Raw genomic sequence first — 134,875 nt, forward strand, 5'->3', positions numbered from 1 at the left:
ATTGTTATTATTTCAAGTTGAACAAAAATCTGGATCCATTATCACTGCTAAAAAAATAATGTCTCACTAGCAACAAACACATCTCATATTTTTTATTCAGTAAGCCAACAAAACCTGGAATCTACATCAGCTTAAATTTATCATCTAGTTAAACATTTTACATGCCATATTGAATTCAGAATAAATTCAAAAACCATTGTCAGCACATTCACATACCCCATGTCCTCACATTGTCAGTGGACAAACATCTACCTAGTATGTCCTTGTTGTCTACAAAGCTTAATAAGATTCTATTGTGAGGTTTCATAGAATTTGCAATGAAAAACTATATTGTTATTTGTAGAAGTATAATTGAGGCCAATAAGTTCAAAGGGGAATAACTTCTAGAAAAAGACTTGAATCACAATTTCCTGTTGATATGCACATCTATAAAGTTATATGAAGTTCTCTTACAAGAGGGTTTTCAGAGGAGTTGTGATGACAAGTTGTTGAAGACCAGGAATGACAGACAGACAAATGCATGGGTCAAAAACATTATCCCCCTCTGCAAGTTCATTGTGTGGGGTCATGAAATAATTGTCATTGTAAGAGGTAATAATACTGAACTTTCTCATGCATCAATACAACCATTTAATCAAGCACAGACATGATGTACATGTATCCAGTGTGAGATGATTTAACCCATTATAATTTATTTGCAAGACAACTGTTATTACTGCTTTCTTTTTGTTGATGGCAGATCTTTATTTGTAACTAAGGTATTTTATTAAGATTTTTGTGTTTTGGAATGCTGTCCAATTGACTCATACCAATTATTTCCTTGAATTCATATGCTTAAATCTCAAATCTTAGGTAAAAAGTTAAATAAGTTTTATCTGTACATTACTGAAGTTATGAGTAGTATAAAGCAAAAGGCTTTTTGGGAAGTTTTAAAAATGTAAACAATGTGAAGGACATTCCTATTTCCATACTACTTGGCTAAAACTGATAAAATGTATTCTTCATTTCTATTTTAATTGCTAACAACAATATGTTCATGATAGATTTAAGAAGACATACAAAATTTTCAAAACAGCAATTAATAAAATTCATTGTAATTAATACATGTATTAAATGCACACAAATTTGGATGTGCAATTAGAATCACTCCAATTCACTCATTGAAACATGAATCATTTTTTTATGAGTTCTTAAGTCTTGTTTGTAAGTTCTTTTAAAGTGAAAGTCTATTCCATTTGTGTGTATAATCTATGCAGGTTTGTAATGCTTCTCATGTTTCTATGATCAGGTTAACATAATTGTGATCTGAAAATATAATAAACAAAAAAATATCTTTTTAATTTCCGGTTTTTATTAAGATAAGGGATATACATGGTATGCCATTGTTTGTCAATCCAGCCGTTTCAATGTCAACACTTTATTCAATATCTCAAAGAAGTAGGGGCATAAAAGACCCTTATTTGACTCAAATTAATATTGCTGCAAATTTAAAAGTCATCTTAATCCTAAACATTTAGAAATTTGTACAAACTAGACTAAGGAGCTAAAATAATAAAATAAGTATAACTTTAACCATATGCTCTGCAGGGAACAGCTGTATAAGACCCCAGATGTCCAATCCTGAACAGTTGGGCAAGTATTGACACAAAATGCAAGCTTGATATAGCTCTGAATTTGGATTGTGAATAAATAGTTGACACAAAACAGGTTTCTGACACAGAATGAATGTGGTCTTAAATTGAATTGGAAATTTACCTATTATTGGCCAACATCCAAAATCAAAATACATTGTTAGATTCAGCATATGAAATAACCCCAAGAATTCAGTTTTTGAAGAAATCTAATAAAGTTTCATTTTGAACCTTTTAGTCTTCAATGTATATCCATATATTCATTTTTTTTTAAATTTTGGACCTCGATTTAGACGAGTTTGAAAACTGGGTCCATAATCGAAAATCTTAAAAGATGTATTTGAGCCCCTTTCTGGACCCTTTTTCAAAAACCGTTTGGACCAAAACCCCTATAATTAATCTCAACCTTTCTTTTAAGGTCATAAAGCTTATTTTATAAATTTTTATTCACTTGTACTAAAGTTATTGTGCAAAAACAAATAAAAACGATTATTTAAGCCCCTTTTTGGCCCCTAATTCCTAAACCATAGGGACCAAAATCAATCTCAAGCTTCCTGTCTATGGTATGCATATGAACTACATGTTGACTATAGGATGGCAATATTAGTCTACTCATAACTGTAAAAGGTGGCAAATTATGGCTACCACTACAGTAATTGTTTTCCTGAAAACAAATAAGTTACAGCCTTTTTATAAAATGTGTAAACCAAACTGTAAGTTTATAAGACTTTGCAGTGTCTGTGCATTTTAATTTATGCTAAACAGATGGTACATGATTTTGTTTTTCTATCATATGCATTTTGTATAAAAATCTACAAATAAGTCTGTGTTACTATCTCATCTAGATGGAGAGTAACTTTTACAAGATAAAAATGTGTCCATTTTGGTATATTATCTGGTAGTTTAAACACCAACTTAACACCAACACCAATATGTAGAAAATCATATTGATTTCAACACTATAAGAGGTGAAAAGCAAAATGTGAAAGCATTCTTTAATATCAATATCATGAATATACATGTATTATATTTTATTTTCTAATTTTTTTTCATAAATGCCAATTAAATGAATTGTGTTCCTTTATTTATTTGAAATAAAAAAACAAACTTCTATAGGAAAATATACAAGTTATTTTTCCAATTATTAGTAATGAAACTATTATCCTAAAAATCATTGCTATTTTGTAAAATGATAAAAAAAAAATGCTTTCATAAGCTTAACTAGCTTACATTTGTTACATTTGTTCGTCTGCAGTTGGATTCGAACCAACATACAACAAGTGTATTTCCCTTATTTACAGACTTATATATAATGAACTTTGTTATTATAGAGCATACATTTTATCTTTAAGCAAAAAAAAAGAGACTAGAAGCAACATAGGGCCAAATGAGTAAATTGAAGCAAAAATAAAAAAAATAAAGCAATTAGTGAGTTACAAAGTAACAAATGGTGGCTTGTGCTTGATCAGTTGTTTGTATAGTTGTATACCAATCTCAAGTATAAATGAATACTATAATATGCTAGAAATACTGAAACCCTCTCAATTTCATACTTGGTTTCCTGCAAAAGAATAAAGCAAAATTAAATATTTTTATGGTGTATTTATCTTCATCATGTATATGTCGTGTACAAGTTGCGATTGTAAAATATTGTACATGTCATAAGTTGTATAATGCAAAAATACAAGTTATAACATGTACAAAAGTACCTCGTACATGTTATAACCTGTACAAAATATTGCTTAAAAATGGTTTTAACTTGTACAAAATCAAAAATTAGGATATGTTTCTATTATCGCAACAGATGATATTGACCTTAATAACATTTTCATAACTTTTTTATTATTCCTTCATGTTAGTGTGTTTTTTCTTTTTTTGATACAGTTAATGGCCAGGGGTCGGTATTCCGAAGCATTCCTAAGACCTGTCATAAGATATATCTTAGGACATATCTTATGATATATCTTAGAACATGTCTTTAATCCTTTTATGTCTATCTGTGGTCATATCTTTATTTGATGAATTATAATTGTGAGTGTCCACTTTAAAGGCAATAGTAAAATACTTTCATTCTAGTTGACACTAAAAGATATAAGAGGATAGCCAGGTTAGATGTGTCTACAAATAAAATTGGGAATGGAATTTGGGGTTGTGTCTAAAAGATAACAACCCGCCCATGGAGCAGACAACATCCAAATGCCACAAAAACATGTTTTCAAAGTAGAGGATATATATTTAAAACATCAAAATGAAATTCGCCTCATGCAATGATCTTATAGTTTAAAAAAAAATGAGTTATAAATTTACATAAGTGACATGCTGAAGGCCAAAAATGTTGAAGAGTAGATCCAAAGACATTGATAATGAAGCGTGGTCCAATGAAAACTATTTCAGCTCTCTCTTACTTTTACAGAGTAAGCATATAAGACATTGTTTAAGTTTTTGCATGCTTTACAACGAAAGGGAGGAATATTACCAACAATTATTAGGCATTGTTCTTAATTTTTTTGGAAGAATTTAGTTACTAGAACTAGTATTTAATGTAATTGTCATTTAGGAAATGCAAGATTATAGTAAATAGTGTCACACTTATTTAAGCCATGATGGACAGCATAAAACATACAATTACATGAAAACACATTTTGCCAATATAAGTCATGAAACATATATTCCTGAAACTTTGAGATCATTGTCCTCTACGGAGAAAGACACGTTCTGGCCTTTTAATTGTTGTTCTTTATGCATTGATGAATTTAAATGTATATTTAACTTCATTAAGATTTATTTTAAATTGTGTACAAGTTAAAACCATTTTTAAGCAATATTTTGTACAGGTTATAACATGTACATTGTATGAGGTACTTTTGTACATGTTATAACTTGTATTTTTGCATTATACAAGTTATAACATGTACAACATTTTTGTACATGGTATAACCTGTAAAAAATCGCAACTTGTACACGACATATATACAAATCAGGTCTAATCTTAATAAATTGGCATAATTAAAAAAAAAATCCAATTGTTACATTCAACATATGCATAATTGTTTTAGTCTGTCCATCCACTTCTTCCTCTTCTTCTATTAACAATTTACAACTGTACGCATGGTCATTTGAAGAACTGCAATTTAGATGAATGGTAACTTAAAAGTAAAGCCAGTATTTTTAAAAGTGTTTAATTACTCCTATAGAAAATGTATGGCATATGTATAGCTAGATATTGACTCAATTTCTACATACACTGTACTTGTATGATCCTGTGTTTGCATGTAAATAGAGTAATTACACAGCAGATGTATATGAATAGCACAAAATTTACAAACTATTTAAAACTTCAGTACTTTGTAGCATAATGAATTTTGTGAAGAAAACTTTGACATTATGTAATGCACTACATAAGAGAAGTTAATCAGTCTTAAACATTTGTGTTAAACTTTAATTGAAAATAAAATTGTCAAATATTTTATAATTTGATTGATATAATTAATTTCATGTTATACTCAGTAGTCTGTCTTTTTACTCCAGATGCCCCTTTAAGTCATCTTTTGGCATAAAATTGTCATAACTGCTAAAATGAAAGGAAATTATAGAAGCAGTATTTAGAGATAATTTCCTAATGTATGTAGAGTAAGAATTTGGTTAGCTTGCTTGTTTTGTTTGTATATTGTACAATTGTTATTGGGATAACATTCAATTAAATTGAAATATAATATACAAGTTTAAATAACTATTCCTATCTATATTGTTTGCAGATGTCAATCTTAATCACAATGCTTGAGCTACATAGCAGGCAAGTCTACCAAAGTCTTATTTTACAAGCATTAGGAAATTAGCTCTAATGAGAATTATAACCACATTTCTGTTTAAGTCATAAACATTCAACAAGAGTTTATATCTATAATACTAAAATTACGAGGTCCAATTTGTCATCCGTCATCACGTAAATACGACGAATCAAAGAATTCAACTTTATATATAACTAATATAGTACAAAGGTGTAGATTAAAAATTACATCACTCTAGGCCCTTTTGTTTTCCACGTAATTAATATTGCCAATAATTAAGAAGTTCCAGGTCGATTCCGATATCGATACCAATAGTATATTCACCTGTTACCTATTATCTTATCTGTACGTTCCGCATCTGACAGGCGCACCACCAAACGGTGTATTCAGGATTAATATATGGTATATACACGGGTCATAATCACAGGGTTGACACTACTAAATTGTCAAATTGTTACCTATTGTAGTATTTTAATCAGTAAGACTTTCTAAGATAACAATACGAATACTAAAAGCGTATAGATACAGTTTTCAATTTGTTAGCGGGCATGACGTAAAACAGCGAATCAAAGAATTCAACTTTATTTATAACTACATGTACTATAGAACAATGCTGTTGATTAAAAAATGCTCCATTCCAGGACCTTTTGTTTTCCAAATAATTAATATTACCAATAATTTCCAGTTCGACGGGTTCAAACAGAAAGATTTGAAAGCAGAGAAAACTGTGTATCTTATAATCGGCATAACTTTATCAGATGACAATACTAATACTAAAATAAGGCTTGCGCATAGTTATGTACTTTAGTTCAGTCACGGACCCGCGATATCACGGGTGTGTTCTAGTAATATATATCATTTTTCATGTTGAGTATAAAGTATACATTTGTACTTATTCAAATATTATTTGTTTGATTGTCTAGAACTTAAAGTGTCAATAATTTCAGTGCGTTCATTATATTGACAGCTTACAGTCAAGCAATCCATCATGGTATCACTTGGCCTTTGTAAAAAATTCAGGGAATATTTTTTTGTGTCTGATAATGTCACATAGACTTAAACTACATCTCATTGTTGAAGGCCATAATGTGACCTATAGTTGTAAATGTCTGTTTAATTTTTGTCTTTTGTGGATATTTGTCTCATTGGCAATCATACCACATATTCTTTTTTATACATAACTATGATTTCTATCTTTAAAATGAACAGATTCAAATAAATAGGCAAAACTTTCACCAGCTGTTTGTATGACCCTATGTCCCTATCTATTCTTTCTTTGTGTGCATTTGTTTGCAAAACTGTAAGGAAACACATTTGTACCTAACAGAAAAAGACAATCTAATTAAAATTAAATCCTTTAATTGCTCCTGTTCTGATATGTCACGCATCAAGGCTTGATGCGCAACATATCAGAACAGGAGCAATTAAAGGATTTAATTTTAATTAGATTGCAGAAAAAGATTGACTTTAAATAAAACTATGGTGAATCTAAGAAAGATATCAGTATTGATTAGTTATGCATCATGACCTTCTATCATTTAAAATTTTTTACTATCATATTTAAATTGTAGCTTTCTAAACACTTCACCTTCTAGTCCTTGCTAGAAAACAGAATGATATGCAAGTACTTTTACTTAAATTACTCTGTTTTGTCGGTTGTACTTGAATCCCCTGTTGAAATGGACAAACTGTTCAACATGGAACTGGTGAGACTTTAAGTACAAATTTGATAATCAGTGGCAGATTCAGAAATTTTTATAAGTGGGGGCCCACTAGCTGATGTTAAAATAAATCTATGGGTATTGAATGTACAATAATTATAAAAAAACATCTTCATCCTGACAGAAAAAAAATAAAAATATACTTGCATGACATCATAGTTATAAGGACTTAATTGTGGATGTGTGAATGTGGAGAAGTTATATCAAAGAATAAAATTCTAAACTTTTAAAGTAAGTTACAACCTACATACATTTTTTTTTGTACATGTGACATATATCTTGATTTACAAATGTATCAATAGAAATGTACTATGTAGAGGCTAGTTCAAATAATTATGACGTCTTGAAAGGCTATTATAATTTTTTTCTTTGACGCCTTATGTCGAAGTAAGGCGTCAAAGAAAAAAATATAATAGCCTTTGTAGACCTCATAATTATTTGGACTGTGTAGAGGCCAGCTGATGAAGTCCACTTATGGATGTGGGGTATTTTTGTTTAAGACCTATTATAAATGGCTAGCAGGTTGGTTTTTACAGGTGAACAATTGTTGTTGTTATAAGTATTGTGGTTTTGTATACAATACCCCAACCCCCCACATTATTTGATGACCCTTTGATAACTCAGATGCTAAGTTGGTAAAATAAGCCCTGCCAATAATTATTCTGCTTATCAAATGGCTGATACTGATTTACATTTTTCTGCATAATACATTTTTGTCTTTGCTCCATCTTCTTCAGGGTGGGCTCATGTCAGAAAGCATGGGGTTACATCAAACTTCACTATGACAAAACAAAACAAGCACCATGTTGTTTTTCGCCGACAAAAAAACAACGTGGCAGGGTAAATATTTAAAATGATGTTTCCGGGAATCTGTACTATTACAGGCATTACAGAACATATTAGTAATTGCAATTATAGGTAGAAATTAATATAAAATTAATGTAAAATAGTAAAAAAATGGTAATTACGGTGACAAAATAGTCCCTTCACAACCGGCTGTGTTTACGAAAGAAATTTAATCTCTAACGAAAATGCAACTTTTAGTATTACGTTAATAAACATAGCAAAATTTTCCGTTTGATATACTTATCTTCGCAAAAATGAGAATTTTTATGTTTTTTTCCCATAAAAGTATCTTAATTAAATAAACAGTAATGTAGATTTTGATTAGAGATTGGGAACAAAAAAGTACGCAAAAAAAGGTATGGCAGATGTCATATTGAGTGTAGTGTTACAAAGTATTGAACGGAACGGATATGTGAGCTCTGCGCCGGAGATTGATAAAAACATTCAAAAAGTATGAGTAAATTCTTATTTTTAGCTGCTAAAATTACTGTATAAACTTACTAAATTTGAAGTTCTGTCAAATGAATGTATATTTTTTTATATGTTATATTAGAAATATAATTACGAAACGACTTAATATCAAGAATAAATCACCAAATAAGAATAACTTCAATAGTTTACTTATTGCCTAAAATTATGTTCGGCAATAGGATGAATAATCATCATCCGATTTCAGGAAAAAAGCTTAATGCCTGAAAATTTCAGGCAATAACTTAACGCGTTATCTTATTGTATAGGATTTAAGCTTAATGCCTAATTTCACTTATTGCCGATAACATATATACAATCTAAGACTATCAGTTTACACAAGTATTACACATTCGCATCTGTGTTGGGGAGTGATAAATATACTTCGTGAAAACCACTCTGATTCAAACGAAAAAAATCTCTGCAACTGAAATTATCACATTGCTTTATTTCTTGATTGGCAATAAAATTGTAACGTTTTGAGGACGTATTTTTTAACAAACAACCGCCATTCCAATGGTGAAAAAATGTGCTACTCTTTTACATTTACATTTTGTAAGGCTAACATTTAACATAAACTTCGTAAGAAGAAAACAGTTACTTTACTTACCTATCCACGAATCTTACTTTCCGCTATATATATACATCTCGCCAAACGTTAAGCAACAGGTGATCGTTTAACAGAATTGTGTTTCACGGAATTCATAAATAATCGAAATATCTGTATAATGAACTGAATTTGTGTTTTTATAAGATAACATATAGAATGTTAATTGAAAAGTGAAAGCTCGGATTGTTTCATAATTGATTTTTTGACTATTTCATTTTAGGCAAATGGTTGTAAAATGGTAAAATAAAAAACAAGATAAAGTTTTAACTTATACTAAAGTTTTTGAAAAATGTGCTCTGCATTTACACATATTAAAATTCTTTTCAAAACTCGAGAGTGACAATTTGTGAAAACTAGTACATTTAAGAACAATTTAGTTCAGTTGCTAGGTTATCCTCCACGCGTCGTGAAAAGTTCATCCAGACTTATGCTTTGAACTAATATTCTAACAGGAATTCTTTGCCATGCTTCAATCAAGGCTGCTCCTTATTTTTCCAAATTCTGAAAAACATGAACCATGTTGATGATTGTTCGACGAATATAACCCCATACATGCTCATTGGGATTCATATCCGATGACATGGTCGGCCAAGGAGAAGTTTCGATTGCCTACTAGTGTAAATAATCTGACACAATACCTGTTCTGTGTGGCCTAACATTATCGTCCATGAATATTGGTCCAGTTGCAAATTGTGATTGTCAAAATGTGGCACACCGATGTGCGGAATGATTTTATTGCGATATTTTTGACTCGTCATGGTCCCATCCAGAATATAAAGGTCAATTTTGCAGTCAAAAAAAAATATCCCCAAACTGTCAAACCCCCACCACCAAACGCTGTAGTTCAAAGGATGTGTTGTTTCCTCTATGCTGTATTAGGAGGACGTCATATGTGCATGCGCCCATCAATATGATGTAGGAGGAATCTTCATTTTTGAGACCGCTGTCTCAACGTCCAATTGTTATGACCAAGTGACCATTGATGTTGAGCTTGACGATGCCTACGAGTCAGCACTGGTCTATTTATTGGTCTTCGGTCATTAAATTTGCACAATTTAGTCCGCGGTTAACGAAATTTGCCTGTAGCTGTAGAAAACCTGTTTTTAAGGTACCCAGAAATAAAATGTATACTCAAGATGTTTTCACCATATCAAGAATGCTAAGGTATAATTACATTTTTCTTTTACAGAAATGCCACTTGTAATAAAGGAAATGTCTGTTCATGACAGAGATATGTTTTTGAAAGCAGCCAGTACCGGTACCGCCGTACGGTATTACGTAAGAGTTATGATTGTCGGTGAAAGTGGGGTCGGAAAAACTTGTTTATTAAGACGATTGATGAAAAAAGATATAAACGGTGTAAACAGTACGAATGGAATTAATATTGAAGTAAGAAAATGCAAAATAGATTTAAAGAAAAAGGAATGGATTTCCGATTCAGGTAATTTCCATTTTTTACAAGTTCAACATTCAGATATAATATATGCCATGTGATTGAAAAAAGAGGTATGGTATGAATATCAAATCCGAACAAGAAAAGAATATAACCATTAAAAGTTTAGCTTTGGTAATTTACATCAAGTAACAATCATACCCTTAACAATACACACTGCTCAGAGTCTATAAAGACCATATTTTGTGCTCGACCTAATACTACAGCTTTTACTTGATAAGACTCGACATTAACTGTACTTAACTGACGTTGGTCTCGACTTTACTTAATTAGTCTGATTTAGTGTTTGATAATCTTGGTGTAGTCTGAAATGGTCATGTCCCGACCAGTCTTGACCTTCAAATTTAGTCTTGACTTGTCTAAATCTCCCCATCTAACTCAATTATAATTATATTGATCTTACAAAATTTCATGTTACTTGGTAGTTTGGTTCATGCTGTCAAGTAAGTTTAATTGATAGGTAAAAAGGTCAGTGACATATAGTTTTTGTGACTTTATTTGAAAGCACTATCTTTCTTGAAATTTATTTGAAGAAATCACTGGTAGATATTTTTTCATACTGGAATTTTTTTCATTCTTTAATTAGTTCTATAACTTTTTCTAATCAACTTAGATTTCATAAAATCATACAGCTATCTTAGTCATATAGATTGCTTATTAATTGAATTCCAGATTGATATGTAGTTTGGTGTATTGTTGTCAACTTTAAGGATTTGATCAATCTAGGTTAAAAAATAGAATTTTAGACTAAATTTAAATAGTCATCGTTAGAATTTTTATAAATTTTTCAACTCGACTTGGATTTTCATCAAACTAGACAGCTATCTCAGTCATATATTGATCTTAGGGAATGTTGGTTTGTTTGGTACTTTGGTCAATTGCTGTAAAATAAAAGGAATTTAATTGATAGTTAATTTTTGATAAGTTATTGTATTAGTTCGGACTGAATTTTGATAGTCACCTTTTAATTTGTTTATTTCTTTTTCTAATCAACTTGTATTTTCTTCAATTTTACAGCTATCTCAGTTGTATATTGATATTACTGAATTACACGCTGTTATGTTGTTTGGCACATTTCTGACAAATTTCTGCATTTAATTATTTAAGGTAAACAGAAAGCTAGGATTTTGAGTTCGTACTAAATTCAGATGGTCATCTTCAAATTTTAAACAAGAAATGCCATCGTATCGAAATTTGTTTTCAATCTCTCCAGCCATTGTAGCATCATAAAAGTGATTATATTCAAATATCGATTTCTTAAAATGGTTGCTTTATACATAAGATAAAGAATAAATTTAGTAAGATACATTGCGAGAGCACGTGAAATCTTGACTTTAGATACTTTAGATACTTTATTCTCTAAAAACTAGGTACAAGTTTACAGAGAAACATACAATATAAATACAGACAAAGTGTGTTCCGTTATCATCGTTAATGGCATAATACACTGCATATTTTTTTTTTTTTTTTTTTTTAAGATTTTGGCAATTAAGCCGTATATATAAAATTAAACTTCATTAAAAGGTCGTTCAATGTTTTACAGGAATAAGTTGTTTAAAAGTTTAAATTAGTGCCCGTAGATCGAAACTACAAGTAAGAACTAGTTGTGTTGGTAGCTCAACTGTACATAAATTCTGAGAGTTAGTCTTTTGCGTAAACTTTTGTTTGATTTATTCTTAAGATTTATGGCGACTGTTTCTCAATTATGTTTACTTTATGTATTTTGACGCGTACCTCATAATTGAAATCCATGGGATACGCGAAAACACGAAGTTCTTATCTACCGCTTGTTGCCGAGCTTGACACAACGTGATAGAGCTTCCATGTCACAATCAAGTTGAGAAAGCTAATGCGCATAAACAATTAGTTGTTTGGTCTTGAAGTACTGTCGAGTCTTATCAAGTAAAAAATAGGCTCTACCTTACTGGTTGAGCAGAAAACATGGTCTTTTCAGACTGAGCAGTTTGAAGTGGAAGTAATTTCATTATTATAAACTTTAATATATTTTGAAGAGAAGACAAGTATGGACACAGACGCAAATTGTCAGTGGGGTTAAAGGTCGTTACAAATGCATTGAAAGCTAGACTTGAAATGTGTATTAACAAATTGAGTTGATGTGTACATGTCTTCATTCAAATGCATTGACTGATAAAAAAGGGGGCTTTAACTTCCATCCCTCTCTATGAATTAGTTGCTTGAGTGTTTGAATATGGAGTTTGTTAATAAATAGCTGCACATTATTCGCATGATATGTCTTGATTCCTTTTAAGCTTGCTTAAAGGTTGAACCATTTTGTTTTGTACAATTATTAGTCTATTTGTTTTCTCATTTCATTTGTTTTATATTTGTCATTTTAAGGTCTTTTATAGCCGACTGTGCTGTATGAGCTTTTGTCATTGTTGAAGGCTATTTGGGGACCTGTAGTTGTTAATCTTGTTTTAAATTTTGAAATGTAGCTGAAGCCAACAGACATAGACAATTCACCAAAGTTTTATAAAATGATGTGGAAGTATTTATGTGAATAAATGAGATGGGAAATGAGGAAAGTGTCAAAGTGACAACAACCCTACCATAGAGTAGACAACAGCTACAGGCCTCCAATGGGTTTTCAATGTAGCCAGAAACTCCTGCACTTATAGGTGTCCAAAAACTATAAAATCCCTTCTTTTTTTAAGCATATATAAAGATTCATAACACAGAAATGTATTATCTGAAATTTATTACAATCAAAAGGGACCTTAGGTCAATAGTGTAAACAATTCACCAAAGTTTATTAAAGGTGATGGATGCATTTTTGTGTTATTGTCCGAAATTGGAAAATTCTCTCTTTTTTAAGGATAAAAACTCTCTTCATAACATGGAAATGAAAATTCTGAAATTTATAAAATCGATGCGGAGCTAATGTCAATAGATATAAACATTTCAACAAAGTTTCTTGAAAGTAGGGGGAAGTGTTTTCTAGTTGTCTGAAGTGTGGATGATGGACTGATAGACAACAGTATACTATAATATGTTGTGTGTGAGACATTGGTATAATAAAATTGTTTTTAATGAATAATGATTAGAAACTGTATAATGCAGTTATTGAGGAAACGACAGTCAAGAAATTGCTGAGATCAATGCGTTTGAACCCTAAGAATTACATTTTTGTTGAAATGAAACAAAGTTAAATTTTTGACCCTTTGGAACTTAATGTAGACCATTTGAAAACGGGACAATCCTGTGCAATTGAATATTTCTGGCTATTGGCAATACTGTGCAATTGAAAATTTCTTGCTATTGCGCAATATTGTGCAATTAGATATTTCTTGCTATTGTGCAATACTGTGCAATTGAACATTTCTTGTTATTGAACAATACTGTGCAATTGAAGATTTCTTTCTATTGCAGAATACTACGCAATTGAAAATTTCTTGCTTTTGCACAATACTTAGTATAATAATTTTTGACCCCGATTTGGACCAACTTGAAAACTGGGCCCATAATCAAAAATCTAAGTATATGTTAAGACTCACCATATAAAAAAAAACCAAGAATTATTTTTTTTTTATTAAAATCAAGCTTATTTTAATTTTTGACCCTTTGGACCTTAATGTAGACCAATTAGAAAACAGGACATAAAATTAAGAATTTGGACACGGTTAGATTTGGCATATCAAAGAAGCACAATAATTCATTTTTTTGATGAAATCAAACAAAGTTTAATTTTGGCCCCTTATTCCTTGGGACCAAAACTCCCAAAATCAATCCAAACCTTCCTTTTGTGGTCATAAACCTTTATAGATTTCTATTAACTTATACTAAAGTTATTGTTCAAAAATCAAGAAAAATGCTTATTTGGGACCTGTTTTTGGCCCCTAAATCCTACACTGTTGGAACTAAAATTCCCAAAATCTATCCCAACCCTCCTTATGTGGCCATAGACCTTATGTTAAAATATCATAGATTTCTGTTTACTAATACTTAAGTTATAGAGCAAAAACCAAGAACAATGCTAATTTGGCCCCTTATTCCTAAACTGTTGAGACAAAAATACCCAAAATCAATCCCAGCCTTCCTTTCATGGTCATAAACCTTGTGTCTAAATTTCATATATTTCTATTTTACTTTTACTGAAGTTAGAGTGCGAAAACCGAATGTCTTTGGATGAAGACGATGATGCCAACGTGATACCAATGTACAACCAAAAAGTTTTCAATTTTTGCGGTCGTATAAAAATTATCTCAAATCAAATTTTTAATGGAGTTTGCAACAATGATTATTCAACTACTCATTTTAATACATCATAAAGTATTAAAGTATAAATGTCATACAGTCATGGTGATGATGCCCCCGCTAGCAGATAACGTTATAAAGGTACATAAATCAAGAACTGTATAAGTGAAGCTGCTAAAAATTGAACTTAAACTGAGTTTAGAGGTAATAAGCATTATATACACATTTCATTAAATTTAGTTGAGACAAACTTGAGAAATTTTTCCATTTGTGAAAGGGCATAACCCTAGAATGATAATCAAAGTGCTTGTAATCACTGAATGGCTATTAAAGACTACTTAAATTTATCAGTTGGTAGTTAAGTCAATTTTGCATTGTATATTGTATATATAGCATTATTTTAAGTCGATTAAACTACTATTCTGGACAGAGAAAGATAACTCCAATTTTCAAAGAAGATTTCATAAAGCAATGGTTTTAGGTAATTCAACAACCATTCTGGACAAAGAAAGATAACTCCAATTTATTGTATTGAATCTACAAAAAATGTTTGTTTTTGGCCCTCAATTCCTAGACTGTTTGCCCCATAACCCACAAAATAGACCCCAACCTTCTACTCATGGTATTAACTATTATGGTACAATTTCAGAACAATTGAAATACTTGTACACAACTTTTGTACTGACACAAGATTAATGCTTGTTTTGGGCACCTTTGGAACCCTTTTTCATAAACCTTAGGGACTATATTTTCCCCCGTATATAACCCCCCAAAGCAATCCTAAGTTTCCTTTTATGATTATAAATATTATGAAGTCATTATCTGGAAACCATCCGTCTTGGGAAGACGACGACAGGATACCTACATGTATTTTAACTGCAAACATTTTTGTGGTTGTATAAAAATTTCAAGCATGTACAATGACATATAGTTTTAGAAATTGATAAGCCTAGATAGGCCTTATAATTTTTCACCACATAGTTGAAGGACCATTTACATTCAGGACCGAGTCATCAGTAGGCAGTACAGTCTACAGATGTATTAAAACAACCTAGCATCATATTGCTAGTAGTGGGAGTAGCATTCTCGGGTAAATTTGTTCTTTTTTTATAATATGTTTGGTTCAAATCAAAATAGAATGCTTTTATCTCCCTAATACTTACATTGTAAATAGAGGTGATACTACTTTGACAAATCCTTGTACATGAGATTTTTCTGTCAAATCTTTATTTCACAAAGAATGAATTGCATAACAATGAACTGAGATCAAAGCAAAGTTCTTTAATAATACACTTAGACAAAGAGCTAAATCCAGTGATATACTTTGTACTACAGGTCCTTCATTAGCATCCATTGACCAAAACCATATCTCAAAAACATTCCATACTACATGGTTGGATTCGGAAGTCCTGAAAAAGACATGATTTTTTTAATCATATTTTATTAAGTATATATACACAGGTTAAAACTTTCTTGTGGTATAATCATTCCGTATTTAGCAACTTTCAATTTGCTTCATGCACATATTGATATATGTTGAGTTTACCTCTGTTGGAAATAAGAACACACAAACCTCCACCTAGTTTTAGTCAATGGACAAAACATTCAAAACTATAAAATATTATTTAAGACTTGTCAGTGTCTATTTACCATTGCCACTGAATCAGTGATATATTTACACATAATTATATACATGCAAGACTAAAATTATAAAGTACATATATAAAACTAAAACTGACATTCAGTCTTTACGACATCTTCATTCCCAAAGTCATTTTCAAATCTGACTTCATGGTAAAATAAGATTCCATATCTACAACCAATTAAAAGGAAATATCCCTCTGATAGACTAGCATTTAAATCAGAGTTTTCTAAAATGGAAGCTAGGTCACCGTGGAACCTAGAACTAAAAAAATCGAACAATATATCTTAAATATTTCAAATGCATGTACATGAAATAATATAAATCTCTAAAATTCACCATATTGTTCCCTTTTTGATCTTCTGTTCGATACTGTATATCCAGTGGCGGATCCTGAAATTTTCTTAAGTGGGGGCCCACTGACTGACCTAAGAGGGGGCTCGCTCCAGTCACGATTCAGTGATTCCCTATATAAGCAACCAAATTTTTTCTCAAAACGCGGGGGACCCGCCCCCCCCTAAATCCGCCTCTGATATCAACCTCTAGATGTCTTTTAATTACATTCAGTTTAGTGTGGGTTGATCTTTGATTGTTGTACATGTTACAACCAGATTCCCGGCAGGGCGCAGCTTTGTAAGACCGCAGAGGTTGAACCCTGAACAGTTTTGGAAAGTATGGGCACTACATTCAAGCTAAGATTTTGAAATAAGGGGGGAAAATGTAACCTTTTCAATTTATAAAACAGGCTCAACATCATTTCTATACATGTATAAACATATTACAAAATGTGGACACAACTTCATTAAATATTCTACTTCAATTAGTGGAGGAGATCAAATTAAAAAGTTGCAATGGTTAAATACTCCAATTGCAATCTTTCCAGCTAAAATCTCATGTGTGATAGGCCGTTTTTGGGTCTATATGTTGTCCTTGATATCGAGGTTATTTTGACACAGCAAAATATGAAGAAAATGTAAACTATGATCTGGAAATTGAGTTCGTTTTCGCAAAATAAGCCCACTTAAACTGAACTTTAAATGCAAAAGACCTCTAAATGGCTAACAGATAGTGCTATATAAAAGAATAGTCCATTATTATACATGATATTAAAGAATACATGAATTTTACACTGATTCTGTCAGTTGAATGGACTAGAATGAGATAAGTTATATACATGATAGACATAAAGGTTTTTTCCAACAGTTGTGGTGTAAATTAAATTAGTTGTATTTTATGGTTGATATATTTTATGTATTAACTGTGCATTTGTATTCAGATATCGCAGATCAAATTTATTCGTTCATTGTGTAATCATACGTTTTTTGATTGAGTTAAGTCTGCCAATTGATATTTTATCGTATGTTTTTCAATGTTGTGATGTTATGCTACTGTTTCAGAAAAAGGGAGAAGGTTTGGATCCATTAAAACGTTTAATCCCGCTGCAAATGTTTGCACCTGTCCTAAGTCAGGAATCTGATGTACAGTAGTTGTCGTTTGTTTATGTAATATATACGTGTTACTCGTTTCTCGTTTTGTTTATATAGATTAGACCGTTGGTTTTCCCGTTTGAATGGTTTTACACTAGTAATTTTGGGGCCCTTTATGGCTTGTTGTTCGGTGTGAGCCAAGGCTCCGTGTTGAAGGCCGTACTTTAACCTATAATGGTTTACTTTTTAAATTGTTATTTGGATGGAGAGTTGTCTCATTGGCACTCACACCACATCTTCCTATATCTTTGTATGAAGATCATTGGCTCTTCAACCAATGATATTTTACAATATCGATTATTTGTTTATTTTTCTATTGTTGGTATTTTTCAGCATACTAAAAATGTTTTAACACAACACGAGCGCAAGCTTGATAGGGTGTCCTCACACAGGGTTTCCGCTGACGGTCGCCATTTTTTCCAATTTGCGAAAAAATAATAATTGTGGCGATAAAATTCGTCATTTGCAAAAGAATTTGGCTAAAGAAATATATAGAAAGATTTATTTTCCTCCATCTTGTTTATTTACTTTTTTCGAGTTTCTCGGACTTTAACTTATCAGACAATACTCGGAATTTACCTTGACCTCATTAAGATTTGGATAGAAAATCAATTATCAGCTGATTGCAATTTACAGCTATCGACAACAAAGGACTTATCAATAAAGGTGTTGATTGAATTGTTTGACAAAATGATATGGTTGAATGGCTTCCACTAAATGTCACATACAGAAGTTATTTACCACTTTTCGACTCACGTGTTTGAAGAACTCTGTTGACGTCTCCTCTCCTTGTAAAGATAGTTTAGAAAAGAAAGCTGTTGTTGTCACAATAAATGTTAAACGGAAAGAAAAATCTCCGATTTAAAACTTGAATTATCCTTTGACTTTGATATAGGTAATTGATCAGGGAGACTACTTTAAAATCGTTTGAGTGACACGCGTATTTCAAGCATAGTTTTCACGTCTCAACTTTTTCATTTACGATGGTCAAGAAAAGAAAACTGTCGTTATGAAGAAATCGATCCAACATTTTGAGAACAACCCCTCGAATGAGAGTAGCCCTTCAATGTTATGACTACACATGAAATGAGGGATCAATTTCATGTGATAAAAGCTTTTCTTTTGTTGTAAAAAACACTTCTTAGTAAATAAGGGCACATCAGTATTTTTCTTTTGAAGAAACTTTCCCTACGAACTATACTGGTATTATCTTATCAAAACATGGCCATTAATTTGGTTAAATTCCAGGACTTATATTCTTTATTATTAAAAGTATATAGTGGCCCCCTCATTTATAAAAAATGTTTGAAATACAATGAATATTTCCTTTTGTGTTAATGTTTAGTTTTTATTCAATAAATGTAGACACTGAAATAAGTTCGAGAGAATAATCATAGACACAATGGTGCAAAATCTCCTTATTTAAGGGGAGGGGGTTTGATTCTGGCGTCACAATTTCAAATGACATAGGATAACATATGGTCTGTCCATATACATGTATGAGGGTAGTAATGGGGGTACATGTATCATATTGAAGTATTCTTGCCAAATGAAGATTAAACAGTAATTCTTAGACATGACAATAAAAGAAAGGGGATGGGACCTTTATCGGGACTCCGGGATCTGGTGTTTTTAAGCTCGGGATTTCGGGATTGACCCTTTCGGGATCCAGGAATCCTTTTTTTTCGGATTTCGGGATGTCGGGATTTACTTTATTAGAATTCGGGACCTCTTGATTTCGTTTCTTTAAGTCCGGGATTTCGGGATCAGGACCCTCCTATCCCCCTCTCATAAAATGTACACTTTTTTCCAGACGATTAAAAAATCATCTGAATTTGACAAATCACACTATTTGTATTCCAAAAATAACCGTAATGATAATTATTCGAAACATGCAGTTAAATTTTAACCAATTTAAAGCTAACAATAGCCTGAGAATGACTGTTTGATGCCCTACAGTAAAGGGCATTAACTCCCTCATGTATGTACATGTTATCAGCTTTTCTACATACATTGTATGAGCTAGTGAGCTGCTATGAAATTAATGGTGAGTGAGTGCAGTTAATGAGCTAATGTTAATCAATTTGTGTCCTCAGTGGGGGAAATTTCAAGGGATCTACATTAATTTGTATACGAAGAAAACCTGATCATCTGTTCATCATTCTGTTACTGGCTTTTTCACCTCCATAACTTGGCCTATGACATTTTTTAAAGACGAAAGCCTGCTAATTATTAACTTCTCCTCACACACATGTATAGATTATCAGATTACATGTATCTACACATGAATATCATAAAATATTTGCCAGTGAACTGTAATGAAAATGTTTAGCCAGTGAGCCCAGCTAATGAGCTGAAATTAATCAAACTGTGTGCTCAGCCAGAGTTGGTGATATTTTAAGGTATTTTTGCAAAGAAAACCTGCAAATCTCAGTGGCGGATCCAGAACTTTCCATAAAGGGGGGACTCTGACAGACCAGAGGGTTGCCCACTCCCGTCATGCTTCAAATGATTTCATATATAATCAACTAAATTTTCCCATCCCCTGGGTCTGTCTACTCATCTGTTTATCGTTCTGCAAAATAGTACTAATACTGGCTTTTCCCCCTTCCTTGTTGGCCCTAGGCAGTTGCTTATCTGTTTATCTTTCTATCACTAGGATTTTTTTATTAGAGATTTCATGCAAACAAACCTGACATAAAAACCCATGTTCTATTGACCCTTTTGGGAACCGGGATGTCTATTTAAAATTTCGGGAGGGAAGATTTGATATTTTTAAAAGTTGTGACTTCGGGATTTCACGTTTCTTTTTAGGAATTTGGGATCAGGACCACTCCATTCCCATTCTTTAATAATGACTTATTTAGACTTACCTTCTAAAACTGTATAGAAATCACAACTCCGAACAGGATCGGCGCACTGACGCATTGATCCTGCATATATACTACAGTTCACTCTTACAGAACCCAAGGTTTATCATGCAAATATGTAACGTGAATGTGATTGATTATCAAATAATACAGAATTACTGCATAGAATAGATTTTGACTCGAATAAGATCGGATTGACATTTCTGTCATTGGGGATAATATTGAGATAAATGGGATTAAACTGACCGTCAAATGTCTAGAGAAGCACATCTCGAGAACATTATAATAAGACATACTAACCAAAATTACTCTACATTAATAACCCCTATGTAAGTGAGATTTCACAATGATAACGATAAATAATTTTGATGATGGCGATGTTCTGCTTAAATTGTCGCTTAAAATATTCATACCCCTATTACTTTACGTAATAAAATTTGTATAGAATTAAGTTTGATTAAAGTTCATCATTTAAAAAATGTGAAATGCAGAAGCATGGCAATATTTTACTGATAAAGTGTGTAACGTGACGGTACCCAAATTGCACCTATTTTGACAGTTTTTTCACCTATGTTTTTTTTATGATCAAGAAAAAAATGTCCATACTGTGTTTATTTTGTAGCCCTATCCTTCTTCATTGTATAGGTACACCAATTTAATTTTTAATCCTTATTGAGTCATTAGAAAAAGGGTTTGAATCAACCTCCAAACTATCCATGATTCTGTAATGAGGAGTACCCAAATTGCATCCATGCTTAAATTCACGTCGTCGAAAGTCTAATAACTGAGCTTTGTTTATTTTTTTCAAATATTTTGAACAATTAGATATTTGTCCATGCTTACTCTTCATATTTTACCAAATGGATACTTCTAATAAGATTGTATTTGCTAATTTTAAAAAGAAGACGTTTAAATGACGTCGCATGATGACGTTTTCGTACATTTTGCTTTTTTCAGTCAACAGTCCATCTGTTGATAAATACTATGAAAGTTTTGTGTATATCTTTATATGTTTACCTATGTTGAAAGACGTGCATAGTATCAAATCTAAATACAAATTGTTTAGCCTCTAGGAAATCTTGTAAGATTTTTTTTTGCTATTTTTTCTAAATAGGTGCACTTTTGGTACTCGGTGCAATTTGGGTACCCTTATGTTATATATTTCTGTAAACGAAATTGCCTGTACACTTCATAAGGATTACATTTGTGATTCGGTTCATTAAAACCTTTGAACCCAGGGTCGAAGTTCAAGATGTTAACATATTAACGGAAAATCTTAACGTTGTGTTGACCATTGAGGCCATCTATTTTCATTGCGGTGTTTCGCATATTTAAATCGGAATTATAGAAAAAATGGAATGGTGTGGGCAGAATCAAAACAGAAAATAATGAACACTTGATTATTTTCAGCAATACATAAATTGGATTGAGGGGATATGTATTCAAATTATTTGTAAAACTCTCCTTATTCATGTGAAGCGTGTGCTTACATCGAGGCTTGCTTTGCTTTACATCGACGCCAGAGTACTTCAACCAATCAGGGAATGTTTATTTGGGGCATTCGACCTATTGAACTCAGATTTTGGCACATTTAAATCGAAATTATAGAAAAATGGAATATTGTTAGTACATATAAAATAGAAAAAGATAAATTCTTATAGCTAAAGAAAATTTGGATGGGGGTTCTGTGTATTCACATTATTTGTACAACTCTCCTTACTGATGCCATATTTTGGAATGTCCGTGACCTAAATGGTTCCCCTCCCCTTTTTTCTTTTTTTTACAAAATACTCAATAACTCAAATATGAAATTTTGAATCATCACCAAAAAGTATACAGATATTAAGATTAATATAACTAAGAAGTGTTTAAAGTTTTAAGCCATAATCAAGAATTGTTTTTGAGATACGGTGCGACATGTGAAAAAAACACACCCCTGTCTAAGTTACAATGTGCCGTAACTTAAAAAGTTTTAATCTTATTTTCACGAAAAAGTATACAGATCATTTGACCATCATAAGAAACAACTATATTAAGTTTCATGAAATTTTAATAAGTCGTTCTCAAGTTACGGTGCAACGTGTTTACGCCGGACAGACAGACGGACGGACAGACGGACGGACGGACGGACGGACAGACGGACGGACGGACAGACGGACGGACGGACACCGGACATTTGTATACCATAATACGTCCCGTCTTTGACGGACGTATAAAAAGCAGTACTAAGCGTGCATGTTACGCTAGAAACATATTCAAAGAATAAAGTTTTTTAACTTCTAAATGCCATATCCAATATTTATCAAAACCTAAAGGGGAGTTACATGTATCTTACTTCCTATATTTTTTCATGGATGTCAATACACCTAATCGCTATTTATTCCATACCGGATAAGTTCTAAAATTACACAACTTTGTCATCCAGTTGAAGCTATCTGGGGGCCGTTGGAACAATTCACCTTGCACAATACTTTTCAATGAGACCTGTTTAAACTTACCGTAAATACTTTAAACAAAATAATTTTTTACTTCAATTTTAATTTCGAAAAAAGTGGATCATACTCTATTAAAGTTTCTTGATGATCGCTTTTTAGAGTTTTTCCTCCCTCAGCTCTCTACAAAAAAACCTCTGTTTTGGCCGCATGACCCAAACAGGAAGTTGTACATATGACTGTTTTCCCAGATTGGACTAAATAGCGATAAGGTGTATTTTCCGGGATTGTGGAAAACTTGCATATTCATCACTATCTGATTTTGTGGTTTTAACAATCCAGACAGACAAATAGCAATAAGGTGTTTAGGAAAACATGACCTAAAACCTCCTTCATATAAGACAAAAAACAATGGAACTCATACTGAATGGTCAAATGTGTTCAATATGAAAATTGCAGTTGAGATGGTAAAATCACAAATCAGCCGTTAATGTAAATGGACTAAAAGTATGACTTTTGCGCAAATTTAAAGGGAAATGACGAGGAAGGGGCAGATTAGCGTTCAAGGGGAGCAAATGCTGTTTTAATTAGTAAGCGGGTTTTAAATATAGAGGGAAAGTGGAGTCATCTTTTTAGACTTAAGTTAAATATAACTTATGTAGACTTACCTTCTAATTCTATAAAAAAAATTAAAAAAAAACTCACAACTCAGAACTATTTCTAATTCACTTGGACTACTGATATGCAAACCTAATAACAAAAAGAAATATATCATAAAATAGTGATTGAAAGATTCATAACACTTTGAAAGGATAATTCAGACACGTGTTACACGGAGAGCATGTTTGTTTACAAATAATAATGTCACGTGATCGCGCACTGACCTCGCATGTTGCATCGCCCTTTAAATACAATTCACTAATACATAACCATTTTCATGCAAACATGCAACGTGAATGAGTTTGTTTATCAAATAATACAAAAATAATGCATGAACCGTTGAAGAAGAAATTATTTCATCAAATAGATTGGATTTTCACTTTCGACACGAATAGGTCGAGTTGACATGTCTGTCATCGGAGATAGTATTGAAATAAATGGAATAAAACGGACCGTCAAAAAGGTCTAGAGAAGCACATCAGTAGAACCTTAACATTAATAAGTAATACTTACCAAAATTTCTCTAATTGATAAACTATATAACTGAAATTTCACAAAAATACCGGTAAATAATTTTGTTGATGGTGATGATGTTTGTTAATATGGCGCCAAAAATATATTCTTACTCCTATTGCTTGACGTAAAAAAAATGTATAGAATTGAATTCGACTACAGTTCAGCATAGAAAAAACGTGAATATGCAAAAACCTGGTAATATGTTAATGATAAAGTGTGTATAAATTTTCGTAAACGAAGTTATCCGTATACGTCACCAAGAATTACATTTGAGCGCAAAGATCTGTATGTGTGATTCGGTTTATGTAACATCGTAGAACTCAGGGTGTTTATATTAACGGAATTTTTTGCGTTGCTATTAAATCCTAGAGGCCACGTGATTGAGGCCATCTATTTTTATCGGCGGGTTCCACATATTTAAATCGGAATTATAGAAAAAATGGAATGTTGTGAGCAGAATCAAAACAGAAATAATGAACACTTGATTATTTTCAGCAATACATAAATTGGATTGAGGGGATATGTATTCAAATTAATTGTAAAACTCTCCTTATTCCTGTGAAGCGTGTGCTTTACATCGAGGCTTATTATGCTAATCATCGACGCGACAGTACTTCAACCAGTCAGACAATGTTTATTTGGGGCATTCGATCTATTTTAACTCAGATTTTGGAATATTTTAATCGAAATTATAGAAAAATGGAATGTTGTTAGTACATATAAAATAGAAAATGATGAATACTTTTAGCTAAAGATAATTTGGATGGGGGTTCTGTGTATTCACATTATTTGAACAACTCTCCTTACTGATGCCATATTTTGGAATTTCCATGACCTAAATGGTTCGCGAAAATTAATATTTTTATATATAGTATAGTAACAATGAACACATTTATCAAAAAAAAATATTCCAAATTAGATTCGTTACATGCAATTATATGAATTTGACAACCCAATAAATTTAACTTTGAAGGGGCTTTTGCTCTCAAATCAATATTCACTGATTTGATTCAACTTCCTATTAGTATACTGTCCAGTCAACGTATTTTATCGAATTAAGTTAACAGAATAACACGGCAGTATTTGCGATTGATCATTGGAAAGAGGAGAACAAACCTCATGGAAATTTCGATTACGTCGTTGTCTTCACTGGTGACGATTTTCTTAAATTTGGGTCAGAGATTAAAGCTAGAATTTCAAGAAAAACGTAGAGTCTTGTTTTGACAGCTGGACGCTCATACATATATACGTTTATAGCAAAATAAATTGAAATATTTCAAAGGGGGTTATATCTATAGTTTATATATTAGCACTAATATGATTTTTATATTGCCAAATATGGATCGAGATTGACATTTGTACTTTTAGGGTGCACATTTACAATATTCATTCACCTGTAAAAAAACAACAGTGATATTGACATATTATAATGTTTAATTCTTTTTCTTAAGATACGATATAAGTGACATCTAGGGATGTTCTTTTATACAATAAAACCGTAAGCGTAGCATATGCAATTATTCAGGGACAAATAAATTGCGTAGTATATGCTATAAATTGTACTAAATGTGAAAAAAGTCATATGTGTAGGACGAACGGGTGATACACTTATATCAACGGATGCTATTGAACTTTTCAAAAATACAAAAACAGAAGATCCAGTAGCCAACCATTTCATTCAGCACAATAATTCGATGACAAATTGAAAAGGTACCGCTATAGAAAGAGTATTTGGGACAGAAACTTACAGAAAAACTAAAGAAGCCTTTTGGATAAAAAAAAAACATCTTAAGAACCTGAAGGACTCAACACAATGTACGAACGATAATAAAATATTTATATTAAAAAAGCGAAAAACGCGGCAAATGAACGTCATAGAAGATTTTATAACGTAATGTATCCAAGCGATGTAATTTTTGTTTCAATGTTGTAATTTATTCCAATGAAGAAGGCCGTAATGGCCGAAACGTATGGAAATTTATGTTATAGCTTTTATTTTATTTATATATATATATATTTTAACACTCTTATAATTTTCCCTTGTTTTTTGTTGGTTTTTTTTATCGATTTCAGAAAAAAAAATCTCACATTTTCCCTGTTTCGCATGCTCATAAAAATACATTTAATATTTAAGACACTACTCTACGTACTTTGTCTTAATATCAACATAATACATAATCAAACAGGCACCTACAATCGGTTCATTCAACCTATGCCAACATTTTTGAAATTTAGTTATAAAATTGTGTGAAAAAATGTTGGCATAGGTTGAATAATTTGTTACAGATTAAGTGTTATAAAAACAGAAATTAATTAGGGGCTAATCAATCTACAACCAGTTGAAACCTAGCGTTAAAGAATACTCAATAAACATTGTTTTTTACAAGTCAAGTTTAGTGAAAATGTAGGTAATTGAGTGTGATGAGGATCTCTATTTCACAAAGGAATTAGTTTGGGTATTTCATAAAGACTGATTCATTTAAAATATCTAAGTTAAATGTTCACTATTAATTCCAACACATACAGATAATAAAGCGAGTTTCATTAATATGATTGTCTCAATAGTCACACTATAAGATATGATGCTGCATCTGTACAATCAACTGGTGTCATGTTCAACTTTATCCTTGAGTCTCTAGCACCAGTTTCACAAAACTATCTCGGGAGTAAGACATGTCTTAGGATGGTTAAACGGCATATTCTAGTCTTTAGTGGTTTTTTTTACAAAGTGGTCCTTAATTTGGGCATATTTTAATGTTGGTCACAAATTAATGACTCCACGAGAGTTTGTATATAAAAATTACTCATTATATATAGTAATTTTACAAATTATCTTATTATTATCTAATTATCAATTTTGTTGAAGTATGCTTCATATTAGATACAACAAAATAATGAACAAAAATTAAAAAATTTGCACAAATGAAATAGCCTTTTTCTCTTTTTTTCTCAAGTATTGTTATATTTAAATGTTAAATTTTAGAAATTTTGTCTATTTTTTTACAATTTTTATAATAATATTTAGTTTAACTCAATTTTTCTAGTATCAAGGGTTTTATTTTACAAATTTGTCTTTTAGAATTTTTTTGATATTTCCATTTTTACTACAATTTTTCAAATTACTTTATTTTTGTTTTGAATTTTTAACTAATTATGAAGAGTATTATTTAATGCTAAAATATACTGACTGTATTTTACCTTTTTTTTAATTAATAATTGTTATAACAACACCTATTGTATTTTGTTTGTAGGCATAGGTTGAATATATTTTTATCAAATGTTGGCATAGGTTGAAGACACCCTACAATCGTACACCGACAATGTTTTTTTTATTTTTTTATTTTTATTTATATTTATTTTTTCAAGAAGTTATCATACTTTAGTGACAGTTTGACATTTGTTAGTGGATACATCAAATACCGGTACCTTATCCCGGCCTCGTTAACCGTTAGTAGCATATAATCATTTTGATTAGTACCTGTTGGTTTATTTAACTGTAATATATATATTTATAAATTATAGTATATCCAACTAATACCTTATCAATATAGAATGATCTATAAATATGAATAGATAAAAAAAAAGGAATAAATAAATAAAAATCACAGAAATTTGGAATTTTTGAAAAAGTAAAAATAAAAAAAAATAAAATATATAATTTACTTACAGCATTCCCCATACAGCTTGCAGGATTTATTTATTCAAATATTTGCGTAAAGGCAATAACTTAGAGGAACATACATGTTGTTATAAACATAGACAAAACATCAAGCATATATATGTTACAGTAAATAGGTGAAATTAGGAATTACACGTAATTACTAAACATTTCAGTAAATACCTGTAATTACTAGCCAATTTAGTTATTACATGTATTTACTAGTTGCTTCAGTGATTACTGGTAATTACTGATTTTTTGGTCATTTTTACAGCTATTTACTAACTTGATGTTTTTGTTTTAAAATTAAAAACATAACTCAAGATACCAAATAAGAAAGTAAAGTGGTAGGGATTTTAGGGAAGCTTACTTGAGGATGTAGGAATATAAGGCACATCAAAAGTGCATACTCTTTAGTGTTTGTGAATTGAAACTGCATGGAAAATGGTTGTTTTATAGGTCTTGAAACTCCGTAAATATATGCATGCAAGACAATGATATCAATCCAAAATTGATTTTCATAATTTTGTTAAACTAAAATCTCAATCATGTACTGTGGTTTAAAACTTTAAAATAACTTTCTCCAAATATCTTGGATTTCTATCAAACTTGGACAGAAGCTAAATGTTTATGATCATAAGATAATATCCGAAAGTAAAATTTGTAAAAAAAATTTTTTTCTTCCTATATTACTTATAAATATGATAAATGGACTATATAAACAAGAAGATGTGGTATGATTGCCAATGAGACAACTATCCACAAAAGACAAAAATAACACAAACATTAAAACAACTATAGGTCACCGTACGGCCTTCAACAATGAGCAAAGCCCATAGCGCATAGTCAGCTATAAAAGGCCCCGATAAGACAATGTAAAACAATTCAAACGAGAAAACTAACGGCCTTATTAATGTAAAAAAATTAACAAAAGACAAATATGTATCATTTAAACAAACGACAACAACTGAATTACAGGCTCCTGACTTGGGACAGGCACATACATACATAATGTGGCGGGGTTAAACTAGTTTTTTCCAGTTAACATTACTGCAGTTAAAGTTTTTAAAACATTAGCTTTTGTAAACCATCCTGGATTTTTACCCACTTTTGACAGAAGCTTCTTATAGTACTAGTCAAAAGATAGTATCTAGAGGAAAATTTTAATATTTTTTCCTCATTTTTGTTGAGCCTGCGATTAACAGCAAAAGTAGGCGAGACTATTTGTCCTGCAAAACCCTTACAATTTTAATAGCTTAATACATCGATAACCCATCTTCAGTAGGGGGTTGAATTGAAGGTAACATGAATACATATTCAATGAGGTCCAAATATTCACTCGCAAGTGCACAACTCATCAACCTTGTTTCTCAGCTTATTTAACAAAATAGAAATAGATTGGCTACTAACAGTGAATTACAATTTCACTGTATCATTTTTATTAATGATTTAACAAACAAAAAATTACATACCAACATATAACAGTATCAAATCATAACATAGGTGGTGATGTGTTGTAGATCTGTTTGTTTCATGTCATAGAATAAATATATTTATAAATCATTGTTTTGCCCATATATGAATGATATGTGTGGATCGGATCAGTCAATTTCATTGTTATTCCTAATGGACCTTTTGTTTCCCTTTTCAATGTTGATATTTTTATTTTAATAAATATAAACTTGATTGCTACATGCTTAACATGAGCAACATGACGTATTCCATATGCGGAGCGGGGTCTTATTACCCTAGCAAAGCACCATCGTTTATAAAGGGGTTCGTGTTGCTCAGTCGTTGGTTTTCTATCTTTTGTTCTGCATCGATATAACAAATCTCTGTAATATATATTTTATATTGTATTGGTGACACTACTTTAGCAGAAATTCTCATTCTTCTGTAACATTTCAGTTAGTCCATTTTTGTTGGCGGGTTTCGTTTTATATTTAGTAGGCTGAATAATGTTTAATTAATTGTTGTTTCTCTTATATATTCATGTTTGTTTTTGGCTTTTGTTGTCATTTTGTTTGAATTGACATCATTATTGTGTTTGCTCTTGTTGTTTTATTTGAAGGAACAGCGGAACTGAAGACAGGGAAATTGTATTTGTTCATGATGATATAACCGTTCTCATTCTGTATCAACTGAACATGTCTTGCCATAATTGTTTGTTTGTATTTTTCATAACAAGCATTTATGTATGCACATACAAAATGTCAAAAAAGTATCACAGTAATTGAATAACAATTAGGTAATCTGCAACCGACTATGGTCATTGAACCACGGGCTTCTACTTAAGTACAGATTTATTCAGAATATGGGAGGTTTTGATCAATATTGGGAGCGTTGAAATACTGCTTCATCATTCATGCAAATATTAAGAATAGTTGAATAGTTATCAAAGGTACCAGGATTATAATTAAGTACGCCAGACGCGCGTTTCGTCTACATAAGACTCATCATTGACGCTCAAATCGAAATATTTATAAAGCCAAACAAGTACAAAGTTGAAGAGCATTGAGGATCCAAAATTCCAAAAAAGTTGTGCCAAAAGAGACTTACTTGTCATATTAGTTCTTATAACAAAATGAGAAAAGGTGCATTGTTATATTTTGAAGAAAAAACAGATTAAGTGTGTTATTCAAAGAAACACAACTACGTCATTACTTTGTTTAACTTTTGTCTGTTTTCTCGTTTAGGAACTCCCTTTGCTCATTTTGAACTTATAGGGAGTTATAATTTTAAAAAACTGGAGGCTTTTGAATTGATTTATTTTAAAAGAGTTAATATGTAATATCAGTATTACATCTGATAATTAAGGCGGACGATAAGAATACATTTTTCTCTATTTTCAACATATTCAGCATCGGATCAGTAAGTAGTCCCATGAATGATACTTTAAAAAACAGTTATGATATTAAGCATAGCTATATATGCTTCGATTTCTTTACGTAAAATGCAAATACGAAGTCAAGCAGCAAACGTTTTGATTTCAAATGTCTTTGTTTGACATGATATTTTTAAGTGTAGTTTTGTGTTTGACATGATAAGAGTCGTTTTCTCTAACAAATATAACTCACACAAACATAAAAGATGACATAAATTAATCAACCGACACTAAAAAGTACTCATACATGTACTTTTTACATATTTTAAACGGGTATCACTAAGGTAGTTCTCTTACAAAAGAAATTTTACAAAGCAACAAGGAAAAGATATCTAAGCGTCTAATAAATAAATACTGATGAAGTTATCAAGCGTTTGATAACCATTGCTTATATGTTTATTCATTTTTAATTGAATAGACGACGAATTTTCATCTATCAGTCCTTATCAAAGTCAGCAGTATGCAGACTGTGGATTTTGGGATTTTGCAGGACAGAAAGATTTTTATGCAACCCATCAGACTTTTCTATCTACAAATGCTATTTATTTGCTGGTAGCAGACATTTCAAAAGACTTGACAAATAAAACATTCAAAGATATGGTAGAGAACGAGTTTGATACATCTGGAGGTATGTGAAGAAAACTTTATTAGATAAAACATTTCAGTTGCACAGAAAATTTGAAATTGAATAATTGGTAGTTGGTTATTCCCAGACCTTGATCGACAGTCTAGTAACACAACGCATCCTAATTAAATGATCTTTTTAATTTAAGGGAGTTTTGAAGGGCGTTAAGGATTAGAAGTGACAATTGCACATAACTTTTCAAATGTTTTGATGATTCTGTGCAATAAACAATTAAATTAGTATCTGTAATGTACCCGTTTTTCCGGATTAATTCAACGTGTTACTGAACTACCAAACCATTAAACCTTTGGATGGAAGAAGCTTTGAAAACGCATCGATTGCTATAAACGTGGGAAAAAACAATCAACGAGATCAGAAATTAAATACAAAAGCACACTCTGTTTTGCAATAACATATTTACCTTCATTTGAAAAATGCGGCAGGGTGTATAGATAAAAAAAAAAGATGTGCCAATGATACGATTCTCCATCCAAGTCACAATGTTTAAAAGTAAACCATTACGCGTCAAAGTATGGTCTCTAACACGAAGCCTCGGCTCATTCCGAACGGCAAGCTAAAAAGGGCCCAAAAATGACTTGTGTTAATCCATTCAAACGAGAAAATCAACGATCTAATCTTAATAAAAAAAACGAGAAACAAGAACCAATTATGAACCACATAAACAAATATCGAACATCGGATTCGTGACTTAGAACAGATGCAAACAAATGCAGCGGGTTTAAATATGTAACAACCCCAACCCTTATCTTTATAACTTTCGTCTCACTCCCTCCCTTTATCTCATTATGTCGTTTGGTTAATCCCTATGTAAATTGATTTTTGTATCACGACATCTAAACTGATTATTTTTTACAGAGTATATTGATTTTTGGTTGGATAACATTCACAGTTATGCTGTAAATGATGAAAATATAGCCTCAGAAACCGATACGTGGAATCCACCTGTTATAATAATTGGTACTAAAGTTGACAAATTACAGGTATTATATTTTGCTTGATTTCTCTCTAAAGTATAATTTACAAAACGATCAGCTAATTTGTGTCTTTCAGTTCGATATGAGTTGATGTATCTTCCGCTAAAAAATAAGTGCAATTTGTTGTCTGAAATATCACCTGACATTCCGAAAGTTTTGTAGTTTTATCAATTTTTATCAATATTGTCTGAAAGTCTCTCAGTTTATAGTGAGATGCAGTCAAGTTTAGCGTTTGATGGTTCATTGATAACATTCTGGCGTATCACAAACAAACAACTTGTAACGTCTCATTTCATTGGCCGAAAGATTCAAATACAACATATAAACGTGAAATTGACACAGGTAACCGACAATGGAATGTACTATGTTACCACGGACGTAAATAGTTTACTAATCTTTGGTCAAAAGAATTAAACAAATGTTTTGTTAATTTAAAATAGAAGGGTCGAAACGTTATATTTTTATCAATTATCTTGTACCGTATTATGAAAAATATAAGAATAAAATAAAATACATGTGCCGCTTTTATACGGATGAATATAGGAACCACTATTGATTTCTTCCATACTGACGTTAGGTTATTATCCTGACAATGTCGTAGTTACTTATAATAAGTATCTCATAATACTGATCCCTTGCAATAATTTATGATGGGTTGCACATTTCTCTCTATTTTTTCATGCTATAAAACAAACACACAGTAGCTAAGCATTTGGTCATTCAGAAATAACGTATCATAAACGGAGAAAATTATCCCCAAAGGTAGAAACAAAACAACAATAATCGTATTATTTGTGCACATGAATGAATTCAGCGAAGGCATGTTGGTGTAAAAATTTTTGAAATGTTACATCAGCGAAGATTATTTCGTTTGCATGTGTGGAACTATATAATAAATAAATACGTGTGAGAAATGTCGTAGTTTAAAAAGAACAATATAAATGTTCTGGTTTCGATTTTAATTGGATGAACAGTTATCTTTTAATTTCATACCGTAAGAATAGAGCTTTACATAACATTGTTGAACTATCCGCCACAGTGATCTATAGTATGCATGCGCATTTAAAATGAATTACGAAATCATCACATGTATGATAAACTGAAGAAATTAAGGATGACTAAATGCATGTACAAGAAGGAACTCACCTTTTTATCAATAAATTTAATGAATGAACACGCTTTTTAAAACTGACTGTTTTCTATGTTTCTATTTAAATAGTTACAGTATGAAATTTACGTTTCGATTTTCAACCAAGAATAGCAAAATAGTTAAGGTTAAATTCATGAAGTATATTGCTGGAGTTTATAAAGTACATTTTCTAAAAAAAAAAACATGATTACATGTTCTGAATTTTCTAGAATTGCGGGATTTTTTTTTCAAAATCTACCTGATTCCATTAAATAGAACATCTAGACACTAAAATACCATGGCATACACCATCTTCAGCCCAAGACATGACTCCTACAAATTCTCATTCTTTCCAAGAACAGTAATAGCCTGGAATAAATTACCGGAATCGACAGTGAAAACTCCTATTATTGAAGCATTCAAGACAATGGTGATTTTTAACCTGCACCACTGTACAGCATGCACCGTATTTTCTTTTAGATCGTTGATCTTTTACTGTAAATAGACATTACCAACACCTACGTAACGCACAAGTATTGAGTACTCATTATTGAGTTCAATTACAATAATTAAGAAGAAAAAGAAGTAAACTGAATCAGAAAAAAAAATCACACTATCCTATGTCGAAAACCTAAAACTTGCAAAAAAATATGAATAGTGAACATGAAAGTTTATAACACCGACCCGTTTACTAAAAAGAATCAAGCAATATCGTCAGTATGTAACTAAAAAGAATCAAGCAAGTTCCGTACTGTATTATAAACTAAAAAAAAAGGCAGGACTGAAAAGACTGAAATTTAAAAAGACGCCCCTCCCCCTGAAATCAAAATAAATAGTAGCTCCCTTTAATACGGACGACATCAAAAGATAAATGTAGGATAAAAAAAAACTTAATTCGAATAGTTTGGGGGTGGGTGGTAAAATTACTGCATTTTTTGTTTATTTTACACCAAATTTACATATATCTGTTCCACACCATATGAGTATTTGGACCATACGCGTACTATCCGGACCGTATACGTATACTCGTACAATCTGACCATACGCGTACGGTCGTACCGTACGAGTATACGCGTATGGTCCAGTTCGAGCTGACAATACATGTTTTTGGATCATATGGGCTAAATTTAAACAAACCTGAATCACAATCTTTATTTTTAGTTTTATAATTTGTTATCATTACAATTAGATGGATAAAATGAACAATTGAAATTAAATATTTGTTTGATTGTATATCTGAATTCTATTTTGGTACTCTCGCCCAAGGTGACACTCGATACCACAAGTAATGTAATTTTTTTACATTTACATTTTGTATTTACATGTTTGCAGTTTATTTATGTTCCTTTGCATTTGCATTTTTTTTTATAAAGTTTCTAATATTCTAAAACAATTGTCCTTCCACATTATGTTTACTTTCCGATATCGTCAATTTCAATGATCATAATTCAATTAATGTATTACTGATCGACATGCTAAAACAAGATATTAACAGATTTAATTAGCGTGAATTTTTTAAATAGTTAAAAAATAAAGTTTTTATTTCAATTACAATTGAACTTTTCCATATTAATTTGAGAGTTATGTTGATCTGTTACATGCATTTGTAACTTAAGCAACTTCTGAATGATATTAATCAGACGGTACGCCCGTATGAGTATTTTGAAAAAAGTACGCATACATGTACGGTCCAGACCATACGCGTACAGTCCAAATACTCATACGGTCTGGAACATATCCATATTGGTCAATCAAGAGAGGAGACAGTTGAATTAAATATTTCGATGGGGAAAAAAATCATATTTTAAAGTCTGAAATATTTCTATGGCTCAAAATTATAAAATCAATGAATTTTACACGTATATATGTATAAAAGCTAGAAATTAAATTGAATAACCAAGAACACAATCATGTGCGCGAATACGATGATGAAAGCTTTTAACGACCTTGACCAGCTGCGTGAATAATGATCTGTCCAGTTAACTTTATAGTACGTGTGTTCTGTTTTCGCAGGTGTGAGGCCGAAGGTTTGAATTGAGCAATGAAAACAATCGTTCCTTAAAGAGTTACATCTTAAAAGTTTGTTTGACTGATTATGTCGCACGACCTTTCGCTAAAATTGGTCGCAGTTAGGTGTATATCAATCTTTATCACCTATTAATCTTCCATCACAGAAAAAAAAGCAAACATATAAAAGCTAATAAACCACAACATCTAAAAGTCCATTCGTAATATGATACAACTTCTAACTAATGAAACAAATATTCCTAAAAAAACGAATGATGTATGATACAAATGTATAAATATGAAGTATTGGACAATGCAAGAAGTACTACACGACTTTCTAGATAAATGCTCGAGCATGACGGCATTTTTTAAACTTTCCAATTTTTCTGCTTAAGAGTCATTACAATAACAAAAAAAATTGAGTTTTTGCTCTTTGCTGCTAGAAACAAAATATCACACGTTAAGTAAGTATTTATTAACTGTCAAGGAGAGAAATGGGAAATAATTTTAACAGTCACTAAATTAAAGAGCTTTGGCGTGAATCGGAATACTGAACGTTTTATTGTTTTTCTTCAAACAGTTGTACACAAGTAAATTTAATAACAATATAAACCACAAAAAATGTAGATAAAAGCTGAAAATATATATAATTGATAAAGATAATCACACAAAACATTTAATTCACAGTCAAATAAGGTAATATGATACCGAATGGCACATCTCCCGATGATATCCATACTTTAAGACACAGTTGAACTTTGAATCAAATTACATCGGAATATGTAATCAAAGTGGGGGTCTTCGTTTTTATTTTCATGTAGCTGTCATAGAAAACGTCATTTGTGGCGACAGGTAAACATGCTTTTTTTTCGGCTTAACTTTTTAGATTTTCCAATTGTAGCTAGGATTTATATAAGGAGAAAAAAAAAGTAACAGTTTACTCAATCCTGTCATGTATATGTCACCATCCCTGTGTTTGAGATAAATGGCATCAAAGTTGTGCGATACGCTTAGAATTTAACAGAAAACGTATGAAAAAATTGAATACATCTTATATAGCGTTATTCCTACTCGAGGGTTTGAAAAAAATATGTGACGGGATCTGAATGGTAAATACTTTATTTTCACTTCCCCTGTCGGGTTTCGTAGTTTCCTAATTATTCAATATAGCATTGTATTGGTATAACTTTTTTTGTCCTGCACAACTAAATTTCACTCACAATTTTGTTTTCATTATGCAGGTTTTCTTGTATTTGAGAAATATTAATAATATTTCAGGCATTGTCAGGAATAGTGTTGCCATAGAAACAACAAATTTTATTAGCACTTATCAGTATTTTTGCAAATAGACTACTTTTTTTCAAGGCAACACATGCAATGGAATCCTACTCCTATGCACATTTAAAAAACCAATGATCGAGTAGTTGTGTTTTGCTTTTTGTCCAGTGTCAAACATTTCATGCATATTTCAAAAGAGAACAAAAACAATTAATTTAAAGAAACATTGTAGGTCCTGTTGTACTGACCAACAATCAATTCAAGGTAATAATTCAACACAATAAAAAATAGTAGAAAAAAGAAAAAGAGGCAGACTTCATCCTCTAAATAAATGATAATTGACCATCTCGCCTTTCTTTCTATGAAGGAAAACAGTACCTTTATTATGAACTGTTTTTCTCAATTATTCTTAAACTTTATGTTGAAATGACATATAGCATGTATAGCTATAAGTTTTGAGTAATATTGAATGATCAGTATCTACATGAAGATCATTTTTGAGTCGAAGTTGGAAAACAAGACAATTTCAAAAAAGGTCCTGTAATAGGAGTAGGCTGGGATTTGGGCAGACAATTTGAAATATCACTAGAAATCGGGATCAATTTGACAAGGACAGAAATTCCAACTGTCAACTAGGGAGCCCCTAATAGAATTGACACAAGGGTTCTTTAGCAAACAAAAAAACCAGCAAGGGCGGGTACGTTCGGCTGTCGACCCGATGGTCCCGGCAATCCATCTGACACTCTGTCACATTTCTGCACGTTTTGGCCGGCGAGGAATATTTCGAGATTTTTCAAAAAATTTCCGTTTCCATACGAGGACCGGTGGTTGGAAAATATACCATCCAGACAATTTTCATATAAGGGGTCCCACTGACTGCCTTCAGAGATGACCCGCTACGTTCATGCTTCAGTGATTCCATGTTTCCGATGAAAGGAGAAGGCGGGACCTCAGGGCCCCTGGATCCGCCTATGGTTAGCATTAGTAATAGACATTGGATTATTGAAATTTTTAGAAAATAACAATTATCTATAGTATATGGGGTTTTAGCAGCAAATTAAAATAAAATGTTGACAACATGATAACTCTTTACATAGGGTAACTTTAAAAGAATTATATACATGTTCATATTATTTGATTTCACTGAAAGCCCATAACAGAAAGTTGTTTCTCAAAATTAGTAAAAAGAGAAAGGTTTTACTTTGAAAATCTTTTTAACTACCAAGAAAAGTTAACGTGCATGCAGGGGCTCGGGCAATCCTCAAGTAGTCCACGAAATGTTCATTTTTAGCTCACCTGGCCCAAAGGGCCACGTGAGCTTTTCTCATCACTTGGCGTCCGGCGTCCGTCGTCCGGCGTTAGCTTTTACAAAAATCTTCTCCTCTGAAACTACTGGGCCAAATCAAACCAAACTTGGCCACAATCATCATTGGGGTATCTAGTTTAAAAAATGTGTGGCGTGACCCGGTCATCCAACCAAGATGGCCGCCACGGCTAAAAATAGAACATAGGGGTAAAATGCAGTTTTTGGCTTATAACTCAAAAACCAAAGCATTTCGAGGAAATCTGACATGGGGTTAAAATGTTTATCAGGTCAAGATCTATCTGCCCTGAAATTTTCAGATATATCGGTCAATCTGTTGTTGGGTTGCTGCCCCTGAATTGGTAATTTTGAGGAAATTTTGCTGTTTTTGGTTATTATCTTGAATATTATTATAGATAGAGATAAACTGTAAACAGCAATAATGTTCAGCAAAGTTAGATTTACAAATAAGTCAACATGACCGAAATGGTCAGTTGACCCCTTTATGAGTTATTGCCCTTTATAGTCAATTTTTAACCATTTTTCATAAATCTAAGTAATCTTTTGCAAAAATCTTTTCCTCTGAAACTAATGAGCCAAATTAATCCAAACTTGGCCACAATCATCTTTGGGGTATCTAGTTTAAAAAATGTGTGGCGTGACCTGGTCAACCAACCAAGATGGCCGCCACGGCTAAAAATAGAACATAGGGGTAAAATGCAGGTTTTGGCTTATAACTCAAAAACCAAAGCATTTTGAGGAAATTTGACATGGATAAAAATGTTTATCAGGTCAAGATCTATCTGCCCTGAAATTTTCAGATGAATCGATCAACCTGTTGTTGGGTTGCTGCCCCTGAATGGGTAATTTTGAGGAAATTTTGCTGTTTTTGGTTATTATCTTGAATATTATTATAGATAGAAATAAACTGTAAACATCAATAATGTTCAGCAAAGTAAGATTTACAAATAAGTCAACATGACCGAAATGGTCAGTTGACCCCTTTAGGAGTTATTGCCCTTTATAGTCAATTTTTAAACATTTTTCATAAATCTAAGTTATCTTTTACAAAAATCTTCTCCTCTGAAACTACTGAGCCAAATTAATCCAAACTTGGCCACAATCATCTTTGGGGTATCTAGTTTGAAAAATGTGTCCGATGACCTGGCCATTCAACCAAGATGGACGCCACGGCTAAAAATAGAACAGGGGTAAAATGTAGATTTTGGCTTATAACTCTGAAACCAAAGCATTTAGAGCAAATCTGACAAGAAGTTAAAATGTTAATCAAGTCAATATCTATCTGCCCTGAAATTTTCAGATGAATTGGACAATCGGTTGTTGGCTTGCTGCCCTCCAATTGGTAATTTTTAAAGAAATTTTGCCGTTTTTGGTTATTATCTTGAATACTACATGTATTATAGATAGAGATAAACTGTAAACAGCAATAATGTTCAGCAAAATAAGATCTACAAATAAGTCAACATGACCTAAATGGTCAATTGACCCCTTAAGGAGTTATTGCCCTTTATAGTCAATTTTTAACAATTTTCATTAATTCGGTAAATTTATGTAAATTTTTACCAAATATTTTTCTCTGTTACTAATGGGCAAGGTTCATTATAGATATAATTGTGAGAAGCAAGAACGTTCAGTAAAGTAAGAACTTCAAACACATCACCATCACCAAAATACAATTTTGTCATGAATCCATTTGTGTCCTTTGTTTAATATGCACATAGACCAAGGTGAGCGACACAGGCTCTTTAGAGCCTCTAGTTTAATAAAAATATAACTACCCAGATATCCTGCACTAGGATCAGGAATGCCTTAAGTAGTTCGCGCACATAATTATTAACTGTAATGAAAATATTAAAAACAAACTATATTGACGTTGGTCAGGTCAAGTTTTTCACCGAAAAACATATAAATTTTTTTTTTTGTAATAATATGAAATAAAACAGAAATGTTCATCGATTAAGTCATAGGCCGTGTTCACATTGACCTAAATTCGGTGTTGTGTTAGTGTAACTCACACGTAAACTAAACACAATTGCGTTCCCATTGATAAAACTCAATGTTTACATGTAGTTTAAATCATGTTTTACCTACACACAGTCGATAGTCAATGTAGGCCTTGTGTAGGTTAAGTGTACACAAAACTAGGCATTTAGGACATTAGTTTTATCGTGTATATATTTGAGGAGGAAACTATTTTTGAGTAAAATTGATAGTTTTGATAATTATTAGTTGTCTCAATTTTACAGATATTTTTTTGTTAAAAAAAATGAACGTACTTTATTAACCCCTAATCAAGACTCAAAGCAGCATCATTGCCGAACCCATAAGGCAGCAACCAATTGATTTTCGGGGGGCTATTATAGTTGAGTATAAAACATAAAGGCAAGGGGATGGGGTGGTGAGCTATGGATTTTGTTTTGGAAACAAAACATGTTTCCAGTTTTTTGCCCTGAAAAAAAATTGTTTGTTTCACCCTCAGCTGCCACTATATATAATGCTAAAATTGATTTTTACTTGTCACCAAAATTTTTCCTGCAAAAAATCAGTAGCTCACACCCCTCCCCCTCCATAAAAAATGAAGTAAATAGTTGCTACCTAATTCATTTGAAAAGGTCTTCCCGAATCGACTTGACGTACACAGAAATATTCGCCACTGGTCTTTACTCAAAAAACGATTCACGCATAAACGCACGACTTAAAAAAGTGTGAGGTAATTTATATGTTTGTCTAGTCTCTCAGATCCGTTAAATAACACGTTAAATAAATTTAAAAAAAACATTACCCTATTCCTGTACCAAATACTCCTTGGAGAAGAAATACCATTTGAAACGAACAGAAAAGATAAAAATGTAGTGATCCCTAATATCTCAATCCTTTTTTTCGGCTGTAAGCACGCTGTTGCATCTAACGTTTTCTAATGCATTATCTAGACATCTCTAGTATATTCAAACTGCTGCAAATTATAAAAATGGATTTCATAAAGTAGCAACCACTAAACTTAAAAAAAGAAAAAAAAGGGGAGGGTTATTTTTTTATCTGAGTCAGATTTTTTTTCGCGCGTACGTTTTTATTCCTTTTTTTTCGATGCTGGTGATCAAATATTTTTTTTCAATATTGAACACTATAATGTATGGAGAAACTCTGGAGTCAGAATATTTTTTTTTACCGTCTGTATGACCATTTTTTTTTTTTTTTATCAAATTGAGGATCGGAATATTTCCATTCCCATCCCCCACCCCACCCCACCCCCTTTTAAAGTCAAATGTTTGTTCCGTTACCGCTAGAAAAATATTACAAAAATGTAAATTCAGTTCTACGTAATGAACATTTAAATGACATATAGTTTACAAGTGAGAACAAATCTTATGTACAGGTAGCTAAACAAGGTGTATAGATGTGAACAAATGTAATGTGTGAAACCAGTGTACACTACACTAAACTAATTGTAAACATGTTTACTCTACACGGCGTTTGGTGTGAACACGGCCATAGTTGTAGTTGGCCAGGCCGTATATATATTTATATTAAATGATCAAATTTTATTATATTTCAAATTTATGAAATAAAAAAAGAAATTTTTCATTTGGTCCTGTCATTGTCAGCGATGGTGAGGTCACGTTTTATGAAGATTTAAAAAAAGAAATCTATTTTTTTTCTTATATCTTTGTATTAAATGGTCTAAATTTATAACAATTCAAATTTGACATAAATCCTTTGAGAAATAAAAAAGGCTATTAGCATTTTCGTTTAAGTCCAGTCATTAGTGTAACTCACCAACGGGAGATAACTCGTATTATGAGGAATATTGCACAATTGATAAGAACAAGACAGAAATTAATTGATTTTGTGTTTCTTTTTAATAGATGTAGCCGCATTATTTCACAACACTAAACCAAATGTTGTATTTATCTAAAAAATCCAAATTTTCGCCGCTGTTACCATGGTAACCAACCAATATATCTATGGCTTGGCATTATTTTACTGACCAGGCTGACAGGATCTACATATTAGCCAATTTTCAGAAAGATCGGTTACTATGTGTGTCGAAAAAGTTTAAGTGGTTACATAGATTAAGTATTAAATGATGGTTTGAATTTTCTCCAGAAAAACAAGAAGTTTTAAGACTTAAACGTACTAGGAGACTGTTGGACGTTACTGTGATAACCAAACTAAATATACTTTCTAATTCAGGGACCAGCGCATACAAAAACGACACATTGGAAGTAAAAAAAATACTCGTTCATTATGCATTAGTCACCAAGACTTTCTTGATGTCTATGTTTTTATGTCGTTAATCGGCCGGATGATTCCAACATATAATTTGTAAATCCCATATCTCTATGTATATATTGATCCTGCAATCAGCTAACTTTTGTACAAATAACAAGTACACAAACAATTTTTTTGTTTTATTTGTACTTTTACAAATAACGTATCCTGTTACCCCGCTTCTCTGTTTAGCAAGCAGTATATGTGGATATTTCTTTTTGCATAACTGTTCATTTTTGTTGGGTCCTCTTCGTAGTCCGCGTTTAAACTTTGTTGATTTCTTATTTTTTTTAGAGGCAATGATTTGGATTTTAATGGGGCACTAGCTGTCTTATTAATGTTCATGGATTTGACGTAAATTTTCATAGTGAATCTATAACAATATTAAAAGTGTAAAATAAACAATATACTGGACATGGGTTCGAAAATATGAAAGAGACAATAACAATCAAAACCAAGGAGTAAACAAAGACTCAAAAAACCAAAGGACATTTACATCAACAGTAATACATAATAAACAAGAAACAACACGAACTCCACTAAAAACCGGGATTGAAATCAGGTGCTCCGGAAGGGTAAGAATTTCCTGCACCGTATACGGCACCCGTCGTGTTATTTCTTTGTTCAGTTCGGTAATGATGGTTATTATGAATGAGGAAGAATATCAGATATGATTTCTGACACACATTTGTCATAAAGGCCAATCAGCTCATGATGGCGATCGTAAAATTTCTCGAGTGATGACCTTAATTTGATTGATTCATAGCCCTGTCTTGGCAACTTTTTAGAAAGCAGTATTCCTCGTTCAACAAAAGCAACGTACTTTGAGCTAACTCTAGAGTCACGTATCAATTCAGACGCATATACTCCATATGCTGGTGCCGCTGGGATGTTGCTAAACAGAAATGGAAAGTTGATTATAGGAAAATTAAAATCATCGCGTTTGTCATAAATTTTGGTATTCGTTTCGTGTGTATTTTAGTCTAGACGCCATTTATGCTAACCTGTCAAGATGACATCCGAATACCTCTGATTACAATATAAAGGATATAAACATGAATATAGATATAAATAGATATAAGACGCGTGCATTTGGATTTTTCTAAGTCTGCTTATTTTCATGTTACAGATTAAAGTTATTTATTACATTGGTTGCAATAAATTACATTGATTTCCCAATTAAATAAAAACCGATAATTTCACATGTGAAATAAACGTGGTTATTTCACTCTCTGACGTCATATAACAATAGGCGTTGTCAGGACGTCGATAACGTCGGATCAAAACAAATTGTGAATACGTAGTAAAAACATATAGTTCCTTACATTTTCTACATTAATTTCATAAAAAAAAAACATTAGCCAATGTAATAAAAAGTATAACTAATCGCCGTATTTGAATATCAAAAATAAGACAACTTGTGACCGAACGCCGCTATGGATTAAACTCGTGCTACGCACTTGTTTAATCCATGCGTCGTTCGGTCACGCGTTGTCTTATTTTTTATATTCAAATACGGCGATTAGTTATACTATAAATATTAAAATAATTGAACATGCATAAGCTTGAGCTATTTAAGAAATTATTAAAGACGCGTTTATTCAAAGTTGCACTGTTGGATCGATTATAGGATATACCTGGTATCGTGATTGAATGTATTTGATTGTTGATTTGCTACAGTAATCTTTTGTACATTTGAGTTTATTTGTTGGGTGTCTATGTATGTTGATATAGCATTTTATTATAAGCCGATGTCTTTTATGAACATATTTTATAATAACAAAATAGCTTTCAGCAATTTTATAAAGTTAAAACATGTAGATTAGATAACAAGTAAATGCATTGAAATTTTTACTTATTCATTAATGATTCTTTTTAACCTTGTAGTTTCGTGCATATGCGATTTTGAGTACATATACACATAGAAAAAGTATTGCAACACCTTGATTTTTTAAAACTTGAAAAATCAGCCTATTATTTTGAATGGAATATGATTAAATATTTGTAAAATAATATTGAAACGTAGTTAATGATAACATTGGTATTAAAACAAACAAAAAATGTATGAAAACAAAATGTTTCATCTAACCAAAATTTTTAAAACAAAATGAAGTGTTTTTGCACCAAAAAAAATGCATTTTACAACTTTTAATGTAGTCAAACTTTACAATGTCAGACATTTCAAAATTAATCTTGAGATGATTGTTCACATCATGGTTTATCGTTATACGCCAAATAATTAGTACTTCATGCGCAGCCTCCATTCAAACGAATAACCGCATCTTAACGTCTTCTGATTCCTTCCATAAGTCGACCAATGTGTTGCTAAGGTAGCAGCAACCATTCCTGACGAAATATATTGTTTATTTCATGACGTGTTTGAACTGGTGTGTCATTTCGTGAACTGGACGCCCAATAGCGTCCCATGTATGCTCGATATGGTTCAAATTCGGGCTGCGATCGGGCTAAGGAAGATAAACAGAATTCCATTGAAACAATGAATCTTCCTCCACGATGCTAATTTCCAACTTTGGCGAGCTCTGCACTATATTGAAAACGGGCAACTGTGTGTCTGTTCGTAGACAAAGGTCCCCAAAATGGTCTCTTCGCCTGATAGCCAGTAGTGAGGAGCCGATCTCGAACAATTCTTGTTTAAAGGCTCCTGTACGATCCACACTCTATTTTTAGGATTGTATTGTTTGCAATGGGTTTCCTTCTGACCAACCTTCATTATGCTTGATTTTCCCTAGAAGATGTTAAAGGGGGTCTTCTTGATCTTGGAAGGTCTTTAACATCGTTTGTTAACTGACATTTATTCTCAAAACGACTTATAATAGAATGGTGATGACCAACAATACGTGCAATTGTCACAGCGACATACCTGCTTCTCTCACGCTGATAATCTACCATCTCGCTGCAGTTAGGAGTTGTGGAGGACCCATTACAAGGTGTCAATCACATAACTTTATAAACTTGGTTATTTAAAGTGTTGAAAACAATGATGATAAAAACATCTGTTTTATTGTTTACGAGTACAGTAGCTGCATGTGCAGATAAGAACTTATCGATTCGATATTTATTGATTAAACTCAGGTGATATTTAAATAATGTTTAACGAGTTATATTTCATCAAATTATATCACAAAAAAATAAAAAGTTTTTTTAATTTGAATTTCAATTTTTATTGCAATACTTCTTTCCATGTGTATATTTAATATGTAAAGCGCTAGAGTAATTGTAGTGTGACATAATGCTCTTTACAAATGACTTGTGATAATAATTATAATTATTAGGTTCTGTTATAACAAGTATTATAATATAATACTTGTTATAACAGAACCTGCTGCATTGACTGATATATATATGAACGTTGTTCTATAACGTCAAAACGATAATGACGTGGGGTGACGTCATTCGGTATTGTTTAACCTTGTATCATTGTGGTATTAATTTTTTTTTTTTTATTTCAATCTAATTTGACAAAAATAAACGCTGAGAGTTTAATATTTCCTTTTGTTAAATAATTTTTTATCATGTTTATAAATCACTGTTATGTCAGTTCACGTTTTTCTCATAAGTGCCTTTCAAAGATCTTCAAACTATATTTTTGTAAAGTGTTTAGTATTTAATAATTATGTTCATCAAAACAAATCATTAAAAATAAATAATTGTGTCACTTCCAGGCTTTGGGTTATGCAAATTTGTAATTGTAATGCATGGTAACTTAAAGGCATTACATTTTTCTGAGTATTATAATTTAATGTGTAATGCAGCAGCTTTTGCATTACATATAATTGTAATTTAATACATTACTTGAGAAAAAAGCTGTGTAATTTCATCCATTACTTTTTTAACATACTAAATATTTTTCACAGATTGTTGAAGATTTTATGATTTCTGGATTAGTTAAGAACTTATCTTTAGGATGTTATTTTTCTTTTAAAGAATTGCTGTAAAAAGTGTGTGAATGTTTTCAAAACATCAATGAATACCTTGGCAAAAATTTACTATTGTCACCAATCCATTCAAAAAGACGCGGTTACCGAGACGGTAGCTAATTAATAATGTTGGATGTAATTAATAGTTATCCCACAAGGACGCTGTGTGTCAGTGTAGGGAAAACGGTACTATTTATTCTGCCATAGTTGACAATATTAACATTTTTTATATTTACCACTTTTCAAGATAAAAACCTGGATAAAACAGTTATATGTTGTGTTAGTTCTTTATTATTCTGTTTAAAAAAATAAAGCTAAATAGTATCATGACCAACTTCCCACGGTGCTAGGTTTTTTTTGTAATTATTTTATTTTTTATGATGAAACATGTGAAATAACATACTATAGTATTCGATACACATTTTAAAAAATAAAGTAATACTTGATAAATCTATTAAGTCATATGGATATAATAAGATATTGATATAGATATTACAAAAAGATTTTGTTAATTAATCAAAAAAAAAAAAAAAAAAAAAAAAAGCTGCTTCTAACAAATGCCATTTCTGATCCATTTTCACTTTTTGTACAGGGTTTAAGAAACATACAGCGTATTTTTCTATATTAATCCAATATTTTAAATATTCTACCCCACCACATTTTGTGGGGGCTATGTTCTTACACCTACATTTGTATATATAATATTTGAATAACAACAAAATATTGTTAACTGTTTTACTGTTGACCAAATCCTCAGACACACCTAAAATGACTTCTTTTGCACTGAAAGGCAGGAGAATGCCATAATTTTTAATCCAATTTATAACGGATAGCCAGAAGTTTTGTGATACATTACATTCCCAAAAAATGTGAAAAATATTTTCTTTATTTCCTGAACAAAAAGTACAAAGTTCAGTTTCTTTTTATTTACATTTCAATAAAAATGAATTATATGGTAGAATCCGATGAACAATCTCAAATTGGAAGTTTTGCAAAAAAGAGTTTCTGGATATGATGAATGGCATGGAATATATAGCATTCCAATCCTCATTCTGCATATTTAAATCTCTTTCCCATTTTCACGGGAAGATAAAGATAACACTTTATTGTCCTCCAAAAATAATGTATAGAAAAATTTACAAGATTTTGGTTCCTTTCTAACTTTATCTATTAATTTATTTTCAATAATTTCCAGTTTCGATATACCTTCTATTATACTTTTCCATCTCTTTGATATCGCACTTAAAATACTTTAAAATTCTACAAAATTAGTATTGATATCATACTTTTTTTTAAATTCATCATATGAGAATAATGTATTATTATCTGAAATCAGATCATTAATAAAAAATATACTATTTTCAACATATTTGAACCTCAAAATCATCTTGCCATCCATTTTGATGTTCGGATTCAGCCATATGGACTGGGTCAAAATTTCAGTATTGTTTTCAGCTTTAAGCTTGTTTTTTAACTTGGAAAAATTTACCAGGATATCATGCCAAAACTTTTTCTGCTAAATAAAGTAAACCTTCTTGACTTAAGTGTAAAATCTTGTCCCCCCCCCCAAATTTTTGTATATAACTAAGTAGCAAAACTTTCCAAGGAGAGTAGTTTTGGGAATCTAATAATTTATACAGCTAAGACATTTTTACACTATAGCAAAAATAATAAATATTGGGCATCTTAAGACCACCATCACAGTGTTCGGACATTATCACTTCCCTATTCACTTTATCAGGTTTTCCTTTCCATAAGAAGTTAAAAAATATGTTCTGAATCTCCTTCAAAACCACGGTGCTTGTTAATGTTATCCATGTCCACCGTCATTTTGCATCAAATTTGTCAAATTTTGCAATTCTTTTCGAATAAATCTCTAGAAAATATTTCAACAGGTTTCAAAATTCATATTATAAATATACACACTGCAGTTATTCATAGATAAATAACAAATATAGTGTACCCTAACATCCAATAACAGCGCTCCTAATTTGACTTCCTTCACCTGCCTTGGGTACACAAAAGGACAACCTAATGCTGGGAAAATTTAATACTATTGTTTTCCCTATACTGTGACATAAAGATATAAAGAATTCTTAAAACATTATCAATGCATTACTGGGCTATTGTGAAAACCTTGGCTGTAATGAATATTTGTATGTCCCCATTACTCAAAGAAACAAAGATCATTTTATGTCCCCACCCCTACATGCTGAATGACCTCATTCTCTATTTCTTTCAGAAAAGCCTTAATAAACAATCTGTATCCACTCATATCTTATCTTATTTAAAAAAAAAAAGATAAATAGTTCCATTGAAACAGATAAAATGGACAGTTCCACTCAATTTGTATTCATTTTATCCAAAATTTACAACAAATGCACAAATTCAAGATTTTTCATACTAATCTCCATTCCATGCTTTAGTATATGCCATATTGTGGTTAAAAATTTCAGAGCTTGTTATAAAATCTATTATTCTATCTTGAGATGATGAAAACAAAGATTTTGGACACTTTAAACATTAAATATGAAAAATACTCAGCTGTAAAGTTGCCGTTGTTGCCTGTATTAATCAATGAAAAAGCTGAATTATGTCCCTTGGGAGTATTAATTTCCAACAAAAGTCCTTTCAAACAGTAGGAAATGAAAAATTATTTATGTGTGATATAATAAAAGAAAGAACTACAAAAAGAAGCACTTTTGAAAAATTTACTGCATGAATTATCTAGAATGTGAACAATTCTTTACACAGGAGAGTATAAATTCTATGTAAATTTAACCTCAAGTGGGCCTCATTTTTTCTTAGATGTACAATACTAACACTGAAAATGCTTCCAATGTGACCAAATATTGCCTAATTCCATAAACAGTACAAACTAAACCAGACAATTTTCCATTTCAATAGATTATGTGTACAGAAATACCCAAGTGATACATTAATGGAGTTACGCAGCAAAAAAGGCAAACATTTCAGTAAAAAATATTTGTCGCGACTTGAATTCTAGTGTTCCCAATTTAAAAAATCATTGCAAAAGGTTACATCAAATACAAAAGAACTATAACATGGTGCATTTCATACAGTATAGTTAATATTGACATTCTAGAATAAAGTTTTATATCATTACCAGTCAATTTAACCTATCATGATGACTCAGCACTTTTCTCAACACAGTATTGTTATCAGTGAAAATTTTCTATTCTTTGTAATAAAAATCAAACGTACTAATCAAAAGCTTCAAAATAGTATAAAAGAATTGAAGTCTGATTTGACTTTGATTTCCCTTGCTATCTTCAGTATACTGTGACATAAAGATATAAGGAATTCTTATGACATTATTAATGCAATACTGGGCTATTGTGAAAACCTTGGCTATAATAAATACTTGTATGTCCCCATTACTTAAAGAAACATAGATCATTTTATGTCCCCACCCCTACATGCTGGTTGACCTCATTCTCTACTTCTTTCAGAAAAGCCTTAATAAACAATCTGTATCCACTCATATCTTATCTTATTTAAAAAGAATGATAAATAGTTCCATTGAAACAGATAAAATGGACAGTTCCATTCATTTTTTATTCATTTTATCCAAAATTTACAACAAATGCACAAATTCAAGATTTTTCATACTAATCTCCATTCCATGCTTTAGTATATGCCATATTGTGGTTAAAAATTCAGAGCTTGTTATAAAATCTATTATTCTATCTTGAGATGATGAAAACAAAGATTTTGGACACTTTAAACATTAAATATGAAAAATACTCAGCTGTAAAGTTGCCGTTTTTGCCTGTATTAATCAATGAAAAAGCTGAATTATGTCCCTTGGGAGTATTAATTTCCAACAAAAGTCCTTTCAAACAGTAGGAAATGAAAAATTATTTATGTGTGATATAATGAAAGAAAAAACTACAAAATGAAGCACTTTTGAAAAATTTACTGCATAAATATCTAGAATGTGAACAATTTTTTACACAGGAGAGTATAAATTCTATGTAAATTTAGTCTCAAGTGGGCCTCATTTTTTCTTAGATGTACAATACTAACACTGAAAATGCTTCCAATGTGACCAAATATTACCTAATTCCATAAACAGTACAAACTAAACCAGACAATTTTCCATTTCAATAGATTATGTGTACTTATATACCTATATGGAGTTATTTTCTTTCAGAACGTCAGGTCATTCTTTTTCAGAATCAACCCGGACGATACCATGTTTCAATGGTATATGCTCAAAGGCATAAAATAATGACCTGTGTAAGGTCATTATTTTCCTTGATTAACATGCAATCTATGATTTACTTCAAAATTTTATTCGTCTAATAGTTTTTTGGTGCCGATTTGGATATTCATTTTCTAAAGTTCAACCGATGATAGATGTAAAAGAAACCGTCATTGTAGACCCGCAATTTAATTTTAGAAACAAATAACGTGAAGTTTTGTTGAATTATCGCTATAATCATTATAAAGAAACATTGTCATATAGGTCAGATAAATTTTAATGTAGACTTTCATAAAATAAATCCAGATTTAACATATTGTTGTGTAACAATTTGAAAATCTTATTGAGTCAAACTGAATAGGTTGATTGCTTAAAGTCCAGTGGCAAATAGTTCATGCATGTTCAGAACGATACACACTGAATAGGAAATCATACTGTGACCTACATGTATTTATATTCGTCTTCGTGTCAGTTCGCAACTTTTTAAAATTTATGTATACATTTTACTCTATCAAATGATCAACTAATAAAATAATCTTATATTCTATTGAATTACACGAAAGGGTCGGTGCGGAGGGTATATCATTTTATCCTGATTATCTAATAAAATGTATTGCTGTTCGAAAGACAATCTTTCTGAATTTTTCATTCGATTCAAGTAAAATGGTTAAATAAATAACACCTTTAAGTTTTCCGCGATAAAAATAACATAACAAAACGGGGAAAAAACACATACCCCTCCCCCTTTTCCATAAGCTAAGTGATACAATAAATAACTTACAATGTGTCTTGTATTTGTCATACACTGTTATCGGATGGTAACAATATATTTGTGTCTTACTTCATGCAGTTACAGTAATATTTTTATTGTGTCCTATGGATAACAATTTTTAAAATGTTTATATCTAAATTATTTAGTGAGTTTTATTTCACATTTTAAATGAGCCGCAGGGCGTATTAAACCTGTACGCATTAGAAAGGAATATCCCACTTTAGTGTTGTCGGTAAAATAGAATACTTAATTTTACAAATCTTTATAAAATAATATTTTTTGACGGTATATAAGTCAGATAATGCATATTTTAAGGTTTTTCTAGTCGCAGAACACACCTCGGGGTGTCAGGATTGTTCAAAGAAAGACCTCCCTCCGGTCGGTCTTTCATTTGATCAATCCTGTCACCCCTCGGTGTGTTCTACGACAAGAAAAACCTTAAAATATGCATTATCTATAACAGAAATACCCAAGTGATACATTAATGGAGTTTGCAAAAAAGGCAAACATTTCAGTAAAAAATATTTGTCGCGACTTGAATTCCAGTGTTCCCAATTGAAAAAAATCATTGCAAAAGGTTAAATCAAATACAAAGAACTATAACATGGTGCATTTTATACAGTATAGTTAATATTGACATTCTAGAATAAAGTTTTATATTATTACCAGTCAATTTAACCTATCATGATGACTCAGCACTTTTCTCAAAACAGTATTGTTTTCAGTGAAAATTTTCTATTCTTTGGGATAAAAATCAAATGTACTAATCAAAAGCTTCAAAATAGTATAAAAGAATTGAAGTCTGATGGACTTTCATTTCCCTTTCTGTCTTCAGTATAGGGAAAACGGTAATATTTATTCTGTCGTAGGCGACAATTAATGTTAACATTTTCTAAATTTACCACTTTTTAAGAAAAAAAACCTGGATAAAACAGTTGTATGTTATGTTAGTACTGTATTGATCTGTTTTAAAAATTAAAGCCAAATAGTGTTATGACCAACTTCCAACGGAGCTTGTTTATGTTATCCATGCCCACCGTCATTTTGCACCAAATTTATGAAATGTTGGAAGTCTTTGCGAATAATTCTCTAGAAAATATTTCAATAGGTTTCAAAATTTATATTGTAAATATACACACTGCAGTTATTCATAGAAAAGGAGAAAATATATTGTACCCTTACATCCAATCACAGCGCTCCTAATTTGACTTCCTTCACCTGTTTTGGGTTCACAAAAGGCCAACCTAATGCTGGGAAAATGTAATACTATGTACAGTGATAGAACTGAACGGAGTGAGGATTAAACAAAAATATTCGTCCCAGACTGTAATTCTGGAATTATATGAATTTTGTAATAGATTGATGTGTCCTATTCAAATTAAAAATTTCTTGTAAATTGAATAAGAAATGTTACAAACGAAAGTTGATTTGTATAAAGTAAATATCGAAGTGTATTTTTTTATGCCCAATAAACACAAATGAAGCGTTTTATTATGATCCTTTTATTAACGGAAACCGGTGAAAATCGTGTTAACCACAACTACTGAAGTAAAACGGTTTTTAAAATGTTGATGCTAAATATTTTAAAAATCAATTATTGACTATTTATATCGTCAGTGATATATTCTTAAATAATTATATTAAAAAATAGCCGTAATATTGTGATTCGTAATAATAATAAACATTTTAGTGTATCAGTGAATTTTTTTTATACACTACAGAACGCTCTAAAAAGCCATTTTTACGGAAATTCGACCATACGATTTTCTTACGGCATGTTTTGAATATAAGTTGAACATGTATTCTTTCATTAAAAAAAATCCAGGTGTGTGTTCTTTAAAGCATTAAACTCCTTAACTAAGCGTCTTTTCAGATTTCGCCGCTGCACTTTTATGGCTGCAGGCAAAATAAGTTGAATAAAATTACCATCTTACATCGTTTATTTTAATGTCGATCAATTTAATCATTTTCAAATTTAGTAACCATGATTAAATAACGACAAGCATTGTGATTTCATATTATGCTGTCTGGTTTTTTTTTTTGTCTTCCAAGTTTTACAAATTTTGCCTAAGTACCGCAATACATAATGTTGTTAACACATAAAACTTTCTTTTTTATGAAGTTTTACAGTATTTACTTCTGAAAAAAAAATCATTAATAATTTGCAATATAAGCCAGAAAAAGTATATTGATGATTTCCAGAAATTATTCACATTTTTAATTGGAATAGTAAAAGCGTGTTTTCTTAGTGCATATAGGTACATGTAAAGATATGAAATATGTAGTAAACTCTCCCGTTTACAACTAACTAAACGGACTGAAAATAGACAAATAGTTACTCAAGTTGACATTTGAAATCTCCATTTAGACAGCATTAACTCAATTGTAGTAAACACGAACTTTTGGAGTTAACAAATGAAATGTGTGCACGCAGCGTCAACGTATGGTTACTTAAAGTAAAGTTTGATCTGCACCAAACTGTATGCAAATTAAAAAAAAACAAATACTTTGTTGGCCGTAGTAAAATATACGTGTTTCTTTTTCTCATCTATGACTAAACAAACCTTTATATTTTATGGCATTATGATATATTTCTATTGTGAATGACAAAATACGTTGAACAATAAACTTCAAAATCTTTCAATCGCGTAGTGGAATTAACTATTTGTGGATTCTTATAAATTCTATATATAACTTTTTGACTATTTTCAATCTCGGTCTATTTCTGAATTTTATTCTTACATACTTTTGATTTTTAACCCTATATGCTAACATTGCCTATGTAAATTTTTTAATTGTTTGAATGACAAATTTATGTGACGTATAAAATTGTCTGACGAGAGACACACAAATCAATGAATGTGTTTGAAGATAGATGTTTTTGTGTTCTATTAAATTTCTCCTTTCAAAATTGTTATACGATGATACTGATGTACCCATATTTTGACTATTTTATTTATTGTGTCTGTTAACGCATCAATGTAAACATAACAAAATTTGATGAGACTGTCATCAAAGTGAGAGGGTAAGCGCTATAAAACCAGGTTTAATCCATCATTTTCTACATTTGAAAATGCCTGTACCAAGTCAGGAATATGAAAGTTCTTGTCCATTCGTTTTTGATGCGTTTTGTTATTTGATATTGTGATTATGTGATTATGGACTTTCTGAATTGATTTTCCTCTAAGTTCAGTATTTTTGTGATTTTACTTTTTAATGAGTCTACCAAAAAGTCAATCGACCTTATCTAATACTGATCCATTTTTTTATAGAATGAAGAGCAGAAATTAGAAAAAAAGAAAGGTATCATTGAGTTATTACAACACAATACAAATTTTAACCATATCCGAGGATCCCCATATTTCTTATCAAATAAAGAAGCCTGGAATTACGATTCAAAATTGAAAGAACTACGAGAAAAAATTTTGGAAGTGGCAATGAATATACCGAAATGGGAAGATAATCTACCAACTCGATGGATAGTTCTAGAGAGAGAAATCGGAAACCAAATTGCTAAGGAAATATATATCATTTCGTATGAGGAAGCTCAGAAATTGGCCGAGAATTGTTCGTTTCCATTCAGCAAAACTGACTCAAAAATGTCTGCAAACAGCAAAACTGATTCTGAATTAGACTCCTTTCTTAAGTATGAGCATGAAATCGGTAATTTGATATTTTTTGAATCAATTAAACGTTACATTATATTAGAGCCTAAGTGGCTAGTGACTGTTTTTAAGTGTTTCGTATCAGCGACTGAATTTCAGTCAGATTATGTTGATATGAAGGAATGGTCACAATTAGAGTCAACGGGTATTTTATCCGATAGTTTGATCACAAAATTGTTCGAAAAAGAAGTAAAGCTACATTCACCTGAACAAAGAAAATTTGCTCTACAAGTAATGGAGACATTTAATATTATAGTAAAACATACTAATAAAGATGGCAAGGAAAACTACTATATGCCTTGCATGATAAAGGCGTCAAGCTATAATGACATCATTAGCAAATTTAACATAAACAGTAGTCTTTGTACTAGAAGTCCATGGTTTCGACTCGTCTTTAAATTCTTACCGCCAGCATTTTTTAATCATATTCTAATGACTTTCATAAAAAAATATGTCTTGTCCCACACTAAAGATGACAAACCTTCATTTTATAGAGGAATTGGTATTTTCACTTTGGACAAAAATGATTGTCAAAAGCTTATAGTTTGTTTATCGAAAAATTGTGTCGCAATGCAAGTGTGGGAATTTCACAATGAAGAGCAGCAGATATGCAGTGGTAACTATAGTTATATCAGGCAAGACCTAGAAGACAATGTAGATTTAATCCAAAAAAAATATAAGATGAATATTGAATATACGTCTCATTTAAAATGTCCAAAAGGAATGTATGACAAAGAGGCTGAACAAATTGCTTGCTGTGGTATTCAGAAGAAAATAAGCTGCTCTGAACACGGTGCCGCACATACTCTTGAGGAACTACGTACGGCCTGGTTTGAGGTAAGTTTCTTTATATGTATAGGGAAAAAATGAAGGAAAAGTAAATAGAATTAAAAACCAATTGTTCAGAGAACAATTGAAGGTCTTTCCACCAAAACAATGTATTTTAATATGAAAGGTGTAAAAATAGGTTTAAAATGTCATTTCAATCGTCAAATGATAGCTTATTGTACGCTGATTCCAAAAATATATGGTTTCTAAACAATATTTTTTTAGATAAGGGAGATAATTTCTTACTTCCGGTTTGAAAAACTCTATTTCCGATAATATTTGACTATTTACTTGACACTGATTCCAAAAATATCTTGTTTTTTTATACTTTTATTTACTAAAGTACAATCAATAGCTACTTCCGGTTTACACAAGGTCACTTCCGGTTGTTTTTTTAAGTTTAAATGGTTTGATACCGTTTGTCAAAAAGTCTCATGACTTTATTATGTATACACATGGGGTAAAAGCAAAGGTCAAAATCTAGAACGTCAAATTAAGCTATGACCTTGTGATCAATTTCAAGGTCATTAACCAAGAACCTCAAATCAAAAGACCATAGGTCTTAATTATCTTTAGTTAATGAGTTATATCACCATACGCGTATTTTTAAATACCAAAGGGGAGAAAACTCCCTTTCACATTCAACGTACCCTTGCAATCAAAATTTACGTGTTACGACATGTCACAACAAACGATTTAGAAAAAATAATTTGTCGATATCTTAAATGTTTTTTGGAAATGAGTGGAAATGAGCCATATTCAAAAATTAGAATATGACCTTGACCTTGCAATTCACTTATATCAAATGAATAAGGGGAAATAACTCTCATATGGAGCATTCATATCACTTAGGTCAAAATTGGACAAATCATGCAAAGGATATAACGAGCAATTTTGTAAAATAAATTTGTCATAATATTTTACGTTTGCGAAGGAGTTGCGCTCACAAGGAAAACAGTGTTTGGGGAGATAACTCCTACAAAGAAAAGTTTTCGGTTTCGCAGGGTAAATTTCAAAAGCGCATCAATTGTTCGACATCATATACCAAATATCTAAGCGACATATTGCGAAACAAATGTTTATCGCAAGAACAAAATTAGGCGGAAGAAAAAAAAAAATTCAGAGAACAATTGAAGGTCTTTCCATCCTTTTTGATATGAAAAGTTGTGAAACTAAGATTAAAATGTCATTTCAATTGTCAAATGATAGCTCCTAGTAAGCTGATTCCAAAAATATATTGTTTCCATACATTTTTTTTTAAATAAGGGAGATAATTTGTTACTTCCGGTTTGAAAAATGTTACTTTCGATTATATTTAAATATTTACTTGAAACCGATTCCAAAAATATCTGGTTCTATATACTTTTATATTAATAAAGTACAAAAAATAGCTACTTCCGGTTTACAAAAGGTCACTTCCGGTAGTTTTTTTCAAGGTTAAATGGTTTGATACCTTTTTCTAAAAGTTGTATATCTTGATCATGTATACATATAGAATAAAAGCAAAGGTCAAAATATAGAACGTCAAATTAAGCTATGACCTTGAGATCAATTTCAAGGTCATAAACCAAGGACCTCAAATCAAAAGACCATAGGTCTTAATAATATTTAGTTAATGAGTTATATCACCAAACGCGTATTTTTTAATACAAGAGGGGAGAAAACTCCCTTTCACATTCAACGTACGCTTGCAATCAAAATTTACATCTTACGACATGTCGCAACTAACAATTTAGTAAAAATAATTTGTTGATATCTTATACAGTCTTTGGATATAAGTGAAAATAAGCCAAATTCAAATGTTAAAATATGACCTTGACCTTTGACCTTGACCTAATTTTCATTTTTTGGGACCAAGGACCTCAAATCAAAAGATCCTAGGTCTCTATCACTTATGGTTTATAAGATAGAAATTCATATCACTTATATCAGATGCATAAAGGGAAATAACTCTCATATGGAGCGGTCATATCGCTTCGGTCAAAATAGGACAAATCATACGAAGGATATAACGAGCAATTTTGTAAAATAAATTTGTCATAATCTTTTACGGTTGCGAAGGAGATGCGCTAACAAGGAAAACAGTGTTTGGGGAGATAACTCCTACAAAGAAAAGTATTTGTTTACGCAGGGTAAATTTCAAAAGCGCATAAACTGTTCGATATCATATACAAAATATCTAAGCGACATATTGCGAAACAAATGTTTATCGCAAGAACAAAATTAGGCGGAAGAAAAAAAAAAAAAAAAAAATAATCAGAAGAAAAACAATAGGTCTTTCCACAGAAAAGTGGAAAGACCTAATAAGTCTGGTACCAATAGTAAGCAAATTGGTATCATCTATGTATTCATGTGTATATATAGTTATTAGTTGTTAGATCTATAAACGTTTCATTCCTTATATCTTACTGCGGTCAAGCTTAGAGAAAGGCAGTGACATACTCGATCATACAAACTTTATTAGATCAACACGCTATGGAACGATCGTTTTCATTTAAATACGTGATTTATTAATTTAGACGGAGATTATTGCATCATGGGATCTGTTTATTGATCTTTATTATGTATTATATTGATAGGGACTCAAACGCGAAATTAACACATTTATATCCCTACTGAGTTCTTAAAGAAATAAAAGATACCGGCTCAGTTTGTAAAAAATATGATAACACGCTCGAAGGGAATATATCTGCGTTGCCACCATTGGATACGTATTTATCCATATTTCTTCGACTTCGTACTTTATTTGGCCTTTTTAACATTTTTGGATTCGAGCGTCACTGATGAGTCTTTTGTAGACGAAATGCGCGTCTGGCGTAAATACAAAGTTTAATCCTGGTATCTATAATGAGTCTATTTTCTACCAGACTGAATCGCTAGTGAATTATGTTTTAAATACTTCGACGGAAACATTGTGACTTTACATTTTAACCACGGCAAATCAGCAACAAAAAATTTACTAAGTACAAATAACTACCCAGATACATTAAATGAAAATGTGTATTATTCTTTGAATGATTCAATCTAATTCGATAATCATTTGTGTATCTATTGCACTAAACAACACAGACTCAATTTTTTTATTAAAAGCTCTATGAATCCGATAGGTTCATCTTAATATGAAATCAAGACAAATTTACATCCACCTAAAATCAAGACAGTACATTTATACTGTTCCTTATAAACTATGGCATTTTCCACAAGTATTTATCTTAGTTCCTTTTTTAGTTCCTCACATGCAGAAAACATATTCCCTTCCAGTGTTTCATTTCAACCCTTTTGTACACAGACATGCATTCAATTCATTTTATTTTCGTAGTAATCATGATAATACATTCCATTGTCCGTGCACTTGCCCAGTACGAGTATTGCTGTTTTGTTTCAATCTTTCGGTGAATGAATGGAATACTGTGTTTCGTTTTTGATACATCATTTGGAATGTCCAAATGCTTAGGAAACGCTAAGCTAGAGTATATAACAACAAGGAGATGAGGTATGGTACACCTTTTCACTCTCCTATTAATCTTCAGTAAATTGACCAATCACATGTGGTAAATCTAACACATGAATAACTTGATGACCTTGGTCGAACATTCTTCTCTAAACAGTTAACTTGATCTACTCTTTCTGTTAATTCTTACAATTTAATCGTCCAGCATTTAATTTTGGAGAAAGCAACCAAAGTAAGAGGGAGGTACAGGGTATTGTTGACAACTTGAAACAACAACAAAAAAGATATTTTTACTGAATGGCAGTTATAAATAAATTAAATTAAAGGGAATATGATGAAAATGCTAATAGTTTTAAATTATAGTTTCACATGCAATTTTTAAAAAACACTAATTTCTGAAATAATAGTTTTTATTTGGTGTACAAATTGAGTTGAAATTGATATTTATTTAGTCCAAACAATTTATACTGTAAAACATACTTACTATGGTGGTTAAAAAATGCACTACTTTCCAGTATGTTCTTTTTAAGCAGGACCCGATTATGTGTGGTTATGTCAGACAAAGCATATAAAAGCATTTTTTAGAGTATTTCGCTCACCCTGTTAATAGGAGCCGCCTATAACTTGCAGTGAGGTGAGAGTTTTTATAACTCCGTATTAAAGGCCTCAATGGGATTTCGAGATTTAGAACGATAATAAAAGCGCTGTGCCTTTGCTTCTTTTTTTTTTGTGTGTTTTTTGTTGTTGCTGTGCATCTATTAATTTTCTGTTATGGATAAATACCCCATATCCTTTGTTTTTTTCAATCAAGTTACCATGCAGAATTTCTGGAAAATTACATTTTTTATCATATGGTAAAGATTCGCCAACAAACACTCTGACACCTTTCCCACTTCATTATAAAAAAAAATGATCTATAACTTATTCAAATGTTAAAATATTTGTACTTGGAAGCAGTTAAAATTGAAAACTTCAGGATACCATCTGTTGGTTGGACAAATGATTACAATGTAGGTTCGGTATGGCCATATGCCTGGGATAAGAAAATATTTAGTATTTTGAAAAGTTCATACTCTTGCAAACAGTAAATTTACAAAAATGACAGATAACTTATATTTATATCAACACCGAAGTGTTGACTTCTGTGCTTGTGATACCCTCGTGACGAAACGTCCATGAGTAGCGGCATCGAACCAGTGGCATCGAACCAGTGGTGTAAATAGTTATCAAAGGGACCATCCAGGCTTATAATTTGACACACAAGACGCTCGTTTCGTCTACATAAGACTAATAAGTGACGCTGATATCAAAATAGTTAGCCAGCCAAAACAAGAACAAAGTTGAAGAGCATTGAGGATCCAAAATTCCAAAACGTTGTGCTAAATATGGCTAAGGTTATCTATGCCTGGGATAAGAAAATCCTTAGTAAATTAGCCTTTTTGTTGAAAATTTATGTTCCTGCTCTTTTATAATGTCGTCACGAATAGTACATAATTTGAATTTCCACAAACAAAATAAATGAAAATAGGTAAATTACCATCGATTATTGGCCGTCACATAGAGCGCATACGTAAAGTACATATCCTTTAAATAATGTTCGTAAAGATACTTTACATGTCTTACTTCAATATTTGATTTGTCATGTTCCCTGATACTTGAACATTGAACTTTATAATCGGGGCAATATTTATCAAACATACTCCTTTACGCAATAGTTCCCTTTTCAATCATAATATTTGAGCAAGCCCATTCTATGTTGTTTGGCAATCAAATTATTTAAGATGCAGTGTAAGTTTTCCTACCTTTAAATCAATCTGGAAAAAAACCAACTTCATAGGAATGAGATGGAAATTTAAATTACTGACCTGAAAGTCTGCATGGAATGTAATGATGTAATGAAATATATATTTGTAGACGTTTTGCTTACACAATAGATGCATGATTGTTTTGTATTACTTGTTAATGGCTTTGGATTAGTCGTCAATAACAACGAGAACTCTCAGATCTGTACTTTTTCTTGATGGGATAAGGAAGTTCCCGACCACGTGCACTCTGTGTAGTATTTCTATTTGTATTCTTCTGATCAGTTAAGCCTTATTAATCTGATTTGTATAGTTTGATTTTATATTGTATTGTTTCACCACTGTCCCAGGTTAGTGATAGGGTTGAATTGGGATCGCGCTAAGATGTTTAACTTCGTCATATTCTTTATGTACATGTATGTGCCTGTTTCAAGCCAGGAGCTTGTAATTCAGTAGTTGTCGTTTGTTGTTACATATTTGTTTTTCGTTCAGTTTTTGTACATAAATTAGGCCGTTAGTTTGGTCGTTTGAATTATTTTACATTATCACTTCGGGGCCTTTACTAGCTTACTATGCGGTATGGGCTTTGTTCATTGTTGAAGGCCGTACGTTGACCTATAATTGTTATTTCTGTGTCATTTTGGTCTCCTTATGAAGAGTTGTCAAATTGGCAATCATAGCACATCTTTATTTTTATATAAAAGTAATTATGATTGTTCTGTCCTAATCTGTAACATTTTGCTGAAGGACACAAGGGAAACTCAAATAATAATACTAATAAAGTATGTTTCAAAGATACTTCATTAATAGTACGATAATGTAAAATTTTGATATGACTTTTGTTTACTATTGAAATATTGGCTTCATTTGTACTTATTAACTTTATTGTAATTTATACATACATTAACAAAAAGGAAAAGAAGTGTAAATTTTCTTAATTTGAACAAAAAGTCAGTTCAAAGAGCAAAGATATCTGTTGTATTCAACTTTAAAACAAAGACAAAGTACATTGACTAAATATTCATATAATCATATTCTTATTTAATTTACTTTTATTAGGTCTTTTCATTTTTCTGTGGAAATTGAATGTTGGTTTAAAGTGTACGCTAACATTAAATTGGAGTTATCTCCCCTCTTATATTAAAAATTAGACATATAGTGATATATCTCATTAACCATATATAATTAAGACATATGGTTTTTTGATTTGAAGCCCTTGTTATAACCTTGAAATTGAACTCAAGGTCATAGGTAAAATTGACGTTGTAGATTTTGACCTTTGTTTTTACCTCATAAGTATACACGATAAAGCCATGGGACTTTTTGCATTACGTTGCAAGACACTTGACCATAGAAAAGCCAACGGAAGGTGACCTAGTGTAAACCGGAAGTAGCTATTCTTTGTACTTATTTATTGTAAAAGTATATTGAACAATATATTTTTGGAATCAGTATCAAATAAACTATCAAATAAAACAGGAAGTGACATATTTCAAACCGGAAGTAACAAATTATCTCCCTTATTTAGAAAAAAACTATATAGAAACCATATATTTTTGGAATCAGTGTACAATGCAACAAGCTAACAATTGACGCTGGATATGATATTTCAAACTGAATTTTCATAGTTCTATATCAAAATTGATCTTTTTGGTTTCTGAACAATTGGTTTTTAATTCTTTAAATTTTACTTAGTGATATAGTGACGTTAATTATTATTAAGTTCACGCGTAATAATATTTCTCCGTGCAAACGTAATGCGCGTCATTTCAAAATCTGCGCAAATGTGATTCGTCCCTCTAGTAGTATATACACAGAAAATTTGTTTAAATGAAGTCTGAAAAATTATCAGTAGGTTTTTTTTGTTTTACAAGTTGACCCATGATGTGTGTGTCTGTCAAGATTCTGTATACATGCTTCATTAAACCTGTTATTTATCATCATAATTAATCATATAAAGTAAGCAATGTAAAATTCTATATCTTATTGTACATTAATTTTTTGGGGAATGGATATAATTTAGTATTTTCAAATTTACAATCTGATTCGTATAAATCAGTATAAATTAACTTAATTTCTTCAAAATATCACAAATCATCTCTCAACCTTGTAAGAGTAAAAACACATTTTTTGTGTAGGGGCCAGTTGAAGCCAACCTCCGGGTGCGGGATAATCGCGTTGTGTCGAATACCGTCTATGTTCTGCTCTTTGGTCGGGTAGTTGTCTGTTTGACATATTCCCTATTTCCATTCTCAACTTTATTTTTTTACAGACTTTTTCTATAGTGCCGTGTTGAGACAGTAGATATCCACAAAACCTTAAGCTTTATGCTCTTGTAATGTACAATATAATGGAGTGTGTGTCCAAACGGGAACTTCTATTTGATCATTACTTTGAGAACATTTATATAAAACTCATATTACACGGTTCAGTCCAATTCTTCAATAATTATTAAGCCAGACGGCAGGTGTTACCCTGAAATTGTCTTTTATTTTGTACCTTGCTTTTGTAATTGACGTATTTAGTCGGGGACTTGATGACCGGTAGTGTGTGGCGTCCACAACTGAATTTAAATCGATTTGAAACCGAACATTATCAGAGAGAAAAGACTACAAACAACATTTATATAAACACTATGGCTAATTTAAAGATTTTTTTGTAATAATGTAACTTATCGATAATATTTAAAGTATCAAATTAGATGAAGACTATAATATGATTCGAATGGTTTTTTTTCATATATCTCTTACCACAAACAATCTTTACTAACAGAACAAAATACACAACTTCATCTACTGAATCTCTTGATATTCAGTCTCTTAAACGTTTATCTAACAATATTTCATTCATGATAGAGGTTTCCCGATTTGCTACCGGACAAACCGTAGTACGAACTGGGAGCCGTCATTGAACTTTTAAAATTAATTCGTAGATGCCCTTAATGTCGATGTATGTTTTCTGAATCATTATCGAAAGTATTTCTATGATATTTAGCTACAACTTGGTATAATTTTTATGTAGATATGTTACCTATTCATAACAAACGATATTGTGTGTACTCGACTATGCTTTCAAAAAACCGTTGCAAGTAACCGTTGCAACGAACGGGTTGTAATTAAGATTTATTTCCCCTAAAAATACACCGACAAAAAGAAGCTAAACAAATAGCACATTCATAATTTATCTTATGTTTGCCTGTTATAATGATATAATAGTATAAAATAGAAAAGTTGACATTTTTTGGGGTTAGACTTTTAGAAAACATCATAGAATAAGAGTTAATTTAACATACAAAATTGATCTCATTGAAAATGTATAATGTTAAAGGTAAATGCAAAATATGTTTAATCTCTGTGGTGGCTTATAGATATATAATACTCTAAGTAACGTATGCATGATATTGCTCACTTTAATAATATAAACATCACTGAGCATGTCTTCATGTATACTATCTGATAACAACATTCAATACCGTAGATCAATTAGCTTGGTTTTAATAAATAATCCGGACGGTTTCTGTTCATTCTATGAAATAATTTAATAGTGTTACAGTGGATTATTTTAGTTGTTCAAATTCAGTATCTAGAATACCTTTCTTTTATTTTTATGCAATTTTGCAAAATCATCATTCAGATATTTTTACCAAAAGTTATAAGTACGAATAAATGGTAAAAGATACACTAATAAACTATTTATTGACCACAAGTATCAGACTTATGGGCTCTATTGGCGCAGGACTTTTTAGCAAAATTTGTTAAACTACTAAGGGACATGTTAGCGCCGACATCAAAGCCCTTTTTAGCGCAGGATTAATCAGTTCAGTTTAGTGAAAACTTACCTGGTTGAATAATACTCGCCTCACTAAAACCATAAGTAGTAATTTAAACTGGTTTAGTGTTTAAGTTGTTTATAAGTTCATCATGGAAACACAATAAGAGATGTGTCGTATTCGCCGATTTTCTGACCGAATACTATGTATCTGAAGATTTTATGTTCCCACTTAAGCTTTTGGCAGAAGTTCCGTGTAATTCAAAGTGAACAATAAATGGTCCATGCAGAGTCGTTTCATGCCCATTATAATGAGCAAGGTTAATAGTTGTCATCCATCTATTTGATACGTTTTTCTTGATACCATTATCAAATTGCAAACAACAACATATATACAAATACGAAGTATAGACGAATGTGCACCACAATCTTGACAAGATAAAGAGAAAGAACAGTTCCTAATGCAATTATATGAATAGAATAGAATAGAATAGAATAGAATATCTTTTATTTCCATAAGAGGTACCCACAAGGGGCATAGTGCATATACATTCATGACAATATATAGTTACAAACAATTACAAATACAATAAAGCAAAACAACAAAACAGTATGCTTTAAAAAGTTAGACATTTTAAATATTACTTACAGTATCCCAGTGTTATTTTATAAATATTTACTCAAGGCAGGTGTTTTGATAAGAAATAGCCAAGTTGTTTTAAAATATTAATAGACTCACAGTTTAAAAGCCAAATAAATTTATTGACCATATCCAAGGAGTAAAAATTTTTACATTCTTTAAATATCAGATCAAATAACATATCTCTATCCTTAGAGTATACTGGGCATTCTATAAGAAAATGAAGTTCATCTTCCACTTTATTTAAATCGCATTTATCACAAATTCTTTGATGAACTTCTAATTTGGAATATCTCCCAGTTTCAATTTTGAGTCTATGAGATGAAATCCTGAATTTTGTGATAGCTTTTCTCAAATCAAAATTTTTCAAGATATTTAAATAATTTTCTTTACAAAATGATGTTTTAAACTGACAATATGTTCTTAGTTTTCCTTGGCTATTTTGGCTATAAGCATTGAATAGTATTGAACTATAGGGGGTATATCCAAAGACCATTACGTACGTTCTCTAGGATATAAATTCCATGCTAAAACGGACTTTTAACATTTGATTGAACCTTTTAGACTTTTTATGCTGTATTTTATCTAGGTTATAAATTCCAGACTAGAACGGACTTTTAACATTTAATTTAATCTTTTAGACTGTAAGTGCTGTATTTTAATGGACATATTATGATAGTTTTATATTTTGCTGTCTTGAGTCTATTAAAGTTTTTTTTTATTATATATTATTTATGAGAATGGGTTGAAAAAATTTCGCTAAAACGGGCATTGACCTTTTTAATTTTCGCTAAAATGGGTTAAAAATCTGGCGCTAAAATTTGTTTTTACTTTGGTGCTGAAACTTCCGGTTGTTTCGCTTAATTACTAGTAAATGTCCTATGAATGCGCTAAAATGTCCTCATCCGCAGTACAATTGCATTTTAGTATGTTTATATGACAATTATTCTAGTCAATTAAATTAAATGATTCAAGAAATGTGTGTTTTTTTTTCATTGTCAACCGAATGGTAAATACTGATTTTATTTTTTTTGTATTCAATTTTCTTTCTAGAATGCATTTCTAGAAAGGAAACAAATCGAAAAATTCCCTTTTCTCACTCAATATGAAAACTTAACTCCCTCATCCTCTTCTGCTGCAATGATCGAAATAGATTACTTGAATGATAAAAACCAATTTCAAAATCATGCAAAACTAATTATAATTGAAAACAACGCAATTTTGACACGTTCATAAATATAACCAACACCAGTTTCATGTGATTTAGAAAGAAGTTTATAGTTATTATTTTAATTATTCATAAGTCTGTATGAAAACAATGTTTTTTTCTATAAATAAACGAAACAAAAACAATACCTATAAGTATAACAAACCGAAACACAAATCTATATTTAGAATCAGGACCGTATCAATTTCAACTGAGTTAGTTTAAGGTCTGTTTGTTTCATGCACTTATGCATAACCTAGTTATTCCATAGAGAATCATAAACAAGGTGTTCTAGAAACGTTGAAATCGTTTATCAAATAAATCGTTAAGCAAGTTTTTTTATGATACGCATATCAATTCTTTTAATTTCATCATGATGAATAAAATAATTTCATGCATTAAATGATACCTCCAAAAGAGCACCAACCGTTGCGTTACGTACATTGTACCAACCGTAACTGATACGCAGCAAATCGGGAAACCTCTACTGTAGGTAAAGACAATCGTTGAAAAGGTCTACTAGAGGTTTTCCGATTTGCCACGTATCAGATACGGTTGATACGTAACGCAACCGCTTGTGCTGTTTTGGAGGTATCATTTAATGCATGAAATCATTGCATTGGTCATAATGAAATTAAAATAATTGAGACGCGTATCACCAAACAACAAGCTCTACGATTGATTTGATAACGATTATAACGTTTCTAGAACACTTTGTTTATGTTTCTTCACGGGATAACTTAGTAATGCACAAGTGTATGAATCAAACAGACCTTATACGAACTCAGTTGACATGGCTAAATATATTCTAAATATAGATTTGCGGTTCTGCTCGTTATAGGTATTATTCTTCTTTCCTTTATTTATAGAAAACAAATTGTTTTCATACAGACTTTGGAATAATTAAGATAATAACTATTTTCTAAAACACATGATACTTTTGTTGGTTATATGTGTTTTAAACGTGTCAAAAATGCATTGTTTTCGTATTATAATTAGTTCTTGCATGAATTTTAAATCAGTTTTTATGATTCAATCTATTCCGATCATTGCAGCAGACGATTTTTGTTTGAGAGGATGAGAGAGCTGAGTTTTTATATTGAGTGAGACAAGGTTATTCTTCGATATTGTTTTTTCTAGAAATACTATCTAGACAGTAAATTGAAAAATATTGTAAAATCAGTATTCACTATTCGGTTAACAGTGAACATTTTTTTTTTTGAATCATTTAATTTAATTGAATAAAATAATTGTTACATAATTATACTAAAATACAATTACACTGAAAATTATGTTCAATGAATTTTGTATTAATCGAGTATTTCTTATCTGATCCTTTATTCGTACTTTTAAATTTTGATAAAATATCTCATACGTCTGAATGATGATGTTTGCCAAATTGCAGAAAAATATACGAATGGTGAACGGTATTTTAGATAATGAATTTGATAACGAAAATAATTTACGATAATTAATTGATTCCTCCTAATTATTTATCAAAAACAAGTTAGGTGATCAATGATATTGAAAATTGTTATATGTATACTTACAGCCGATTGCATTGAGTGTGTAGGTAAAGGTAATATCTTTGGTTAGCTTAACCGTGAAATCAATACTAGCTGAGGTAATATACTCACCTTTAATAGTAGACTTGTCCGACAGATAACCAATCTATCTGTCTGTAGGACTAGACTACTTCGAAAAGAGTGTATTATACCTTTCCTACTAATGACTACACGGTTCAGCTAGCAAGCAAGCTAACCAAAGATATTATATTTGCCTATACACTCAATGCAATCGGCTGTAAAGACTTGCTCAGTCGTGTTGATTTGAATATTGATATACTGAATACCTACTTTGCACACGATAATTATAGTGCAAGCAATTTTCCATTCGAAACAGGTTTCGTATGTACCTTAACATTATACATTTTTAAAAAAGTCAATTGTGTAAGTTAAAACAGCTCTTATACTATTATGATTTCTAAAAGTCTACCCCGACAAAATGTCAACTTTTCTATTTTCTATTATAACAATATATATCAGGCAAACATAAGATAAAGTATGAATGTGCTTCATTTTTATCTTCTTTTTGTCTGTGCAATTTCAGGGGAAATAAATCTTATTTACAAACCGTTTGTTGCAACGGTTACTAACAACGCTTCGTTGAAAGCACAATCGAGTAGACAAAATATCGTGTGTTATGAATAGGTAACATATTTTCATGAAAGTTATACCAAGTTGTAGCTAAAACGCATCGAAATACTCAAGGTATTGACTCATAAAATATACATTGACATCAAAGGAATATATAAATGAATTTCAAAGTTCAATGACGGCTCCCAGTTCGTACTACGGTTGGTACGGTAAAATGGAAAACAAATATTATTGATCAAATATGATTAATCTGTTTTGATTGGCGTTGAGACAACTATGATGTGTATTTAAGAAATTGTTGTGTTCCGTACCTTAATTTGTTTATTATTTAAATATTAAACTTATTTATGAATTGACTACGCAAGAAAGGAAGGACTTACAATTTACTGTTTTATTTTCTTTTAAAAGTCGATTTGGAAAAAAAAAAAAAATGTAAAAAACTATAAAGTACATGAAAGTATTATCGCAGGAAAATTTTACTGACGACGAAATATTAGTTCTTGCAAAGGGATTACAATTTATTCCCAGTCCTGATGTAAAATACATTAAACAAAAACTCTTACGAGATTTAGACGAACTTGGTAGAAAAATGCGATGCAAATATCACTTTAATGATGAATCTAATGCGGACAGCAATCATCCTTATAAAATTAAATCGGGATTCAAACCCGCTTCAGCAAACAACACAATAGTAAAGTATCCCTTTGTCAAAAAGATGTAAATATGCAGACTAAAAATAAATAAACAAAGTTAGAAATAATCTTTCTAAACATGAATTAGCGGCCCTCAAAACCTTACGTTCAAATAATAAAAAATTTGACAAAAATTCATCTACCGTTTTTCTGGATAAAATCTATATACTAAACAAACACTGAACTTCCTGAACAACAGTATTTGCTATGAACAAATCCGTGAATTTAATACGAACGAAATATCTGACACTATACAAAAAATGATAAAACAACTACACAAAAAAGAATGAATCGACGATAAAACATATAAATACCTAGCCAATAATGCCAATGTACGAGTGGGACGACTCTATATGTTGCCAAAAATTTAGAAAATTAAGCATGAAGATTTCCTAAAAACTATATATATTCCTGGAAGACCAGTTATAGCATTATGCAATAGTCTGATAGAAAAAACAATTGGTCAAATTATGGACTACTTTCTTAAACCAGTACATTGTGTAGTTATCCAATTATGGACTTATACACAGGACACAACCTCATTTATTAACAAAATAGAACAAATAAAACCGGATGATATATATTTGTGTAATTATATGCACTTTTGATATTTATAGTATGTACATTTCCTTAACTCACGATGAAATACTGCAAGCAGTTGACAGAGCATGGTACAGAATATGTCGTAATACACATGAAGTATCTTTACCACCAACAAAGGACTTCTTAAGAATACTTCAATACATTCTGTGCAATAATGAATCAGAATTAAATAACTTGATATTTAGACAGACATGTGGAATCCCAATGGCGGCGGGATCTCAAGTGAGCCCATCCATAGCTAATCATGATTTAAGAATGTTTGAAATCATAACGAATATTCTTGATATATTTCCTTTTAAAGAAAACCTATCACTGTTATCTATATACAGAGCTGATGGATTCATTCTTTTTAATTCTAGTCAAGATAATTTTGCTGAATTATTTAACATTACAAAGAATATACACCTGTTAATAAAAGTCACGCATGAAATATCACACACGAGCGTTCAATATCCTGACGTCTCAATTTTTAAAGGAAACAGAGTCCTCGAACATAATATATTAAACGTCAAACTATTATACCGTAAACCTAACTAGGCTGAAGCTAGTAAACAATAACTAGCGAAAAATAAGCCGGCGAACAAACAAGGCGATATATCTAAAAACCGAGGAAAAAAATTTAGACAGCAACGGCCGTTAAATGATAATTATTTTAAAAGGCAGAAATTCCGTCCAAATATTGCAATTAAAACTGTATCATGAAATGTTATTAATTCATTGATAAAACAAGTCACATCTCTTAGTTTAAGCTAATATTCAGTACCACACTTAATCTGCAGCTGTCAACGGATTATTTGTAGGTGTAAGATCACTTCAATTTAGAACGTAAAAGGAGTCCGTCACTGTAAAATATAGCACCTTTGATGTCATTGTTTAATTGAACTAAGAAACACATTAACAGAAATGGTGGTTGGTCTATTCAATTGCTTCTAGAGAAAAAAATAAGAGGTGTCACGGGTATGACTATATAGGTCTTGTAGAAGAGAAACAGGCGCATCTTTTGTGCAAGGTTTTGAAGGGCGCTATGTTAAAAAATCTGAAACTAGAGCTCAAAATTTGAAAAAATAATGTTAAAAACAGGGGGGGTGACCTATTTAATGGCTTCTAGAGGAAAATAATGAGGGGTGTTAGGAGTATGACTATAAAGGTATTTTAGAGGAAAAACAGGCGCATCTTTTCCGCAAGGTATCGAAGGGCGAAAAAAATCCGAAACTAGAGCTCAAAATTTGAAAAAACAAAATTAATGTTAAAATGTTAAAAAAATAACGCGAATATAAATCATCACGCAGATTGAAAATCGCGGAAAGAGCTTGTAAGGGCTAAACGCAAAATAAAGAATTCGCGAAAATAAGTTGGTTTACAGTATGAAATCATTTATAGAAAAAATCAGGTATATTTTGTTTCCATTTATAACAAATTTGCGTTATTTGATAGCTGTATTATAACATAAATTTTCTTTTAATATTTTAAATGTATTGTGATCTGTAAGGTTGTCATGAATCGGTGAGTTCATTTAACATAGGCCGTGTTCACATTGACCTAAATTCGGTGTTGTGTTAGTGTAACTCACACGTAAACTAAACACAATTGCGTTCCCATTGATAAAACTCAATGTTTACATGTAGTTTAAATCATGTTTTATCTACACACAGTCGATAGTCAATGTAGGCCTTGTGTAGGTTAAGTGTACACAAAACTAGGCATTTAGGACATTAGTTTTACCGTGTATATATTTAAGGATGAAACTATTTTTGAGTAAAATTGATATTTTTGATAATTATTAGTATATAGTTCCTTACAGAAATAATTGTTTAAATTTTACAGATTTTGTTTGTTAAAAAAAATTAACGTTCTTTATCAAGACTCAAAGCAGCATCATTGCCGAACCCATAAGACAGCAACCAATTGATTTTCGGGGAGGGGGCTATTATAGTTGAGTATAAAACATAAAAGCAAGGGGGTGAAGGTGGTTAGCTACAGATTTTGTTTTGGAAACCAAAAATGTTTCCATTTTTTGGCCCTGAATTTTTGTTTGTTTGTTTCACCCTCAGCTGCCACTATATATAATGCTAAATTGATTTTGACTTGTCACCAAATTTATCCTGAAAAAAAATATAATATTCCACTCCCCCCCCCCCCCGCTCCCTTCCCCCCCCCCCAAAAAAATGAAGTAAATAGTTGCTGCCCAATTCATTTGAAAAGGTCTTCCCGAATCGACTTGACGTACACAGAAATATTCGCCACTGGTCTTTACTCAAACAACGATTCACGCATAAATGCATGACTAAAAAAAGTGTGAGGTAAATGATATGTTTGTCTAGTATCTCAGATCCGTTAAATAACACTTAAAATAAATTTAAAAAAACGTTACCCTATTCCTTTACCAAATACTACTTGGAGGAGAAATACCATTTGAAACAAACAGAAAAGATAAAAATGTAGTGATCCCTAATATCTCAATCCTTTTTTTTCGGCTGTAAGCACGCTGCTGCAGCTAACGTTTTCTAATGCGTAATCGAGACATCTAGAGTATATTCAAACTATAAATAATAAAAATGGCTTTCATAAAGTAGCAACCACTTAACTTTAAAAAAAAGGGGGGGTATTTTTTTTTTATCTGAGTCAGATTTTTTTTCGCGCGTACGTTTTTATTCCTTTTTTTTCAATGCTGATGATCAAATACTTTTTTTTCAATATTTAACACTATAATGTATGGGGAAACTCTTGATTCAGAATAATTTTTTTTATCATTTGTATGACCACTTTTTTTTTATCAAATTGGGGAACGGAATATTTCCATTTCCACCCCACCCCCTTTTGAAGACAAATGGTTGTTCCCTTACCGCTAGAAAAATTGTCCAAAAATTTTGAATTCAGTTCTACGTAATGAACATTTAAATGACATATAGTTTACAAGTGGGAACAAATCTTATGTACAGGTAGCTAAACAAGGTGTATAGATGTGAACAAATGTAATGTGAAACCAGTGTACACTACACTAAACTAATTGTAAACACGTTTACTCTACACGGCGTTTGGTGTGAACACGGCCATAATGTCACAATGTAATCTGCGAATCAAAATAAAACAAGTCAATTCTTACATAAAGAAGTTCAATTAAATACAATCGTTACAATTTATCATTTGTGACTGTTACTTAGGCCGTGTTCACACCAAACGCCGTGTACAGTAAACATGTTTACATTTGTTTTAATGTAATCTACACTAGTTTCACATAAGATTTGTCCATATCTATACACCTTGTCTAGTTACCTGTACATAAGATTGTGTTCACACTTGCAAACTATATGTCATTTAAATGTTCATTACGTAGAACCGAACTCAAATTTTCGAAAAACTTTTCTAGCAGTAAGGGAACGACCATTTGATTTTTAGCTCACCTGGCCCGAAGGGCCAAGTGAGCTTTTCTCATCACTTGGCGTCCGTCGTCTGTCGTCGTCCGTCGTCTTCCGTCGTCGTCGTCCTGCGTCCGGCGTTAACTTTTACAAAAATCTTCTCCTCTGAAACTACTGGGCCAAATTTAACCAAACTTGGCCACAATCATCATTGAGGTATCTAGTTTGAAAATTGTGTCCGGTGACCTTGCCAACCAACCAAGATGGCCGCCATGGCTAAAAATAGAACATAGGGGTAAAATGCAGTTTTTGGCTTATAACTCAAAAACCAAAGCATTTAGAGCAAATCTGACATGGGGTTAAAATTGTTTATCAGGTTAAGATCTATCTGCCTTGAAATTTTCAGATGAATCTGACATTCCGTTGTTAGGTTGCTGCCCCTGAATCAGTAATTTTAAGGAAATTTTGCTGTTTTTGGTTATTATCTTGAATATTATTATAGATAGAGAAAAACTGTAAACAGCAATAATGTTCAGCAAAGTAAGATCTACAAATAAGTCAACATGACCAAAATGGTCAGTTGACCACTGTAGGAGTTATTGCCCTTTATAGTCAATTTTGAACCATTTTACGTAAATCTTAGTTATCTTTTAGAAAAATCTTCTCCTCTGAAACTACTGGGCCAAATTAATTGAAACTTGGCCACAATCATCTTTGGGGTATCTAGTATAAAAATTGTGTCCGGTAACTTGGCCAACCAACTAAGATGGCGGCCATGGCTAAAAATAGAACATGGGAGTAAAATGCAGTTTTTGGCTTATAACCCAAAAAACAAAGCATTAAGAGCAAATCTGACAGAGTTGAAATTGTTGATCAGGTCAATATCTATCTGCCCAGGAATTTTCAGATGAATTGGATCATCGGTTGTTAGGTTGCTGCCCCTAAATTGGTAATTTTGAGGAAATTTTACTGTTTTTTTGTTATTATCTTGAATATTATTATAGATAGAGATAAACTGTAAACAGCAATAATGTACAGTAAAGTAAGAACAAAAAATGAGTCAACATGACCAAAATAGTCAATTGACCCCCTGAGGAGTTATTGCCCTTCATAGTCATTTTTTTAACAATTTTTACAAAATTTGTAGATTTTCACTAACATTTTCCACAGAAACTACTGTTATAGATAGAGATAATTGTAAGCAGCAAAAATGTTTAGTAAAGTAAGATCTTCAAACACATCACCATCACCAAAACACAATTTTGTCATGAATTCATTTGTGTACAATGTTTAATATTAACATAGACCAAGGTGAGCGACACAGGCTCTTTAGAGCCTCTAGTTTTTTAAAAAGGGGGGATGGATTTTTCCACAATTTGATTGAAAACAAATCTGGTCATACAGATGATTAGAATAAAAAATAGTCTGAATCCAATGTTTCCCTATAGATGCTAGTGTTAAATTTTGAATTGGTACCATCGAAAAAAATTAATATTAACTTTCGCGCGAGAAAATAAATCGGACTCAGACAGCCCCCCCCCCCTTTTTTTTTTAATTAAAGTGGTTGCTTTCTTTAAGAAAGTCATTTTGGATGATTTGCAGTAGTTTAAAGATGTTTCGACTACGCGTTAAAAATGTAGGCTGCATCAGCGTGCCTATAGACAAAGAAAAAGAATTGCGATGTTGAGGATCACCACATTTCTATCTTTTCTGTTTGTTTCAAATGGTATTGTTTCTACAAGGGTTTTTTTGGCAAAAGGAGAGCATGATATTTTTTTTTTATTTCTAATTGTATTTTAACGGATCTGAGATTCTACACAAACAAACAATTAACCTCACCCTTTTTCAGTAATGCATTTATGAGTGAACCGTTGTTTGAGTAAAGACCAGTGGCAAATATTTCTGTCAGTGTGTACGTCCAGTCGATTCGGGAATTATGTGATGGCAATGATGATGGAAGAGTTTTGATAAGGGGTTGATAAGGCTACGTAAAGTGTTTTTATAAAAAATAAATATATCAAATTTAGACAAATATTTTTGTAAAGAACTTAATTAATAAGTGTTATAAGTATCAATTTTATATAAAAATCGTTTCTTTTTCACATATAAATGTACAAATTACAGTTCGGAATGTCTAGTTTTGTGTACACTGAACCTACACAAGGCCTACATCGACTATCGACTGCATGTAGACAAAACATGATTTAAACTACATGTAAACATTAAGTTTTATCAATGGGAACGTAATTATGTTTAGTTTATGTGTGATTTACACTAACACAACACCGAGTTTAGGTCAATGTGAACACGGCCTAAGTTATTATAAAACGCCCCTGTATTTATTGTTATTTTGCTTTTCTTTATTTATACGCGAATAATTATTTTATCTTTTGCAGGATGAAAAAGAGTTCAGTCTTATCCAATGTAAGTTTTATGGATTTTAATAAGGAAATCATATCCTGTTTTCTTTGAATCAACGAGTATGCAATTCTTCCTTTTCACGTGAAATTGCAATTATCAACATAAAAATCAGTCAATTTGAGTTCAGTCATGTATATTTAGGTATCGACACCTGCACTTGATATTCAACACTGAAATGCAGGAACAGTTGATTCATACGTTTCTTACTTTAGACAAGAAAATTTTCTGAATAAATTTTAGGAGGTGGAATAAAAAAGGTGAAACACCATTTATAGTCATGCAAGTAGGGAAACCGCAACGAGTACTGTATGGATTTTCATTCCAAATTATGTTTATGAATAAACACTGCACTATGTTCTTTCATGCCGCCTGCTACTTTCGTATCGATTTCATCCATAATTCTAACGATCTTACCTTCCTATTCAGGTATTTTTAATTCATTGTTACTTTTTCTAAATGTCAATGACTTCCATATCAAATTATTCCTTGTCATTTTTGCTCCCTTTTATACATCTGTACCAACATATTTATACATACCATTCTAAAACATTGTAATACATTAACAAATTCAATATCAATACAACTTATAAAATATACATTTGATGATAGAGGGAGAGAATTATCAAAGATTTAAAACTCGAGTACACTATTGATCTTGCACCAAGTCAGGAATATAACAATAGTTTTACATATGTTACCTCCATTTTCACACTCCAATAAAATTGAGAATGAAATGCGGAACGTGTCAAAGAGACAACAAACCAACTAAATAGCAGAAAAAAGCCGAGCACCACCATTTCAGTATAGCACGAAAATCCTCCAACTTGGGGCGTGCTTCAGAGATATTCAGAGATCTTCAGATTGCCCCAAAAACAAACATGTGTACTAGTTCACTGATAATGGACGTCATACTAGCTCCGAATTATATATTAAATAAACTAAAATTAAATTAAAAATTTGTAAGGGTTCCGCGGAACCCAGTGTCTCGCCTATTTTTGCTGTAAATCGCAGGCTCAACAATAATGAGGAAAAAAATCAATAAAAATATTCCTCTTGTTATTATTTTATGATTGTAAGAAAATCTAAGTCCATTTAAAAGTAAATTACAGAAAAAACGGAGTAATCTTTTTACAAACTTTACTTCTGGATACAATCTTATGATAATAAATAAGCTTCTGTCCAAGTTTGGTACAAACCCAGGATAGTTTAAGAAAGTTATTAAAATTTAAAAAAAACTTTAACCACAGAGTGAATGTAATGGTTCCCCGCAGAAAAACTAAGTCCATTTAAAAGTAAAATATGGAAAAAATGGATTTATTTATTTACAAAATTTACTTCTGGATACTATCTTATGATCATAAACAAGCTTCTGTCCAAGTTTGGTACAAACCCAGGATAGTTTAAGAAAGTTATTAAAATTCTAAAAACTTTAACCACAGAGTGAATGTAATGTTTCCCTGCAGAAAAAAACTAAGTCCATTTGTAAGTAAAATACGGAAAAATTGGAATTTTATTTTTACAAAATTTACTTCTGGATATTATCTTATGATCATAAACAAGCTTCTGTCCAAGTTTGATACAAGCCCAGGATAGTTGGAGAAAGTTATTAAAATTCTAAAACCTTTAACCACAGAGTGAATGTTTTGTTTCCCCGCAGAAAAAACTAAGTCCATTTATAGTAAAATGCGGAAAAAATGGAATTTTATTTTTACAAAATTTACTTCTGTATACTATCTTATGATCATAAACAAGCTTCTGTCAAAGTTTGGTAGAAATCCAGTATAGTTTAGGAAAGTTATTAAAATTTCAAAAACTTTAACCACAGAGTGAATATTTGTTGACGCCGCCGACGACGCCGACGACGACGGAATGTAGGATCGCTTAGTCTCGCTTTTTCGACTAAAGTCGAAGGCTCGACAAAAATCACAAAAAGACTGTATTTCACATGTTGTTATGTTGTGGTCTTTTATAGCCATCTATAGTGTTTGCTCAGTTTTGAAGGCATTACTATGTTCAGGCTCAGTGTTGAAGGCCTTACGATGTACAATCGATCTTCATGTTGAACTTCTTATATCCCAAACATGGTGACTCTTTGAAGTAGTTAAGTAATTGTCAGTCATACCACATATCCTTTATTTTAGATAGGAAAGAAACAGTACGATTTAAAGCGTGGTGTCGTAAGACAACATGCAGCATTTTAGTTCGATGCAAATTGTCATATTGATGAAATGTATTATAGTAGTAAAAATGGATTACACATGTTTTGACTATAAATTGATATTGCGCTAGGTCCAAGTCCATTAGCATTGACAATATTATTAACAAATGGAGAGAACCATTAAGCAAATCTTAATTCCAAAACAAAACAAAAAATCAAAAAGAAAAAGAAAAATATCAGAAGAAGAATTGAGGTTTGAATACTAGTATACGTTTTCATGTAGCTGTATATAACTTAAAGTTTAATTCCCTAACTATGTTAAGTGATTTTTCTTTTAATGACCATGCCAATACTTAATTTACTTCAGATGGCGACCTTCAAGAAAAGTAAGTTGTATACTTATAATATTGTCGAATTCAAATTAATTTATTTTTCCATCAGTTTGCTTGTTTATTTACTCACGGCTGTCATTCGGTATATCGATAAAAATGATCGTGATAGAATTTGAAAAAAAACAGGGTTATGACCTGTTCCATGGCTTTTAGAGAAAAATAATGAGGGTGTCATGGAGAATGTCTATATAGGTTTTGTAAAAAATATAAACAGATGCATCGTTTGCGCAATGATTCAAGTTGTGCTATGTTAAAAATTCTGAAACTTGGGCTCGAAATTTGAAAAAATTGAAAACAACAACAGAGAGGGCGATTAGCTTATAACATGGATTCTACAGAAAAATAATTAAGGTTTTCACGAGGTATAGCTATAAAGCTCTTGAAGGTGAGAAACAGGTGCATCGTTGGAGCAAGATTTCGAGTGGTGTTAATATGTCCATAAATTAAACCAGGGCTCGGAATATGGAATACACATTTGGTTTGCTATCAATGGCTTCTACAGAAAAATAATGAGTGGTGTTACGGGGTAGAGCTATAAAGGTCTTGTAGAGAAGGTACATTATAGTCTGGTCAATTTAGTCGTAATAGTGAACAACATACAAATAATTGCAACACACAGTTTTTCTCTAAAAAAAAACCAAGTATGTTACTATCTATGAACAACATACTAAAAATATACAAAAATATATTTTGCGGAAAGTGGTGTAATTAATGAAACTTTTTGTAAGTAAAAGTAAGGTTTTATGAGTTGCTTCCCCTTATTTGCCAAAGTTGAAAAAAATAAAATCATACCAAAAGTTTTTTATTGTTTTTTTTTAAATCAAAATGAATCACTTTCCTCTCTAAAAGTTTGCATATTTGAATAAAAACATAGACCGAGATTGTGTTATGCTTTTTTACAATCCAAGAATCTAATTATTCAAATCACGGGAGGTATATAACTTTAAATGGAACAATGTACTAGATGCGATTGACCACCTTAGTCACCATCTTAACATTTGAAAGAATACTGCCCTATGTTACACGCACCGACATTCATTTTGTTTTATAGGAGAGGGCTTCTCGAAACACATGTTTTGTCCTTATAAAAAAAATGTTATTGCAAGACATAATGTTTGAAATTTAAAGTCTTTAATTGGGTATTTTCCTCCACACCTTTATAAAGGAAACAATATTATTTCTTTCATTTCGTTTCTGGAACAATCAAATCGAGAATGGAAATGGGGAATGTGTCAAAGAGACAACAACCCGTCCAAAGAGCATCCAAAGCCGTAGGCCACATTTTGGTCTTCCATACAGCGAGAAAATCCTGCAATCGGAGGCGTGCTCCAGCAGGCCCCTAAACGAAAATGTGATAATGGACGTCAACTAAACTCCGAAATATATAAAAGAAACTAAAATTAAAATCATAAAAGACTTACAAAGGCCGGATGCTCTTGACTTGGGACAGGCGCAAACATGTGGAGGGGTTAAACATGTTTTTTGAGGTCTCAACCCTCCCCCTATACCTCTAGCCAAATAAAAAAACCCACACACACAGCAATGCGCACAGTAAAACTCTCAGGGTGCATTTTTTTCTAACACAAGCGATGCAAACGGCTAGGCGCGTACATGTTTTGATCATTTGTTTCTAACATACGTTTGCAAAGTTTACATAAACTATGCACTCAATCGAGCTGTGTCTACAATTTGTCGTTCATCGTTTGTTAGTACAAACGCTACAATTTTTTTTCTGACTTCAACCTTGATCTGCACGTGTTATTTCCCGCGGTTATTACACAAATGGATTCTGTCAATAGAAAAGGAGGTATGTATATTATTATTGATTTTTCATTAACATGTGGTTTCTGTAAACATATAAACAACACACAAAAGTGATTTAAAAGAAGATCAGTGCCATTTTTGGCAAACTAACAATATACAATTTCAATATTTTCAGAGCATCAAAATCTTCAGAAAGTCAAGACGGAATGAAGTTGTACTTCTGTCTTTATCGTTAGTTTTACTGATTGTGCACCCATGTGTTGATTCAATGCTTCAGGTTTATGTAACCTTCTGTAGCCATTTTGTACGATTTTTTCAAACCTCAATTGTATCAAAGCTACAGATACTGTGGATTCATTTTTTTTCGTGGGTACCAATTTTCGTGGTTTGAGGAAAAATGACATATTCGTGGATATTTAATTTCGTGGTTTTGGCAAAGTCTACACTTATTCCTTTAGAAAATTTGTTTTTCGTTGAACATTTGAGTTCGTGGTTCTCCTGTAACCACGAAATCCACGAAAATTGGTATCCAACGGATATTAATGAATCCACAGTACAATGAATAATAGAGATAGGCCATTTAGTACATATTCCAAGGGGAAACTTGATGCAAAGCATTACTTTTTACTGTTTCATTGCATTTGGTAGAAAAAGAGGACTTTGTGAATTGCAATACACCCTGTGCTGAGTCACTAAAGTCGAGCGCACCCTGAAAGGTGTACTTGATTTTGGCCATTTTTATATTTGTTTTAACCAATAAATACATTTATAAAGTTGTTTTAAGGAAATCAATGCTAGCACTGCATGCAATAATTCTATATCTGTCAGTCATCAAATTGCCAAATATGAGAGTACAAAGATAAAGGCTGTGGATTTTCTATAAAAATCATAATTTATTTGCCACAAAGTCCTCTTTTTCTATTAAATGCAATGGAACAGTAAAAAAATAATGCTTTGCATCAAGTTTCCCCTTGGAATATGTACAAAATGGCCTATCTATTTAATTCATTATATCTGTAGTTTTGATACAATTGAAGCTTGAAAAATTCGTACAAAACTGGCTACAGAAGGGTACATAAACCTTACATATCGAAATTTGATAGACAATCCACAGCCTTTCCCCTTGTTCTCGAATATTGGCAATTCGGTGCTTGATAAATAGAGGGTTTTTCCTTACAGTGCTAGCAATTATTTCCTTACAACAAGTTTATTAATTAAGATATTGGTTAAAAAAAAATACAAATATGGAGCAATTCAAGTACACCTTTTAAGGGCGCGCTCGACTTAAATGATTCCTGATGAAGTTTTTGGTATTGTAAAGATTATTGTGAAATTAAAAAAAACAAAAAAAACACTAGCACATCGTGCAACTTTTATTAATATTGAAACACACAATTTTATACACGGTGCGCTTAAATGTGTGTGTTTTTTTTTTTTATATCTATGCTCATTTTTACATATCTGTTGTTTACTTTGAAATATTTGTTTTTTATAGATCTGAGGGAGATCGCAGTTAACAATACTATGATTAATCTCTCATGTTCTCCAAGTCCAGCACCTGTCCATCATATGCAGGATCTCTCATGAGAGGGGACTACATCGATATGAGTTAGAACCAAAGACCTGTGAATACAAACAACAGAAGAAATTTACCAGCGAGTTATGGTTAAGAAAGCCAGATGAATGGGAGGAGTACCCGTACAACTGAGAGTGTGCAAACACAAAAATCTACCAATCCTTCATGTAACTTTTACCCCAACATAAAAATCATTTTCAAATAGTCAGATTACAATTGATGACAAGGAGTAAGCAGGGAAAGGATAGACACCACATGCTGTCAAGGCATTGATACAGCCCGTAACAGAGAAGTGATCGAATTGGTGTTTCTTTACCGTCAAAATTAGCTACGTTATCGACAAACTTAATTGAGTAATGACCGAACTTTTGGTACTTTAACGTTAAAAGGATTGACAATGCTGACAAACTTTCATATGTCGATAATCAAGTTTAATACCGATAATATTGAAAATAATTCTAATAATATGAAATAAAATATTTCCAGGCATCATTTCGATTGGGCGAAAAGTAGTCATTTCTTAAAAGTCAGAACAGAAAAAACAGGTTTATGGAAGGACGTCTTGATAGTATTATTTCCTTTACAATTCTACCCAAAACTTAAAGAAATATACTGGTAAACAATTAAAAAGATGTTTGATAGGAATGATGTCCTTTATTATGTGTGATGGATTTGAATTCAATCAATAACTTTGAAATGTTTTTCTCATATGTATACACAAAAGGGAGGACTGGTATTTGTACTCTGTTAGAATATGTCTTCGTCCGTTTCACATGCCAAATTTTTTTCTAGTACAGTTTAAACGAATTTTTTTTTAAATATGACAAAATAACTAGTAAAACTATTTCTTGCAATGGCACACACAGAGAATATTTTTTTAGTAAAAATCAGTAAAAATAATTTCTCCAAAATATACCATGGCCAAAACCTAAGGTTTTTAGCAGTGTACAAATAAAAATCGTCCTCAAAACTGCGCTTGCTGTCATTTTGATGGATCATGCAACATTTCACCTATTACCCATAACCAACATAGGTTCTCAATTACTAAAAAAAGTTCTATACGATAGTTTCAAATCAGAGCAAGCATATTAACTTCCTTATATACAGTCGAATTTGTCTATAATAGGTTACACAAAGCTAGTTCTTAAAACGTTTGTACCAGGGAAAACATTTTTCTTTGACTTTTAAAACGGATTTCTTAACCATTCACTTATAATATTCCGTATTTCTGATTTTTTTGTTCGATAACGTAAATGATACGACTTTTTTTATGACTACGTGAACTTGTGCCATTTATTTTTGCTGGTCTTTAGGAAGACAATTTACAATTTATAGTGAACGGAGGCACTTATACATAACCTTATAATTCTGTTTGGAAACAAAAATAAATTCCCAATATATAAATATACATGTATGAATATATATGTATTATATGCCGTGTACATGGTTGGATTTTGTAGATATAACTACCGCACAGAAAAAGTATCATGTATTTCGAGGCTTTCATACTCAAGGTTTTGAATTCTACCCTTGTTGAAAACCTGTGGAGTTCTCTACAGTTCCTTAAAACATCAATTACTTTTTTTTTGTAAATTAAGTGCCGTCTTCCTTAACATGCTAACATTTAAGTCATATCTTTTCATTTTCATATTTGTTTCCCTGTTTGTCTCTGTTGTCTTGATTGTTGGAACGATTAGTGGTATCAAACAATATTTACGAAACCTTTCTGAGAATTATGAATATTTCTTCTCTGTCAGATATATATCATTACCAATGATAAAATGAAATGCCGTACATCACATCTTATAGAGGTTTAAATTTCAAATATTCGTCAATAACTTAAGATAAAGAGCAATTTTCAAATGTTAAAGGGTACATTTGTATTTTTTGCTTCGATTTGAAAGAAATTTATTTCAGTTTTTTTCTGTGACAAAGTACAAGCATAACCGTACGATTACCTATAGTTGTTAATGTTTGGGTCTTTTTGTGGATAGTTGTCTCCTTGGCAGTAATACCACATCTTCTTTTTTATATGTCGGTATTGCAACAATGTATGATTGACATAATCCCAGGGACATAATAAATAGATAGGTATGAAAAAGAAAAAATATGGGGTATTCTGTATCAGACGAAAGAAAAACTATTACAGTGTTGAATCCCGTAAATATGCACAGTGCAAGCAGTGTATAATAAGTAATCGGTGATTTCTAAAATTAAATGAACCTGGATAAATAATTCTTTATACTAGTAACAACTTTCGAAGAAACAATGTATAAACTACAGCATGTACAGTTCAATTCGTTTTTGTTGTATGTAAACGTAAGCTATATTTGCCTATTCATGGAAACGAAAGTATAGAGATTATAGACGATATAAAGAAAAAAAACTTCGACCTAAACAATGAAAACTTACACATTGGACATGAAATATTTAGTCGATGAAGAAAATTAAATTATGTCACTTCTGAAATAAGTTTGTCGGTAACGTAACTTATTCTGACGGTAAAGAAACGCGAATTCGATCACTTCTCTGTTACGGGCTGTACATTCTTACGACAGCAGGAAAGACAAATTTGTTGGAAGCAGTAAAAAACGGAAAAATGCGGGGATAGCCATAACAGACCAACTTTAAGAAATAAGCTTATTTTTTTAGCGACAACAAAACTTCAGGAGGCAGTAGAAAGAAATGGGAATTATTTGAGGAGATGAATGACCTCATGTGTGTCCCCTGAATTTATCAGAGACAGCAATTTCTGATGATAACGATGATAAAGAAGAAAATTTGGCTGCAGATGACACAATTGAACTAGGAGATGATGGACCAGAACCAGACGAGGAGCCTGAGAAAAAAAACACAAGTAGGCAACAGCTTCTGATAAATTGGCAAGTCTGTTTGACGATTATTGGAGAAGAAAACAAACAGCAGAGGAAGCAAAAAACAAAAGCACGGGAAGAAATAGAACAGAAAAAAGAAGAAATGAAAGATAAAATATATAAAGAAAAGGTCGACCTGCTAAGAGCAATGGTAGAAGCTTTACAAAACAAAAATTGAATTTAATATGATACTACTAGTAATTAATTAACATACTTTTAATTATAAAAATATCAATATTTTGTCATTGTATTTATAAATTTTGAACAAGATTATTATTATTTATTAACATTTCTTCATCTGTTAAAAGTTTCCCTTTGGGATGGAAATGTTATGTAAAATGCACTAGAAAGTAACAGGATCTGTTGATTTTGGTAGTGTACAATCAAACATTTTCAATTTCCCAAATCTTTCCTTTGGTTGACAAATGGATCTTTCTACTGCCATTCGGGTAGAACTTTGAACAAAATTGTACAGTTGCTGTTGTCTGGTTAAGGTACCAAAGTCTTTAAATGGTGTCAACAGATTTTGAGAAAGAGGGTATGCTGCATCCCCAACCAAAATGAAACTCGTCAGGCAATGTTGTTTTATTTATAATCCGCTTCCCTATTTTAGAATTTCGGAAAACACGGGCATCATAAACGGATCGCGGCCACCGAGTATTAATAGACATAAACTTCATCTCATGGTCGCATACAACTTGGGCAACAATACTATGGAATCCTTATCTGTTAATGTAATTTTCATGATGTTAATTTGGACCAGGTATTGCAATATGGGTTCCGTCTATTGCACCAACCACACCTGGCATACCTGGGAACAAAAAAAATTAATCAACATATATAATATGCAGTCTTGCTTTTAAATGTATTTTTCAATTTGAGATCAAAGAGACTGATTGAAAAGGGAATCTTACCTTGGTATTTATCGGACATGTATGGATTGAAACAAGTACCCAGTTGTTTGAATACGTGGTCCATTCAAAAGTTCGCAAAAGTGAGGGGTTACATAAATCACCAATGATCAAGTACATATATACAGACCACTAAGAATAAAAAGTATGTGTTTGTACATAACCATTGAATTTTTGTGCATAATTTCGCATTAATAATTTTTATTTCATTTACATATTAAGTATACTGTTGTTATTTGCGCGAATATACATTGAAATGCTCTGAAGCCATTTCATTTCTGCGTAACTGCTCTCATTTTGGCCAGCGTACATACCTGTCAACCTGTGACGATGAAAATGCAGGTCATGACCTGCATTGAAGACTGAAATCTCAGGTCATAACGCGTACGAACTTTTTCGAGCTGAATTTCAGTATTTATGGTACATTTTTCTTATAATTTAAATCAAAGTTACCAAAACATCAATACATGTTCACTTGGTTAAGTAATTTAAAATCTTATTAATTATTATTTCATTGCACTTTTGAAAGATTTTTATAAATTTGTGTAACACAGTCTTATGTTCTTTACTTATTGTGATGATGTAATTCAACCTCAAACATCAAACACTAGGATATATATATATATTCTTTATTGCCTCCAGGAGGAGAGTGAAAATAATGAACATGATAAACACAATAATTAAACAATGAACAAAATAAGCAATTAAATTAAATCAGAAAATGTCATGATCAGTTGAAGTGAGTAAATTGTCAGTAACGGATATTACAGTTATATCAATATTGTAGTAAAGTCCCAAATTTATGGATATATCGAACGCATATAGCTTGGAATGTCTCTAGTTGGTCGGTTTCTAGTAGAAAATTGTCCGAATTGCAAGAAAGTAAATAATAAAATAGTTCTTCATCCGACATATTTGATAGGAAGATACTAAAAGTAATTGGATCGATGTTTATAATTTCACACCAAAAGTTCTCACGTGTTTCGTCAAGATAGTCACACGAAGAAATAGTGTGAACTATTGGATCTAAAAACATTTTACCACATCTGTCACATAGAATGTATTGCCTATTATCATTGTATTTTACTAAACAGCAGACAGAAATTAAGTAGTGTGCTTGTTTTCTTAGGTTAGGACGCTTCAATTCTATAGTCCATGCAGGGTGATGTGTATAATCTTTTTTGATCATTTTAAAAGCAACAAAATCATCATCAATGTTCATACTTCTTGTCCAATTAACAATTTCGAAAGCGGCCACTGCAGTCTTGACAATGCGCTTCAATATTAGAGGTGTTGGAAAAAGTCCGGTTTCACAGAAATCGTTAAAATATGTTGATAACTCATACTTCCTCAAAATGTTTATTATGTCAACAGTGAATCCCAAATTTGAATGGCTTCCGTCGTTGTATTTAAAGTCGTTAACTCTACGAATTAATATACGAAAAGATATACTTTCGCACGGAAGATTACATATCTGTCCTAGCAAAAAAAGTTTCTTTTCGTCCACATTACTTTCAATGCTAGACCAACCGATCATCGGAAGGCACATATCACTTCGTGTGCGCCGTGGTAAACCTTGAATGTTTTTGCAAATGTAGCGCTGAGTTCTTTCCAACATTAACCATTCAGTTGAAGTAAGTTTGCCTCATAGTTCACATCCGTACAACGCCTTCGGATAACACACTTGTTTTACGAATTTTGAACAAACAATAGGGTTTAAAATAGCTGGATGAACACCTAGACGGATTAAAGATATGACGGTTGCACGCAGTGTTCTGCAAACGTCTATTGTACAATCCATCGTCTTAAATTCCACAATGTTTCGCCATCTTAACTGTCGATATTGGTTCATTTTATAGAAGCACATCGGTTCCAGTTGTAGGTTTACCAAAATGTAAAAGCTGACTTTTTCCTGCTCCAACGGATGCTGTACTCTTCACAAATTTTGACCATAACTTGTGAAGATTGGCGATCAGTTGCGATTATTGAAATATCGTCAGCTTGAACAGGCGTGCTGGCGTTGAGGTCATGTATAAAAGCACCTTGTTGGTTGGACTCTAATTTGTCAATGAGGTCGTTGATAAAAATTAAGTACAGTTTTGCTGAAAGTACTCTTCCTTGCCTAACACCACGATGCAACTTGAACCTATTTGACAACTTTCCACCAGAGAATACCGCACTCGTGAGATCAGAATACATATTATCAAGAAGACACCATAATTTTGCGGGAATGCCATATTCGTACAATTGGATGCGCAAGCCGTCGTGTGGGACAGTGTCAAACGCCTTAGTACTGTCTAATAGAACGATTTTGACGGGTCCGCCTTTTTCAATGTGATGAAATTTAACTTCTTGTAAATTGTATGATGCATTCATACTACTCAGTTGTTTTTGATAAGCAACTTGCTGGTGATTCGGAAAATCGGGTCTCAATTTTGTAAGTTCGTTTTCAAGCAGTTTTTCAAATATTTTAGCGATACTTGGCACTAGAGATATCCCACGATATGAGTTAGTATCAGTTCGAGGTTTTTTTCCACCCTTAAAAAGGAGGAAAATAATGCTTTTTCGCCACTCACCAGGTATATATCCGCACTGTATTATCATGTTGAACAAGTGATGTAGATGTTTCAAGAGTAGTTTTTCCTCCGTATTTGATGTGTTCATATGCGATACGATCATGGCCACACGCCTTGTTGTTTTTAAAATGCGAACAAATGTTAATGACATCAGAGTAACTAAATTGTAAATCATCCTTCTCGTTGAGAGTTCTAGTTGTTTCACGAATGGTTGATACGTGGTCTGATATGTAGGCTTCACGGTCTTGTTCACTGTACACAGATTGCGAAAAAACGTTTTGAAAATGGTCATATCATATATTCATTAGATCGTTACTATCCGTAAATAAAGTGCCATCTTTCTTTAGAGCTGTACAGGTGTGTGGCTTCTGTTTCCGCTTATTAAGAATGATCCATACTGACTTTTGGTCAACGTCAATGTCATTTTCAATTTTCTGCGCAATAGCACTTTCATATTCGTCAATTGCGGATCTTTGAGCATCAAGAAAAGCCTGTTTGGCCTGCTTGTAATGATTGAACGCATCGCATTTTAAATCAGGACAGTTACAGTTGTTTAACCATTCGATTCTTTTCAAACGCATCATGTCGCGCAAATGAGTAAGACTTTTATTCCAATATGGCTTTTGATAAGGTTTGAATATAGAGTACGGCAATGTCTCTTGTTCGGCTTGCTTAATTGTAGACACTATCTTATCGTAGTAATCCTCAATAATCAGTTTATTAATTTCGTGTCTTGGAAATTCGGCCGTCCACAAGTGTTGTGATAATGCGAACGAATAGTCATTTATGTAACCAAACTTGCGTGCACGATCACAAGAAACGGAACGAGTTGATTGTTCACCTTCAGTATGAGTGAGAACTGAGTTTTCTATTGTTAATGAACATAATATTGGTCGATGGTCAGATACTGAAAAAGGTTGACTGTCTATAACTTTTGCATTTGACACTTTTCCAATTTCTGATAGTGGCATAAGAATATGATCGATACCAGTAGACGGACCATTATCGTATGATTGAAACGTTGTTACTGGTCCATGGCAAAACATGTGCGTATTTACTGAAAACAATTCGTACTCTTGTATTAAGGAATACATAAGCCTACTTCTTTCGTCGGGGTTAAATTTATAACGCGGGCCTTGAATCTTTGTATCGAAGTCGCCCATTCGTATGACAGATCCCATATCTTTATATACAGAACAAATTTCATGCAAAAGTTCAACATTATACTGGTACAATTGATGAGGTTGAGTTGTAGCTGGTAAATAAATTGATAGAATAATGAAAGTTTGTACGTTAGGTAAGTTAACTTGGATGCCTATGATTCTGTCACTATCAATGTCTATTTCAGTAACAAATGACACAATGTCTTTTGACACTAAGAAGGCTACCCCACACCTGTTACACAATTGCATGGTGTTCCATATTAATAATTATCAAGGAGTATTAATTAGGAAATTTATTAAAAAGGAATTAAACAATTCAATGACAATCATGTACGCTTTGGAACTTAATAACGATCTGTTCAAATATTATAGACATATATCCTGCAGCCAATAAATGACCATGTCTACTGTGAAATAACATCTATCCTTCAGGGGTTAATTGCATAGTTTTATTGCATAGTTTGACAATTAACCATAGACTAGAATTATTTAACATTCAGACTAATACGTAACCGGTCATTAGCTATGGGCCAATGTTTATGGACAACCGGACTATAATATACGATCCAGCCTTTGGATTTTAAGGAGGACAGATTGGTACAAGCTATTGGTACCGGAGATTCCGTCAAGGTCTTCCCCCTCGTGGGTAGGCTGGAACTCATGCGCTTTATATTCAAACGTATTCTATCAGGACTGAACATTATACCACTATGCGAGCATGTGCCCGTGTGACAATTTATTGAACATTTAAACAATTCAACTTTAAAGACAGTTTGTGAACATTCGAACATTTGAACTTTAATTTTAGTATCTTTCTTGACTTTGTTATTTCGTAATAAAATTATTTAATCCACTGACTATGCTACACACCGACTGTTGCATGACATTGATTCAGGATTATGCATGTCCACACCTTTTGCTATGGAGACAAATTTATTATCTATAGTGTTAAGTACATGAAGCTGGTATGTACGTAACCAATGCTCGGAAATAGCACAAATGTTAACTTTGTATTCAGCTAATAAATCGGAGAGACATGATATACTAGGAAAAAGTCCCCTACAGTTCCAGCACATCAAATTTAGATTGTTACATGCCATTGCGTCTGTAAGATGCTATCGAATGCTCACTCACAAATTGTTGCTAGGAAAGCCATGGTTTAGTAAAAATTCCACTTGGCCAGAAATGTGGATCACAAATATACGGTTCGTCATCTGATATGACGTTTAGCTGTGCGGAAGCTGTCCTTTTATTAGGTCTGTCAAAATAGCGAATGAAAGTCACTTTTACGTTTCGATCTTCTAAATACTTCCGCATAAGTTTCTCAGATCCGTTACGCTTATCGATACCACCGACATAAAACCTACTGACTTTTTTCTTATGGACAACTCCTTTGAATGTTGAGCATACTGAACTCGGAAATTGAACCGGAATTTTATGTTGACAATTATTAGTGTTTGCAAGTGGTTGATCCTTATTGAGTACATTTTCAACAGAGTCTGGTGTAATGTTTGAAGACGAAATGACCGATGCAAATGACTTTTTTTGTAAGAAGCCTTTTTCAACGTTTTTCTTAGGGTGATTGACCTGAACAGGTTTAACACTTGAGTCTCTCAAAAGTGAAGAATCAGTTTCATTGTTTTCGTTTGACATATCAACATGAATCTCTTTATTTGTCGTCAAATCAGTAGTTACAGGCTTTGAAGTAGCAAGAGCATAAGACATTTGGTTGGAACATGTTAGTTGCTTGACGTTTTTCTCCAACGCGTTCATACGTTTTCGGAGTTCTGTTACAGATTGGTTGTTGGACAACGTATTGTTATTAAAACTAAGAACGGAAGTATTTATCTCTTTAAGTTCATTAGACATAATAGACACTTTAGACTTGAGGTTACATAATCCGGATGCACGACTGTCGCTAATCTTTGTAATTCTGATTATTTCAGAATCAAGTCTGGATTTTGTTTCATTGGATAATGTAGTAGTTTTATCTAGTTTGGTTTTTATGTTGTTGATCTTATTTTCATTTTGACCAACAACTGACTTTCAAAAGTAATTTTAAAATGTTTGAATCCGTCTATTCAACCTTCAACAAATGGAAGTTTTTAACGACCTTGACTGGCTATACAGCCCTTGCACGGTCGGCCCTGGCTTGCGCCTTTTTGGGCATTAAATAATTTAATTTTTACCATGTGGTAATTGACATAATTAAGAATGATCAATAAAGTTTAATAAAAATTTAAAGGAGCAAAAATTTGAATAAATAAATGAATAAAAAAATTATGAATAAGTAAATAAATAAATAAATAGATAAAATAAAAGAATATAAAAATAAATATAATAAAATAATATAAAAATAATGTTGTTTAAATAAAAAAATAAAAATAAATAAATAATAAATAATTGATAAACATGTTGCCACCAGAAGTAGGAACAGGAGGAAAGCTAGGCCAAGCAAACAGTAGTGAACGGCAGCAACGTTGTCCTGGTACACCAGCAGCCAAGTAAAGAGCGAATAATTTTGATATGCCAAATTGTGTATGTGAATTTATATGCCGAATATTTTGTATAAACCGAAATAAGCCTAAATTTGTGTATGTGAGTTTTGCAAAATTAATTTGTGAGATATATTGTATGTACTAAAAAAAGAGAAGTAAAATAAAATAAAGTAAAGTAAATAAGAAACCAAAGGGTGTATGTAAATTTTGACTGCTTTGTGCTAGCCTACCGTAGTTGCAGGACTTTATAGTGCTAGTACACTGGAACGCTATCCGCAGGAAGACAGCGCCCCACGCTATTTAAAACTGGGTTAGCGCAAACCTGCATTCAACCTCATGACTTATCATCAAACTATAATATAAAAATATAGTAATACAGATAAAGGGAGTCTAGATGAATAAAATAATTCTCAACTTTTTTTTATTAAATTGTATAAAGGTATAAAAATAATAAAAAAGTTATATTTCAATATGTATTTGAATTTTATTTTTTTAAGATTTAATCTTTTTCACCAAAAAAATCGTAAATATAAGGATGAATTTTGAATGGTGCTAAAAAAAGGGGAAGTAACTCTAGTTGAAATATGTTTGTAAAACAACAGTGCAATTTATTTACGACCTAAAACTAAGGTAATTGATGTTAATTAACAGTGTGTTTGACACCAAAGCTGTCAAGTGAAGCCATGCACTTAATGGGTCACTTAATTTGACAGTTTACACAGCTAGATGAACTTCCTGTTCATGGAAGAATTACAAATTTGCTGGTATTTCAAAGGAATATTACTTATGAAATCAATCTCAAGGCTAAGAAATACGGGTGAAAACGGGTCATTTTCGGAATTCCCGGGTTATTCAATGACCCGGCGGGTGTCCCGGTTGATTCCTCAGAATTGTGAAAATCTCGGGTCACACCCGCAGAATACGGAATATGGGTCAGTTGACAGGTATGAACGTATGATATATAAAAAAAAAAAGAAGATGTGGTATGATTGCCAATGAGACAACTTTCCACAAAAGACCAAAATGACACAGACATTAACAACTATAGGTCACCGTACGGCTTCAACAATGAACAAAGCCCATACCGCATAGTCAGCTATAAAAGGCCCCGATAAGACAATGTAAAACAATTCAAACGAGAAAATTAACGGCCTTATTTATGTAAAAAAAATTGAACGAAAATCAAATATGTAACACAAAAACAAACGACAACCACTGAAGTTTGTTTTTATCCTTCACCATCGCTGACACAATGCCGTCTACCGATTTCATCACTGTATAGAATCACTCACATCAAAACGACTTGCAATTGACCTATAGCACTCTGTATTTGCAAAATACCACAATGCAATTAATATTTGTGTTTCTAATGTTAGTTGCGGTCTACCTCCTTTATATTCTCGTCGTTCTTCCTTAATTTCCAGCAAGGTGGTCTACAATTCTGTGAAAAGTGCCTACAAAGCAATATATGCCAATTATAAAATTTGATATTCAGGGAGTTACCATAACATATGGACATTTTTTACAATGGTCAATAGTAGATCTACTGTTTAAAGTTAGCCAGATTTAAAAAAAAAAAAAAAAAAAAAAAAAGTACCCACTGCTGCATGTATCACGTAAAAAACGGAATACTTTGAACAAAAAATTGCGAAATATCAAATGTTATGAAATAATTATTCTTTCTAATACAATATGTTGAAATGAATACGTACATGTACCCCTTGATAGCCTGAAATTTCTTCGAAATTCCTGAATGTCATAACTTAAAACAAGATGAACAAATGATCCAATTTTAGGTATTGCCCTCCTCTCTATTAACTCAGTAGCTGTTTTTAATGAAATAGCTTCATCAGCACTGTCTCTAGATGTTTCATCAGATGAAGATGAGGAACTGTCAATGAAGTTGTCTGTGCATAAAAGAGATAAAAGGGCGATATCCTCTATGTGTAAATCATCTTCTGCAGTATAGCCATTTTCCGCGTTATAAGGTTGTTTATCAACACAATGTGTATGGCTTTTTGCATACTTGAAAGTTCAAAACAAGGTCAAAACACACTTGTTCGATGCAAACGGCTAAGCGCGCATATGTTTTGATCATTTGTTTCTAACATACGCTTGCAAAGTTATCAAATATTTTTATTTTATACCCCACCCTTTGTCTTGAAAACATATCATGTTTTAGCATAAAATCGTCAAAAGTGGTTTTTAGTCTCGCTACACTCGGGTTAATCTTTTGAATTTTATGGAATTACACACGTTCCAAATTCCAGGGTCCTCCCCCTAAAGGTCAGATTACTTTTGAACTGTGCAGTATATCTGATGTAGTTAATGCACATCTTAGCTGTGCATTATCCAGATTATAGCACAGTAAGAACAAAGAGATTTTACCCATGTCATCATGTGTTAAAGTATTGGTATTCCGTTTTTGAATTACTATAACACAGAAAACTCTCGGTTATATATCATAACAGAAACTTAAGGTAATCTCAGTTTTTAAGATGAACATTTTGTGGAAGTTTGAAATTTTATCCTATGAATTTGGTTCATTTGTATGTATTGGGAGTTTAGGGAGTTGTCCATTTCGCTGAACTAGTATACAAAATATTTAAGGGGTCAGCTGAAGCACACCTCCGTGTGTCAGATTTACTCGTTATGTTTAATAAAATTGAGAATGACAATGGGGAATGTGTCAAAGAGACAACAACCCGACCATGCATGGAACAGACAACAGCAGAAGGTCACCAACAGATCTTCAATGCAGCGAGAAACTCCAAGACCTCTTAGTGGCCTTGTTTTCTCTTTGACACTTTCCTTGTTTCTATGCTCCGACTTAAGTTTTTTTTAAACAAACTAAAAATAACCAAGATTTTCAAAATTTTCATTTGTATGCCCCTGACTTAGGGGTACTATGTTATTCGGTCTGTGTGTCTGTTCGTTTGTCCGTTCGTCCATATGTCCCTTTGGCCCGCTTCAGATTATTTTTTGTACAAAGTAGTTTTGGATGAAGTTGATGTCCAATCAACTTGAAACTTAGTACACATATTCCGTATGATTATGATCTTTCTAATTCTAATGCAAATTATAGTTTTGACTTCAAATTCTATATCCACTGTACATAGTGCGGGTGAGGCACCCGTGTATTATGGACAAATTCTTATGTTGTAGTAAGTTCGTAAAAACAAATATTTCACACAACAAATATAATTAATATTGATAACGATAACAAGAAACGAAACGCACGCTGTTCCTACAACCCCTAGGATTTAAAACAGATTTTTCGAAATTTCCTCCGCAAAACAAAATAAAAATGTTAGCAAACACGAACCACTATTAAAACAAATTCAATATAATTTATGTTTTAAATTATGTTTTTATAGCTCTTGATCATATACTAAGTAATATCTAGTATATTTGAGGTTAAAATAACAAAACTATGTGAAAAAAAACGGATGTCCAACGTTACATTTATGAAAAACTGTTTTAACTCTTATGTATAGAGGGCGTGCACAAAGCTGAGTCCACAAACGTCTTCAAATTACTAAAATCGTTTATGACGTCGGCATTTCCCCCCAGAAAATAAAAGCGTAACAAAATCACTGTAGATGGACGATTAATTCTTTTAAATGTAGAAATTGATGAAAGCGTTTTTATGTGTATATATGCACCTAATTGTAAAAGTAATAGAAATATATTTTTCAAAAAAGTAAATAATACATTAAAAGAACAAGGGATAGGAATTACGATAATGGGGGGAGATTTCAATGATACGATGAAAGCGATAGACAGGAAAAATGCTCGTTCAGAGGTAAAAAATATCCAATCAGTAAATAGTTTAAAATCTTTAACAAAAACAAATAATTTAACAGACCTTTGGAGATATTCAAATAAAAATAAACAACAATATACTTGGCGAAGAAAAGATAAATCACAGGCAAGTAGGATTGATATGATTCTGATAGGTTCAGATTTCATATACCACTAGTAGAATGTTGTAAAATTAAACCTGCAGTTATTGATTCTACGGATCATCAAAGTGTGTTTATGAAGTTTAGAACAGGTGCATCAGAAAAGGGTAGGGGGTACTGGAAAATAAATAATTCTATATTAGAAGATAATGACTACATACAATTAGTTAATCAAGAAATGGAAAGCTGCTTTATGGGTAATCGTAATTTAAAAAACCTTGGTTTAGCATGGGATATATTTAAAATAAGATAAGGGAGGCAACTATAGCTTATTGTAAATCTTAAGCAAAATTTAAAAGAGAAAACTTACGAACTCTTGAAAAAAAATTAGAAAGAAAATTGAAAATAAGAGATGAACAAGAATCTGAGAATAACGTTTTAGATAAAGATATTGAAGAACTTGAAAATAATATTGCCAAAATTTATGAACAAAAGGCTAAAGGTGCTCAAATAAGATCACGAGAGAAATGGGTTGAATTTGGGGAAAAAAATAACTCGTACTTTTTAGGTTTAGAAAAACAGAGACAGGTAAAAAAGTCAATCAATAAATTAAAAGGGGAAAATGGTGAGATTTTAACGGATCAAAGTGATATACTTAGTAATATTAGAGAATACTATAAAAAGTTATATTCGACGCAAAGCCCTGACAAACCATCAAGCGACAAATATATATTTGAGACAAAACTCGATAAAGAAATGGATAAAAATGATAAATCAATTTGCGATGGGGATATTACAGTAGAAGAATGCTCAGATGCTATTTATAAAATGAAACTTAATAAATCCCCTGGATTAGACGGTTTAACCGTAGAATTTTATAGAAAATTTTGGGATAACTTAAAGTTCATAGTAGTAAACATTCTTAATATTGGATACAAAGATCAAACACTTACATATTCACAGCGTACAAGTTCATTAACGCTTTTATTTAAAAAAGGTGATCCATTGTCACTAGATTATTACCGTCCTATATCTCTTTTAAATATTGACATGAAACTTCTATCGTACGCTCTAGCACAACGATTGAAAAAAATCTTACCAAAACTGATTAAAGAAGATCAGACTGGATATGTTAAAAATAGATTTATTGGTTTTAATCTTAGACAGATACAAGATATTATAGATTTTACTGATTTATACAAAATTGAGGGGGCTATAGTCTTTGTTTATTTTTCTAAAGCGTTTGACTCTCTAGAATGGAATTTTATGTTTTCAGTTTTAAAACATTTTGGATTTAATGAATCTTTTATAAGATGGGTTAAGACTTTATATAGCGATATTAAAACATGTGTAATGAATAATGGTTGGATATCTGAGGTCTTTAAAAACACAAGAGGTATACGTCAAGGGTGTACTTTATCTGCATTATTATTTGTTTTATCTGTGGAAATTATGGCTTCCAGATTAAGAAGCAAATTGAATACTGATTTTAAAGGTATCAGAGTCAAATTAGATTGCAAAAATCATACTATAAAAATTTCGCAACTGGCAGATGATACTACTTTATTTTGTTGTTCTAAATATGATGTTCAAGTAGCTATGAATGAAATTGAAATTTTTGGTTCTTATTCAGGGCTGAAATTAAACAGAAACAAAACAGAGGGGTTATGGGTAGGAAAACTTAAATCTTGTAAAGACAAAATTGAGGGAATCAAGTTTAATCAACTGGAGCAATGGACCAGTTAAGACTCTTGGCATTTACTTTGGGCATTGTACGGAGGAATGTGATAAACTAAATTGGGAAAATAAGATTGAAAAGATGAATAATTTATTTTATTCTTGGCAAAAAAGAAATCTTACTATTTTTGGAAAAATTTTGATAATTAAAACATTAATTGTGCCCATTTTTACTTTTGTGGGATCTGCTTGCAGAGTTCCAGAGAAATTTTTAAAAGAAATAGAAAAAAGTTGTTTTAAATTTATTTGGGATAATAAACCAGATAAAGTAAAAAGAAATTCAATTATTAGTCCATATGAAAAGGGGGGTTTGAATATGATAGATATCAGAAGTTATTTCACCGCTCTAAAAGCTATGTGGGTAAAAAGATTAGTAAATGATTGTGAAGGAAGTTGGACAATTATACCTCAACACTATTTTTATAATTTTGGGTCAAACTGGTTAGTGTTTCAAACAAACAGTGGGGATAAGACAGACGAAAGCATTGAAAACATCCCAGAATTTTATAAAGATATTATTAAATGTTGGAAATTAACTGGTGGAGGTGTAACAAAAAAAAACAGAAACATTTACAGATATAAGAAAACAAATATTATGGAACAATAAATTTATTAAATTTGAAAATAAAGCTATGTTTTTAAAATATTAGATTAAAAGCGATCTTATTTATGTAAATGATATCATAGATGAAAAAGGTCGTATTTCTCAAGACATAATTTTAAATAAACTAAAAAAAAATCAAACTGTATGGCTGAAATTAATTTAGTTTAGAAATCTATACCAAAAGACTGGGCAGCAATTTTAAAATCGGAAAATTCTATAAAAAGTATTGTTAATATAAAAAGAAACCAATTTATATTGGATGGTTTACCTATAAAATTAGAAGCATTAACAAATAAACTTGTATATAAGTCTCTAATAGATAAAAAAAAAATTGAACCAGCTATTGGACCCAAAAAATGGCTGCGTATATTTGTTATAGATGATGTGTTATATCAAAACTATCTATATAAATTTTTATTCAAATATTTAAAAGAAAATAAACTTAGAATTTTTAGATGGAAATTACTACAACATATTCTACCTACAAAGAAACTTTTATGCAGGTGGAAAATTGTAAACAATAGTTCTTGTAATTTTTGTACACAAGAAGAAGATTATGATCACTTCTTCATACTGTGTCCGTATTTAAAACTTTTTAGGAATAAAATAAATGAAGTTTTAAATAACAGTAAAATAACTTTTAAGGTAAAACTAAGACACTTAGTATTTGGATATAAAACTTCTGAAGAAGAATATTTTGACTTAAACTATTTTTTAACAATTGTGGGCTTTTCAATTTATAAAGCCTACTACATATCTGATCAAAAGACAAAAAATGTCAATGTTTACTCAATTTTTCGCAATGAGTTCAATAGAAGAGTATGTTTGAAAGTTAAAAGTAATGTTTTAGCAACTATTAGAAAACATATTACGTGATTAATCGATATTATCTAATATATATATATGATGTAAAAATTGTAATATGTATTTTGCCACTAATCACTACCCTGAGTGATTAGTGGATTGTAACAGGGAACATCAGGAGGAGCTTGGACTCTTGAATGATATTGTAACAAGCCAATATTTGAAATAAATATTTATTTTTGTTGTTAAAAAAAATTAAAAAAATTTACGTTTAAAAAAAAAAAAAAATCACTGGACACTTAGTTTATAACATAATTTTAAACATAAACGTTCAACATATTTCTTTTTCGAACAACACAAATGCACATTCTGAAAATCTAAAAAAATATGTGCTAAGAGCAGTGTTATGGATATAATAAGTGACTATGCCATGGAACCTATTCAGAAAATAGCGTTAAAACGTCATTTCTTTAAGCTCTGTAACATAATAGGTGGACATTTAAAAAATTCAGGTCTTCAACCTGGACTATCGAATCATTCATATTTTGCAAATTTTTTTAAACCTCTTGTTAGATCTTGTTATGCACATTTGAAATATCAAGTCAGTTCGATATAAGAAAATAGCATGTCTTTTATCGATTCTTCCATTTGCTAATATCAATCCTTCCAAATTACTACATGTACTTCTTACTCATAACGAACTAAATTCCAAACTCATCCACCATGGCCGATTTTGAGTTTTTTTAGGTGAAGTTCGTGACAGTACAGTCCGAATCCGAAATAAAATATTGTTCGAACATGCAGGAAAATACGTTGAATATGTACAAATTACAGGTCAAAAACCCTATTTTATGCTTATTTAACGTTGCAAGTTTCACATATTTTTGCCGTTTTCTCCTTGTTCGTTTCATACTCTACAGATTTAATTTTGATAACCTTTTTAATAATGTGGATTTTAATGGCTGGTTCTAATAATTTTGTAATAAAAAAAACCTTCCTATTTAAAATATATATACAATAGGATTGTTTAAAGCTACTTTTAACAGCGCATTTTTCAGTGGCCGTCAACTTTGTGCACGCCGTCTTAGTGATCCTATTTCTTATTCTCTGATCTTCCTGAAACGTGGCCGGAACAACGACATGTGTCGTTTCTTTGTGGATATGAAGCCGTTATTTTGCCAAATTTCATTTGACTTGGTGGCTGCTAAATTAGAGAATTTTACGTTTCAAACGAAACTTACGTACTTTAACGCAAAAAACTTAGGCTAACAATTATACGGACTTATAAGACATGATAATATAAATTGTGGTTGTCTCCCTTCGCCGGTTCTGTATTTCAGATTTTGAACAGTCGGATAGGTATACTTTTGTTTTAATTCTTAAATACCATTCATGTAACAGGCACGGACACTTCGGTATTTTTTGGGTGGGCCGGTGGGGAAGGGGGTCGGGGTTGCTGGGAATTTAAAATGAAGATATTTCTGCCCATTAGATAATATTCAAAACAAAATTTCCACATCAGACAGGGTCTCCCCCTCCCCCATATTTTTTTTTATCTAAATGATTGATGACTTAATAATTACAAATTAAATACAGAATAACCATACATTGTCTAGAAATATCAATGTTATTGGTACAGACTTAGAAACAGGAAGAAAGCGAGGCTGTTTCTAAGCATTGATATTTCGAGACAATATATGGTTGTTCTATATTTATGAGTTACACATCAGGTTCCTTTTATGTACCGATTATCAGGTTATCTGCATGTTGATATCGTAAAATATCAGCTGCGAGACATAATATGAAGCTTTTTGTCGAGTGAGCGTAGCGAACGAGATCAAAAAGCCTTCATATAATGTCAAGCAGCTGATATTTTACAATATCAATATGCAGATAATCTAATAATCGATTTATCGGGCTATATTTGCGTGTTTCGGAAGCGTTTTCTTTGTTTCACCAGCACACAAAAGATGACTTGATAAGTTCGGGTCAAAGTTATTAACGTCGGTTCAAACATTATGACGTCGCTGATATGTCCAGGTCAAAGTTATTAAGGCCGGGTCAACGTATTTGACGTCACAAAGACATGATACGGAATAATATTAAGTACAGCTCTTTGTAAGAACCAGGCAGAGTGCGATACATGAAGGTTTCAGTTTTGTTTCTATAATTGGTCTACACGAAGCAATAAATGAAAAATGCTCAAATAAAAGAGCTGAACATAGTGATATAGACAGTGGGACGACCGATAAACAGTCATATCTATTTGGTAGGGGGATAGATCAAATTAAAAAAAAATATGCAGGACCCTCGAATTTATGCTGAAACCAAGTTTAGAAAAGTATTTACAAAAAGAGCAGAACCAAAAAATGGCCGCAAAACAAGATATGATTGGAATATAGAAAAAAGCATAGGTTGGCAAGCTTGAACAAAATAGGCTCAATAAAAATGTTGTCTTAAAGTTTATTCATGCACCCCTCCCCTAAAGATAAAGAAGGGGTTGCATCCTTATCAAATAAAATGGACGAAAGTAAAAGGTGTGCAAAAAATAAAAAAATAACACATTTACAAAAAAAATATTTTCCACAAACGTTTTTGGTATTTGAATGTCAATATATTCTTTTTGTCCGTCTTACCTTTTCCCAAGACTGAGCGAATTATCGACTTCATTATACCAGAATACAAATACGTCTGCATGGTCGGCATTCTATCGAACTGACGGAAAGGAGTTCAACTATTTGACTATATCTCATCATTTAAGGTCGAGACAATTAAGATAAACGGTACTGTAGTTCCATCGGTTTAAGTAAAGAAGTAAATAGGTGTAGTCATGTTTGTACATAAGTTGACAGAGTAAAAGGTCGACATGTTTTCACTAGAAAGGTTGACAAGTTGACCCTAGAAAGTTCTACAAGGTTGACAAGTGTTAAGGTCGACAGGTTGACAGGTCGACCTGTTGAAAAGACGATAAATGCATGATAGGTTGACCGGTTGACAAGTGTAAAGGTTAAAAGGTTGACAGGTCGACATGTGAAAAGTCGATAAATCCATAGGTCGACAGGTTGACAAGTGTGAAGACTCAAGGTTAACAGATTGACAGGTCGACATGTTGAAAATAGGTACATGCATAGGTCGACAGGTTGACAAGTGTAAAGGTTAACTCTCGTGTATTGTTGAATGATGTGTTGGACTTGCAAAGAGAAGGGCTGAATTTATAAATGATCTTGGTGAAGAATAAACTGCTCCTAAGGTTGCAGAATAAAATTGTCAATATTTAAAAATCTTGTCAGTCAATTATTCAAATTACAGTCCTTGCGGTAAATTAAGAAAGTGCGATTCCTTTTCATTTTTTCATACCAAATCGTGCAGGTGAGTGAGATTTAAACAGACTTAACTGATATACATTACAACACTGAATTGATCTGAAAATTGGATTGTAAAAACTGAAATTATAAACATTTTTTTTGTTTCTCAGTCAGTAAGCATGTTAAAGACTTTTCAGTCTGATTATCAGGGTCATCGTTTCACGAATGTGGACTACCGAATTACACTAGTTACCGAATTTTTATAAAACATAAGCAACACGATGGGTGCCACATGTGGAACAGATCTCTTACTCTTCCAGAGCACCTGAGATCACCCCAGTTTTTGTGATCTGGTATCTTTCGTCCCTGTTTTATCATTAAGCAGATATGGTCTGATAGCTACCCAAATTGAAACGACAGAAATTTTAAACGATTCAAATATGCTGCTACATTCAGCTTACGTTGTCGCTTAGGCAATGCAACAGGAAAAATATAAAGATCGCTATTTCCAAAAACCCTACTCGGCATGGTTCACCTACATTTTGTATTATGATAATGTATTGTTTTGATTGACAGCTAAGACAGTACAACATTGCCTGTGACAGTCAATTTCTTAAGTTTATACGCTGATTGTCGTAAAAAGGTCCAATAATTTTAATAGCATCAAGTCACGCTTCGTTAACATAAATGGTTGAGATATTATAACCAATTCTGCACCATTTGATACCGTATCTCGCTTTTGGATTTTTTATTCGAATCGACGACCTTTTCTTTTCCCGCGACAGCTTTCTTTTTTCTAGAGTAATTACCTTTCACCAGTGATGCTTCGAAGGGTAATAGTAACACAATGCTATCTTCAATCGCGCTATCGGTCTGTAGGTCTGTCCGTTCGTAACAAACCTGTTGACACTCTCGAATCTGCATCCTTCAAAGGATTATAAACATGGCAAATTTATCACACCGCGATATGTTTTTTTTTCACTTGCCAAAATGAATTTTCCAGGTAATAATTTTCTTGATAGATTGTGGTACACACGACACAGATCATTCATTAGAAAATAAATAAAAACTGAATCATAAGACAAAAAAAAATATGTTTGGTATTCTTACAAATATTAGCAAAAGCCTTTACTTATGTTAATGGCAATCAAATAAAATAACACCCAAAACTATCTAAATTAATGATAAAATAATCCGGGTATTTCAATATGCCTAAATATTAGAAAAAAACACCACACCCTACATGTATATATTTTAATTACTTAAATTACTGAACTTGTAAAATGTCCTTCATCTTTGATCAACTTTAACCTTTTTAGAATAAATATGTTCAAAAACTAATTTTTCCGTATACTATCTGAACGCGGCACGTGATATTCACAAATTAGTTGAAAAGAAACCCTCTTAGTACGAAAATAGGAAACATTGTAAACTGCATATCATTCAAAATATACCTGTGTCCCCTGCAAAAAAAGTTGGCATTTTCTTACGTTCAGATATAATACTAGTGTAAACGTTCGGTCGTAGAGTACGCTTTTTTTTAAATGGATTTGAACTAAATGGAAAGAGGGAGACAAACACAATTTTACAACGAACAAGTTAAGGTGTATTACGTACGTCAAAGTATATGATTTTTTTTTAATTTACAAGTAAAATGGCCAACGGGAGATAACAATGAGTATTTTTTGAAATGTTAAGGTATGTTACGTATTACGTACGTCAAAAACCTAAAATTCTCTATTAAGCTGGAATAAGAAAAATGTTTGGACATATTATACGTTACGCACGCTGTTCCTACAACCCCTAGGATTTAAAACAGAATCTTCGAAATTTCCTCCGCAAAACAAAATTAAAATGTTAGCAAACACGAACCACTATTAAAACAAATTCAATATATGTTATTAATTATGTTTTTTAGCTCTTGGTCATACACTAAGTAATATCTAGTATATTTGAGGATTAAAATAACAAAGCTATGTGATAAAAAAAACGGATGTCCAACTTTACATTTATGAAAAACTGTTTTAACTCTTATGGATAGTGATCCTATTTCTTATTCTCTGATCTTCTTGAAACTTGGCAGGAACAACAACATGTGTCGGTTCTTTTGCGGCGTTAAAGCCGTTATTTTTCCAAATTTATAATCTTGAATTGAGACATATTAGGAATAATTAACACGTTACTCTGTCAAATTACTTTTTTTTTAAATTTAAAATGATGCACACAGGCACAATAAAAGAAAACAAATTTTGCTATCTCTTCGAAATTGGAATTTGAAAAAGAAGAAATGACGTGTTATATTTTTATCATACATGAATCATGTGTATTTTTACTTTCAATTTCAATTTGGTTCTAAATTTAGATTCAGTTTTCCAATAAATTTCGGACGGAAAATAAGACACCTGTTTATTTTCTGCACATGTATAAAAAGTTGAAAACTGGAAGTTGAATGACATAGTTTTTACTTATTCTAAGATAAATGTTTAGAGTGATCACTTTTTAGTTTACTAAGAGTATATTTTTGGGGCCTAATTTGTTAACTTTTGTCTTTGTTCTTCCGACTTGTAAGTGCTGCCCTAGACTAGTCGTCAAATTATATTCTCTTGGTATCGTCTTATTTTCTAAATTGATATAAAACATGTCCTAAAATTTTCATTAGCACAAAATACGAACATGTCAACGTTTTTTTAATCTAATAATTAATTTAACATGTTATTCATTAATTGTTCGGTAACCTAAAACTGTATGTTGAGTACTGTGTGTTTTTGTTCAAAACTACGGCTTTTAAAAAGATATTGTTGGGTCAATTCAGGTTTAATTTTAAAAATTAAATAATTAATAATAGAAGTAGAATCGTCACATGTTTATTTATTTATAATTCTGTTGTGAGGCGTTTTCACAATCTGTTGATATCATAAGTTTTTACACGAAATGCCTTTCATGTCCCATGCGTCTGAAACAAAAAAAAATCAACTAGTATTAAAGTCAGGCTGCACTAAATAATAGAATGCTTTGATTTCTAAATGGAGTAATTCAGATAATTTCTCATGATTAGGTTTTTTAAGACAGCACGGGCGTGCTTGTTGGATTTATGATAAACCGCACGAAGTATTTTCTCTTTCGTGTGTTTAGGAATAATGTCCAACGACGTGTTTCGTTAAATCAACGACTGAAAGTGAATTTTATAAGTAGATATAGCAGAAAATGACAAAAAAGAGTAAGACATAATAACATCTACCAAAAGTAAAAATATTTGCCTCATTGTTCGTGAGCTCAAATATTGCAGATTCTATAAATTCCAAGAATTTTTTCTTATTGACTACATATTTGGGTCTTAAAGGATTAAAATGCTTCCACACATTACAAAACGGTAGCCAATTTGAACAAACGTCTGAAAACGTCGAAAAATTAAAAAAAACGCTAATTTCCAACGTTACATGTGCTAAAGTTTAAATTAAATGTTCATGATTATTAAAACAAAGCATGTGGTGAAATTTGGAAAAAAGATGTTGATGGCTGTCGAAAAAAAAAGGATAGCGCATTGTAGCGAGACTAAAAACAATATTGACGATTTTATCCTTAAACACGATACTTTGTCAAACACAAGGGGGAACGACTTATTCGCCCCCACCCCAAATTCGCCATCTGCCTTAAAATTACGACAAAGTTGAACTTTGTACAAACATCGTAGTTTCAAAATAGGAAATAAGAAAGGTTCCTTATTCTATTTTTTTTTTTATCTCAGCTGGGACATAAAATATTTCATAATATTTAATGTACAACGTAAATCCTAAATCAGTGTTTAAAAGTCAGAAAGATAGTTAAAACAATTTTTTGGTAATTTCTGCCAAAAAAGATGTATCTAAGAATATCCGAATGACTATTTTTGGATCAAATTTAATGAGGATCATGTTTAAGTTTATTTCAAAAAAGGGGGGCTTAGTTGGAGATCAATCAGACTTCATTTAGATGGACGTGTCTTAAAAATTAATACAGTAGGTAAAAAGAAATGTGTGGGGTTGGGGGAGTAAAATATTGGGAAGAAAAACGTATTTTCTATTTATTTAACATTTTTAATTTGGGTAATTTAACATCTTCCAAGTTCACGGAATGTTTTACTTAGCGATTTGTGCATGAAATGGAGGTTATTGAAAGACTAATCCCAAACAGTGACGAAAACCGTTTCATTGAATTAATAAAACACGGGATTGTATTAGCCGTTTTTACGGACGATCCATGAGTAGATTATTATATTTTAAATTGTATATCAGAAGTTAAACTATTTAAGCAAGCAACTTAAGATGACTTGGGAAATAATTCTCAAGCCAATGTTCAAGTAATAGAAGGGGTGTATTTCGACAAATTATGTGCTAGGGAAAATACAATTCTATTCAAATTAACCAAGGGTAAAAATGTTTCGATTTACTTGCAGAGTGTCAGATATATTTGTATTGGGGTTGAATTAAGATATAGAAATTTTACAATGACAGATGATATGCACCATGAAAGTCAAACATCCTAAACATAGTATGATAAAAGTTTTGTACATCTAAAAAAAACACATTATTTATGGAAAACCGTATGTTTACTTCCGTCCAATTTTTCCTTCCTATATTACTTGCGACAGTACTGCATATTTAGGTGAAATAACGTAAAGGGTAAACATTATTAAATCGATTTCCACAACTTCCGCATCTATCCCATCGAATTGGAGATAAAGGATACTACAGATACAGTTAAGTCGGCTTCATATCTTGACTTACATCTAGAAATTGACAATGAGGGTCGGTTGAAGACAAAACTTTACGACAAAAGAGATGATTTCAGCTTTCCAATTGTGAACTTTCCATTTCTAAGTAGCAACATTCCAGCTGCACCTAAATACGGGGTATATATCCCCCAATTGATACGATATTCCCGTGCTTGCATTTCCTATCATGATTTTCTTGATAGAGGGTTACTGCTCACAAGGGAGCTTTTAAACCAAGAGTTCCAAATGGTGAAGTTGAAATCATCCCTTCGTAAATTTTACGGACGCCATCATGAGTTGGTTGACCGTTATGGAATAACCGTTTCACAAATGATATCGGATATGTTCGTTACGTCGTAACAACAATCCCCTTCCCTTTCATGAATTTGACCTACCGAATTAGACTATTTACCGGATTTGTAATCACATAAGCAACACGACGGGTGCCGCATGTGGAGCAGGATCTGCTTACCCTTCCGGAGCACCTGAAATCACCCCTAGTTTTTGGTGGGTTCGTGTTGTTTATTCTTAAGTCTTATATGTTGTGTCATGTGTACTATTGTTTTTCTGTTTGTCTTTTTCATTTTTAGCCATGGCGTTGTCAGTTTGTTTTAGATTTATGAGTTTGACTTTCCCTTTGATATCTTTCGTCCCTCTTTTAAGGTAACTTATGATAAAATGACTTCACAAAAAAAACCAGAACCAGAATCAACCAACAACATATAAAAAAAACCGAATAAAACTAAAGTTTATAGTCGACTATACGGTATGGATTTTTCTCATTGATGAAGGCCAAACGGTTGCCTATCATCGCTTAATCCACTTCATATCTTATTGGCAATCATACCATATCTCCTTATATGTTTTTGCCTCATCCAAGATAATTGAAAGAGGGCATAGTTCCCGATAATTGAAATTATACTGCCGAGCGGAGCGATGCAACAAAAATCTGGACGATTTTATACTAACAATGTGTATAGTTTACGTCGAAAACGTGATATTTTCAAAATTATTTGGCAAACGAAAGGGGGAGTACGCCTCTTCCCCTATATCCGCGAATGTACGTTTAGGTATACATGGACAAAAACCTCGTCCCATGCATTATTATAGTTAAAGACGAAAAAGTATAATTTGATAAATGTATCAATGATATGAATTTCTGCACACGTCAAACAATCTTGAATCAAACTATAGAAAAATATTTTTTTTTTAAAGGGTTAGTCGAGTACACCTTTTACATTCGGGTGTGTTGGAATCTACTTTTTAAACCTTCAAACTTGTGAAAACAAAAAAAGTGATAACCTTCTTTCTTCGGATTTCATTCTTTTAATATTTTCATGCTAAATATATACTTGGTTGCTTTTAAATTCATATTTAAAGAAGTACTGAAATATGGGTCAATAAAATGACAAGAAATCATGGGTGTATTTGAAGCTAGCTCAGTGGGATTTCCAGTGACACTAGGACAATAGAAAAGTCACTCTTCTTATGAAAGAAACAGAAAAGGTCTAAAAACAGGAGGGGCAATTTACGCATAAAACCCGATATGCATGGCCCCGGATGAATATCTCTTAAAACACAAAACCATTACATAACTTTTATACAACCACTATAAATAAAGTATATGTTAAAGCTAAATTTGTTAATATATGATTTTTTAATTGCCAAACATGCTGTTATTTGAACAACCTATTGTTCAACATAGGGGTGTGTAAAAAAACTGCCAGATTTGACTGCATATTTTTTTTTTTTTTTTTTTAAATATATATTCAACCTTGATAATGTAGCATTCTGGGTATCCAATTTTTAACGTGTTCCGAAATGTAGTTTGGTCACAAGCATTTTTCAAAGTTGTGTCATTTTGTCTTTATGAATGTCGTTAAATTCGTATGATCGAGAACACCGACAAGTATATCGGTGGGACAACTCGATATAATGTAATCAATATACGTGAAAGATTACCTAATGTGAAGTTTATCAAAATCATCATATTAACATTATTGATCAACACATTATGTTTGAACAACATGAGTCCTACAATGTAAGATTTTAAAGGTGCATATCATTTACATTCAACGTTTTTATTGGATTTTTTTACTACAATGTAACCTCGAGGTTCAACGTTGATAGTAAAAAAAAATCCCAGAAAATTTTTGAATGATATTGTAAATGATATGAACCTTCGAATTCTTATAAAATATGTGATCCGAATTAACCATGCACGTGTGTTACAGAAGATTATGAACTTTTATGATATACAGGGGGTAAGGGTTTTTCTTAAACAATATTATGAGCCCAAATTTAATGAATTTTGTTGGCAATACTTTAATATAAACACTACATATAGCAAAGTATATATTAAATCTCAATGTATTATTATTAGGAAAAATGTTTGACTCGGTAAAAAAAATCTTCCCCTCCCCCGTATTGCATGTAATGGTTTAAACCTAAAGGATTGGCACTAACGGCCTAAAAGGGGTCCGCTCCAGTCTTGAATCAGTGATTTTGGTTATCATAAACAAAATATTGTCTCATACTGAAAGGGGCAGCCGGGCAACCTGCACAGCCCAGCTTGTCAAAACAACTAAGATTTACAAAACATTACAAACAAAAACCATCAGTTGGGCAATCTTACTGGAATCTGATTATCTCTACTGATAAGTAATGTAGCACTAATGACACATTTAAGTTTTGAAATTATTTTATTCACAAAGAATGTTTCTCATTGGTATACATTTCTATGCTCTTGTCTTTTCGGAGTTTATATTGGAAATTAAGAATTGCTGCATGAAAGACACTAGCACCACATTCCTATGCATATGATTGTCATATGTACGAGAATCATTTCATAAGAAATCCGTTTGATATCCTTTCAATGCATGACACTGTTTAGTGTTTTTTTTCTGCCACAATTACAAGGAAAACCTGGCTAAACTTGTGCTAAATCAAACACTTGAATCTTACATCGCTATTGATGTTAAGCAATTATCTAAAGGGCCATCCGGAACTGTTGGGTTTTATGACAGTCTTCCTTCCATACAGACCATCGCTGCAAGATAATTTGAACATTCAATTAGATGATTATAATATTATTTGGCAATCCAAGAGAACATGAAAATATCAGACCACAATTAACAGAGACCCCAAAAAAGCCAATTTTACTTAACAATGAAATTGAAAAAGTAGTTAGCTGCATGTCAAATCATCTTTTGGCAGTCGACAACAAATAAATAAAATCTAAATTTCGTAGCATTCCCCCCCCCCTTTTTTTTTGGACTGAATTTGTTCAAGGTATGGTGGTTTTACCCCTTTTAAGATTTCAGTATGTCATGTTGTATATCTTTTATAAATTAGATGAATATCTAGCAAGTTTCTACGATATTCTTTATCATTTGACAAAATACTATGCATCTGAATTAAATTGTTTACTATTTGAAAAAGCGCGCCTTCTTTTACTTTAATTTACTTCCCTTTATTTCACATAGCAACAGATATTAAAAACTGCCAGATTTGACTGCATATCAATTTTTTTTCCCAAAAAAAAATATATGTCAAGCAGCATAATTAACTTTACAAATCAAGATGTTCCGACTATAGGTTAGTATTAAAAAAAAATAATGAAAGGATGTCATGATTACAGGTTTGAACCCTGACGACACTTAAAATCGAAAATTCACTTATTTACCACAGGCACTTGTCTCAGAAATTTTTTTTCTCCTATAAACCTTATTAAAATAAGGTATATAGGAATTTTTTTTCTGAGACAAGTGCCAAAAAAAAATTCCTATAAACCTTATTAAAATAAGGTATATAGGAATTTTTTTTCTGAGACAAGTGCCTGTGTTATTTACTCATCATATGAAGATACGATGATGTGATAAACTTAACAATTAATAATTTACCTGGTGCATTATCATATTCACATTACGTTGGCACGTCTTATTTCGTCTGTGTTAGCTTATTTCAAGCTCGTAAACAATGTACACCATTTTCCGCTGTTCTTTACGGATTACCTCTAGTCAAAAGAGCGCACTGTTTACAGGGGAGGTAATATTTTGTCACCGGTTCACGCACTGAGCTTACTTATTCCATTAACATATTTTTGTGAATAAAATCACTCAAAATTTAATCACAAAATATTTAAGAATTAAAAAAGTAGTTGGGGTTGAATTCTACATTCATATTATATCAGACAAAAATGCGTATCCAAAGAGCAAACAATGCATGCAGTGTATGCTCCCCTACGTCATGCTTCAATGCAATAGGACGAAAAACGTTGAGTTAGGTCGTTTATGTCGAGAAAAAAAAGAGTCATTTTATTGGAAATCTCTAATGGGCTGTGTTTAGAGAGTGACACGATATCTGCACGAAGGATTTTGCCATTTTGGCTATACACTAATGGTGCTCTCGAAAAACAAGGACAATGTAAAACGCTGAATTTTATATAAGAATTTACATACGGAACGCTGAAAATTTTCGAATATTTGAAAGTCAAGTAAATATAAGAACCGAAACAATTGAAAAGGTGTTTGGCAAAAAGGAAAGTTAAATATCAAAGTAGATATAAAATGCATGTTGTTGTATGAGTGCCAATGAGACAACTCTCCATCCAAGTCAGAATTTGTAAAAGTAAGCTAAAATAGGTCAAAGTATGGTCTTCAACGAGAAGCCTTCAAGTTGGCTCACAACAAACAGGTCTACTTTGCCCGAGGGTGTTGTCACCTAAGTTTCTTTGTAAAATGACGTATTTTAAATGATTGATTGTTGGTTGCCAGTGGCAAATATTTCATGCATGTTTAAGACGATAACTAATTAACAATATATACAACAGGTAGGCCACGTAAGAGTCAGTTCATGATGATGATCGGTATATTTATATGCCACTGGAAAATGAGGGTATATTGAATAGGGACAGAAATCTTTCCTTGCAACAAACCAACGAGTTACTGTATGGGTTCTAAACGTGTAGAATGTTTGGCTTCATTGTGACTAGACTTCGCTGCGTTCTTTTACTTCGGTGAAAGATAATTGTCGTGCGATAATTACAAAAGGCACAGTTACCCTTAATACAAAAATAATTCTGGTTCCTTTTATTGGCTATCTTAAAACAGTGCATTAACTCATGAACCGTTCAACCAAAGCTTTTAAAATTTTAATATGTTGTTACTGACAACTAAATGAAGGTCAAGTTCAATAGTGGCGATTTTGACTTTTACCGTTCAGGAGTTATGGTTCTTGAAAGATTGAAAAATGGCGTTTCCAGTCGTGTCCATGAATTTACGCATGATCTGTTCTACCGGAGCTTCCCAGATTTTAATATGTTGTTACTGGTGACAAAATGGAGGTCAATTTCAATAATTACAATTTTGACTTTTACCGTTCAGTAGTTATGGTTCTTGAAAGATCGTAAAATGGCGTTTCCAGTCGTGTCCGTGCATTTACGCATGAACTGTTCTACCAAAGCTTCCCAAATTTTAATATTGTGTTACTGATGGCTAAATGGAGTTCAAGTTCAATAATGACGATTTTGACTTTTACCGTTCAAGAGTAATGGTTCTTGAAAGATTGAAAAATGGTGTTTCCAGTCATGTCCGTGCATTTTCTCATAAACCATTCAACCAAAGCTTTTCAAATTTTAATATGTTGTTACTGATGACAAAATAGAGGTCAACTTCAATAATGACGATTTTGACTTTTACCGTTCAGGAGTTATGGTTCTTGAAAGATCGTAAAATGGTGTTTCCATTCATGTTGTTGTAATAACGCACGAACCATTCAATCTTAGCTTTTCAAATTTTAATAGGTTGATACTGATGACAAAATAGAGGTCAAATTTGATATTGACGATTTTCACTTTCACCAATTATCAGTAATGGTTCTTGTGACATTGCCAGGACACAAGTAAATGTTAATGAATCCGGTTTGCTGTCGTTGTGTCAGCCTCTTGTTGTTCATCGAATTGGGGATATACCCCCCCCCCCCCTTTCCTTTTTTTAAGTTAATGGTCGTTCTTTGACAAGCTCCAACCTTTTCAAAATTAGTTATCAGCACCTGAAAAATGTACCATCATTGAAGCCCCTCATGGAAGTATCCAAGTCAAATATAGTGTCACCTTAGTGTAAATATTTATATTTCCGGTTCCCAAATAGATTACCATTTATCGTTGAAATAAACTTTTAAAATTTCAATATTCAAAATGCCAACACCTGCAAATAAATAGATTGGCGCTTAATGTACAGCGGTAACTATTACATAAATATACAGGCTGAAAATAATGTTTATGGTATACATTTATATGAAATGAATGTATTGAGCTTTTACAAAACCAGAACGATGAGTTTGATCGACCAAAATGTACATTGAATTTCAATGATTTCATCTGCCGACATGAAAGCAGGTAGTAAGAAGTCGTAAAGCAAAACAAATAAATTTGAAATCAAGAATAGAACCATTTTCTTGGTTAAAGTTCAGTAGAAAATATGTATACATACTCAACCCTACCATAATTTTCTACCTAATGCTAGTTGTTCAGTTTTCACCATTTCTCCTACATTGAATGATGGGCGCTGGGAAACCGAATAGTTCTGAATTATTTATCTGACATGCTTATAGAGATTTTTTAAAACGTAAATAAACTTGTTCTATGCAGGTTTAAATAGGTTACAACTGCCTGCCTCTGGTCTTATTTATACATCAGCTGTGAAGTAACAGTTACTGTTCATTTCATTTTGTTTCGTTTCGTCCGATTTTATTCCGTTTCACAGTTTACAGGTACGTTTGTTTTCGCCCCCTTTCTAATTTTGATATCTTCATAAAAAACTTAAAAAATCAAAATTTTAAAAAGCGAAATAATCAAAACTGCACGGTATGTTTAGTACTTTAAAAGTTTTATGAAATACCTAAACTATCAAATTAAAAACGATATTTAGAGTTTCAAAATTTTAATTATTTTGTGAAAATTTCAAAACTTTAAAAAAAAAATTGGAATTTTGAAATTTTGAAACTTTGATCAAAATTCCTAATATCTAGAATTTGGTAACTTTTTAAAATTTTGAATTGATAAGTGTTACACGGACCCTGTATGATATTTTTTTGGCAATATGCTAAAAATTTGAACGCCAGCAAAAACTATGAATAAAAAAATTCTAATAAGTGTATAGATGTTCAATACTTCGACCCGATTCTATTGGGTGCTTCTAAATTAGAAAAGACATACTAACTAACAGAATACAATGGATGGGGAGGACACTCAGGGGAAAGTCTTCTTTCTCAATTTCTTCCTTTTTATCAAGTCAAGTGAACTTTTTTTTTTATCACTTAGCGTCCATCATCATCGTTGTAAAAAGTATAAAAAATTTCTAAACTCCAAGGTAAATTAAAAAAAGGGGAAGTCCATACACATTGACAAAATCAAACCATTACCATCCACCTGAACGAGTGAAATATAACTGTCACATTCATGACTTAATTCAGCTTTCAACAAATATGGCTACACATAAACTTATATCTCCATTGCTGTAATTTAGCCGAGATTACCACGAAGCTCGGATTCTTCTTGCAGAAACTGTTTGGATGCATGTTTCCAAGAGGTACATATGTATATAATTGTTAAAAAATTTCTGCTCACAAAAGGTAGAAAATTCTAAAATTTGTCTCAGCATTGGCCAACAAAAAATATTCTGTTTTTTTTTTAATGTTTTTAAAGAAAAAAATAAACCAAAAAGTTGCTTGAAATACAAAATGTACTCCAACCATATTCCAAGAAGTGCTTCGACAATTATATCTACAATTTTGACATATTATCAGATTTGCTTTATATAAACTTAAAAAATATTTTCTTTCTGCGATTAATCATCAATATGGAAAGAAACAATCAAAGCATTGTTTTCATTAATTTAGTTTTGTTTAATTCATCATTTTGCCTCATAAAGTAAGTCAAGTGATTCAATGTCCTTCCTTTTTCTGCTTCCACAATTATGTGTGAGTCCAGTTTTTGTTTTTTTATTTGGTATTTCTGATTGGTGGATTGTTAATAAATATGGCATGTTCAGTGTGAGTACAAATTAACAATGAATACAGTAAGCAGGTCCTGCAATAAAGCCGTCAAGAAAATTTGAACTGGCACTGGAAAATGAGGGTATAGTGGATAGGGACAGAAATATTACCTTGCAACAGGCCACTTTCGGACCCCGAAATATCTTTTGCAAAGGTTCTGAATTTGCAGACATTGGATTTCACGTCCCCGTTCCGACCAGACGTGACTGCATATTTGTACATCCCGCAGAGACAAACAGTCGCTCCACTTTAGCAAGGCTGGAAGAAGACCATACGTTTTATTTCACAGTCACCCTCGGGGGTTCGTCTTTCTGTGGAAAATGACTCTCTTATGAATGATTTCCCGTTTTTGATCGTGTATAAATTCTTACAGCGTAACAGTTTGAATTTTGTAATTTGATTCCATTCGGCATAATTTCGATTTTAAGGACTGTATTTTATGAGAAGTTGTACTGCAGATTATTTATTTCATAAAAAGGTGCAGAATTTTCTATTTTTCATAGAATTTACATGAGATGGAACGGATTCCATATTCTTGCCAGATCAAGAGACTCCAAATTTATTTAAAAAGAATAGGTAGATGTTAAATTATCAAGTGTACAATGTTTACAACCTAAATACACTATAATAACTTACACTAGACATACAATGTAACAGTAAACGACAGGAGAGAAAATAGGAAAAAGGAAAAACGAACAATTGAGTATAGCAAATGATGACAAAAAGAAAAAAAATATGAGCCAAAACTTAAGTGAGACTCATCAAAGACAAGCCAATGGTCAGGTAAATCCCCCCCCCCCCCCCCCCAAAAAAAAGGAGAGTAATATGGCAGCAATCCAACAAAAGAAATTCCAAGAATAATTATATTGTCAAAAAGGCAAACCTTCTGAAGAAATGAATCTTGGCAAAGCTAAAATTCTGCTCCCCGGAACAATTGATTTTCAGAAAATCGGACTAATCTATTTTTAACTTACTGTACGTTCTCGAAATTAACCTACATTTGTTTTTCCAAAGTTTAAAATAGAGAAAAATTGCGTGTCTCGGAAAATTTTGATATCTTGCGATCGATCACTGTGCCGTAGTGTGAACATTGATTTCAATAACTTTTATCTATACATTTCAGATGTCATTATTGTGAGAAGATTCCTGTGTACAGATGTTATGAATGCAGTAACGTTTTATGTAATGACTGTTGTATTAACCATGACAAATTAACTGATACAGAATACCACACATTTCAATCGACCAACGATAAAATGCTACTAAATAATAAATTCGAGGTTTCTAATGAGATAAATGATATGAAAGCACTACCTGGTGGATTATTAGTTATTGCTTTGGATTATAGTGACAAGTTACTCACATATTCAGTCAGTGATAAACAACGAAATGAAATAAGCGTAGGTGGATTGACTTGGGGTATTGCAATATTAGATAGAAATACTGTCGTTGTTATGTTAACAGGTAATTGTGATGATTGCTCAATAGCAATAGTTGATATAAGACAAAAACTAGTTATTCAACATGTAGACGTGAGACTTAATCTTCCAAGGTACTCATACATTCCAATGTTTTACACTGATGATCAACTTTATATCAGAATTCAGTCAGGAATAAAAGTGATGGATATGTCGGGGACAAAAGACAGGGAAATAGATTTAGGATTCGGACCAACAGATATGTGCTATGATACTAAGGCAGCACGTATTTACTGTATTGACAAATCAGAGAAAAAACTTATTTGTATGGATAGAGATGGTAACACAATATTCACATTTACCGATACTGATCTAACAAATACAAAACGTCTTACCATAGACAATGAAGGATATGTACTTATTTTGTGTCATGAGGATTATAATGTACAACATTTCAAAGTTTACAGAATAAGTCCCGATGGAAAGTCTGGTGAGGTAATTATTACAGGAAAACTGAATAATTCAGAAATAAGTTTATCGAGTATTTGTTTTCAGGAAGAGTCAGATGAAGTGGTCATTGGAATAGATAAAACAGTATACACTTACAAGAAAAAATGAGAGAATTCAGATAGGTTACTTTATATGTTTGGTTCAGTTTACACTTTCTATGCTTTCCATTCTTTAACGTGTTTAATTAACAGAACAGGTTGAAGATGTAAATGCACATGTAAAATTCTTTTATAAGTTTACATATTTATAGTTTAAATTTTGATTAAGGGCTAAGTTTATGTGAAGGTTATTTTTTTATATATACTTAGTAATTCACAGACTTAGTTTCCAAAGTTTTAATGTGTTAGTCTATTTTTAAAAATAATCATTGAAATGTCTTTCTAAGTTTTAAGCTTTGGGAAAAACTTGACGCTTTAACGAAAAAAGTTTGGAAAATATTGTACAATTATTGTACAATTGAGTATTTCTCTTCGTCATGTTTATGTAAATACGTTTATATGTTGTTTTTTTTTAAATATATATTTTATATTTTATTGGGTTTTTTGTGTGTGTGTTGTTTTTCCAATTTATATTAATGATGTATATCCTGTGAATACAGTTTTTAAATCAAATATTTTTTTTAATTATTATTGAAATATTATATACGGAAGCCCTGGAGTGCCATGCAAAAATAAAATTATAACTCGTTACTAACCTGTGCGCAAGAGATACACAACTTGGTGTGCACGAATAACTAACTTATGGGCTCGAATTATACGTATTCTAATTGAAATGCGCACATTTTGCTTATAAGTCTTATTAATTCCTGCTTAGACAGCGCGCTGAAATAATAATTCAATATTGAATAATGAATAGTAGAGTGATGAATTATAGTTAAATCGTTTATATTTTAATATTCTAGTTGAAAAGTAAACAGTGAACTTAATTATTTATTATTAGACCGTTGTTCAATTCTGTATTTGGGAATTCGCCGGTTTTTCTTTTGAAGTCAATCTATATATTTTCAAATTCATTAAAAAAAAACCAACACATTTGCAAACAATTTGAACTTCATTTTCGTAACATCCAACGGATGGTCCATTAGCATATAAAGAAATACATTATTCTATTGAAGATCTTATACAGGCAAGGCAGGAAATAAAACAGAATTAAAAGTTTCTAAAATATTTCATTCTTTTCTATATCGTGTAAACAGGGAAGATTAACAGAAAAATAAACAGGGCTGTCTAAAATTAACAATTTAAAGTTAATGATCCGTAATATAGTATTCGATGACAAAGGAGGCGAAGGGGGGAAAAGCTGAGTATTATTGATCTTCAAACAGGGCATGACAGATCCATAATCTTCTGAAAAGAACTAAATCGAAGATATTGGTCGTCCAGTGGGAAATATTACACACATTGTCCGGAAGCTTTAATAGGTATTATTTCAAGCTGCAAAATTGTGTCTTGGACGGAGAGTTGTCTCATAAGCAACTCATACCACATCTGCCTATATCTATTCAATATTTTTAATAGGACAAATAAATGTTACTAAATTTATTATTATATGATTTGGGTTAAAAAGCCAGATTATCTGAACTATTAAACTAGGTGTCGGTATTTTTTTAGTATGCAATTAAAACCAATAGTACAGGACTAACTAATGAATGTCCGCTACACATCCATACCACGAAGTAAAAAGCTTGCTAAATTTAATATTTAACCTCCTTAGTTTACTTCATTATAAATCTCATAATTGAAGAATGAGTAAAGTCATTAACATATCAAATACACCGGCAAATTCAAACAATCTGTTATGCAGTAATAGGTTGCATTTCTGTAAATATTGACAATGAAATTTCCAATAGGAACTCCTTTTACGGCTAAAACTGTACCACTTTTACTATGAAGTTTGAAAAAAATCTTATCCTAGAATTGAAAGTTCATATGCACCACAATTTTTTTCAAAGGTCAAAATATAGGGCTGTGCGGCATATTTTCAACGTTTATATGCCCTGAAAGAGTTCAAACTTACACTAATTTTCTTAACTACCCCTACCTCGAATGAAAGGTTACCACATATTTCAATGTAAACAATATGCACGTGTTTATTTACTGGTAACATTCCCAAGTTATGTCTCTGCGATATGGAACACAGATAGCATAACTGGGAACCAGTATGTAAACAAAATTATTTTCTATGAATATTCAATTACTCCCCAAAAGAGGCGTGTTTGCGCAACAGCTGTATTTACAAAGTGCAACCTATACAGACATGTATTCAAATAGAAAACCCTCTAAAATCAGTTTTTCTCACATTAATACTCATTTATCAGAATTAAAGTTTAAAAGAAATCACTGTGTATACTCTAAGTTTTTCTTTACTATACATTTTATACGCCCTCCCCGGTTTCAATTTTTTAAGGAATTTGAAAACAAGACTTTAATTATTGCCAGCTTATCCTATTTTCATATTTTCTGATAAAAAATGCCTAGAACCTGTTAAAACTGTTTTGATAGCATATCAGAATATTATAAATGTAATGTTTAGCAGTCAATCATTACAACATTCAAGATAATATAAAGTATTTAATCCAGCCTCTATATCCAGTCCACATCTTACTGTATGCCTAATTGTCAATTAAAGAACACATTTTCTGCCTCAAATGGTCAATTTAGAATTCTTGTCACAACAATATCATCTGTAACCATATATCCGACACAATTTAGCAACTATATATACTAGAAGTGTTCAAACAAAACCATATTTGCAATAGTTGTATGTATGCAGATACCAGTCTGAGATATACATTCACTTAAAATGTTGTAGAGATGACTGCTAACATCTGATTTTTGCATAACTTACAATCATAGTTATTGTTTTCTATATCAAGAACTTTAAAATCATAAAATCATAGCATTTACAAGCTAAATTATTTGTTTTATGACCCAGGGGTAGGCAATTTTCTATGTTTTTTGCCCCTGGGGCCTCAAATTTGCTAAATCACTCTGCTTTTTCTAACAATTTTCAATATTTAGTACATATTCAGGATAGAACACACTATTGTAAGTTTTCTTGAGATATTTTTGTTTTTCTAGCTTGTATTGAATATGACGTGGTGACAAAAAAGCAGATTTAGGTGTTGCGGCTTACTTTTGGGTTATAGAAAGGACACAAATAAGAACGATTTAAACTAAACTGGTGAACTGTACCAATATTACACAATATTAATCGAGGTAAAACAATAAGTCAAAGAATATGATTTAAAGTTAATATTTATGTTTTTTGGTGTTGTTTTCAAAACAAAAGATAACTCGAAGTAAAAAACAAAAATTCTCAGTTAAAACAAAGAACAATAATAGTAAGTCGCGGCTATGTACCCGCTTAATCGCTGTCTCTTTCTTCGCTTCTTTTTTCATATCTCTTATTTTCTAAGTCCCCTGTATATCAAGTATACACAGACAGATAAGTCACATGGCATTGAGTGAACTTAAGTGTCATTAAGGTTTAAGATTTTATTTTTCAGTTTGAATATTTACAAATAAGTTATTTTAAAATCTAGCTTTAGTATTCCCCCCCCCCCCATCATTCGATTAAAATGGAACATAGTTTGTGGTATTCCTAACTTGGTTCATATAAGGTACAACGCCAATGTTACCCCGGTTTCTAAAAGCATAATTTTGTAGATTTGAAAAATTATCTAACGATTAAAAAACAAAAAATTCAGAAAGGAATTGCACCATTTATGTTTGTACCTTAATGTAAATAGTTTTTTTTATATTTGATATTTTACACTTTATGCTTGTAAAATCTTTGCCTGTCTGAATGGTCAAGTTTTTATATTTGTATATGTTATTATTTAACAGAGTTTCCAATGTTGATGTTTTAGTGTGTTTGTTTAATTGTAAATATTAACCACAGGTATTTATTGTATTTAATTTGTTTTGACAAGTTACCTGACGCTCTAGAGGAACGATGTTATGAAAATATTGGCACTACTAAGTTCAGTCCCTATATGTAAATTTCTGTTTTTATTGTATTATCTTTGCAACTTATAATTACGCCTTATATTCTATATAAAAAGTTTTTTTTAATCTTTTTTATTTTATTTATTTAAGAAATAATTGATGCAAGCTCAGTATACTTTATTGTAGTTTTAACATGGCTAGGCATTATATTCGTGATTATTTTTGCCCGTTTGATAGTGAAAGCTAAAATAACACGATAATAATGCCTACCCATGTTAAAACTACAATAAAGTATTATAGCTTGCATCAATTATTTCGATTCAGATTAGGTCAATTAAGGTAATTTCTATGTCCGATGTGTATAAGTGTAGAACGTTTGTGTAGGCTCTTCCATGAACCTCCCTTTTTTGTTTGTAAACTAGCAAACGACTAGCAATGTGATTTTTCAGAGGGAGGAGTATCTAGGTCCAATATGTCAATTTCGATTGCAACACGTTATAGTCATAATAAATTAATTAGAATCAACACGTGCATCATTTAAGAGTTTCGAAATTTTATAAGTTAAGGAAATATATTAAATGCATGCCAGTTTGATCAAATTCTTTACTCTGTAGTAGTCAATATACGCTTGTGCAAACACATTTTATTGGATTTAGAGCATGGGTTTATTCATGAAGCGAATGAAGCACATCATATATTAGAATGTAAAATATCATATTAGTTACTAAAAAATATGTATTTGTATCTTTTGGGTATCTGGTTAGATCAGTGATGATTTGAAACCACATATTTACGATTAAAATACAAATGTTGAAATCTACCTGTATAACGAAATTCTAGATAAAGAAAAACAACATTTTTTCCCCAACCTTTTAAATTAAATGATAACTAAAGAAAAGAAAAACAAGTACTCAGATAAAATTAGCCATGTGAATTGGGCTTGATATTATTAAAATCTATGTGATATCAAGTTAAACGATTATTTAAATAGCACTTTTCTTTAGTTTAAATATTGTTCATTTTACATTCAATGCTTTATGCCTGTGCTGTCTTTGTCAATCTGAACGTCTAAGTTTTTAGCTCACCTGTACCGAAGGGACAAGTGAGCTTATGCCATCACTTGGCGTCCGTCGTCGTCCGTCGTCTGTCGTCGTCTGTCGTCGTCGTCTGTCGTCGTAAACTATTTCAAGAATCTTCTCCTCTGAAACTACTGGGCCAAATACTTTCAAACTTTAACTGAATGTTCCTTAGGGTATCTAATTTATAAATTGTATCCGAAGTTTTGATTTATCAACAAACATGGTCGCCATTGCTAAAAATAGAACATAGGGGTCAAATGCAGTTTTTGGCTTATAACTCAAAAACCAAAGCATTTAGAGCAAATCTGACAGGGGTAATATTGTTTATCAGGTCAAGATCTATCTGCCCTGAAATTTTAAGATGAATCAGACAACCCGTTGTTGGCTTGCTGTCCCTGAATTGGTAATTTTTAGGAATTTTTGCTGTTTTTGGTTATTATCTTGAATATTATAATAGATAGAGATAAACTGTAAACAGAAATAATGTTCAGCAAAGTAAGATTTACAAATAGGTCAACATGACGGAAATGGTCAGTTGACCCCTTTAGGAGTTATTGCCCTTTATATTCAATTTTTAACCATTTTTCGTAAATCTTAGTAATCTTTTACAAAAATCTTCTCCTCTGAAACTACTGGGCCAAATACTTCCAAACTTTAACTGAATGTTCCTTAGGGTATCTAGTTTGTAAATTGTATCCGAAGTTATGATCTATCAACAAACATGGTCGCCATTGCTAAAAATAGAACATAGGGGTCAAATGCAGTTTTTGGCTTATAACTCAAAAACCAAAGCATTTAGAGCAAATCTGACATGGGGTAATATTGTTTATCAGGTCAAGATCTATCTGTCCTGAAATTTTCTAATGAATCAGACAACCCGTTGTTGGGTTGCTGCCCCTGAACTGGTAATTTTAAGGAAATTTTGCTGTTTTTGGTCATTATCTTGAATATTATAATAGATAGAGATAAACTTTAAAGAGGAATAATGTTCAGCAAAGTAAGATTTACAAATAAGTCAACATGACGGAAATGGTTAGTTGACCCCTTTAGGAGTTATTGCCCTTTATATTCAATTTTTAACCATTTTTCGTAAATCTTAGTAATCTTTTACAAAAATCTTCTCCTCTGAAACTACTGGGCCAAATACTTCCAAACTTTAACTGAATGTTCCTTAGGGTATCTAGTTTGTAAATTGTATCCGAAGTTATGATCTATCAACAAACATGGTCGCCATTGCTAAAAATAGAACATAGGGGTCAAATGCAGTTTTTGGCTTATAACTCAAAAACCAAAGCATTTAGAGCAAATCTGACATGGGGTAATATTGTTTATCAGGTCAAGATCTATCTGCCCTGAAATTTTCAGATGAATCAGACAACCTGTTGTTGGGTTGCTGCCCCTGAATTGATAATTTTAAGGAAATTTTGCTGTTATTGTTTATTATCTTGATTATAATTATAGATAGAAATAAACTAAACAGCAATAATGTGCAGTAAAGTAAGATCTTCAATTAAGTCAATTTGACCAAAATTGTCAATTGACCCCTTAAGGAGTTATTGCCCTTTAAAGACTTTTTTCACAATTTGTTCATCATGTTGACTTACTTTAAACAATCTTCTCCTTAGAAACTGCTGTATCAATTTCAGCCAAACTTAGGCTAAATGAGTTTCAGAGTATCTAGTATAAATTTTATATTTTATTTCCTTGTATGTCAAGAAACATAGCTCCTATGGCTAAAATAGAACATAGGAGAAAATGATTATTTTTTTTATCTTTTGAAGAAAATAGGACGATCCAAAAAACATTTAAATAAATTGAAAAGCCAAAATAATCATTGATGAGAGATTTAACCAAAAGAAATTAAGGTGAGCGATTCAGGCTCTTGAGAGCCTCTTTTTTATATGCGTATATGTTATTATTTTACAGGCTTAGTTTGCTAGGTGATTTTGTCATGTCTAGTTTGTTTTAATAGCTATTATTGATTGTCTTTCCAACTTCAAATATGTTTGAGAAGTTACCTGGTGTTTTAAAGAAACGAGTACGGACAATATTGCACAATTAAGTTTAGTGCCTTCATGTAAATACGCTTATTCTATTATTTGATTTTTTACTACATAAGTTTTTGTTTGTTATTGCATTGTCTTTGAAACTTATTATTACGCTTTGTATTCTATGTAAAAAGCTATTTAATCAAAATTAATGTTTAATCTACAATGAAATATCATATTTCTATGTCTTTGTAACTTTTGTTAGATCATGGTCAACGTTACTCTAATGATTTTTATAAGACATGGTTACGATAAAAGAAAATCCAAATTGTACAAATATTACGCATTTTGAAATAAAACAATGAGCCAACGATAATCATTTGAAGTTGATATGTCATAATGGCCATAAGACATCGCTTTAAGTATTTAAAAGCTTTTATTTATCAAAATTTTAAAAACTGAATGATAACTCAAAGGAAAGAAAAGGAATTACTCATATACAGTTAGCCATATGACATGCATGGATTTAACTTATTAATAAGGTCTAGGAACAGTAAATTGGCTATGTCATAGATTTTTGTAAAATTTTGCACACAACCTTGGTTCGTTAAACTAATTGAGATACACTTATCTCTTTTATTATCTGAAATCTTACTGATTGAATTCTTTCAAATTAGGTGAACATTACATGATATCAAGTAATCATATGTTCCTCGACGTTTTCTGTTGTTTTTTGTTTACATTCAACACCACTTTGAATGATATGTACCGTAAAAACGATATCGGTGCCCCATCATTATTACATCATAAAAAATGTAAATGTATTCTATCAACAACATATAGATTTTTAAAATGTATGTAGTAGAAATCTAAAATTTTGTGACTTTAGGACGAACCAGAGTTGTATGTTAAATTTTACCAACATCTGTACAATGTATTTCCATTTTTCAATAGATTTTAGAAATTTCCCGATGCTTGAAAAGGAACGAGTTCGATAAATTATTGCATACTTGAGGTTTGTCCCTTCGTGTAAAAACTTGTTCATTTGACATTTAAAACTTTATTGTTGTATTTTCTTTGCCATTTATAGCAACGCTTTATATTCTATATTACATTCATTTAATACGTTTCTCTCAGTTTTAGTTTGTTACCCCGATTTTGTTTTTGTCCATGGCTTTATAAGTTTGAATAGCGTTATACTACTGTTGCCTTTATTTACCATAATTTTTTAATGAAACGTTTATTTTATTGTACTGTACATGTCGCACATTCCTGTATACTTTTATCTTTTGAGTCTTTGGTTTGATCATGGGCAACATATTTCAACACATTTGAAATCTGCATCTGGTGCAGGAAAATTGGTACCGTTAATGTTATTGAAACAACATTTTTGATATAAAAACAGCAAATGTTGATCTGTACAAATATAACGATGTCCAGCTAAAACGATGGGTCAACAATTACTTTGCGACGTTGATGTGGCAAAACGAATTAAATGTAGCATATGTTGTTTCCCTTAAATTTTAAAATTAACTGATAATTTTAAGTGAAAGAACAAGACAGGTCTCACATAAAATTAGCAATATGCACGTGACATTGATTCATTTTATACGTCATGCAAATTTGAAGATAACTAAATAGTATGTTTCAGAAAAAAAAATAACGTGATTTAGGTTTCTCTTATCATATGATTTAATTAATTATCTAAGTAACCATTGTTATGCTTATTTTTGTTCTTGTTCCATAGCAAATTACTTTGTATTTTTCTCTATTGGGTTTTTGGTTAGATTATGGTCAACGTACCTTTCATCATTTGAAAATCCACATTTAAGATAAACACTGAACCATGCAAATATAAGCCATTTCCAGGGAGCCAACGATTATTGTTTGAAATTGATAAGTCAAGAAAAGTTGCATATTATTTTTACATGTAATGGCGTTTTTTTTTCTTTTTTAAAAGACTTAAAAATCAAAATTACTCAAAGTTAAAGAAATAGCAAATTCTCAGATAAAATTAAACATATTACGACGATTTAACATAAATATCATCAAGTTTATCATTAATTATTTGAATAACAATTGTCTTGCAGTTTGAATATTTTCAAAATATTTTCTTGTGTTAATCTTTTTGCAAGTTGTAATCATTGAAATGGCTCATTAAGTTTAGATTGTTTTGAGGAGTTACTTGACGCTTTATAGAGAAGATTTTGGAAAATTAGTTCATAACTAGGTCTTGTCCCTTGATGTAAATAGGTTTATTTGTTTCTTTGAAAATGTACACACAGTTTTAATTTGTGTTGTCGTTGCTTCTAATATTAACGCGTTATAATATTTGTGTATTTGTATCTTGAGTGTTTTGATTGATTATGCTCCACGCACTTCCGATCATTTGAAATCGCCTTTTTTAAGATAAAAAAAATATGCAAATTATATGCAATTTTAGGTAACAATGAGTCATCATTTAGTTTTTTTTTAATTAAATGGCAAATTGCATGTTAATAAGTTTGTGGTTTTCAAATTATTGTCTTGATAATTAGTCCAAATATAAGAACAACGAGAGGATTAGATACTTTTTTCTCCATGTGATATGTATTTTAACAGTCATCAATTTAAAAGCTTAAATTTCTATTTCCTATATTCTGATTGTTTACAAACTATATTTTTATACAAATTGCCAATAGCTAGCTTTCTCTCCATCTTTCGACAATGTTTTGGATGTTCAATGTCTTGTTTTATCATAATCTGTCCAAGTGTAAATATTTTCTTAAAACTTCATGTCGGTTTGAAGAAAATATTTCGGTTAAATACCTGCGAATATAAATACGCTTCATAAACTTGCAGTGAGATGAGAGTTGTTTTTTTTTTGTTGCTCCGTGTTGAAGGCCTCACTGTGACTTTTAAATGAAGATCAGCAATTAAAGCGCCGTTCCGTTGCTTTTGTATATCCTTTTTTTGTTGTGCATGTACTTTTTTCATGGAAGGATACCCATATCCTTTGTGTTTTTTATTATGTGTTAATTTGAAAGTTAACTCTTTTGTTTTGTATTGTGTTTGCTATAATTATTTACGCTTTAAATTCTAATTTTGTATATTTTTTTTATAAAATATTTATTGAATTGTATTATAGCTCTCATGCTGTGAATTTTTGGTTTTATCATGGTCAAAGTATTTGTTTTAAATAATTATTTGCTATGACAAAAACATAATGTATTTGATCACCAATAGAAAGAAAAAATAGATAGTTTATCTTAAATTATTTTTAGCATATATTACCTAAAGTAATATCTTATTTTTTCTATAGATAAAAAAAATGGACATTCTTATTGTGATATCTATATTCTACTCGTACCACATTAAACGGGGGTATTTTATGATCAAGTGATAAAACAACTGTTGAAAAGCAGGATACGGTTTGACACCAATTCTATGCTGCCCATTGTATTTGAGTTATGTTTTACATATGCAGTACTAGTATATCATTTGCGCCAAAAATAAATGCTGCGTTTATGCTGATAGAACATGTAGAATGTAATGAAAACGTTCTTAAAAGTCAATATTGAAATGAAGCAACATTGATAAACTGGACTTAAATACTGCTTTTCTCAAAATGTTTATAACATCTATGCACTAAATCTGCTGCATGTGTAATTATTGATACTTATTCATGTCAATAAGACCATATATTCTTTCACTGTTTAAAAAACCAATAGAATTGATGCTGTTTTTCTTGAAATTCAGCTTGTATCACATGGTATAATTGTAAATTAACATATGCATTTACCTCGACGATTGGATATGAATATTATAATTTTCAAGAAAAACGTTTGACAAAAAAATGGTTGCAAGAGATTTTAAATAAGAAAATAGCTTCAATGTAGGTTACTAGTATTCAGTTTCGTAAAACCATATACATTTTTCTTTAATAATGTTACTTTTAGTTATTTGTTTTTTTTCTTGCACTTATAACTGTAACTTACACAGTAGTTAGAAACTAAATAAAAACTCATTAAAATATCAGAGTTATATTTTGTTTTACACCAGACACGCGTTCTGTCTGTATATGACTCATTGATGGCGATTCAGAACAGATAGACGGCCATATTAAATACGAAATTGTTATAGATTTATACTGAAAAAATCGAATAATGTGTGCAATAGACGACTGTTTCAAAAACGTTCAACAAAAATATCGGACTTTTAGTCAAAGAAAATTAAAAAGGAGTCCATTAAAAAAGTAACAAAATCAAAAACGGTTAATTAATGGAACAAGTGAAACACAACATGCCATATTTCTGACTTGAAACATGCAAGAAAATAGTGTGTTTAACCTTTTTTTGTATCTAGCTAAACCTCTCATGTGTTTATGACAGCTACTTGTAGTTTGGTTATATTTACAAAAGTAGATGAGCACAATAAATACGAATAAAAAAAATCGACAAAAACTTAAGCCTGTGGACAGAAACAAAACTTACTGGTTCTCAAATTATAGGAGCAGATAGTGTTTAACACAAAAAATACCGTATCATCAATTTTGTATGTTAACACTTATATGCTGACTACTGACTTGGTACAAAACTAGCTGCGGCTTTTATCCAGTAACTGTAAAATCTCCATGCACAGGTGTTTTTTTTTGGAATGTATGTTTTATTGATACTACAGTTTATACTGCAACTAGTTGTGTTTATTTCCTAAATATAGAAGCAAGAAGCAAGGCGATGTTTTGTGTAATTTTGATTTCATCATTGAACACTTTCTTCGGTACAGTTGGTGGGCGAATGACCCAGCTCACATTACAATATGCCAATATAATTCCCCTAAAATGAACTATAATATGTGACAGAAGGGCTAGGTAGTTAAAATAAGAAAAAACAAATATCGTTTAGCTATCAGACCAAACATCAGATTTTTTTTCTTTCCAAAAACGTAGATTTTACAGACTTAGTCATATCATACATCGAAGATTTTATCTACAGGTTCAATGCATCGAAACATAAAACAGCAGATACTAATATAACAAAATAATAAATAAGATAAGGCTAGCATCATAAAACATAATATTACAAACAATATTTTAAACAGAAAGTAACAAAGTAGCAAACAATGATAATGTCATGTATCAAGTCATGTATCAAGTCAGGAATATGGCAGTTGTTATCCAAAAGTTCGATTCTATGTATGTTGCATTGTCGTTTGTTTTTGTTGCACTTTAGTGTTTCTGTTGTATCGTTGTTTTCCTCTTATAGTAGACGTGTTTTCCTCGGTTTTTGTGTGTAACGATGACTAGTTTTCTCTCAATCGATTTATGACTTTTTGAACAGCGGTATGCTAATGTTGCATTTATCATCTCCCATCATATAAAAATAAAAAGAAGTAGAAAGAAGGCGAAATTACAAACAGATTAAAAAAAACAATTAAATAAATACAAAAGACTTAGCAACACGAAATCTACCAAATAAAGTGGTTGATCTCAAGCTATCCGAAAGGCTAAGCAAATAGTGGCCTCATTTTGCTCAAAGTAAGCACTATATATATCTTTAATAAGACTCATTAGGTAATTTAACGATCCCAGAAAAGACGACAGGATTGTGTTAACAACAATTGAAAATATCCGTTTTATCAGTAAAACATATAATATGATATATTCCATATCATTTAACCAGCTGGCGATTGCGACCATACAATTTGACCTATTGAAAATCTTGGTTCCAAGAATTCTTTTCTACGTTTAATCCTCTACAAAGGAAATCATGCTCAGAATCGAATGTTCACTCATTGGAATCAACTGGGAGATACATGATCCATATGCAGGCGTTGATGGAGTGTTGCTATTAATCTACCAATTAATAATTCATTAGTTATTTAACAGCTTTTATAACGTACACAATATCATATGAGACCAAGTTTGTTCAACGCAGAACCAATATACATGATACAGTGTTCCTTATGTGAACTTCTTTGTGTTGATGAAACGCGACACATATAGCGCAAAAGGATAAACCAATACCGGGATGATAATTAAAATGCCCTGTTCTTGATTATCCCGCCATATTGATTGTAGAATAGCAGAAAACCATATAATTCATGAAAAGACCTGTTTATCTGAATAAAGAAAATTAAATGTTTCCATAATAAATTTAATTGGCCTATCCTTTTAATTATATTTTATAGTAAAGCATGATTTACACTACATTTTGAAACGTAACTTTAAAACTGTTGATTTTAATACAGACCCCTCATCTACCTGAATAAAAAATTGTTCAAGATAAAAATTTTGCAAATGAACATAAAAAATTGTCAATGAATATTCAAATTATCAAATAGGTAAACATTCATCATTTCTTTTATCTACCTGGCCAAAAGTATTCCGTCACCTGAATTTGTTTTGCTTTATATTTCATATAAAAACACATTTTTCAAAAAAATATTTTGAGGGCATTTATGGTTGGATTGTTATCAACAAGGCCTGAAAATGCGTAGAATTGTCAAAATTATGTTTTTTCATGTGATAAGAGTTGGGGTCTTCAGGTGTTTTTTGTTTTCTCTTGGTGTGAACACTTATAAAAAGTATAATTTAATTTGGTTGAATATATTGCGAATTTCTGAACAGAAAATAATATTTGTGTTTATCTTGTGAAAAAATAAAAATGATCCAAAAAATAAATATAACCAAATAAACAAAACAACCTGTGACAATTCTGCTTCTATTGGTATCAAGTTGCTTAAAATCAAACCAAAAATGACCCCAAAATATTTTTTTGAAAAAATTTAGTTTCATATACAATATATAGCGGATTATCTCAAGTGACGAATACTTATGGTCACACTCTGTATATATAAATAAGTGGTCCTCCCCCGTATCGACACTAGTTTATACCGAGTTCATTCATTTCGACAGGAAAGTTAAGACCCAGTGCATAAATATTAACGTATGAAAATTAACCAAGCGTAAGGCAGGTAGACTTTCATTTAAGTTTAAAAAAAAGAAAGTTGATATTCATTAAGGTATTCCTACTAGAATATCATACATTTTGTTATAATATTCCTTTTTCTGGTATAATGTCATGTTTTGAAACGTAAATGGAACACAGCCAAAATTATATCATAATAAAAGAGTATATACACAACCCAGTGTATATGTGCAAAAAGTAAATTCACAAAAATACTGAACTCCGAGGAAAATTCAATTGGAAAGTCAATAATCATATGGCAAAACCAATTGACAAAACACATCAAAAACAAATGAACAACAACTGTCATATTCCTGACTTGGTACAGGCATTTTCAATTATAGAAAATGGTGGATTGAACCTGGTTTTATAGCGCCAACCCTCTCACTTGTGTTTACATGAACACTTTGGTTTTTGTTGATCACGTTCAGAATGTTCAACAAATCTAGGCAATCATTTGAGTTTGAGTTATCCACCTTTGTTCATAGTTATTGTAGTTGAATAACATTTTTAAACCAAATAATTTTATACACCTTTCACTATTTACTGGTATCTTTTTTATCTTACAATTTACAAGTAAGTGGAAATTTGGTGAAAAACATTTTAGACACCGTTAACATTATAATTGGTTACATAATTGTTGCATAATGCTAACATTGCATTAATTTGAAAGAGTAATCTGTTAGCTATCCAAAACAACCACTTTTATAAATTTTCAAGCATTATTAAGAAAGTTACAGCATTTCAAAACTTGGTAGTTGGAGTTATAAAATCTTTGTATTGTGCTACCTTAATATAAGCGATAAATATTCATGACCACAATGATAATGAATTTATTGGAGTCACATCCACTGTTTCTACTGTAAACATGTACTTAAAATTGTACTTCGATCTGTTGCGTCCTTAAAATGTTCTGACCGTCCTAAGATTTAATGTACGAAAATGTTTCGGTAAATTTCAAATCCGAATTGAATGTTTATGACACACAAAAAGAGAAACCAGAATCTCTTGATGACCAAACGTATGTACACGTTGGGGCGATTTAGAGCTTTTCAGAAGGAGTGAGATTCCACCCTTGTTGAAAGCCTTGTTGAGACCTCTAGATTTTTAAATTCCCTCCGTTTTTTTCATGGATGGAGTCAGACTTGGGGTCAATTACATTGGAATGTAATTAATTAAATTACACATTACATTGCAAAAATGATCAATTACACTAATTACTCTGTTTTTGAAATGTAATTGATTAAATTACAATTACTTTACTAAAGTAATTAATTAAATTACACATTACATTTCGTCATGGTATTTTTTAACAATATCATACATGTATAAATAATGCATGTGTAAAATATTCATGTAAGCATAGTTTTTAAAAGGGTTGCATTTGATAATAATTAGCTATTTTAATGTTTTGTCATTTAGTCTGAATCTGTCTGGTCTGAACACTTTGACATCAATTCTAAATAGCTTTTCCACAGGAGCTTATGGGGCAGATATTGCTTGATCAGAACATCATCATATTGACAGTAGGGGATTGGTTCCTATTAACTTGCCAATACATCAAGGGGTATTTTGACATCTCAGAAATGAAGGCATTTAAATTAAACATAACATAAATTAAGATATTATACATAAATCATAAATATTTTTTTTACATTAAAAATATCAAAAAGTGTGCTTGTAACAATATTGAAAATAATTTTTAGTACAAATAATGTATGTATAATGTCTAAATATTAGCAATATTTTGCTAATTAGATAAAAATACATGTAACAGTGGCATTGCCCCTGGACATTTTAGACTGATTAACTGCTGTTGTTATTACAGCTGTTAATTATTTCTATAATCCTTTTGCGTATACTAATTTGACAAAATGATTGTGTGCAGTGATTTTAAATTCTAAATGAACTGTCTAATAAAGATATTTTCACAGTGACTCTTTTTTTGTTTTTTTTTTGTTTAACAAGGTGATTAATTACTTATCAATCTATTTAGTTAAAAGATCTTTCTTAAAAACTGAACACTAATATATGATTCTCAAAAAAGTCAAATAAATATTGATATACATTGTAACTTCAGTATGAATTATGAATTATAAGACTTCATATATTAAAAAAGTATGTGATATCAATATATGAAAAAAAAGTATTATTTTACAATTTATATTATTAAACACAAATCCTTATCTTTAACACCATCAAAGTATATGTAATTGAATTGTAATTCAAAAGTAATTGTGCATTACATGCTTTTTTCAATGTAATTAATTAAATTACCATTACATGTAATTAAAAAAATGCTCAATTACACATTACATTCAATTGCATGTAAAATTGTAATGCATTACACTTAATTACCATTACATTTTCAATTACCCCAACCCTGGATGGAGTGTGGGCTCTCTGTAAATTACCCCACATCTTTTCATTTTTCTATTTACCGAAGGTTCCATGTGAAAATTTCCATTGGATCATATCTGTTAAACTAAATGTACAAAACAGGCTCAAGAAAAGGCGAGATTTCTTTTTCAAACCCGAACTAGAAATCCATTGTTTTCTAATAGAGCACCTTATAGTATCGTCAATGAGTTCGGGCATGTGAAAAATTACATAATAATACACAAGAAAGAAACACTGAACAGGCTTTGAAGTTTCAGCAATAATTTTTACCTATCAAATATTAAGTAAATATTAACATGTACATGCATTTGATAAAGTACAGATATAACAAAGAAACTGCCCGGTATCCGACGTAAGAGTACACTTTCACTGCACGCGTAGTCGGGTGCGTTCACTACGAGGACACTAGTACCCAACTACGCGTGAAGTATGAGTACAGAATCGTCCCATACAGAACATTTTCTATGTTATCCTAGTATATTATCCGACAGTTAAGAATAAAATCTGGTCAAATTTTGGAGTTGAACATGTGGGAATGTTTCATTTTTGCGCCACGGACCATTTAATTTTCATGGAGGAAGGCCCCTGGTAGTTTTTAGAAAACAATATTCTGACCCTGATTTTGACTTAAAAAATCTGCTGCCTCAATATTTTGTCATATGAAAAAAATTCGTCTACAATATTTTTCTGTATAATGTGTAATAGAAAACAGAGAAAATGTGTATGAGACACAGATGCCCCCGCCAAACAGGAAGTAGACGAATGACAGACATGAAAAGGAGAGACACGGGACAATTCACCTTGATAAAGCTTCAGACCAAATATCAAACCAATCCGACATACACAAGCCGATATATATTTGACAAAAAATTTATAGACCGGACGTACAGACAAGGGTAAATCTTAATGCCACCGTTCTACATGAAAAAAAAGATTAAAAAACCAAAGTTCCGGCGAGCTTTTTCACGTCCAAAATTTCGAGACCTGACAATCCGGGACATTAAAATTTCACTTTACCAACAATTTCTTGATAAAGGGTCTCTGGTCATAATGATACGAAGTCGGAATTAACTCAGGTTTTAAGAAAAACATACGTGTACATTCTGGATTTCAAAAGTAAGAATTTTTGACAACATATTTGGCCTTGGATAGTGCCTATTTTCAGAAAAGAAGTTTAGATGTTAAACTAAGCTGCCTAATGGTAATCGTCTTGGTTGAGGATCGAAGTCGCCGGATTCAACGTTTAAAGGAGACCAACCAAGGGGTAATTTAAGCAGATATGTCGAGATTTGGCAAGTAGCTTAAAAAAGGACTTTTGCAAAATTTCATTTCAGCGCGGCGACCAAACATTTTCAAGAACTTACTGGAAACGATCAAGATTCTATCAAAATTTGGTTCCTAGTTAATTAGTTGTTTCATTTACACAAGCACGGTGGGCCGTGGAAGTATAAATGCAAAATGTTCACACTTCTTTGTC

General features: G+C 31.6%; 1 protein-coding gene across 1 annotated transcript; it reads left to right on the top strand.

Moving 5' to 3' along the window:
* Positions 1-10,255: 10,255 nt before the first annotated feature.
* Positions 10,256-84,976, top strand: LOC134705884 (probable serine/threonine-protein kinase pats1). Its single transcript, XM_063564599.1, has 5 exons — positions 10,256-10,505; positions 31,300-31,509; positions 32,383-32,507; positions 54,719-55,388; positions 84,666-84,976. Exons 1-5 carry the CDS (start codon positions 10,256-10,258, stop codon positions 84,974-84,976), a joined length of 1,566 nt encoding a protein of 521 aa, XP_063420669.1.
* The last annotated feature ends 49,899 nt before the right edge of the window (positions 84,977-134,875 follow it).

This window comes from Mytilus trossulus, chromosome 2 (genome assembly GCF_036588685.1).
Source record: "Mytilus trossulus isolate FHL-02 chromosome 2, PNRI_Mtr1.1.1.hap1, whole genome shotgun sequence".
In the NCBI taxonomy this organism is placed as follows: domain Eukaryota; kingdom Metazoa; phylum Mollusca; class Bivalvia; order Mytilida; family Mytilidae; genus Mytilus; species Mytilus trossulus.

What these genes read in the sequence shown, in the direction of transcription:
- LOC134705884 (XM_063564599.1), top strand. Translation starts at nt 10,256, where the DNA reads ATGCCACTTGTAATAAAGGAAATGTCTGTTCATGACAGAGATATGTTT. An exon ending in GGAATGGATTTCCGATTCAG is followed by an intron (nt 10,506 to 31,299) that starts GTAATTTCCATT and finishes TTAATTGAATAG; the next exon opens with ACGACGAATTTTCATCTATC. An exon ending in CGAGTTTGATACATCTGGAG is followed by an intron (nt 31,510 to 32,382) that starts GTATGTGAAGAA and finishes TATTTTTTACAG; the next exon opens with AGTATATTGATTTTTGGTTG.